Consider the following 144,179-nt stretch of genomic DNA (forward strand, 5'->3'; position numbering starts at 1 on the left):
TCTTCTCAAGTCTTCTATTGCAGGTCAGTTTTGCTTGAAACATATGAAGTTTTCAGGCTGTTGAATTGCTGAAATCCACATTTTCGACAGCAATCTTTTTTCCTTGCCTGCTTTGTTTCTTTGGGATAACTTATCTCCCCTCACCCACCTGCCAGACTACTACCATTTTGTTGTTGTCATGGATAGCAAGCAGTCTGTTGTCAACCCAGTGAATAATTTCTATTTCTATTTGTATTTCTATTCCTATTTCATACTTCTCAGCTTCATTTCCCCATTCCAGAATGGTGGTTTTCTACATGTCATAGAACAAATTCTTCTGGTAAGAGACATTAACAAGTGGCAGATAGAGATTCTTCTGTTATAGCAAGAAAAGCCCTTTTGAAGATGTCTGCTTCAGCTAAGATATTTGTGTGAGAGGACTTTCTTGTATGCGGTTCTCAACTAATGAAAGAATTCCCAATGTTGGCTGGGCCCCAAATTTCCCAGGGACACAAAACACATCATTTTGCCCCACTTGTAAAATACAAACTTGCTTTTAATTGTATCAATTTTGTATCAATTTTACTACAATTTTATATTTTGTTTTATTATTATAAGCTTCCTTGAATGTTTATATAGGAAGAAAGATTGAAATGAAATTACAAATTAAATAAAATGAAACTATGAAATTGTGTCCATATTATCCTGAAACATTTATGAATTCCTGGCCCTTGGAAAATGCTAAACAGAACTTAAAATTATGATATTAATTTTCTGAAGGCTTTTTTGTTTGTTTGCTTGCTTGCTTTCCTTTGACCATTTTGCCTGGCAAAATCTGCAATGCATCAGGTGAGATATTGTGCTTGTTTTTGTTATGTCTCAGATGACATTTGAGACTTTTTTTTGAGACTTTGCTATTAACCAGAAATTTCCTTAAGATAGTAACTATCTATCAGTCTTACTAGGTCAAAGAGATCAGGAAAACAAATCCATAGGAAGATTTATTTACATTTTATTAAGTTGACTATAACAACAGGATCTTGCAAATCTGCTTATGTTTCACTTTCCCTTTTCCACTTATAATCCATTGACACAGGGAGGAGCCAGAAAGAGATTCTTCCTAATACTATTTCCATGTTCTCTTCAAGGCTATCTCCATGGTTCTCTACCAGAACTCTAGCAGAGCCCAGGCATTCTGTATCTGTCTTTCTCTTCACTGATAACTGCCTGGTGAACATGAACTATTCTTGTAATAGAAAGAATACTATTGTTTCTTTCATCCATTTTTTAAAAGAAAGAGGTAAGCAGCTTATTTGTGTCCTTACATGTGCCAGGGCAAACATCATTTGTGATAATTGAGTTTAAAGGGTAAATCAGAGGTAAAGTTTACTGCAAATAATCATGGCAGCTTGTACCTATAATTCTTATATTCAAATGGAGAAAATATAATAATACTCATCACAAGATCCAGGGATGGATAATTTGGATACCTTCAAGACAGAATTATTTGATGGCACTTCAGAGCCAGATACTCATCAGTGTAAGAAAGTAATAGCTAAATTTCATTTAATTATCTTTCTTATAGTTGCTTATATAATCTGATCTTCATTAAATATTATCTTGCAGCTATTGACAAAAATAAAACGGCAATTCTTTTGTTTATAAATGGTATAACTGTGCCACCATATTCAGTACAGATTCAGTAGATCAAGGTGTTTGCCAAAATGATAGAATAATTCAATAGTAACTTTTAATAATTTTTTCAGTAATAGTAACCTTACACATGCTACTCAGGGGTAATTTCTATTTAATTTGATTGGTATAATGAACAGGCAGCTAATCTGATCCTCTCCATAGATGAAAACAATCTACATTCAGTCATTTCAGACTTGAACTATACTTCTTCAAGGAGGACAGTTGCATGATATGGATCAGGTTCAAAATCAGGTTCTTCCCAGCTTCCTTTTCTACTTTCGATTATGGAAAAATACAGAAGAGTGCATGGAGAAAGGATAGAGTAAGCTGGAATCAGAGTAATTGGAATCAGAGTCCAGTGAGAATTGTTGATGAGGAAATAATGGTGTTCTAAGCCTTATTTGTTCTCTAAAAATATAGGAAAAATTAGATAACACCTGCACTAAGTTTTACTTTATTTTGGTTTCTGTGTGCTAAAGATTTAGTTTATTTTGCCTCTGATATTTATTTATCCAAATTACAGGCCACTCAACTCCTTGAAAACTTCAAAAGATTACAGATAAAAAGGAAAACAATACAATATATGTAATACTATACGATGTAGTGGCTGTTATTTATATATTGTTTCTATACAGCACAGTCCTCATATTTTTGAATCAAATTGAGATCTCTTGTTTTTATAATATTAGTGAATCCATGCATTATATGACATGCTCAAAATCTTATCAACTTTAACTGTATTTTTAAAATGGGAGATTCTTCAGAAGGACTCCTTGTGATTTTAGCAGCACTGTAGGAGAAGGATGGAATAGTTTGGGAGCAGAGTCAAAAGAGGAATTAGCCTAGAATCCCTAAATTGCCAGAAGTGGACTAAATTCAACCTCTCTTGAATTCTGTTAACTCTTATCTACCAACAAAATAGTGTTGTGCGTTGACTAGATTCCTGTGCATATACATGAGCAATACTGTAAATCAGTTTAATTGGAACTTAACATATGACACATCTGACAGCACTGATTTAAATCTTATCCGTCATTTATTATTTTCCTGTGACTACTTATGTTATAAAGCAAGTTTTTCATGTTATATTTACCTATTTTTATTTAATGATTTTTTAAAAATGGTGTCTTAGGATTTTGGTCTAATTTCCAAAGGAAGAGGGGTTATGTTTTCTTTAGTAACTTGACTTAAAATGCCAAAGGCTAAGAGGTGGCATTATACCATGTCCATGTCCCCTCTCCCCTCTTTTTTTAACCAGAAGGCAAACTGTCTCACACATTGTTGGTAGGGGAATGATGTCATAAAGACATTCTACAGAAGGATAGGTAGTAACAATAACTATGAAATGTTACACTTGTGCATTGAATTAGTTTTGCTAAGAAGTAAGTGGATTCTGTATCTAAGGATAACAGGTAAGAAAAAGCAGCAGAAATGCAGGTAATTAGATATTTTAAATGTGTTTCTTTCACTAAAATATACTAGCAGTAATAGGAGACAAAGTCTTTATTGAATTTCAGAGCTAAAGGTTAAAAAAGGACCACTACTGATCACTGGATGGTGAATGATTTATAATGACTTATAAAAGAAGAAATTCAAAACAAAGGGGACACTGATTTTATCTACTTCTTGTAGACTTGGGAAAAAAACTGAAATTGACATTGTTACTTGCATTGATCAGTTTGAATATTATAAAACTTAATTCAGTAATAAATTAGAATAAAAGTCTTTATGTTTTCTTGCAGAGAAATAAATACATTATATGTTTAAACTAGGAAAAACGTGATGCAGAATTCGTTTGTGTTTGTACAAAATTTTTCTAGATTAATAACACCCAGCACTGTTTATTGCAGCTAGCATATCTTTTCCTCATTAATTCAGTGTGCAATATTTGTTTGAAAAGTAGAAGCAGCACAGGGAAACTGAAAGATGGAAAACAGATTTCCCATAAAGCACTGAAAATAATGCAAAGGGATTGCAACACCTCAACGTATTGCATAAGGTTTTTTTTCCTAAATCAGAGATGGTATTCAGAAGATTCTGACCAGTTCTGGAGAACTGGTAGCAGAAATTTTGAGTAGTTCTGAGAACTGGCAAATACCACCTCTGACTGGAGATTTTACAGTATCCTGCCACACCCACAGAACAGGTAGTAAAAATTTTTTGAATCCCACCACTGTTCTAAATAATAAAATTATTTGCCATCTGAAACTTCATTTAAACTCATTTTTATGGTCATTGGCACTTGGGAATAATTTGATATTTTTCTTTGCCAATAGGAATATTTTTAGAAAAAATCCCATGCTGATCAAGCATGATGGTAATCAAATACCACTGAAAAGTATAACAGGACTTTCCTATTATATCAATTTAGCCCAAATTAGGAATTCCCCATATTGAATGGGAAATTATATTTATTTCAGTTCTATTATGGGCTTTTTCCTATCTTTGAATTTCTAAATTAATTAATTCATGCCTAATATCTTTTAGCAGCCATATAGATTCAGCAGAGAAATAAAAGACATGTCATATGTTTGAATCCTGAGAGGATCTCTCTTCCTTTTCAAATTAATGAATAGATTAAGCCTAAATATTCCCATAGCTCTTCAAATTTACTGGTGGTTAAAGTCTGTTTATCAGATTAGGAAGGTTGTATTTATCACTAGATTCAAAACTCAGTCTCCTTCCTTATTTTCTGTGCAGATGGTCATGCTGACATTTATGCCACAAAAAGCTCCTAGAAAAATAAGATCTCTTGAAAACTAAGATAACTGAAAAAGAAGTTTTAGAATATGAATTGTATTAAATAAAAGTTACATACCAAACTTTTCGATACACTGGAATAGGACTCATTGTATTATAGAACCTCATCTTTCATTCTTTAATTATCATCTACAAATGTATCCATTTTATGAATCTGAGTCACGGCATATTGGCATTAGTTTCAAGCCTTCATTCCCAGAAGTAACTTCTTTTTTCCTTTATTTTTGTTCTGCTTGCTTGGGTTTTTACAATTATTACAGTGTAATGCTGTTTTTCCTTATTTCATAACTATTATGAAAATGGGCCAAATTAATCAATTAATGGCGCAGTGATTAAGAGTTGAAAACTCTTACTTTGGACAAATTTAATTTATGGGTAATGATGCAGTGTAAGAAATCCTTCCATTTACATATAATTTTATGGTTCTTTGGTATGCTATTCTCTACAGAAAAAGCAAATTTATGGCAGTATTTGAAGTAGGAAAATGAAGTTCCATTGAACTCCCAATCTCCCTTGATTTAAACATTATAGCTGCAGTATCTGGAAAAAGAGTTACTAACTTCTAGGAAAATATTTTGAGTCAATTACACATTTAACATATTTATTAATGTTAATGAAATTTCAGTGTCTTCAGTTAAAAAGTTTTGAAAGTACAGTAGTACCTTGGTACTCAACTGTTTCAAACACATTTTGACATGAAAATTTTGTCCCAATACTTATTGTTTGTTTGGTACTCAATGCACAAGCTAGAACTTGTTGATGTTAGCTGCCTTGTGATTCACTACATTATTCATTATGGGAAAAATTGTTTAGCATTCATCATTTTTGGTACTTATTTGTACCAATGGATGATGTGTATAACTAAGTTTTGCAACAAAATGAATAGGTAAATAGATAACAGTTGCTCTTAATTATAGTTATGTTACTCTCTCTCCTCTCACAGTCTAGTCATGTGTGCTAAAACTTTGTGTGAAATTCAAAATATTTTTTTTCTGTGTGATATTGTCCCAAACTATAATTATTATTCCAAATTCAAATTAGAACATTTAATGAGTTGATGGAAGGATGGCTGGGTGACTGGGTGGCTGAATGGTTGGCTAGCTAGCTAACTAGATGATAGCAACGCATAGGTAGGTAGATAGGATAGGATAGATAGATGATAGCTAGATAGCTACATAGATATTTGAGGGCACTTCTTCAGCAGTTTCAAATATCAGGTGACATTAGAAAGACATTAAAAATAATAATGCATTTTTACAGATTCATAGTTAAGGATGTGTCATATTCCTAAACAAAAACTGTGACCCAACTGTAAACTCTGAAAGGAGAGAAACTTGAAAACCAGACTGAAGTGAGTGATGTTTTAGTCAAGGTATGAAGTATCAAACAGCTATAGCAAATATATAGAAGCAAGTAAAGAAGGGAAAATATAAAGATCAAACATGTTCAGAGTACTTACCGTAGTTCTGGCTGAATAGGTATTAAAATGTATTAAGTGTAGGAAAGAAGTACAGGTTAACAATGTTTGAAATAAACTAGTCAGACTTCCTAAACACAGTAGTTCACAAAAATGCAGCCTCAGGAAGTTTGCTTATAGAAATAGAAATTAAGGATAATAGGATTGCTAGAAGTAATGTGTAAATATCCTTAAAATAGAACAATATAATTGCTTTGCAATTTGCAAAAGACTCTTATTAAAAGTTTGCCACAAAAAGATGCTACAGTGGGGCATTCTGTTATGGTTTTTCTCAATACAGTAACAATTTCCTAACACTTTGTAAATGGGTACTAGGTTAAAGATTACCTGGAGTTGGCATTTTTCTGCATCTATTTTGGAAAATAAATGTGGGCTGATTTTAAAGCTGGTTTATTGATTAGGGAAGGAATGAGTAGTCCAGTTCCAAATGTTGTCTTCCTTCCCCAAATATCCTTTTTCTCCTGGCTGCATCTAAGATAATTGTTTCTTTTTAACACTCATTCCATTTTAGTCTTTAAAGGAAGATGAGTGCAATAATGCTATGTGATTGATTCTATTAATAGGCAAACCATGACAACAACAATAATATAAATAAAACAAATAAACAAGTCACCTTGAGAAGAGAGTTACTATGGGAAAGGGAATCCTAGTCACCAATCCATGTGTTTCTTACTAGAGAAAGAAATAACTTTTTACTTACTAGGGTAATTTTATAGGTTTCCTTTCAGTGTGCTAAAATAGATTCTATAAAGTCTAATTTGCCTCATGAGCCAAATCAGATGACTTCCTCACAAATGTTCTTGTAGTCTTTTAAATCTGTTTTAGACAAAGCTAAATGAAGTTTCTGCTGCAATGTTTCAGCTAAAGTATTAGGTAAATATCTTCCTCAAAAAATGTGATATTTTAAAAGAAAACAGCTTCAACTTTCCAATTACAATACTAGATAATTATTAATTTAACATTCTTAGTATATTTTATTTGATGAACTATTATTAATAGTTTGTCAATGTTTTGATTTTTTTCCCTGGGCCACTATCTCATTGTAACCTGTTTAATTTTTCTTCATGATTCTGCAACTTTCTGACTTTATTGATTTATTTATTAAGGCCACCTAATTCCAGAAAGACTATGAACAGCTTCTAATATTCTCAATACATAAATTAAAAACACAGCAAAAACAACATGACCGTCTTGACTAAAACAGCATTCTCAACATTCAAAAATATGTATTGCTTTTGTTATTTTTCTTAGCTTTGGCAATTACTGACTGTATGACAACTTCTGTCAATATATATATATGATATATAAGAAAACACACACACACACACACACACACACACACACACACACACACACATCATTTGGCACCATGTCATATGCCCCACGTAAAGAAAATCTAGTAATAAGAATAGACAATACTGATACATATATTTTAATAAGAGCTGAAAGCCTACCAAAGCTCCAGGAAACAACATTGCACCATTTGTGATGAAATGAAAAGTGCCCTTGGTAAAGCAGATAAGCTTTGTATGACTTGTCTCTGGTGATATTACTGGCTGAAGCCTTGGATAAAAAGGCTATTGGCCACAGCTTTGGGAAAGACAGTGAAATTCTAAGGTAAACAAGTTGTGTTCCATAATCTCCCTCTTAGCTAGACTAAGCTGAGGAATATATATAAAGAATACACTTCCTTAAGGAAAGTGACCTTTTATCTATCTGGTGTCATTGCCCAAGTAAATGCTATTGACAACAGGAGTTTTAAATAGTATAGCAATTCTTAGGCTACTGAGTAATTTTATGTCAGTTACATTGAAATAGAATTCTGTATCTTCTTGATTTTAAGTAAGATCCTAGAGAACTGATTATCATGTCCCTTTGTGGTGCCCCTTGCATTTCTAATTGTGTGTTCTTGTCCTCACTGAAGAGTTGAAAGTTCTCATTCTCACCAATTTTCATACAGTTCTCTGTGTATCTAATAGTTATAACCACTTGTACTTAACTGAATCAACTTTGTAGTTTCTTATCTTCTCAATATACAAACACGTGAAGAACATTCATTATGATATATTAATGAAACAAAACAGATATTTAATAATTGGCTTCTTTCTTAAACAGAGTGCACATTGTTATAAGTTAAATATGTAAATAATTAGAGCTACTCCACAAATAATTGTTGAACTTAATTTGTTGTATATGTGTAGATTCTCATCCAATTTCTGGCACCAGAACTTAATCAATCCAGCTTGATTTAAATTTCTGGGAAGCTTTCTGGAAAGACTTGAGGCTAAGTTGTTGTACATTATATATTTGTTTCAAATACTGTTGTAGTGCTAAATTGTGGCATAAAATCAGAACTATGTATGCACATGTAATATACAACTCCTACAAAACCTTCTGGAACCTCATTTTACCTTTTGATTTGGTAAATTCTCAAGTGCAATAGGCAAAGTTCCATCAAGGGTAGATCTATGAATTTGATTTTCAAATTCTCTATCCCCCAAACTCAGATTTAAATCAACCCACAACTAAAAGCTCTTTTTTTTTCAGAGAGAGCTCCTGCACTGAATAAGTTTCTGGAATGCTTTCTTAAAATCTTCATTAAAGATTGTGTAAATCAGTGGGTTAACAAGAGAATTGATATAGCCCAACCATGTCAGAAAATTAGACATTTCTTCTGAAATTTGACATCCTTCACATGTATTAACAACCACCTCTTTTACAAAGAAAGGCAGCCAGCAAATCACAAAAGCACCCAAAATCAAACCAAGGGTAGTTGCTGCTTTCCGCTCTCTTGTAGTAGAAATCCGTTGCCTTTTCCACCCTTTTTCGTTCTTAGATTCAGAATCAGGGCTTCTCAGTGAAAACCGAAGTCTGTCCAAATCTCCCAAAGGGTTAGACCTTTTATCTTTTGTACATGATGCAGTTGAAGAAAGCCGGCAGCTTTTCTCATTTGCTTCCAAGAGGTCTTGCCCATTTGCTTCCTCTTTAAGAACCCGACTCATACTCCTTCTATGAAAAGTCTTGGCTGCTTTGTATATTTTGTAGTATAGAATCAGAATTAATGCCAGTGGGATATAAAATGCTCCAAATGTAGAATATATGGTGAAAGCAATGTGGTCATGCTTAATGATGCATTCATCATCTTTGCTGGCTGCTTGATGTCTCCAAAACAATGGTGGCATTGAAATGAAGATGGAAATAATCCAGACAATAGCAATCATAAAGCCAGCATGTTTAGGTGTTCGCTTCCTAGCATATTCCACAGCATCAGTGATTGCTCTGTAGCGATCTAAAGCAATGGCTGAGAGGTGCAGGATGGAACAGGTACAACAGGTGATATCAACGCTAAGCCAAATATCACACATCACCTGACCCATGATCCAGGTTTCTTTGACAATATAGACAATGCTGAAGGGCATGACGAGAATGGCCACAAGGAAATCAGTGACTGCCAAAGAACATATTAAATAGTTTGCAGGATGATGGAGTTTCCGTGTCACAATTATTGCAGTCATCACTAGAGAGTTGATAACCGTTGTCATTACTGCTAGAACAGAAAGTGTAATAGAAACTAGAATCTTGGAAGTTACTTTTTTAAATGATTCTGTATCATTTTGTTCCAGTGTATAATTTTGTTCAGTAAAGTTTAGGATAGCCATTATTTCCTTGAAGACTGTCTTTGCCTAATGAAGTTACCTGTAGGGAAATATTTTAGAAAGAAAAAGCAACAATTAAAACTCCCCATTCTATATATTTCTGAGTATTATGCAATACACAAGTACTTTTTTTAAAGAGACAACTGAAATGTCTTCAAAGAAAAGCAAAGTACAGTTGCCTCTTGAAAAAGCACCTTTGGGACAGCCATGACCTGGATGACTGAGAATCTCCATAGACATTTTTTTGAAACTTTCTTTCCAAACTGGATCAAAACTTTGAGTAAACTATATTTGAGGATACTTATGGAAAAAAAGGAATCAAATATGTTTTTCATGAAATTGAAGTTTCATGAAACCTAAGACTAGCACATCTACATACGTGCTATACCTACTGCACTATTCAATTTCAGGATTAGCAACATTGCAAAGTGAAGAAAGGCAGGGGAAATAAAGACAGCCAAATAAATTAGAGAATTGATATAATTAGAACAGTTTCTCGATATTTGCCCATATGTAGATATTCCTTGCTTCCATAACATGCATAACAACATTTGATATTCCATACAACGCATTTAAAATGAAGTTCAAATTGGTTAAAGCAGGTGTGATATTGATATTAAATCTGCCTTCCGCATTTTCTTCTTTTAAATAACACTAGGGATCAGAATAGGCAGGTGCACAAGTGTAGTACCATTCAGCCTTTCCTCCCTGAGTCTGGCATTCTGAACTGTAATTCTCAAAACTGATATTATCTACAAAAAATAAGTTGTATCATCACAAAACAAAACACATAACTACAGGTATTAGATACCACACTGATAAGGTGCATGACTCACAGTTAAGAAAAACAGAAAAGAAAAGCCAATCTCAAACCGCTGCTAGTATTTTCCACAAAGTAGAATTTATTTCAAAAGTGTTTTGTTCTCAAGGAATAGTCTTAAAAGATGAGAGAGCTTTTATGCTAATGCAATTTGACATTTTACCACCCCTAGTTCTCAAGGGTAGATTCAGAAAAATCTTCTTTACAGAAAAATCCTGCCCTTTTAGTCTGGATGGTATTGAGTCATAGGCTCACATCTTAATATATTGTGATTTCTACAGAGATTCCCTTAAGACTCTGAGCACTTTTCTCTGGCTATATTCCTGGCAGTCAGTTGAGTTCTATGTTTGTCACCAACTATCAGACAAGAACTGTAGAATGATACTTATCATAGCCAAATTCATGTTGATAGCCTACAGGACTAAATCACTGCTAACAGCAGATTAAGCCATGAAATATCTTATTCACCTATATTTTATTGGCTGTAATAATAGAATCTCACAAGTCTGCTTATGTTTCATCTTCTCTTCCCCCTGTAAACCATTGAGTCAGGAAGGCTCTGACTCTTCCTAATACTATTTCCATGCTCCTTTAAAATCTACACCATGGTTCCCTGTACCAACTCACATTCTTCTTTTGCATTCCTAGAAGAACCCTGGCATTCAGTATCTTTCTTTTTAGTTATTGATAATTACCTGGTGATTATGAACATTCCTGTAATAGAAGCAATATTACTGATTCTTTCATCAATTTTTTAAAAAGAGACATTCAATATATTTGTATTCTACAGATTTTCTGAGAAACAGCATTTATAATTTAAAAGGTAAAAGGAAATATTAATTGCAAATAATCATAGTAACTGATAGACATAAGTGCCTGGGTACTTACATTCAAATGGAGAAAATAAAATAATATTAAAAATAAACCCATTGCAACATCCAGGAAAAGAAAATTTGGATTCTAACATTTATGTATTTTAAAACCAAATACTGGTCAGTGTAAGAAAGTAATTATTACATCCCATTTAATCATTTTAATCTAATCTAATCTAACCTAATCTAATCTAACATAATCTAATCTTCACTAAATATTACCTTGTACGTATTGACAAAAATGAACTCTTGGGGATTCTTTGGTTTAGAAATAGTGTAACTGTGAGACAGTGTTTTGGTGTGTGCCAAAATTTAAGAATTCTCTCAGGCTAGTCTTACACATGCCTACTCTTTCCAGACTTCCTCTTCTACTGTAGAAAAGTTACTAAAGTGGGATGCACACAAACAAACAAATAGGTATTCAAGGAAAGGAATGAGTAAGCTGGTAAACTGGAATGAAAGAGTAAGCTGGAATGAAAGTTGGAAAAAGGAATTCTAAAATTAACATATTGCAGTCAAAGTCCAGAGGGAATAGGGGTGTTGTAAGCTTTATTTATTCTCTAGAACAGTGGTTCCCAACCTTTTTTTTCGCCCTGCACTCCTAAAGAAATTTCACTCGAACCTCGCATCCCCTGAAATTTAGACTTTAGGAACTACTAAACGCGTTAAATATATAGTAGGATTGAATCTTTTCAGCTATGTATGTGACGGCCACTAAATAACGATACTTAACTCTAAAATGAAAACAAAGTTAATCCATTGCATAATAAATAAAAATGCCAACATATAGCCAATATCCTATTATTTACCTGGACTTTTCTCGCACCCCCTGGAATATTGTCTCGCAGCCCCAGGAGGTGCGAGCACCCCAGGTTGGGAACCCCTGCTCTAGAAGAATAGGGAAAAGTTAGAAAAGACATGTATTAAGTTCCAAATTTTTGTCTCTGATATTATTCATCTTCTCTGTTTCATACTTGTCATGGCTGCATCTCTCCTATCCAGGCTTCATAAGCTGACAGCCTGACATTATCAAGGGGAGGGGAGAGATTGGAATGTAAAGTGGAGGAAGGGGGTGGGGGTGGAAATCCAGCTGAGCTGGCTGCATTGTGAGAAGCTTCAGTTATCCAAGGTCAACCATCAATATGCAGAGCTGAAACTGAAAGCCTGTTTCCTAAACAATTTACAAGCACCCAATTGGACATTTACAGATAATATGGGGATGGTAGAGGGGAAGGGAGAAAAAAAATTACTTCGTATTGTTTGTACGGATTCAGCTTACACTATTTCTGTAACCACTTAAGCTTCAGTAAAATATGTTCTTGGCAAAAGCAAATGGCCAGGAATCTTTCTTTGCTAGATGACTGAGTGGGGTAGTTGCTGTGGTGAGCTGCTGCTGGTTCAGACAAGTTCTAGTGAACTGGTAGTTCCGAACATCAGCTGACCCCGCCAACCCGTCCCTGCCCTATCCTGTCCTATATTTCTTTCTTTCTTTCTTTCTGGCTCAGCGGAATCATGTGGCACAGCTGATTTCCGCACCTCAGCTGTTCCCCTTACCAGGGCTAACCTAGAAGGTAAGCAGCTAAGCTTCAAATTCCTGTATTTTGAATACTATGCACAAGCGCATTAGGCGAAGCATGAACTCACAGAACCGGCTGTAAAACTGGTTGGACTGGGTAGTTGATTTGTTCAAAAAACTTCTCTTTTTCTCTATCTTTTTCTTCACCCCACCTTCTAAGATAGCATCATTTGCAGATCTAATAATATTTTCTGCAAACTCTTCAGGAATATGAAGGCACAGGACAGATATTGGTCAGGAAGCCTTAAAACAGATCCTTGATGTTATTGCTAGCAGTACAAGCTTTTCCTCCCAGTACACACAACAACCGTATATTTTTACATGGAGTGAAATGATAGGGTCATGTTATCCTTGTGCTCCATAATGATCCAAATACTCTTCAACAAATCTGCCAGTGTTATTCATGATAAATAATACACATTACATTGTACCACAATTTTAATGCCATAGTTATTTTTCTCCTCTTACATTCTTTGTTTTTCAGTGTGGTTTCTCAACTATTTTACTGTTATAATGCCATTTCTAATTATACAATGAGCCTCTCATTTATATTTTCTAATGATACTTCTCCTTTCTTCATCTTTGGTTTAGTGACTGGAAAAATATCTGTTTGCTTTAATCAAAACCATTGAGTGCTGAGAAGAATGGGAAAATGTTGGACCGTGGACAGGCAGGTGATTTTGAGTACAAAACTATATGTTTGTATCATATAGGAGGAGTTGTCACTTAGAGCCATTTGACACAATATACCCATGGCTGAGAAATCAGTAGAAATGGTCTCTTTCTAGTTTTATGAGGAGGCTCTATTGCATCATTTGTTTCAGTACTTTGGTATGCTTTAGTTGAAATTATTGATTTTTTTTTAAAGCAAGGAATTACTGGCAAATTTAGAGGTGCAGCTGTCTGACTGACTCTCTGTTAACTAGTGACAGCTGAGCTGAACAATCCTCTTAAGAATGTATGACAGTAAAAGGTTCAGAGGGGGTGGAAGTAATTTGAAGAAAGCTTGCAGATTTCTCAAAAATTTTGGAAGTTGTGGGGGTGGGAGGAAGACAGATGGATTCTGAGTTGCTACCAGAACTGCTATTTGCAAACAGAGAGGGTTACCATGATTTATGCCAATTCACAATACTACAGTTTTATAAATACAGTGATTTTAATAAATAAGGAATTAGAAGAGGTAACAGTAGCCAGCAACCTGGGTAGTTTTAAAGTAGGATTAAATAGATTCATAAAAGCAATAATGATGCCTCTATATTGCTTCCAGAATTTTTGTGTATTATGTCTATTTATTCAAGTTACTAGGAACGGTAAGCAGAAGCTTATTATATGTTGGTACTTCTCCAACTGTTTTAGTAGCGCACAATTCCTGAATCTGGAAGTTCTGTTCTGTTATCACTCCTTCTACATCCTCCTTCTTTACACAATGCTATTTCCATTTAAAGCTATTCACAGGCACACTATTTTGTGGTGGACATCTATGTGTAAGGAATATTGGCAAATGTAATCTAAAATCACATAGCTGAGTGATAAATATACTATGCACTTTCTGAATCTTGCTTTTCCTAAACATGTCATTTGAAAGTTGTCTTCTGACAATTTATACAATGGAGATAGGAATTGGAAGAAATATCAGTTTCTAGGAACATAATTTGATAGATAATAAAATTTAGTTTCTATGCCTTGTATATAGTATGTGAATGTGTTAGGGACACTGGTATAACCTGCAGTTCATTAACCAAAATAGTGCATTTGCTTCTGCATTCCTGCCTGTTCTCAGTTACTTTTTACCAATGCTTGCCCTTAGAAAGCTGATTAGACAGGTAAGGAGTGTTCTATGTGATAAATATAAAATCATACATAAAGCACCAGCATTTGACACATGAAACTGCATTGTTCATGTTACATTGTTCATGTAAACATTAGGCTGCTTTTGCTTAATCAATGCTTTGTTCCATTTATCTTATTACAGAAGAGTATTTTGATTTTTTTTAAAGAAGCATCTGAATCCATGGTTTACTGAGGAATGAACCTATATACATTTGGTCAATAAATATTTATGATGGTATTAAACTGGAATATAAATATAAATAAACTGGAAATTTACATCTTATGTTGGAAATATTTTTGCAAGCTTCCCAGGAATAGATGGCATCCTGCCGTTCCATAAGGATTCTTCTTATGCTCTTAATATTCTGCATAGAAGTATTCAGTTTTTCCAGTTAAATTCTTTTCCTTTATACACAGAAGACTATGATTTTTTTAAATTAATATGATATAATATATAATCTTGGTTTGTGCTATGTTTGGTTTGTGCTATGTTCTGCATCAACTATCGTCATAGCTACTTTTTTGGAGAAGTTTTGTTTAATAATCATATTGCACTGAAATCTTCTTTGAATTTCTCAAAAAAATTCATCCCAGGAGGAAGAGTCTTCTAGGTTTCTGCCTTATTGTCAGGATGGTTGAGATTTTTAAAAACTTTTCCTGGTTGGGTTTTTAAACTCATTTTATTGTTAGAGGTGAAAGAATACTGCTGGTATTTCAGTTTTTAATTATGTATCTTCCAATCACTTGAGTCTTCCTGGTTGGTTCATGTTTCCCAATCTGAAAAAAAAATTCCAGTGGAAGAGATTCATTCATAATTTTTGAGGATTTAATTGAGGAATAGGAAACCACTAATCAGATGACTGTAGATCCCATACGGTGGAAGAAAATATAAGTAGCTCAATATTGTGCTGTGCCTTTGGTGCTCTCAATGCTTGATTGTTTACTTCATCATTTGCTTGCAGATGTTTTACTACCCAATGAAGTAACATTGCCAGTAATAGTGAGTGTGGAATCTACTCCATTATATACAGTAGCTTGCCCTTTGTAAGCCAAATAACTTACAAAAATGCTTTGAGGATATGCCACAGAGGGGAGAGAATATTCTATCAATTCCCCACTACAATACTTCCAAAGACTTAAAATTAGAAGTTAAGATTATGTTTTCATTAGATATCTCAGAATTCTTTATACCAGAATTAATAAAAGAATCCATGGCAGCTTTACAACACAACACACCTGACCTGGCCCAATATACTAGCTTGAAATACCTAGAATCATGGACCTCATCAATCTCTGCCTCACTACCTACTTTTAGTTTTCTGCCTCATTAACTACTTTCAGCTTGATGGAAAAGTATAGACACATGAAACAACCCAAAATATTTTCAAAGGAAAACCATTTAAAAGGGAAGAAGAAAGTAATACAGTACTCTTTCTGGATATCCTCATCAGCTGATTAGAAACACAAGTCTATCAAAAAACAACTCTCAGGAGTTGTTTAAAACATAAAGTATAAGGACAGTAAGAACCATTATGTAGAACAGACAGACAGAAACAAGCAGAGTGCATCATGAACACTAACTAGGACTCAAAAGACAGGATGAAAATTCCTTACTCACTTTCTTACTCTTACCACACATGTATAGAATCAACCATAATTTGAACTGGGAAATGGTGAATATCCTAGGCCAAACTAAATAAAAAATTCTATGAAATTCTTGCAAGCTTGGTATTCAGGCAAATCAGCCATCAGTTAAATACATGGAGATAAACCACATTTACACACTAATTAAAACAGTTTAAAAAAAACTAGGAAGGAAACAAAAAGACCAGACATCATTTCCAACAGCCAAAAAACAGGGATTCTCTCTAGCCAACAATCAAGTAGAAAACAATACCCCAATCAATCACATTCCCACAAAAGTAGCAGGGCAATTTCCTGCATACAAACAGGCAGCAAGCCCCACACTCATTCACATTGATAGATGATATCTAGTCAAGTAATGAAGCATCTTCAAGCAAACAACCAAGCTTAGAGTACACAAAGGATTCCACAAATGACTATAGAAAAAAAATTGGAAATTTGCACCCATGCATACCCATGTACATGCACATGCACACACATTCATATATGCACCTCTTAACCTTATACCTTATAATCAAATAAATGAAAAAAACACCATGTAATTTTTTCAAAAATCTCTTTTCTTTGATAGAAATTTCAAAAGCAAACTCTCCTTCATAAAATTAAATGAAAATTAATAGAAGCAGGACAATTTCTCGGATGATATCCATTGGAAATAGCAATAACACTTAGACTTATATACCACTTCACAGTGATTTACAGCCCTGTCTAAGCAGTTTACAAAGTCAGCATATTGCCCCCAACAATCTGGGTCCTTGTTTTACTGATCTCAGAAAGATGGAAGGCTGAGTCAACCGTGAGCCAGTCAGGATCAACCTTCCAACAGTGGTCAGAGTTAATCTGCAATATTAATCACTGTGCCACCATGGCTCTTAAATACCGCAATAGATTTTTTTCACTCTCTCTATAATTAATACTTTTTCAAGTTGATCATGGATAATATCAGATGTTAATCATCTCTCCAAAAAAGCCCAATTCTAAATCTTTTTATCTTCATATAATAGATACTGCTATCCAAAAAACAAAAAGAAAACTCAAGTATCTAGTCAAGAAATTATTAATCAAGAATGAAAAATTCTAGCACTTCGATATTGCTCAGGAACAGAGATGGCAGAGTTGACCCATAGCTTTCCAAAAACAGCTTCTGAATGATAGAAAGTAAGCTACCTTTTGATTAAATGTAGAATGAAGAAACCTTCCATAATTAACAATTCATGTATTTCTTTCCTTTGTGTCCTCATAATAGTTTCAGATTAAATAAAAGGAATAGCATTCTATTCTCATCTAAATATTCAGGAAGAGTAATAGATCTGTTCACATTTAAAATCCATTATTATATTACATTTTCTTGCAGGAAATAAAAGACCAGGACATTCTGTGGTGAGAATTCTTCCCCAAAGGAACAAGTGCCGGAGGGTGACTAAAATCCTTAACCAATAGCTGCCTACAGGATTTTGCCTTGACTTTGTTATGCTTGAAGCTTCAATGCCTCATATAATAAATATTGGTGAAATATCATTGGTGATATTAATCTTTTACAGATGCACCCATATAATTCTAAATACATATATACATAAATACATACATACATTTTCTTCCTTAAAATGTCAAGGCTTTCTGATCAAAACAGGGACTTCAGCATTTGTTTAGGCTGTTTATTGAGAAATGTAGTCAACTGGGAATGTGTTTCTGCTGGAACACAGTCATGAATGAAATTGTCTTCCTATATTTGTCAAGCATTTTCCTCTCCTTCTGTTGCTCAAAAGTGTAATCACATAAACATTACTCTTGCCTAACCTGCATGCGCTTGCACATGATTTTTTTTCTATCTTATGAAGCAAGAAACCAACTTTTCTGAGACAGTTTTTTTGCTCTGAGAGGAAAAAGCTGATACCCTCTAAATGCATTGGATAAAACCTCTGTAGTTGTAAACAGGATTACAATTTTCCATGCTACATGAAAACCATGGGTACTGTAGTTTGTCTGCTTGCTTGCTTATTTATATTTCATGCATCTCCCTCAAAGAATAGCTCTGGGCAGTGTACACTATAATATAATTGATAAATAAAAATTAACATTAAAATTTAAAATTAAAATAGGATTAAAAGTTTTACAATTATAGAATAAAGACAATTAATGACATTAGCATGTGACATCTAGGTTAGTAAATGAAACTCGTTCAAATTTGATGATTTCTAGTAATATGTTCTATTGAATTTTTTTAAAATCAAATTTAAAATTGCTTAGTTCAGCAAAAGATTAAGGACACTATTATTTCTATATATCCCAGCTAAGGAACCTGATTTGATCTGATATCTGATACCTATATATCTGATATCAATAAGCACATGATTTTAGACATAACCAACAATTGAAGTCTTTATAGTAACCAATGAAATATTCACTCTGCTGTTAATTTATTTATTTAGCCCATGGCATACAATGTCAGGGAAAACTACACGTTCTAGACACACAATGCAGTCCTGGCAGTTTAGAATGCTAGTTCATTCTGTTCAGCTCTCATATGTCTATCCTTGGTGCACCACAGGGGATGAACTAGCTTTATACCAGCTAACTATTTTCTAGCTTTTCTAGGCTCCTCCGCTGGTCTTGTCTCACCTCAAATCATGTTGCAGTGCCTTGTGTCTAGTCAGGTCTAGTGCCAACTTCTGCTCTCTATACATAAAAATGTAGCTAGTTTTTTCTCTCCAAAGTGGTACCCATCTATCTACTTGCAATGTTGGATGGTTTTGAACTGCTCGATGGGCAGGATCTAGGGATTGATTCCTGGTCAATCCATCTTGCAAAGCTAGGCTCGAACTGCCTGAGTGCAGACCATTTCTGACTGGCAGTTCCAGCGTCATTAATCCTCTGCACTACCTCATCCCCTTCTGTTGCTAAAGTATGCATGGTAGATATACAGTATTAAGAAATATTAGATCATGATAAATTGCCTAAATAAAGAACTAGCTCAGTTTTTACATGTGTGCTCATCAATTTGATGTTATATTCTTAAAATGGTTTATTATTCCTATACCAAATCCTCACAGTTAAACCCCTTTCTGAAACTCAAGCTCATATTTTTTTTAAAAAAATCTATTTTTTTTCAGTGTCTTGGGTTTAACAAACAATCAACTGATATTTTTAAATATTAAAAAGTTCAGTCAATTGATGGTAGAATCAAAAGAAAAAAAATGCAGTGTGTGGAATAACAGGAGCATTGTGCATGACAATTGGAGGAGGGTTTTTCAAATGCAAGATTAGAATTTCAGTTAAGGGAATTGTAAATTTTTAGTTGTACATATTAAAACTTGTAACAGCTAGCTTTAGGGCAACTTAATTTTCTGCTGGCTCTTGGATGGGCAAGGAGTATGATGAAAATTTGTGTGATAGAACAGAAACACAAAGATGATAGATACCACTGATCAAATAAGAGTTCATATTAGACTTTTCTTGAAGCTCCATCCATTGATGAGAACAGTGAACATGGTTCCAGTTTTAATCCAAAATTCTGCTTTAAGGTGAATACATTTCCAGTGGGGTTCTTTTGGGAAAGGATGGAGAATGATTTTTATTTGCCATTCTGTAATAAAAAGAAGAAAAATTGTTAATGTAATGGATTAGAGGGTTCTGGATGTTCTTATACTTTTGCAATGTTTATCATATATATCGTTACATTCGTCACTATCCTGTCAGAGCTGAAGAAGCTTCTTGAATGAGAAGCGAAATGTCTTCAAAAGAAAAAAACAAGAAAATCCAGATGCCTCCTGAAAAAGCATCTTTGGGACTACCCTAGCCTGGTGATTGCCATACTGGAAATAGGATTCCTAGTCATCATAGTTTATATGAATGTTTCAATACATGATACTGTTTTTATGCTGTTGGTGTTATTTTCAGCCCCATGCAGATGTACAAAATGTGTAAATGTTAACAGTTGACATGCTTCAGCTCCAACCTCTTTAGAAATCTGAAATGTAGATTTACATATACATTCTGGACATTGATCCATTAATGATCTGGAGCTTCTCTTCTCTTGGTTCCTAACTGCATACCTCTGTAACTATATTTCAGTTAACATAGTTGTATTTCCTTTTCATGGAAAACACATGGATATTAGAAATGGAGGAAATGCATCTTCAGCATAGAGTTTTTAACTCTCTGGCTCTTAGAAAACTGATTGCCCTAGAAGTGGCTCAAATTATTTTTTTATTTGCTATATTTCCTCAAAGTGGCATTCATGTCTTTGCTTCTGGAAATATTTCCTAAACACTCTTGTGAAATATCTTGAACATGAATGTTGAAGTCCTCAATTTAGGAAAGCAATGCTGGTAAACATCAACTCACCCTTACAATCTTAGTTTTGCACCAGGAATTTAGAGTTTATTACAAACCAGAGATTGGAGAGTAGGGGCTGTTCTAGAGAGAGTGGTACATAGTAGCTGTTTCATGTGCCTGATATGCTTACAGAATGCAAAAGATAAGAAAGATTATAATTGGCACTAAGGGTTATGTGTATATTAGGAAATCTGTGCTTAAGAGCTCTTCACCTTGCTTTCACATTTGACAAATATAGTAGAAGACATCTGTTTCTCAAATTTTAAAATACGGCAGTTTAAGACATTCAAGTAGGAGAAAATTGGATGCATAAAAAATAGAGGTTTGCCAAATCCTTACATTTTCTTTCCATTTTGGAATAAACATATTGCATTTCTGCAGTAATGAGTGAAATATTTTTCCTTTTTTGTTTGCTTCCCAATATATTTTTACTGAAATAATTTACTGCTCTTGGAAGCATTTCATTGAACAAAAGCAAATGATAGCATGCAGGTGTTTGCCTGCAGATATTTTGTACCAAGAAAAATACTTAAGGCTTTTTGTTGATAGTCACAATTGGGAGCAATGCCAAAAATTAACATGGCAAATCAAATATATTCATTTTTATTGCATTCTGAAGCACACGTAACACAGTAGCAACATTTGAAAACAATTTACAGTAGTAAAGATACCATTTCATGGTAATTGCTTCTATAAATTTTCTTTTCCTAGGTTACTGTTTTTAAAATGATCAACTATATTTGACTTGGTTATTCTTTAAATAAGATTTGCTTTACTTGCTTCCTGAGGCCATTTTAAACTAATTCTATCAATATAAACAAACCTCTAATTGCTGATCAGTAAGGATATAAACTTTCATTACTCAGCAAGACCACACATTTTCATTATTTATGTTAAAAAGTGCTGTCAGCATGCGTTAACTTGCTTTCAACCTAAATTTAAGTTCTTTGTACTTTCCCTTTGTGAAATAAAAATGGCACTGTGTCTGTTTGAAAATATACTTGTGTCCCGTAGGGGTTATATTAAAAAGACACATTCAGATATGATGATATTCATTAACATTCATGCTATGATTGCAGGCTAATGTAAATGATATTCAAACACAATGCTTCTCAGGTAAGTTACCCTGAATAAGTTACCCTGAATATGCCAGCCTTGTTGGAAAATTATTTCTATATTAGTTTACATATTTAGCAACAATCATCAGATGCAGCAAACATATACACCATTTGATTCACTTAACAAAAGTATAGCTTAAGAGAAAATCAGAATTGGAAGGGACCTTGCAAAATCTTCTAGTCCAATTCCCTTACTCAATCAGGAGACCATATATCATTTTATACATAGGGGTTACATGACATTCCTATCATGTCACTCCTAGTCCTCGTGTTTACTAGACTTTACATACCCAATTCCTACACTCGTTCTTTATATGTTTTAGTTTCCAGCTCCCTAATCATCTTTGTTGATCTTCTCTGTACTCTTTCCAGAGCTTGATGCTTATTTACTAACATCAGCTAACATCAAATAGTTAACTAGCAATAATGGGCTAAAAGGCAAGACAAGTACAAAGATAAAGAGCGACATGAAAGGTACACATTTTCATTATGTATATCAAAAGTCACAAAATTTCCTGACCATTGGAAACTCTATATAATTTGCAGGGCAAGTCCCACAGAGAGTGGCCTTTGATACTTCCAACTTTAACTCTTTTATGTATATAACAGAAACAGAATAGAAATGAAAAGCCACATGATTCTTCCTCTAATTTACAACAGAAATGAATAATCTGGTGGACAATATATGACATAACCATATACCATTATGTCCTGCAAGTCTGTAGAAGACTGATAATGACATTTCTGGCTTTGAATACAAGGTTTGAATTATGAAACTGAGAAATATACTTTACCAGAATCCAAAGCCATACAAAAGGATCTCTTGAAGATCAATAAAAGTTAAATAGAAGCTTCCAAATATTTTCCCAATCAATATGTGAATTAAGAACATTATATGTATATTACACTTATCATACAATACCTTTTTCAAATTGGGAGAAATCCCCCAGGGCCAATTCTGAACAATTCAAAGCAGTGTGCTTCCTTGATTTTTTTAAATAATAGTCTGTCCCAGTATTAAAAAAGAGAATCTGTTCTTATACTTCAGCATGTTCATACAGAAGTTATAAAAAGGAACAGTGTGGATCCAAGTACCTCTTTACCAGCAATCAGCACCTAAATCAGTATAGATTAACTGCAAGTTTAATATCAGACCAGAGGTGGTATTCAGCAGGTTCTGACCAGTTCTGGAGAACCAGTAGTGGAAATTTTGAGTAGTTCGGAGAACTGGCATATACCACCTCTGACTGGCCCCACCCTCATCTATTCTCTGCCTCCCAAATCCCAGCTGATTGGCTGGGTCTTCTTTTGTTGCCCTGCACAGGAGAATGGAGCTGGAAAGCAGGTTAGTGGGGTAGGGAGGGAATGGAATTTTGCAGTAACTTTCCCCCAGGAGTGGGGAGGGAATGGATATTTTACAGTATCCTTCCCTTGGAGTGGGAATGGAGATTTTATAGTATTTTTCGCCTGCCATGCCCACCAAGACACGCCCACAGAACCGGTAGTAAAAATTTTTGAATACCACCACTGTATCAGACCAACAATCAAGTAAACAATAACCCAGTCAAGAAACTGCCAAAGAGCCAACAGTAAAAAGCCAAACCAAAGAATCTCTAAGATCACCATCACCAACACTGACAGGGCAAGACACAAGAATATAAACTGACAGCAAACTGCACTCCTTATTAGCACTGATGATGTTACCTAGTTTGAATAATGAGATACCTGCAATATATCAAGCAAGCTCAAAGGGTACTAAGGATCCATCATTTCAACCTCAAACTACAAGTATTCTCCTTTATTGGTACTGCAACCAATGTCATAAATATATGCCAGCAGTAACCAAATGCCCAAATGTTGATTGTATAACCATGAGAATGCTGCAATGGTTTTATGAAAACCACTCATAAGATACTTTTTTCAGTGCTGTTGTAACTTTGAACAATCACTAAAGGAATGGCTGTAAGTCAAGGACTATCTGTATATACTTAATCCTAATTTATTCACTTTATAATACAGATATGCATATATCATATGCATATATCCCTAAAACAGACTGAAATTTAATAAAGTATAGTATTAGTTACTGTTGCTTTCTGTTGGATCCTTTCATCAAATAGTGATGCTTTCTGTTGGATCCTTTTCATCAAATTGGAACAGGGTGAGGTTATTCAAATGAGATTCTTCCACAAATTGAGTCATAGGCTCTTCAGTAAGAAGAATTCAACATTGGTGCCCATATTATTAGGCTGCAACATTCCCTTAAACCTCATTGATGCCTTATATCAGCAATCTGTAATTTGGCAGTTTCTGGATGTGTTGGAGCTGTATCTCCTAAATTTCTCTAGCCAACTTTCTGCAAATTCTAGAAGCTGCATTTCCAACACATCTAAACTTCTAAAGGAATAAGATTTGGTAACAGTGCTTGCACACTGAAGTCAAAGAGCTATCTCTCTTCTCCTTATAACTTATAACATCAGAAAACATTATCAATTATGCAACAAAAGCACAAGTAAAACTATGTTTCATCAGGCCAAGGGCCCAACAAATGCAGCATCCATTTCCCATGCTGCCCAAACTCTTGTATAGTGAAATCCATAAGCAGAACATAAAAGACATGGCTTATTCTAAGGTTGTTCCCCAGAAACTGTTAATTTCATTTATAAAATAATGTCCCACACAAACTTAGCTTAATCATGAAAGGAAGCAGAATAAAAATTTAATGTAAAGTCAAATCCTGAATTTTTGCATGACGAAATCTCATGCCTGTATAAGCTAGCTTTCAGACTGACACATTTTGATTACTGAATAAGGTATTTGAGCTGACAGCATTTTGCTGCCTAATTCTAATTCTTGATATAAAAATAATTAACTGAGCTTCTTTCTCTTGCACAATAACTGTTGACATCCTTAAGGCATTTAAAACAAGGTTTACACAAGGGTGGGTGACTTTAAAATTTAAGCTGATTATTCAGAATTAATAATGAAAGACTAGCTTCTGATAGAAGCTAATCCGATTGTGTAAGGCTAAATCAATTTTAAACTTTGCCCAGAGATATAAATATGTAAATTTAGTAGATATTCAAACTGCTACCCATTTTTTTAAAAAAAGAATACATGTATTGCCAATCCTATTTTTAATAATTCTCAAAAACTTTCTGAATTATTCATGATTGTAATAAAGCAACTTTTATTTGTAAGAGCTCATTCAAGATAATAAATTAGCAATCAAGTATGGAAAATATCTATGCTTCTTTAAATGTGTGTGTGTCTGTGTGTGTACACACGTTTGAAATTTTAAAAAACTAAGATTTCAGACTAAAAAGTGATAGCATCATAAACTTGATTAGTCTTGTCTTAAGAGTTGAGAAGTTAAAATGTTGCTTTCCAATTGCAAAATACAATTGGAAAAAAAGGAAAAATTAATATATCTAAAAAAAGTAATTATGCTGTATATTTGCCGCAGTTATATTCTACCTTTCCTTGAGAAATTCAAAGCAGATCTTCCCTTCCCATCTCCTTTGAGCCTTGTGAAAATCCTGTTACTAGTCCAATGGCTCCCAGCCAGTGATGGGCTGCAACCGGTTTAACAACCAGTTTGGTGAGCACGTGCACAGCATTCAAAAAACGCCCATTTTAAGCTTAGAAACTTACCTTCTATGTCAGTTCCGGTGAGTAAAACAGCTGAGGCGTGCCAATCCATGTAAATCAACTGAGCTAAAAAACAGGGAAACATAGAACAGGAAAAGGCAGGGTCTGGTGGGTGGGGCCAAGTGCTCACCGGAACTACCGGTTCGCTAGAACTGATCTGAACTGGTAGCAGAACACTACTGCTCCCAGCTTTTATGATTGAATGTCAACTTGAACATTTTTGTCTATGATCAGAATCTTACATCTGGCCACTATCCCATGCTGTCTATATCTATAAGAAAAAGTTAATATAGATTGAAACCACACTGTTTCTGTTTTCCTTATACAAGTAACAATCCTGCATCTACAGCAGGGTTGTCAAACTGACGTCATCATGGCGGTGTCACGTGACATATTGGGACTTTCCCCCCTTTACTAAACATGTGATGTATCTGACTCACGGGTTGTGAGTTTGACATCCCTGATCTACACTATATTGCAACTTGGTTGAAAATTGAGACCTTTAAGAACATGAGTGGCTATATAAATATATAAAAATATAGAATAAAATGAATACTAAATGGTTGGTTTGGCCCACTTTAAAATGGCTTAATTGGTCTGCTTAAAAATTTATATCTACAGGATTGTAAACTAAATCTCTGTCCTTGGAGGCACATATACTTCATTGTTTTAATTTTATTTAAAAGGGTTTTTTATATCAAAGGAGGATGCTGGCTAGTATTAGTGGTGTAGGAGGCAAGATTAGAAGACTAAAATTTGAGAAGTGTGTGTAAGCAAACTCTCAAAATAAATACAGATGTACATTTTTCAGCATAGTTTCCTCAAGAGTCAGCTTCAAGCAACCAACTACTAAAATACATGTAGACATAATTAGAAACTTATTACATGACTCCTTTGTTGTCATGGCAAGGGTTTAGAACTGTTTGGATAGAATTACAATTTTGACCCTTATTGCCAACATAAATTTACATTCTGAATAAATCCTTATTTGAAAATGCAGGCATTCATTTAGGTATCTGTAAACTAAGGGTTATTAACATTTTAGACCAGCTTATTGCCAATAAAAATGTTAAACTAGTTGAAGAATTTGGATTTTTGCAAATTGGAAATATGTATTTCAGTTTTATGCTTTGGTTGTGGATATAAATATATAAATGAAGAAATAAATGCTATCATTGAAATCATTGATATCATTGAAATGGATCTTCAAACACCTGAGTCTATTCTTTGAGATAAATATTTAAAGAATATTATTAACTATTTAAAGAATATTAAATATTTAAAGAATATTATTAACTATGAAGTTGGTTATTTCATGTACTTTGGAATTATGTTAGAATACCCCTTTTAACAAATCAAAGTCAATCAAAGTCGTAATATAAATGTTCTTATCACCTTAAATTGAGATTAATTAATTGATTAATTGGACATTTCAGGGAATGTTTAGAAAGCTTATTTGGCAAATGATCCGTCACCTATAATTGAGGTTTTGGAAGGCCTGGAGGGAGGAGTTCCTTCTCACAGTTGTGTCTACTAGGATTTTGAGCTTGGTGGTAGCTGCAAGGCAGGTAGATGAGAGTGCAGAAGATGATAGTTGTTATTAATGAAATCTTGATGAGTTTTGGCATCTCATTATACTGTGAACCTAATGTGAGAACCTTTGACTGAATTTGGGCTCTAGAGAACATTTTTTATTTTTTGCTGCTGTACTGACCTCCCTCCTCCATGGAACTGTCTGAACTGGGTTTTTTTTTTTCCAGTGGTTGATTTCTTAGTATTGATAGCCATTGAGACTTTAATATTCCCCCAAGTACTATGGAGTTTAAGAAAACCCAGGATTTTATGGGTGCCATGACCACTATCAGCCAAATCACTGAGTCAAACTGTAGATGGCAGACAAAATAGCATTCAGGGACAGGAATATTTGTCAAGACAACCATCAGTTAAAGAAGCCTGAGTCTAAGGCAGGAATAGTATGTAAAGTTTTCTAGAACCTTCCTACTTCATAAGTGAGAATGTGGGGACACAAATTTAGTATATAACATGTTTACAGGTTGTTACCATAACCTTACATTGATAGTTCTGGCCTACATGACTTGGTTTCTTAGTCTGGTCTACTTAAAACAGGGGTGTCAAATTCAAGGCCTGGGGGCCAGACCCCACACATGGGGTACTTAGATTTGGCCCATGGGGCTGCTCTGGAAATAGCGAAGGACCAGCCCATGGTACTTCTGCCAATGAAAATGGAGCTCACAAGGGCATGCGTGGCCCTCCTGAGCTCCAAGTTCACCTGCACAGGGTTGCAGGAGGCCATCCCAACTGAAAACAGCTCATGAGGGGTGCACATACTCCCCTAGCTCTATTTTTACTGGCACTGGGTTGCAGGAGGCCATGTCAGCTCACGAGGGTCATGCATGCCCCCTAGGCTCCATTTTCATTGGCAAAGGGTTGTAGGAGGTCATCACAATTGAAAATGGAGCTCAGAAGCCTGTTTTCACTGGCAGAGTGCTTGGGCCACCACAGGTGCCCCCTGACACAAGTGACATCATGCTGGCCATGCCCACTGGCCAAAGATGGGCCATATGGGAGAAAGAGGCATATGCTATGTGGTGGACAATGCTCACATGGAGACATTTCCTGGAAGGAAACCAAATCCCCTTTGAAGTATGGACTGATCACAAAAATCTGGAAGCCCTGAAAAGTCCACGGAAACTCTCCGAAAAACAAGCAAGGTAGGCTCAATACTTTAAACATTTTAATTTCACTCTCAAATATTTTCCTGGGAGAAAGAACTTCTTAGCAGATGCACTGTCCAGAAAACCCCAATACTACAGTAAAAAGATTGAGGTTATAAAACCGATGATCCAACCGACCCAACTAGCAGCCAAAGTAATCACCCGGGCACAAGAGAAAAAAAAATCATCCCTGACTGAAGACACAACAACGTCAATATTTAAGGAGGCACTACTTAAGGACGACTGGCTCCAGGCTAACAAAAACACTTGTTTACTCAAAGATGGACTGGCTTGTGTAGAGAACAAACGTTATGTCTCTGCAAGCCAGAGAATGGACATCATGAAACGCTGCCACGACTCCAAAATAGCAGGACACTTTGGGTTTGTAAAAGCTCTGCACCTCATCAAAAGACAATTTTGGTGGCCATCCCTCAAAAAGGACATTGAAATGCCAAAAGAACCCAACTGCCAAGGCATTGGCAAAGATGTTTCTAATACACATCTATTGCCTTCATGGACCTCCCCAATGGATTATCTCAGATAGGGGTGTTCAGTTCCCATCCAAATTTTGGCGGGCGTTTTTAAACCTATTAGGCTCCACCCAGGGGTTGTTGTCAGGAAATCACCCCCAAACAGACGGATCAACAGCGGGGGTGAACAGCACATTAGAACAATATTAAAGATGTTTTATTAGTCACCAACTGGATAATTGGACTGACCTTCTTCCGTTTGCAGAGGTAGCATACAATAACTCAGTCCATAGTAGCACGGGGTTCACCCCATTCCAGGTAGCCATGGGCCAAGAATTCAACCCATGGTGGAACTACCCACTAAAGATCCTGAAATCCCCTCCCTTAAGGAGTGGATGGATAACTTACAAGCCATGTGGCCAGTGGTAAGATTATCTTTACAGGAAGCTAGAGCAGTTTACAAAACTCATGCAGACAAAAAACATTGCGAACCTAAGCCTTTCAAGATTGGGGACCGTGTATACTTGTCCGCAAAATTCTTAAAATCATTACAACCTTCTAAGAAATTAGGGCCAAAATTCATTGGCCCTTTCCCCATCTCCAGAATTATTAACCCTGTGACGGTAGAGCTTCAACTTCCAAAAACACTTAGGCAGATTCATCCAGTATTTCACTGTAGCATGATCAAACCAGAGGTCACTTCAAACCTTAGACCCCCTCCCTTCCCACACCTCCAACCCCCATCATGGTACATGGGGAACAACATTTTGAAATTAAAGACATCCTTGATTCATGTACTCACCATGGATCCACACAATATTTAGTAGCTTGGAAACACCTTCCTTCTTCAGAAAATGAGTGGGTAGCCAAGCAACACATAAAAGCACCCACATTACTACGTAAGTTCCACCAAAAATACCCTGATAAACCATCCTGAATTGCAAATGTAATGCATGATTTTTATTTTTTTCCAGGTAGACCTATCTGTTTTTTAAGGAGAGCAAGATGTCAGATCTGTGTATCTGTCATTTCTTCAGTGGAAGAAGAAAAGTGGGGGAGGCTGATAAAGAAATCCTTTCTTGATATAAGCTGAATATATTTAATCTTATATCGAATTTGTATAACCCACACATGATACGATGGAGGGAGAAAAGCCAGATGGCCAGAACTATCACCTCTGAGAGGCACAACCAGGAGATGAGAAGGTCATAAAAATTCCAAGTGAGATTGTACTTTGGGAATCTCTTGAATAATTCGTTCTAACAAGAGGGGTGGGGAGGAATTAACATACTGGCTTTTGTTTTACTAAATACACATCAAGATAATGGGAGGGGTTCTAAACTCCCTTATGTATCCCTGTATGCCTGAGAGACCTCAGATGCTGCTTTGAACTCCTACAGGAATTGTCTCATCTCAATAAAGAATTCCTTTGTGATACGTTTGGATACGTTTTCAGAAGTTCATTCTAGTTGAGTGAATGGGAAAAGTTCTGTAGCCTGACACATATCTTTACTTATTCCTTGGTCTTGTGCTTCTAATCAGTCTAAGTTCTTTTGTTTCTTCATATCTTCTTTCATAATTATCACACCTTTCCTAAACCGACTCTAAATATTTTAAGCCCCAAAAAGAAACTTTGTAGTAAATATGGACCCAGAAACAACACAGACTGTGGAAAAGATTCAGAGGTACATGGACTTATAAATGTAGAGTAGACCTTATACACCTTCCTGAAGCCCAACCCTGTGGGTTTTTAAAAAAAATAATAGCAGAGAACTCTCTGGGTGGTAAGAGGCAAATGGGTCTTTTTTAAGGGGCTTCAAGAAGAGTGGGAAATGGACTTATTACATTTAATTGGGGAACAATTTCATCTGGGGCTTTTGGGGGGAAGAAAGATTGGCTGTTGAGTTTGGACTTATTGTCAATCAATCAGTAATTGATAAGAGATGGTATTAAGAAACAAATGTGGATATTTGATCTGGAACCAATTAAGGTTAATATTTGGGATTGAAGATGTATATTTTCTATGAGTTGATTACAATCACATTCTGTTAACGGGGTTTTGGAATTTCAATCTTGTTTTTTATTAATCTTATTACTTTTATACTTCTACATAATGTTTATTATAATTGTTTTTCCTGTTAACTATTTTGTTAATACAGTAAGTAGATGAGAGGCTAACAATCTGTAAACATTTAATAATTTAAAATTATTTTGGCCTGTTTCCCAAGCGGTGGGAAATTAACACTGTTGTACTATATGAATCAGCAGTCAACTAGTGAGGATATTATGTGTATATTTGTTAGTCCTTTTTCCTTTTTTTAAGACACTTTTTCTTTTTAATGTCTTTGTTATGTTTTTTATTTTTTGTCCTTTTTTCCTTTTAAATATTTTGGAATTTTGTATTTTAACTTTCTTTGAATAAACTATTATACACAAACACAAAAAGAAAGAATAGGCTTGCTGATCCTTTTTAACAACTGCCCTGTTTAGTGACTGAACTTATGACAGTGCTGAAAAAGTAGGTTTATGTCTGTTTCTCAAACTTAAATCAGTTGCAGTGTACCTGCAATCATGTGAATTTGATTCAGGTTCTTGTCAACCAGCACAGACTTATGAGAGTAGTAGGATCTCTCAGTCATATGAACAACATTTGTGACCTTCACAGCTGGCTTCTAACAAGCAAAGTCAATGGACAAGCCAGAAGTAAGTCTCAAGTTGTGGTCACATGACATCATGTTTAACAATGACAGTTGATTCACTTAATGACTGCAGTGAAATTGATGTTGTATGTTGGTTGTGATCAGTAGATGTTTCTATACAAACATATTCAGCTTAAGGAATCATGGGCCAACATAAAGTTTTTATATATTTCATGTATCTTTGGATGTGTGGTATCCAGTGCCCATTAGCCCATAAACTCTGAGCTGTTTCAGATTATAAGAGGACAATATAGTAACAGTTAGCCATGATAACTATCCCTCTTAATAATCTAAAGAAAACACCACTATTATACTCTTCTGGATCTCTCTTGGTTTTGTTCTGGCTGGTGCTGTCACTGTTACTGCTGTGGTTGTTCTTGAGCACCCTTAAGTCTACTTTCCACATACTTCAGTCTAGGTCAGTAGATATTATTCCCCATAGACTTTCATGTCTTCACCAGTGGCTTGCTTGTTCCTCTCATACTTTCCTCCTTTCTTCTGAAACAACAGGAAACACCTGTTCACTTGTTCACATACCTGGACTCTCACCTAATTACTATTGTTGATTCTCTTTTGCTTCAGACACTTATGGCTTTCTGTCAATGCTCCACATTGAAATTATAGATAAATAATGTAAAACCAGATGTTGGGTGAAAAGAGTCAAATCTGATCCTCACTTTGCTGTCTAGTTCATGCTGCATTGATAATTATTGTTCACATTGAACTTCACTGTTTAATTTTGAATAGTTTTATGACTAACCTATGACTAACCTAATGAATACTAATGACTAATATACTGTGGAGCTGTAGCAGACTTGTAATAGATTGCTGAATATTTTAGGAAAAATGGAAAAAAAGTATTAAAAAGAACTAACTAAAGAGTCAGAAGCCAAAGTTATCAAGGAAAAAATTCTGATTTGATGTAAACTGCAATGCGTGTTGATACCATATGATATTTCATTCTAGTGTGGCTCTATTTCCTTAGGCCTGGTTTAATGTTGGAAAACAGGTACTATATAGTATGTGCACTGGTTCAATAAATAATTGGTCCTGCACATTTAAGCATGCTGCAAAAGATTCAATGAAGACTAGTTTCAACCAGACAAAGGGACAATACCATATCCCCTAGCTAATGAAGGAGAGAGAGGTTAACAACTGAATGGGCTTGTTAAAGCAACAGGTTTAAGAGACTGTACTTACTTAAAATGGGTTCAAACTCTGTAGTAATGCAATCAATTGAATATTACCCTTTGTCATCAGAAATCTCTGATTGCAATGTTATCTCTATCTGCCATATACCTATGAAAACTGAAAGTAGCTCAAAAGACAGAAAGTTATTTAGAAACTTTGGAAAGCAAATTTCCCAGAAAAAAGCTAAAAGGGATGAATTCATAGCAAGATTCATCAGTTTTCTGACCCTATGTTTTCAAAGTGATCAGGAAAATAACTGGCTCCATGTTTATAGAATGCTAAAGCACAGTCAGAATAAATAAATACTGTTGGCCAATTGTTGCAAAAAGATACTATAGGGCATTGTTTGTGCCCTATACTATGTTCCAAAGTTCAACAAAAAATAAAAATAATTATTGGAAGAAGAAATGGCATGTTTCCAATGTTTGGGTTTCCCCGAATCACATATCTCCATTTATTTATTTATATCAATAGTGAGTAGAATAGGTTTAAATTTATTTTTAAATAAAAGGTACTTTTATTTAATCAAGTAGTTGGCTCTTTTTTTCCCTTCAACTTTCTATACTTTGTTTCTGAACTCTAAAATCAATTTTTCAGAAAATGGAAGACTATTCATGCTAGCCCTGAACTTCTTTTTAGATAAAAATCTCACACAAATTGAGTTTATTTAAGACCTAGTTTAAATAATATATGGACTAGTTTAGAGCCCATATATTTTATTTTTACTTAATAAAAGTGCACTGCCTTCTCAACAAAATAACTTTCTCACATCTATTATTTATACTTTATATAAACTTTTCATGATTCTTATATTTTCAAAAAGACCACTTTATGCATGCAGAGCAATATGCATTACAAAGAGTACAATGTTGCAAGGGCCTTTTCTGAAAGATTCAGTACAGCAACCAATTCGTCTTATGATTACAAAGGTTAAAACATGAGTTTGGGAGAAAAAAGAAACGCAATCATACCCCTGTATGGTGCCCTAAATTGTGAGCTATTGAGTGGAATCAATTAATGAGAATGCTAATTTTGTAGCTAAGGTTGTACTACCTGTGTTCCAGTTTAAATGAAAAACAAGATTATCGCTTCAACCAATAAAACTCAAAAGAGGAAGCTACAAGTCTTATGTAGGAGACATTTCAGTTGTCATGCTGATGCCTAAGCAGTAGAAATGGGACAAACCATTGGTACTTATCAAATTACTTAATTTCATTCTGTATTTCTGAAGATAAAATGAAGACAAAGCTCTAGGTTTTTCAGTCAATTAATTTACATATTAGGCTTGTTACAATCAGCAAAGTTTGGATTTATTAAGTTATATACAGAAAGAATGTTCCTTAACATTCATTTGCTGGTTATAGTTCTTCTATTTCAGTCCTTCGATTTAAACAACAAATGCATAGTAATATTTGAATCACAGCATGTCTGTCAAAGGATGGACTGTTTCCTGAATATAATCTTCTGGTAAATTTCTGGAGCTACTCTCCTTTATGGCAAGGGATTTATTATGTGTCTTTTAATTGCAGAATAACAGAATCACAAGTTGGAATGAACTGAATCAGCTGCTTTAATTGTTTTTAAATATTTTATTTTCAAGTAATTCTTTCAAACAGTTAACTAAGAAATAAGTTTGACGTTCTTTAGAATACTAACAAATTGGAGAGGATTTTGTGGCGCATACACATTTTTCAGGAATTACTAGCAAATGATACCAAGAAGGTACCAATTAAACATTTTTATCCCTTAATTAAAAAAAATATTCTAGGTAGGGCATTATTGATAAAAGTAGGAGTTCTTCATATACTAACAAATAAACTATTATGTATGTTGAAACAAAATACAAAATGATCTGATAATTTTGTTCTATTTGCATTTTTACAAACTATTAGAGTGGTTTATAAAATATTCACTGTATTCAATTTACTTCTTTAAATGTTCTGTTAATACGGTCCATGCCTGCATAATCGTTACGTTCCTCTATTTGTACTCTAACATAAAAAGTCTCAGAATATGACATCTACAGAACTGATTGAAGGTCATCAGTGATGAGTAAATTACATGTTAGACAACTAGTCACTGATTAGGTTTTCTCACTGAAAACACCTTTGGAAAATTTAAAGGAATCCTGTTTTCCAAAAATCAATTTAAAGCCACTCAGCTCCATAAATCAGCAAAGTTTACCTAAACAGAACTAGGAGTTAAACTTTTAAAATGTTTAAATAAACAAATAGAAATAGTGGTTTGCCATACAGTTGGAAAGTTCTAGAGTCCTAAACTTAAATCTAACTCAAATGATGGCAAATATACATGGCCCAGAATATTTATTTTTATTTATTTGATTTATTTGATTTGTCAATTGCTTACAAGATAATAGGTATAAGTATATACATAGTTATGAATACATGAAATGGGTACATATAAGAAAAAAAAAAACAAACAATAGGACCCGGGACGGTAGGCACGTTGGTGCGCTTATACACGCCATCTATCCCTTGCAGGGATTGCCTCTGTGACTATGTAGAATATATAGGAAGGAAGCCAACCACCAGATTGAAACAACACAAGTGAGCAGTCAGACAAGAAGACCCAAATTCATTTGTAGCATCACATTGCATTGAACAAGGACATACATACAATTTCTTAGCTACTAAGATTTTGGCCATGCAGGTACAAAGATAGCCAGGGAAATGATTGAAGCCTCAGTAACTTCTCAGGCCTCTTGTCAGTCAACAGGACTGCTGATTTACCACCAGCTTATCAGGTACTTAGGAGCTGAGGGCTTGGCATCACAAGAAAACAACAGCTAATTGCCAGCCATCAACACACCAATCAGCCAATAGGAAGGGCACTACAAAAATACAATTTACAGACTTCAAGGGTGGACTGCTGAGGGCTGGCAGCTAAGACTCTGTGGGGTTCGGAGAGAAACCTCAGAAAAACTAGAATAATAAACTGACACCCTTTTGAGGCTTTTTTCCTTTCTGGGTGTGTTCAGCGAAGAGCATTTCACACCTCGTAAAAGTGTCAAGTTAGATAAAGCGCTTGCAGAAGGAGAACCATTGAGAAAATCAGATAACATAGCCACTAGCCTCCGAGGGGATTAATTTCCAAATAATAAGAATCACCTAACTCACCAGAAACCCCATTAAGACTGCAAGATCCATCTCACAGTCCTGCTATTAAGCCTGATTTCACCCAGTCTTTTATTTAAGTATGAAATGCATGAAATAATAAACAACTTTTTGGTATATTATCTTTTTTTAGGTAATTAGGGGAAAAGAAGTGACATTGAGTTGGCCACACCCACCCAGTCACATGACCACCCAGCCACACCCACCCAGCCACATGTCCACCCAGCCACGCCCACCCAGCCAGTCATTAGGGCAGAGAGCCCCTTGCTAAAAAAATTTGAAGCCCACCCCTGGGCTACATATTCCAGTAGAGAGAAGTTCCCTGAAGATGGGCTGCAGCATGAGTCTGAAAGCTCGGAAGAATAAGCCTCTGGTCCTGGTGACTGACCCAAATTGGATCTTAAATCTAACTTCCTTTAGCTCACAATAATTATATCCTACTCCATTACATATAATAGTTATACATCCCCTAGTCCTAATCTCTTAAGTGCTTGAAAATTACCAGACTATTTCCTCCTGAATTAATTTTGTCTGGCTTAATATATTATTTCATTCTCTCTTTACATTAATTGTATTCCAGACTGCACTGACCCCTTTTAAAGATTTGAGTGCAGCTGCTAGAATATCTCCAAAAACTAATTCCCTAAGAAGAAATTATTTTATTCACAAGAGGAAATCATTTACATTTGTTTAATTGCTTTAAATTGAAAATACATTCCAATTTTTGCTTTGGCCTCACAAAACTTCCACACTTAAAAAAAAACCAAATTTCATTAGACATATAAAAAAGAAAAAAACATTTAAAAACAACAGTGAATGTGGTACATGTTATGTCCTTGGAACTGGTTGGAGTTCCCAACCAGGTCCGCACTTTAGGCGGGAGCATCAGCAGCTCCCATTGGTTGGCTCCGTTTGACAATCGGCTATAAAAGCCGGCTGCCGGACGGAGCCAGCAGAGGTTGTTCCCCAGCAGTCTGCCTTGTTAGCGGGCAGGCACAACAACCCTTTATTCCCCTGAATAAAGCCTTTACTTGTATGCTCTGGTCTTGGCCTCGTTTGTCCCTTCGCTCTACAACACTGGCGACGAGGATGGGATCACTACAGGCTAACCAGAAGCACCAAAGGCAAAAGAGCTGAAGCCACGGCATCTGGGTCATAGTTGCCTCGCTCACAGAGAGCTCGAGCTCAAACCGCTGCGTTTCGGAGCTGAAAGTCACAGCGCTGACAGCCTCAGCCGCCCCGCTCGCAAAAGAGCGCGTAATTCAAACCGCTGCATTTGGAGCTGAAAGTCACGGCGCTGACAGCCTCAGCCGCCCCGCTCGCAAAAGAGCGCGTAATTCAAACCGCTGCTGTTTGAATTCAAATCAAGCTAGCGAAGCACTGAGCTGAAGTCATTGAAGCTATTTTCGGCGCTGTTAGCCACCGCCACCATTGCACTCGGAGGGCGCGAAATTTAAACTGCCTTCACGAGGTTGTAGCTCATGGAGTGAGTCTCGGGCGTTGCAGCCGCAGCCGCCAGCGCTCGAACTGCTCAAATCCAAGGGCCACGACCACCCAGAGAGACAGCCTACCCCACTAAGAGGCTGAGGGTCCCAAAATGAATGCCAATCAGGCATTCCCACCATTTAAGCCCAGTGAGGAAAAATGGGACTCCTACAAGAACCGTTTCAATCATTTCCTGGACGCCATTGGCCTGGCTGATGCTGTGGAACACAGAAAGAAGTCGTACTTCCTAAGCTACTGCGGCGCTGAGGTCTTCGACACCGACACCGCACTCTTCGCACCACGTGAGATCAGAAACGTCCCGTGGACCGAAATACAGGAAACACTCTCTAACCATTATTCTCCCAAACCTTCCCAGATCGCAAGGCGTTTCGCATTCTGGATGAGGAAGCAAGCCGAAGGGGAATCCATCAACCAGTACATGGCAGCCCTGAGGACAGCCGCGCTTCAATGCGAGTTCAAGAACTACTTAGACAACATGCTTCTTGACCAAGTCGTTTGCGGGGTAAGAGATCAGACACTCCAACGACGCCTTCTAGCCAGGAAAGATCTAAATCTTTCCCAAGCGGTGGAGGAAGCCCTAGCCGCTAAGCTATCCGTGCAGTCCGCGGCCGAGATTCAAGGCACCACACCAAAACCAGGCACTTCCACCGTCCACTCGGAGGAAGTGATGAGCGAAGCTGACCCCTCTGAAACCGCGGATGTCCATCGCCTAAGACAACTGAGACAGCCCCAGGTAGGAGTGAGACAGAGAAACAGCAGTGGCCCGCAACAGATCCCTTTGTGCATGACCTGTGGGGGTGCCCATTCCCGGGCATCATGCAGATTTAGAAACGCCAGCTGCCTTAACTGCCACAAGAAAGGCCACCTTGCAAGAGTCTGCCAGGCAGCACGAGCTCCATCCCAGAAGTTTCCCTCATCCCCTAGCCTCCAAAGGCAAGTAGAAGACTGTTACACGTGTTACCACGCCAACCACACTTCCCCAACTCCTAATAAGATTAAACTCTCTCTCTCCCTAGAAGGTAAACCTTGTACCATGGAGGTGGACACCGGTTCAGTGCTCTCAATCATCTCCTGGGAGACGCTGAAAAGGATTCAACCCAAACTGACCCGGAAACAGCTACAAAAGTGCCACCTCACGCTGAGAGACTATCAAGGCAAGAACACCCCTGTCCTCGGGAAAGTCAAGTTCCTTGTTAAATTCCAAACCTTCAAAGGCCATTTGCCTTTAGTGGTGGTTAATGGTACCCTCCCTAGTCTCTTGGGGTTAGATTGGTTCCCCTCTCTCGGCCTTAATGTCACAGGAATCCATACTGTCTCAACTTCTGATGTAGACACATTGTTCTCTGACTACTCTGACGTTTTCAGTAGCGAGCTGGGTTGCTACAATGGCACACCCATCTCTTTCTCTGTAGACCCCCAGGCAGTTCCTGTCCGTTTGAAATTCCATAGGGTACCCTTCGCCATCCGCCCCAAATTGGATGCAGAACTAGACAAACTTCTCGAGCAAGGGGTAATTGAGCCCACAGATTTCGCCAAGTGGGAGACCCCCATAGTCACCCCACTTAAAAAGGACGGTAGTTTGAGAATTTGTGCTGATTACAAAACGACACTTAACCGTTACCTCCAGGTTAGCGCATACCCCGTTCCAGTTATCCAGCACCTATTGCACACTTTTGAACCCGGCACAATTTTTGCCAAGCTAGACATGTCGCAGGCATATCAACAGTTCCCTGTCGACAGCCACACTGCAGACTTAGAAACAATTGTAACACACAGAGGGGCATTTAGGTGCAAGCGCCTCCAATTTGGCGTTAGCGTGGCCCCGGGGATTTTTCAGTCGCTAATGGAAAGAATCCTCCAAGGTCTTCCAGGAGTAGTCCCCTATTTTGATGATATTTTGGTCTCAGCTAAAGACAGGCCCCAGCTCCTCCAGAGGGTAAGAGCAGTATTGGAGAAGTTTAGACAGCATGGTCTCAAACTCAAAGGGGAGAAGTGCACCATCGCTACTAAACAGGTGGACTTTTTAGGATATAGACTTGACGCCTCAGGCATCCACCCAGTGGAGTCAAAAGTAAAAGCCATCCACGAGGCACCCACTCCAAATAATAAAACGGAACTGCAAGCCTTCCTAGGTTTATTAAATTTCTACGCCTCATTCTTGCCACACAAAGCTTCAGTCGCTGAACCTTTACACAGGTTGTTAGATAAAGACGCTCCATGGCACTGGGGCCCCAAGGAGTCCTTTGCATTTAAAGCGATCAAATCTCTACTCACCTCTGACGCCGTCTTAATTCAATTCAACCAACGCCTACCCTTGGTTTTAGCCACTGACGCATCCCCCTTCGGGATAGGAGCTGTCCTTAGTCACAGGCTCCCCAATGGCACAGAAGCGCCAATTGCCTTTTTCTCCAGGACCCTTTCCATGACTGAAAGAAATTACAGCCAGATCGACAAGGAGGCTCTGGCTGCAGTAGCAGCAGTCAAAAAATTTCACGAATTCCTTTTTGGCCACCATTTCGAACTCATTACAGACCACAAGCCACTCTTGGGACTTTTATCGGGAGACAGGCAAACTCCACAAGTTCTGTCCCCCAGGATGACCAGATGGACATTGTTTTTGGCGGCCTATTCGTTCAAGCTGGTCCACCGCCCCGGTAAGACTTTAAGCCACGCAGATGCTCTCAGCCGCTGCCCTTTACCGACCCCAGTTGAAGACCCAGCTCCGGTGCACGCGATCTTCGAAGTCAACGAACTTAAGCTACCTGTAACTGCTGATGACATTGCGGCACACTCCAAGAAAGATAGACTAATCGCCCAGGTTCTGGACTGGGTGGGAAGGGGGTGGCCGGAAACAAAATGTTCAGTTGATTTTGTCCCATTTAAAACACGTCAACAGGAACTATCAAAGCTCCAGGGATGCCTGCTGTGGGGTACCAGAGTCGTTGTCCCATCCACCCTTCGCGTGCCCATATTGAAGGTGCTGCACGAAGGCCATCCGGGTATTGTGCGAATGAAGGCGTTGGCTCGGAGTTACGTATGGTGGCCCGGGATGGACGAGCAGATCGCAGAGTGGGTAAGCTCCTGTAAACCCTGTCAGGAATCCAGAGCAGCCCCACCAGCAGCCTCACCCACAAAGTGGGAAAGTGCCAATGCCCCCTGGTCACGGTTACACATTGACCTGGCCGGGCCGGTCCATGGCAAGACTTTCTTGGTGGTCGTGGATTCGTATTCTAAATGGATAGACGTTGCCTTGCTCCCCACGACCACCACGCAGGCAGTTGTCAAAGCCCTGACCAGACTTTTTGTGACTCATGGGCTCCCGGACATGATAGTCTCCGACAATGGGCCACAGTTCTCGTCCTGCGAATTTAGCAGGTATGTCACGAACCTGGGCATCCGACACGTCCTCACGGCCCCCTTTCACCCTGCTAGCAATGGGATGGCGGAGAGAGCCGTCAGATCGGCTAAGGAGGCGCTAGCCAGATTCGGTCAGGAAGACTGGCATTCCAAGTTATCCCGTTTCCTCCTCAGCCAGCATACAACCCCATGCACTAGCACTAACAAATCCCCGGCTGAACTGTTAATGGGGAGACGTTTAAGGACCACTCTTGACCGGCTGCATCCCCACTACTGTCCCGATACCCCTTTGGGCTCTGACAGCCAGGTGCGAGACTTTGCCTTGCAGGACCCAGTCTTTGCAAGGAACTATGCAGGAGATCCATTGTGGGTGCCAGGGCAGATCGTAGCTATCACCGGTCCAAGGTCCTACCGGATCCAATTAGAAGACGGTCGAGTATGGCGGAGACACCTGGACCAGCTACGCAGGCGGCGGAGTGACCGGAACAGCGGTGAGCCGGGTCCAGCAGCCAACCCTCGAATCCTCACCCAGTTTCCAGAGGGAACTTTCCTGAGGGGCCAGACATTCCCACTCGAACAAAGTGAACCAAGAATGGACCTAGACGGCCGGCCCGAAGCTCCTGCACGTCCACCCTGCGGGAGCACCGACCGTCCAGGCCGAGACATTCTACCGGGCCAAACCGAACGAGGGGAGACTTCTCGTTCCCCGGATCCAGTGCCAATCCCAGAGGGCTCCATAGCGGACTCGGAGCCGCGCTCCTTGGACTCGATGCCAACCGGCAGTTCTCCTGAGCTATGACGTTCGGGTCGCCAGCGAAGTCCTCCATCATACCTCAAAGACTATGCATGCACCCAGCCAGGGGGGAGGGGTGTTATGTCCTTGGAACTGGTTGGACTTCCCAACCAGGTCCGCACTTTAGGCGGGAGCATCAGCAGCTCCCATTGGTTGGCTCCGTTTGACAATCGGCTATAAAAGCCGGCTGCCGGATGGAGCCAGCAGAGGTTGTTCCCCAGCAGTCTGCCTTGTTAGCGGGCAGGCACAACAACCCTTTATTCCCCTGAACTTGTATGCTCTGGTCTTGGCCTCGTTTGTCCCTTCGCTCTACAACAGTGCATATATCCTGACACACCTGATTGTCTTACATTATTAGTTAATAAGTATAAAGAATGATACAAATTTACATATATACATAAACTTTGGTCATTTTTGATAATCTTGTTCCTTCCTTTTTTCAGCCAGTGGCAAAACTTCTCCCAAATTTTATAATAATGAGATTCGGCCTTGTTTTTTAATTCTTGAGTTAGTTTGTTCATTTCGATGCACATCCAAATTTTCCTAATTATTTCCATACTTTTAAAATATAGATATGAATCCCAAAAAGGCTTTTTAAACAAGTGGCATCTTTATAAAGATTTTTTTCAACTGAGATGAAGTGGCATTATTTTCTTCCCACTATTCCAAGTGATCTTTATTGGGTTGCTGTCAACCCCACTGAATTAAACAGACCATGAAATTAACTCCATAGGAAGATTAAAACCATCCTGATCAAGATTGGCTGTAATAGCATATTTTTGTAATATGAGTGTGCTGTACTTCCCCCCTTTTTATCCTTGTGAAACAGGCAGGCTTCTGTCTGAACTATTCCCAAATGTTGTCATGTTTCCCAGGCCTTAAACAAAGCTTCAACCTCCTCTACCTAGGTGATGTGCTTGCATATTTCTATTGAGGTCATCCTTATTCTTTACAAGTGAGAATCACATCTTCCTTCTTAAACAAAATATATCTTTCTCACACGTCCATGATAAGTCCATGATATTGCTCTCCTAAATTGGGCAAAGGTAAACTGAAAAAGAGGCAAACCACTTGCATTAAAAATTCTATCATTTGTTTTTCTTGCAGGTGTGAACCCAAAGATAACTGAAATGGTAGCAAATGGTTTTATATTATTAAGATAAGAGCCTAGTGTTTGTTGTAATTCACTGACTGCCTTAAGTTAATTTTACTTTAAGGTCGACAGCTCGGTGGTTTGATTCCCGTGAGAATAAACTGTGCAGGGACAAGAAAGGAGCCTCTCCTGAATGCCTACTGGCATTCAGGTGTCCCGTATGTAAAGATAACACAGCCGGAAAAAATTGTTTTCACAGAGACAGCCAGCCACCTTGATAACCCCTGGCTAACATGTGCCATATGCTAAATAAATAAATTCATTTGTCAAAATTATTTTTAATTTTGCATACTTTAACAGAAAGCAGTGGTTTCAAACAAAATTAGCCTAACCTTCTCCATGTAGTTTAAGCAGGACAAATAAAACTGGGTTTATATAATTAACTTTTCCATTTCATCTAGCAGCATTACCCTCAGGTGAGCTCAAATTGTCTTGTCCAAAATAGCATCAGGCACTTTATTAGGTTCAGTGAAATACAGTATATATGTGTTTGAATATATAATTTCTTCTTCTGCCGTATAGCAGGCTTGCAATGTATATATACAGGAGGTGAACTGTATCTAGAAGGCTTTCCTGACCTGGTGCTTTTGAAGAGTATTAGAAGTGCAATTCTCAGAATTCACATTCAGCAGGGCACTGCTGGTATGGAGTACTTGGAGTTGCAGTTTTGTTAAATCTTAAGTAAAGTACCAGGTTAAGACACTTGCCGCAGAAACATATATTTCCATTTATTGAAAGTACTATTTAGACTTGACTTTAAACTTTTTTTTTGCATTTGGAATAAGCAAATTGATTTAGCCTGTGGTGGTCATTTTTATAAGGGAAAACCAGAGCATAGCTTCTATTCGTTGACTTCCTCCATTGAAAAGACTATTTCTAATCCAATCTTTTCAAAGACAAGAATGGAGACTTAAGGCTGTGAAATAATGCTGACAATGAGTAGATAGCTTTATCTAGCACACTTGAATTTAAACTTATATTTATAGTACAATACAGGTAGTCCTCGACTCACAACCATAATGAACATGTCTATTATGGTCAGATGTCATGACTGCCATTAAGTGAAGCACCCATTTGATTGCCTCACCCCATACCTGCTTTTCCCCATGCAGTTTTTAAATGAATGTGTGGGTCATAAAGCAGAAAGCGGAGTGCTTCAGGGGCCACAGGGAGGCTACTGCAGGTTCTGCATTGGATATCCCAAGGTATCCCCCAATACCTGAGGCACCCCTCAAGGAGGCACTCCCACCCTATTGGGCCCCACACCTTCCTCATCTTGTATCATCCATCATACAGTTATCCTTTGAAGATCTCTGCAGTGCTCAGGTTAGGGAAGCAAAGCAAGCCACCATCTGGCTGCTTGGAAAATGGCTGCTGCTTCCTGGATTTTGCCACATGACCAAGCAACAAAACAGCTTGCTTTGCTTTTTTAACACAAGCACTGCAAGGTAACATTAAGAGAGGAGTGAGAAATGCAACTTTTAATTTTTAATTTTTTAAATTCACATGGAGGCCACTTTCATACAAAAAATAGTAATTCTACTATTTTTCTGCTAAATACAATTACTTTAGCATTTAATATAAGTAGCTGGTATAATAAACCAAATTTATTTATCTAATATTTTTATTCTAAATGTTTCAATGTTTCTATATTGTAGTATGTATTGGAATATCAGTCTTTTTCAGTGTGGTATCTTTCATATATTTCATCTTGGAAATAATTCTGAGTACAGTCTCAATCCATCTAAATAGTATCAAGCCTGGGAAATGGGGAGCTCTTAGAGCAGGGGTGTCAAACTCTATTTCATTGAGGCCTGCATCAGGATTGTGTTTGACCTTGGAGGGCCAGAGTGGACATGGCCAGCTCAACACCACTCATGTCAGGGGTGCCTGTGGAGGTCCAAGCACTCTGCCCACGAAAATGGACTCCCAAGCTCCATTTTCAGCTTCAGCAGCTTCCTGCAACCCTCTGCCAGCAAAAGCAGAGCCCAGGAAGACCTCCTGCAGCCCTCTGTCAGTGAAAACTGATCTCAGGAGGGCCACATATGGCCCTCGCAAGGTCTGTTTTCAATGGCAGAAGTACCACGGGCTGGTCTTTCTCTGTTTCCAGGGCAGCCCCACGGGCCAGATCTAAAGCACCCTGCAGGTTGGATCCAGCCTGTGGGCCTTGAATATGACACCCCTGTCTTAGAGAAATCATGCAAAACCTTATGTTCTAGGGTTGCATAGAACCCCTGAACACTTTGTGTGATTTCTAATGATCTTAAAAATATGTTACTAGGATGTAATTTTAGTGATATAAAATATTACTATTAAATATATTTGGGGATTAATCATATTAACTATATTTAAATGGTAACTAAATATAAGTAAAATTAAATGTAGGTTCACATAAAATTCATTTTTATTATATTCATATTATATAATTATTATATATTTATAGCTTTACAGACAGAAAACTGTTAGGTTCTCTACTGGTCTCAGCCATTACATTTTGTTGTTGTTTGCGACCCTTGGCCTGCTACCCCTACGAAGAAACTTAACCTGTCATTTGCCTTTGCAAGAAATGAAACACAAATTTGAAGCTGTGATGATCTAGTCTAGGAAATACTATACGGTTAATCTAGACTCCATGCATACATGGAAACATATGACTGGTTTCTTCTAATTACTTGTATAAGGACATTTTCTATATCATTTATGTTGTATTGTATTTTTGTTATGGATGGCATCAGCTGGAGTAAAATCAATTTTGTTGTATATATGTACAATGACAATAAAGGTTATTATTATATAGACCTTGAATTCCACAACTCAGTATAGGAAGAATCCTTATGAACCTGTAGTTAGAGGCAGTCTGCTCACTGAAGGATGAAGGAAAAGTGAAAGCAAACTATTTGCTGTTTAGTTTAAAATATCTAATTATATACTTTCAATATTATGAGGAAATGGTCCCAGTTGTTTCCTTCTCTTGATCATTGGCTTGAAGTTTGAGAAAATTGAAGTTTGAAAAAAATAGAATTTTGAGAGTATGCACAGATATGCAGATATAAACTTATTAAAACTTTATGCAAACATTTCTCAATATTTCTGGAATTACTACCTATTACATTTAGAATGTTGTCACAGCAAGTGCTGCATAATAGGCCTTGTTTTCCTTTGCAACAGCTGGAATCCTGATCTGCTGCTTATGGTCAAATTCTCTATTCTTTGGTTAGAAATCCAAATCCTGCTGACAAACCTATTAATGATAGTAATGACTTTTGGATCACAGCACTGAGGGAAGAATGAGCTATACAAATTGCATCTTTTTTTAAGCTGACACCTTGAGATACACTTTGCAAACGTAGGACGGTTGAACAAATTGCACATTTCATAAACTTTTATCAGAGTTGTTGTCTTTTTTAAAAATAAAACCATGTTTTTATTACACTTAAATATCTCCTGTACTCCAAAGTGGATAATGGTACTGTACACATTAATTAACATTTAAAGGCAGAAGGATGCTTTGAAAGTTTATGCATTGAAACTAGATCTCGAGTTATTTCCCTCTTTTTTTTTTTACAAGGTGAAATGGGAAAACAATTAAAAGCTTTCATGGAATCTGAAAATAGTCATTTGCTTTTCTTTCTTTATGGTTTTGTTTTTCCCAGTTAAGCAGTAAAATTGAGAAGCTTTCTTTGAGAGCAATCTACTGTCCTTTCCTTTCCTTTTTTTGCCACCACTGAATAATCCCTCTTCTCATATACAGTCTTCTCTAGTCAGTTCTCCATAAGTTCCCAGACTCCTTTAGTCAATATGGTTTTGGCAAATGCGGTTTCTACTCTTAAAGCAACTATTAAAGTACTAGTTTTTTCCTGATTGTCCATGAGGAACTTGTAAACTTACTGTCATGATTCTGCCGTGGCCAGGGCTGAAGAGGCTTAGTTGTTGGTGAGCACACCAAAAAAGGTCTAACCATCCTATTCCTCCTATTGCCAGCCATGCTTGAAGATGGGATAAGAGATTAGGAGAGTGGCTGCTAAATGCTAAAGTATTATATAAGTAAAAGGATTCATATGGCAATAATTTTTTGTTCTGCTTGCGTAGCTGAAATGAAGACAATTGCTATAGCAATTATACAGAAATGTAAAGAATACAAGCAAGTAAAGCAGCATTAAAAACAATTTTATTTTTCACTGAGGAGATTAGTATGTTGTTTTCTTAACAATAACTTGCTTCTTTAAAAAAAAATAACAAGTATTTATATTTTGTTTCCAATAGGTGTCTTCTAGGTATATCTTTATTTTTAAATCAGGTTCTGAAAATTCTATTCTGAATACACAGCTTTATGTATTCTGCAAGAATGCATTTGCATCATTCATTAAGATTTCATGTACAAAAGGTGGTGGGTTTCAAACTTGGTGTTGGATTTAGCCTCTAAATTTCTTAGATTAGCCTGGAATTCTTATTTTTATTTGATGAAGTTACACTGTAACACTGATGATTTTCCTATGCCTTTACTCATTATACTGTTGTTCTTATGTAGTCATAGAATTGCAATTTCACCAGAGGCATCAGAAGAAATTGCACCTTTAAACACATGCAAACCAGTGGTGGGATTCAAATATTTTTACCACCGGTTCTGTGGGCGTGGCTTGGTGGGCATGGCATGGTTTGGTGGGCGTGACAGGGGAAGGATACTGTAAATTCCCCCTCCCACCTCACTTTAGGGGGAACTTTACTGCAAAATCCCATTCCCTGCCCACCCCACTAACCTGCTTTCCAGTGCCGTTCTCCTGTGCAGGGCAACAAAAGACCCAGACGATCAGCTGGGACTTGGGAAGCAGAGAATAGATGGGGGCAGGGCCAGTCAGAGGTGGTATTTGCCAGTTCTCCAAACTACTCAAAATGTTCACTACCAGTTCTCCAGAACTGGTCAGAACCTGTTGAATACCACCTCTGATGCAAACTAACCTGATGAAACAAGGCATACGGATTCTGACATGAAACACTGTGATAGCATTTAGAATGAATATTTTTATGGCTGATATGTAATGAAATTTAGGTAGGCATTATTAAAATGCCATATCCTTGGTTTTTGAAGCATGAGTAGAAATTGAAATTATGTTATTGTTATTATGTTCTATTGAAAGGCCTTTGGGGTTAATGAATTATATTGTATTAGTATTTTAATCTCACTCTCATTAAATCATTACATTAATAATGCAATCTGAATGTTTTAAAACTTTTATTTAGAAATTTTATCAGTTGTGCTCAGTATTTGAGATAGCTAATTATTACCGTGATCTAGTTTTCCTGATTTTTTAAAAGACTGTCATTAATTTTTTTAGATATTGTTTCCAGAACAATTTTGTTCTAGTTGATTCTTCCCATTTTTTTGATGGAGTGTATCTAAATGATTCTTTCAGCAGTGTATCTAAATGATTCTTCTGACTAACCTCCAAAAATGAACAAATTGACATAACATTTATTCTAAATAGTTTCTTAACTGAAATATATAGATTAGTTTAGTCTAAAAGCTTCCTAATTATAACCCTGTGCTGGCAGGTATGAACTGTCTTAGATGCAATTTAGAAGATAATTTTAGGTGCAACCAAAAATCAACCATTTTAGAAGAATATAACAAAGAGACTTTGACTCAACTTCAGCTAATGACTGGAAAATAAGTGGAGACTACCTGGCTTTGATTATCAAAATTCTACAATCATATTTAGTCTCAGCCTCAACTAGTTCAAAGAGAGCACAGAACTTTCTTCACTGAATTACATTATATCCACTTTTCTTTGTGATATAGATATTTTACTACATTTCTTCAGATTTTCCAAATATAAAATCTGCATGGCTTTGAAAATCAAATGCTGCTTTTGGAGCAGGCTGGTCTTCTGTCATTAACAAGGCTGCAGTTTTAGGAAACTATTTAATTATATACTCAGTACTTTAGCTTTTGAAATCTAAAGCTGTATTGTAAGGAAATTATCATTAATTTTTTTTTCTTCCAACAGCCAACCAACATATCACAATTCACACTGTTTCTGAAATTCCCCTGGAGTCCAAAAAGATTATTCAAATAGCATGATGAGAAAAGGAGGTCTGATTTGAGAAACAGAACTGAGAATTTCTTTGATGTACAGTGTCAAATATGCATGTTGCTTGGATTCCAATTCTATAAAACAATTTAAATAGCAATTTAAACAGTTTTCACATACCACTCACACTGTCATCAAGTGTTTTGTACTTCATACTAGATAATAGCATTTTTCTTTAAAGATATGCAGTTTAGACAGACATACTCAGAAGTGTTAACCACATTATGTGCTGAAATACACACATAAAAATATGAGTAGCCAACCTAAGCACAGATGCAGAACCAAAAACCCAATATTTTACTTGCTGCATGCTATTGAGAAGAATAGGCATTAAATGTAGTTCATCAATGAATAATATAATTGATGTTGGCCATATATTATTTAAACACTGTTTGAAGCATCGATAATTTTGCAAATGTCAAAATAAAAAACAATAACAATAGCACTTAGATTTATATACTGCTCTATAGTGCTTTATAGCACTCTCTGGGCAGTTTATAATGTAAGCATGTTGTCCCCAACAATCTGAGTCCTCAGTTTACTAACATTCTTTGTTGTGCTTTTTTGATAATGTTTTTTTTGAAGACAAAATAGTTTTAAAGACAAACAAAACAAACAAAACATAAAAACATCCAGCTTTCTTTCATAAATATACAAACAGTGTGTAGGTTGGTTTACCAGTTTTTGTGCATTCATTTCGTAGTCTCAGTTACAGTTACATTACATAATAACTCATATTATCAATCAAAAATTATATACCCTAGTATCACTAGTAAACAATCATTTGACTATGATTTTATTCATTTATACTTTGCGAGATAACTATAATTTACTTAATTTATTTTATAACAAATCATATAATCATAACAAATCTATCCTGAAGACATTTTATAAATGTGATATCAAATAAAAAAGAAAAAAAACTCTTTATATATTCATTATTATCTAAAATTCTAAATATTCTATTATTGTATTTTATCATCCAACCGTTGATAGAAAAGATCCCGAATTTTATAAAATTGTTTATCGTCTTGTTCTCTAATTTCAAATGATGCTGATGATTTTTTGATGATGTTTTTGATGCTAGGTGTCAATTTTAAATCCTGAGATATTATAGAATCTAGAAACTTGAAGGTATCTATTGTTGATACTATTTGTGAAGTGAGAATGGGTGGAGGGTGATTTAATCCTTCCTGTGCTCAAAAAATGGTGGAGGATGGGACTTGCTTTGCCTTCTGATTTTCTTTGCTTTTTTATTTCATAGTCTGACTTACAGTGCTGGCTTTTCCTGGTTATTTCCTTCCATGTATTTACTGAGTGAACCCTGCTTAGTTGTTTTTGAGATCAGCCAACTCAGCTATGTGTTACATCATTAGAATTATGCACTAAGCTTTGTGTTCATTCTTCTTCTTCATGCTCCCTTGAGTAAAAAAGTAATATTGAGAAAAGTAATGACGTTTATACAGAAGGATGAAATTTTTGGGAGCTGGTCTTTTCCCAGATTACTTTTCCTGCTAATCTCACAGTAGTTTCTTTATCTGTAAAACTTTATTAATAATGATTGCCATTATAGTGTCAACAGCACTATAAGCATTACAACTAATATTGTCTACAATATAAAATCAATTTTTCCATATTATTAACAAAGCTCCTACCTACCTTCTTTTTTTTTTTCCTAATCCCACTTTCTGTTCCAGAATGCCAGATTATTATCTGTTTTAATCCTCCCATTTCCCCCTTAGATTGTTTAGGGAACAAAATCACTATGCAGTCAGATGCTCTGCTGGAATCATATCTTGTTATTCCAACCTTCTGTTTCTTGAATGAATGCAACTGCTACAGGATGACAATGCAGTCAGAGATGTCTAAGCAAAATACACTGCTCAAAAAAAATAAAGGGAACACTTAAACAACACAATGTAACTCCAAGTCAATCACACTTCTGTGAAATCAAACTGTCCACTTAGGTAGCAACACTGATTGACAATCAATTTCACATGCTGTTGTGCAAATGGAATAGACAACAGGTGGAAAGCATAGTCAGTTAGCAAGACATCCCCAATAAAGGAGTGGTTTTGCAGGTGGTGACCACAGACCACTTCTCAGTTCCTATGCTTTCTGGATGTTGGTTTGGTCACTTTTGAATGCTGGCAATTCTTTCACTCTAGTGGTAGCATGAGACGGAGTCTACAACCCACACAAGTGGCTCAGGTAGTGTAGCTCATCCAGGATGGCACATCAACGCGAGCTGTGGCAAGAAGGTTTGCTGTGTCTGTCAGCATAGTGTCCAGAGCATGGAGGCGCTACCAGGAGACAGGCCAGTACATCAGGAGACGTGGAGGAGGTCGTAGGAGGGCAACAACCCAGCATCACCTCCGTCTTTGTGCAAGGAGGGACAGGAGGAACCACTACCAGAGCCCTGCAAAATGACCTCCAGTGGGCCACAAATGTGCATGTGGCTGCTCAAACAGTCAGAAACAGACTCCATGAGGGTGGTATGAGGGCCCGACGTCCACAGGTGGGGTTGTGCTTACAGCCCAACACCGTGCAGGACATTTGGCATTTGCCAGAGAACACCAAGATTGGCAAATTCACCACTGGCACCCTGTGCTCTTCACAGATGAAAGCAGGTTCACACTGAGCACATGTGACAGACGTGACAGGGTCTGGAGACTCTGTGAAGAACGTTCTGCTGCCTGCAACATTGTACAGCATGACCGGTTTGGAAGTGGGTCAGTAATGGTGTGGGGTGGCATTTCTTTAGAGGTAGCCTGATTGCCGTTAGGTACCGAGATGAGATCCTCAGACCCCTTCTGAGACCATATGCTGGTGCGGTTGGCCCTGGGTTCCTCCTAATGCAAGACAATGCTAGACCTCATGTGGCTGGAGTGTGTCAGCAGTTCTTGCAAGACGAAGGCATTGATGCTATGGACTGGCCCGCCCGTTCCCCAGACCTGAATCCAATTGAGCACATCTGGGACATCATGTCTCACTCCATCCACCAATGCCACATTGCACCAGACTGTCCAGGAGTTGGGGGATGCTTTAGTCCAGGTGTGGGAGGAGATCCCTCAGGAGACCATCTGCCACCTCATCAGGAGCATGCCCAGGCATTGTAGGGAGGTCATACAGGCACGTGGAAGCCACACACACTACTGAGCCTCATTTTGACTTGTTTTATGGACATTACATCAAAGTTGGATCAGCCTGTAGTGTTTTTTTCCACTTTAATTTTGAGTGTAACTGCAAATCCAGACCTCCGTGGGTTGCTAAATTTGATTTCCATTGATAATTTTTATGTGATTTTGTTGTCAGCACATTCAACTATGTAATGAACAAAGTAATAAGAATATTTCATTCATTCAGATCTAGGATGTCTTATTTTTGTGTTCCCTTTATTTTTTTGAGCAGTGTACATTGTTACTTCAGTGGAATTGGTACAGCATTAATCTTACTGTAAGGAGCTCTTTTACAACAGAAACAACCCCTTCTCATGAATTCCTTTAAAGATTTCTTACCAGCAGTCAGAAAAAGAATCTAACATTTCTACAGATCTGATGCTGCAGATATTTTTGTATGTGTATTATTTATTTATTTGTTTATTTATTTAGCATATGGCCTCTATAGCGATTATATAATCACTGATGTACAAATTTAGTCTAAATCAGCAAATATAGTCTAAATATATATACATACACATATACATACAAACACACACACATGTATATGTGTGTGTATATATATATATACATATACATATACGTGTGTGTGTGTGTGTGTGTGTGTGTGTGTATCTATGTATATATGTATGTATACATATGTATAATATATAATTTTATATATAAAATTATGTGAACAATAAAATATTGGGGATAAAATATTAAATTAAGATGAAACCATAATAAGATCGCCATAATATAGAGCCAAAGAATTCCAATGGGATAGACGTCATAATTTGATATTTAAGGAAGCTAACCATCTAACTGTTTCTGGTCTGGCTACAATGAGATTATCCCAGGTGCCTTGAAATTTCCTGAGGAGACATTCTTGAACTGAATGTATTATAGTTTGTTCTGGTGCATTACAGTCGCATTGCGGGCTCTTAGTCATTCCCCATTTAAAGAGTTTCTCTTTAGTTCTGGCATTGCTAAAATTCTATTCAGGTGGCTGCATAGTTTTTTGAGGCAACTGCATTCTTGAAAGTGGTTTAATTGGATCTGCATGATCTGTTTGGTTGTGGTTATTAAAAGTCATCCATTTTAATCGCTATTCTTCATCTAGATCAAAATATGTACATGTATATATCTATATTTAGACCTCAATGTATGACCAGCAGTTGGGACCAGATTTCCAATTGTAAGTTGTTAACAGTCATACCCATCAAGATAAGACCCAACTGAAATTTTTTGAAGTGGTCATTAAGAGAATCACCACAGTTGTTAAATGAATCCATGATTGTTAAGCCAATACCATGGTCATAAATACAAAACTCATTCTTCTGAATGGGTTTTGGTATAAACTGACCAAACGTTTCAAAACATGGTCATTTGACCACAGGATGTGGCAACCACTCATAAATTTGAAATGTACAAGTTTGCAGAATTGTAGTTTCTTCTTTTACCAAAAAAATTTGCCTTAGCTAGGTTACAAAATATTTCATTGTAGTTTACTAATAAAGGTCAGTTAGACAAAACTACTTGTGTGTATTGCCAACACTGTAACTTGTATTAGATTAGATTAGTTTAATTTTTTTCTTTTATTCTATAGAAAATGTTAGATGTTATGTCCTGAAATAAAACTTATTGTCATTTATATATGAACAAGTCATATGTTTTAAGTATTTGACATAATTAGACTAATGCATTTTACTTCACAGCCTGATAACCAGTTTAGGTGCCAGGTATAACTACAAGTACCAAAAATGAATTGAAAGAATCCTGAGCAATTTTGGCCATATCTTCTTCATGATCCCAAGAGATTTGTGCAACAACAAAGATTAATAAAATAATCTAATATAGTTTGGCATTTTGCAGACCCCACTCTCTGGGGTATTGCAGATTTCATGGTGTATGTGATTCTTGTTTTGCCAGTTGCCTTCATCCAACCTATGCCTTAGGATTAGTGGTCTGAACAATGGAAAAATAATTTGGATTAGAAACTAGTATTGCTAGAGCAAAATTTTTCAGAAACCCAAAGGATAATGAAAATCTTATAAGTTGTCTACAATACAGTATTACATCTAGTATCCTATTCTTTTTCCCACCCAACTGGGACTGCTATGGATAGTTTATGGGAAAAACATAATTGTTGCACTTGAAATTTATTTTATGGCTTTTTGCCCTACATTTGTCACAGTATTGATTTAATGCAGATACTATAAAGAAAAGCTCTGCTTTATCTGAAATTATATTAAATACCATGAAGAAAAATCACATCATAATCAAGGCTTAATCAATTTCCACAGTGGGAAGTGACAACCTTCTTAAACCTGCTCTCAAGGAAAGCAGGCTTGATAAACTAATATAACACAGCAAGCCCCTTTCATATCACAGCATGTACTTATTCATATTTATTTAGTATCATACCATATAGATGTTAGAGGAATTAAAGGTTCAAAAATATACACACACAAAGACACAGAGATACATAAATCTCCAAAGAATTCATTCAGTCTTGCTATTACATAATTTTTGCAAAATAGCATCCTTTAACATCCACAGTTTAAAGATGAGAATGAAACATTTGGAAACCACTGAACTTTAAAAGGAGAGAAACCAGCTGGTCAAGAGTCTATTTGAAGATGCAAAAGTGGTGGTGGTGCTGTGAGTCACTTTGGTAGATCCTAAAAATAATTCAAAGATTCAGAATGCAGAAGAATAGAGAAGATGGAATACTCAAGGGTAATGAAAAGCAGGAGCTGCCACATTCATTTAAAACAAGTTCAGCATCATGTAGATGCCTCGTGTAAATACCTACTGCTCAACAAAAGTCAATTTGATCTTTTTTCCTGCATGCAGAATGCAGCCCTCCATGTACAAACTTTAAAAAACATAAAGATCACACAATTTGTTTAGGATGAGCAACATAGACTTTGAGTGAATATAAACACATAAGTCCATTATAAAAAAGCATCTGATTTCAATATCTACTTAATCTGATGTATTCTTGTACATAAATTAATTTTCCCCTTTGGTTACAATTTTGCCTAATATGTTGTAAATAATTTAGTATTCTTAAGGTTGATTTTGAAGTTAGAAATTGTTTACAGGATACTGCAAGTTATGAACACACACACACACACACTGTATTCTAGGGCTATCTTAATTTTTAAAATGCTCATCCGATTTCTTCTGTTCTTCTTAATGTTGCCTATATTCTTCCAAATTCTTTTTCAAAGTCTTGGTCATCTTGTTCTTGGGTAAATTTTGTGGCATATCGTTTTTAGTAATCTGCTCTGGGAACAGATCGCTCTCAGGAAGACATAACGTAGCTGACAAATTGATTCAAAATTTCATTGCAGTTCTAAGTGTAGTTCCTTAAAGATATTTCTGAACACCATTAGCAGCTTACTTATCTTGTTATGTCTCTAAGTAAAATGCCAGGAAAGAATGCATTTATTCTTTAAGATTAATTTCAAATTCTTAATATTCAAATCCAATGTTCCAATATTTTCTGAGCCCTTGCTCCATTTAAAACTTGTCTTGATTTTTGCTGTTTATTTTAAATTATTCAGGATTATAATGATAGATATTCATAGGGTTTACCCTGTGGTATGATGGGCAGCCATTAGATTTTATTAAAAAATGAATAAATACATATTTTTTTCTTATTTTTAGGATTTAAGGCACTCATCCGTGTTTGCAATTTTGTTACTGTGGAATGGTGCCTTGAAACAATTAATAGGCAATTTAAAAAAATGATTACGGGTAGAAAGGGAAGTACCATATAAACAGAGCCCTTTAAAAGGCTGGAACAAATTATGGTAAATTCCTTTATCTCCGGATTCCTCCCTCTTCCACTGAGTAACTGTAAGAAAAACAGTTTGAGTGATCTCTCATCCTCTCTTTATCTAGATGGCCAAAGAAGCCTCTTGTTGGCTTCCTAGTCATGACTACAAACAGAACTGCTTTTCACAGAACCATCTTCAGTCCACTGTGTTTCTCAAAGTACTCAGCTTTCTTATTGTCTCTTCTGAATGGTGTGTAAATATTGTTTATTTTTATGTGTCTATTAATGGCCGATACATCCAAATGTCAACCTTTCAGAAGTGTGTTTGGATTTAACTTCGTCTAGGATGCTCACCATTTCCCAATAGAAACTATAGTTGCATCTGTCAGTTGTGAGCTTAAGGTTTTCATCATCATGACTTTTGTCTGCTAGTTGTATTCATGGATTCACTTCTGCCTCTTTGTCCTATACAGTGGCTGTTATAGTCCTTAAACTGTATATTGTAAATAATTCTTTTTTTTTCTTTGACTACTGGATCTTTTGGTTTACTTTTGGAAAGTTTTAGTTGGTTTCTATACTATGGTAGTGCTATATGTTTGTAATAATTTGTTGTTTCTGAGATGTTTTTTATATATCATAGTATAATTCTTTTCATAATGTGTATTGGTCATGCCATAGTGGGTCGGGTGGTCAGGATTTTTTGTTATGTAAGTATATATTATGTTGGAAGATGTTGTTTCCTTTGTTTGGTGTGTTGGGTTGCTGCAGTACATTTGTAGTCTTTTGAAAAATAATCTATACTAACCAAGTGCTTCATTACCAAAGTAACAATCCAAACTCCAACATTATTATTCAGGTAAGTACAAATTTAAAAGTGAACTAAAAAGTTTGCAACACCCAAATTTGCAGCAGCCAACACCAAAATAAGCAAAGATTAACATCTGGCAAACACTCAAGCAGAAAGTACCCTAACCAAGGAATTACCAAGAGAGACAAAAAGCAAATCCCCCACCAAAATTAGCATGGCAAACTACCGCATATATACAGGGAGCAAACCTCATACACACTTTCACTGATTATATTACCTAGTTATATAGTGAAAAGTCTGTAAACAACCAAGCAAGCTCCAAGAACCCGAAAGACTTCACATTTCTCAAATCTGCCAGTTTTGAATAATTAACAATAATAATTTTAATTAAAAATGTCTAACATGTAAAGCATGTTAGACATTTAGACTGCTGCTTATCATTACCGATTAAGAGATTAACCTTCCTCTCAAAAGGGGGTACAATTGAGAAAACATACAAAAGGAAAGTTCAATTATCTGTTTCATTAACAGTACTCTAATGAAATGTATATTTAAAGTAGGGGTACTTGTTTGAACTTTGTGATGAAATCTTAGGGGAAACCACCTAAGAGTTTCTTTGTCATGGTTCATATTTGATGAGTATCTCACAACCTCTTCCAAAGGAAGATGCAAATTTTCAAAAGTTGTATATGTAAATCAGACAAATATTAATATCTACTTGCAATAAATATAAATTGGGATGTAAAAACGCTTATAATCAAATGTTCGGTGGGTTATCTGATCTGGTACTTACTCTTGATGGACAGCTTGAAAGCTTTTGCTCTATCTTTGAATGAATAACAGAACACAGGGTTGGAAGGGGCCTTGGAGGACTTCTAGTCCAACCTCCTGCTCAAGCAGGAAACCCCATGCCATTTCAGATGAAGAGTTTTCCAATCTCTTCTTAAAATGGTTCTTTCTCTAATTTGGAGTTCAAATAGGTTGTTCTTCTGATATCAGAGAAGGTGACTGCCTTCTGAAAATCCCTTTAATAATACAGATGAGAGCAAAAACCAATTCTAGAAGCACATGTGAATTCTTAAATTACATTTTCTTTTTAAGTTCTCTGTGAGCCTTCTTTGAGCATTATTGCCAAATTCTAGATGCACCATTTCCTGTAATTTTGAACTAGGAGTTAAAAACAACAACAACTAGGATATATTCCTCCTATTTAAACCTGCTCTGGAGATTCATGAGAAATAAGGTAGTTTTGGTGATTAATATGATCATAGTTTATACTCTTGGTAAGCTCTGATAAAACAAATTCTAGACTTAACTAAATATTGCCAGGATATAGAAAAGTAGTTTATATTTATTATAATGCTTGGTATTAAAATAGAAAAAGATATATTTTAAACCAGAGAAAAGCCTGCAGTGTTTCTTGATTTGCTAACCATCAGATTTCAGGAACAGTACGTCTGGGGAAAGTTTACAAACTATTTTCATTCAGACACATACAACAATAATGGCTGTTATAGTACATTAAATGTTTGGTTGGCAATAGAATTGTATGCAGAAGCTTCAAGAATGGCATTGTTTGTACATTTATGAATTAAGAAATAATTTCTTTGGTAAATGTACTATGGCTTATTGGTATTTACAAGACTGTACACAAATGGATAATGAGAGAAGTTAATTATCTGTCTCAATGAAGTTAAGCTCATTTTAGCTCTCAGAGGCTATTATCAGAGTCTTGTCAGAAAACCAAGAAGTATTTCTCCACTGAAATTATACAGGACATTTAATTTCTTCTGAATGCAAAATAAAAGAGATTATTTTAATGGCAAATATTGACGGGGCCAAAATTCCTTGGGGATTTTGAGTTTCAAAAATGTATTATATTTCCAGTTTGAATAAATATGCATTTTTTTACAGATAGTTTTTTTTTAAAAAAAGAGTTGAATTGGAGCCATACTTAATAAACACTAAATAAACTCATGGTTCACTTAAATTCCATTAATCTGAATTAAGTATTATTGGATCAGGATCCAACAATTACATTCTGTGCAAATTCAGGTTTCTTGATATGTGTTCTCAGGTGTGATATTCATTTTCAGCAATCTTATAAAGCAAATCAGTCTTGCATAGATAAACCAATACAAAAAGAAGTTGGAATACTGCACAGTGTACATATCTTTGAGAGAATCAAAATTTAAATATTAATGATTCTCTTGTATGTAAACTCTGCTGGATTTCAACAGGATTATACTGTATAATTGCAGGTGGTTCTGGTAAATTCAGTCATAAAATTTGATGACAAATTACAACACCCATTATAATTTAGACTACTTGAAAGTTAGATCTGTTATATCTGGGAGGATGGTTCAAGAACGGAGGCAAGACTCAGATAGTAACTAAAGCTCTTTATTTGTGACTTCAGATCTGAGCAACTAACTCCAGCCGCAGCAGCCCCTTATATAGGGCTGGCTGCGGCTAGGCAGCCAATGAAGGTGATTTGAGTTTGCCGCTCTTGGCAGGGCCAATCGCAGCAGCCCGTTTACTGGCCAATCACATCAGTCTATGGCGACCAATCACGATTGGCTTTCAGCGGGCCAATCAGATTTGCAGGCTACGAGCCTGCTAGTCCGGAACACCCCTCCCCTCTCGGTTCTGTTTAAGGGGTGGAGTAATATAGTCTCGCAGGTAAGCAGGTCTTCGCACCTGTCTGCCTGACTTACGCAGTTCCGCTTGACCCTGTTCAAACCCGGGTTCAGATGGACTGCTTGCTGGATCAAACAGGAACGGTGAACCGGTGTCATGGTTAGGGCTCTCCTCTGGTGCCCCCGGGGTGATGAAGTCCTCAGCCTCGCTGTTACTCTCATGGTTCCCGGGGCTCGCTGAACCTGCCTGGTTGCTGCTTCCTGGCGAAGCGTTCGACTGTCCAGTCTCAGTTGCAGCTGGTGAGTGTTGCCAACCATGGTGCGGTGATCTCGGTGATAGCTCGGAATAAACAGGTGTTGGTTCTAATTCTGAGTTCACTGCTTCCCCTCCCCCCTAGTGTCAAAGTTAGGGTCAGGGTTGGAAGATGTGGTTAGTCTGGAGCGCAGTTGGTCAATATGGCGTTTCCATGGTCTGCCATCAGTGGTGAGTAGACGGTAGGAGTGGGAGCCCGTAACTTGAGTTACCTGGGCAGGAATCCAAAGGGGATCCCCAGAAATTTTTTTGCGAAAACAAGGTCTCCTACCTTGAAAACACGGTGCTTGCTGCTGGAACCCAGGGGCTTTTCCGGGGTGTAGGCAGGGTGCAAACAATCTAGAGGCGATCTGAGTCTCCTGGCCATCAGGAGTTCAGCTGGGCTCTTGTTGGTCATGCTGTTTGGTGTGATGTGTTGTAGGAGCAGCATTCTAGTGACTTTGTCGTGGATGTTGCCTTGATCCATTTTCTGCAGGGTTTTCTTTGTAAACTGAACCATTCGTTCAGGCCGGCCATGTGAGTGCGTGTCGGATGCCCCATTCTGCTAAATACTGTTCAAAGGCTAAGGCAGTAAATTGGGGCCCATTGTCAGAGACCAGGACATCTGGTAACCCGTGTGTGGTGAAGAGTCTGTTCAGTTTTTTAATGACCGCCTCAGTAGTGGTTGCTTTCATTTTATTGACCTCAAGCCAGTTTGAGTAGGCATCAACAGTTATTAAGGTGTGGCCTCTCGTAGGTCCCACAAAGTCAATATGAATGCAAGACCAAGGACCCCTGGGTGTTTCCCATTCTGTTGGTGGGGCTTTAGGTGGAGCTGAGTGGTTTTCCTGGCATTTGTTACAAGAGGCGACCCAGGTTTCGATTTGTTTGTCTATACCTGGCCACCAGGCGTAACTTCTTGCCAGTGCTTTCATACACACGATGCCCGGGTGTCCATCATGTAGCATTTTCAAGACCCTTTTTTGTAACTTAGTTGGTACAACAACACGGTCTCCCCACAAAACACACCCTTTTTGTGAAAAAAGTTCCGTTTGTCTGTTTTTAAATGGCTTAAACATTTCCTTAGTGTCGTAATCTGGCCATCCCCTCTCCACCCAGCCAAGAACTCGTGCCAAACAAGAGTCTCTTTTGGTTTCAAAGGCGATGTCTTGAGCCGTTAGTGGAGGCGATGGCATTGTCTCTATTTGCAGTACCGGGAGTGTGGGAGCTGGGTCTTCCTGTGGCTCGGGTAGCGGTGAGCGGCTCAAGGCATCTGCGTGGGGAATAGATTTCCCCGGGCGGTACTTTAATTGATAGTCATAGGCAGCGAGAAATTCTGACCATCGCGTCATTCTGGGGGAGAGAATGTGTGGAGTAGGTTTGTCACCCGCCAGGATCCCAAGTAGTGGCTTATGATCCGTTATAATAGAAAACGGTCTCCCATAAACATATTCATGAAATCGTTTTATTGCAGAGACAATAGCAAGGGCTTTCTTATCTAATTGGCTATAGTTTCTTTCTGTTTTTGATAGAGTTCGTGAAAAAAATGCAATTGGTGCTTCTGAGCCGTTTGGTAGGACGTGGCTCAGGATGGCCCCTACCCCAAATGGTGAGGCATCACACGTGACAGTCAAAGGTAGTGTCTCGTTATACTGAATTAGTACTGCCTTTGAGGTAAGGAGGTCTTTTACTTGCTGGAAGGCGTGTTCCTCCTGACGTCCCCAAATCCAGGATGCCCTTTTATCGAGTAGTCTATGAAGGGGCTCAGCAACAGTCGCCTTCTGGGGTAGGAAGATGTTATAAAAGTTAATAAGTCCCAGGAAGGCTTGGAGGTCGGTTTTGTTTTTGGGTCTTGGGGCGTTTTTGATAGCTGCCAATTTTTTTTTCTGTGGGGTGGATTCCTTGCTTGTCAAGGAGGTAGCCAAGAAACTCCACCCTTTCTGTGCAAAGCTGGCACTTTTCCTTCTTAACCTTGAGGCCAGCGTTTTTGAACCTCTGTAGGACTGTTCTGAGACATTTTTCTAATTGGTTTTTTGTGGGTGCTGCTATTAATACGTCATCAAAATAGGGCATGACCCCTTTTATCCCTTGTAATAGTCTCTCCATCAGGCTTTGAAAGATGCCTGGGGCTACGCTTACACCAAACTGGAGCCTGTTGCATTTGAATGCACCGCGATGTGTGACTATAGTTTGGGCTTCTGCAGTCTCGGGATCAATTGGTAGCTGTTGATACGCTTGGGCCAGATCTAATTTTGTGAATATTTTGCCACCCCCAAGTGAATGCAGGAGATGTTGAACAACTGGTACTGGGTAGGCGCTCTGCTGTAGCGCGTGATTGAGAGTGGCCTTGTAGTCACCGCAGATTCTTATAGACCCGTCAGGTTTTATGGGGGTGACAATTGGTGTCTCCCATCGGGTGTGGTCAATAGGTTCTAACACGCCTTGCGCAATTAATTTGTCCAGTTGCTCGTCAATTTTGGATTTAAGAGCAAAGGGAACTCGGCGTGGCTTTAGACAAATGGGTGCTATGTCGGGGTGAAGATTAAATGAAATAGGGGCCCCCTTGTACTTGCCTAGGCTTTCGTTGAACACTTCTCAGAAGTCGTGGATGAGAGCCGCCTCCCAGTCATTGTCTTCAGTATGATGGATGCCAGCTATTCCGATTCCTAATGGCGCGAACCACTGAAGACCCAATAGACTTGGCTGGTCTCGGTCTACGATGGTGAGTGGTAGAATTGCCTTATGTCCCTTGAACGAGACCTGCACATGGCAGGTACCTGCGACTGGAATCCGGTTGCCTTGATAGTCTTTCAGTATGAGTCTCTGACTGCTGAGGTCTTGGCATCGGATGTTGGGGATTAGCTGCTTGAGTGTTCTCCAGGATACCATGGATAGTGATGACCCAGAGTTGACTTCCATGTTGCACGGTTTGTTTTCAATCGTGACCTCTACTCGGATCTTTTTAGCGTTAAGTGATGAAGCGTGACCGATGGTGATGGTTTGATGAGCCTCCTCTCGTCAGGGGGCGTCGTTAAACCTTCGGGGTCTGCTGTACCGGTTCCACTGGTTGCTAGGGCGGTCCCTCTGCGTGGTGGCGTTGCCATCATTTCTCTTTGGGCTGCTCCCTCTCCGTCTGGGGCTGGAATTTCTCTTGTTTCTGCATACCTTCACGATGTGTCCCCGTTTCTCGCAAAAACGGCATATGGCATCTAAGAATCTGCATTCGGATCGGGGATGGTTTCCCCCGCATCCGGCGCATTGGTAGTTGGATTTGCGACCCCGCTGGTCCCGTTGCTCACGTTCTGACCAGAGCCTGTGGACTTCTTCTTCCTCGCTGTCTGAGGATGACTCGACATCTTCGTGATGGGTGGTTGATGTGTACTTGTCTGAAGGTTTCCCAGCATCGTTGGTGGGTTGGCGGTTGGTCCCACTGGTTCGATGCATTCATGCTGCCGATTTATGAGTGGCTTCGGCTGCTGTGGCGTCTGCTATGGCATCTGCAAGCGAGATGTCTCCCTTGGCCATGATCTTGCTCTGGACGGTGGGGTCTCTGAGGCCAAGGACGATGCGATCTCTCATGGCTTCTTCGAGGTTGGCGAAGCCACACAAACCACCCAGGTTCCTCAGGTCTGCCACAAAATCCCCAACGCTCTCACCTTCACGTTAGTCCCTCTGGTAGAACTCATGCCTGCGAATGAGAGTTGGCATGGCTGGGGCGTAATGGTTGCGCAGGATGGGAGCAAGGGTGTCCCAATCCATGGTTTTAACTTCAGCTGGCTTGGCTAAGGCTTTAGCCATCTTAAAAACGGCTGGTCCACAATGGGTTAGAAAAACGGCTCGTTTCTTGCTGGGCGTGGCATCTTTGAGGTTGTTGGACTCCAGGAACATTTGAAATCTGTCCATGTATGAGTCCCAATCTTCGCTAGCTGGATCGAATGGTGCGGGTGGTATAGCGCTGCTGGCCATGTCGCCATCGTTGCGCTCTGTCAGCCATGTGCTCCTTCGGCTATCAATAGCTTCTGTTGCCTCCGTATCCCATCCTCGTCGCCAGTGTTATATCTGGGAGGACGGTTCAAGAACGGAGGCAAGACTCAGATAGTAACTAAAGCTCTTTATTTGTGACTTCAGATCTGAGCAACTAACCCCAGCCACAGCAGCCCCTTATATAGGGCTGGCTGCGGCTAGGCAGCCAATGAAGACGATTTGAGTTTGCTGTTCCTGGCAGGGCCAATCGCGGCAGCCTGTTTACTGGCCAATCGCATCAGTCTATGGTGACCAATCACGATTGGCTTTCAACGGGCCAATCAGATTTGCAGGCTACGAGCCTGCTAGTCCGGAACAAGATCCTTTCTAGTGTGGTATTTAATTTTTAATATAATAATTATGTGTACGACATTGGAATAATGTAGTAGTGTAAGAGCCAGGGGAACAGTCCAATGTTGTCACGAAAGCTATTCAAGCAAAATTCAGTAGTTAGCAGAAATGGTTCAAAGATTGAATGTGACAGCGGAAAAGCTATTACAACATTATTCAAGAAAAGTATTGGGAAAAATTGCTAAATTTTATGAACTATGACTTCTTGTTTTACTGCAAATTCCATATCTCCAGCCTACTTCTGCTGATGTTGTTCTTGCCCATGGTACAATGTATATGGTATGTATGATATGTATATGAGTCTAAAACTTAATTAATTTTTCAAAGTGCTTCTAATGTTTAATATAATATAATGTTTATATGGGAAACAAACCTCTATGAAACTTTTAGGCATATGGACTATGGATGAGATATGGATATGTTCTTAAAACCTGTCTAAAATAGGAATGCATTTCTGGTGTTTTGAGAATATTCTGATGCTTCTACAAGATATAATGTTCATAAGGAACTTCTTGCAGAGACACACAACATTATAAGAAGGGCCATCCCACCATCAGACTTCCATCAATGTTCAGCCAGATAGTTTTAAGAAGTTGAGGCCCCTTTATAGAATAAAAATTCGAGACTTAAGAACTGGCTTCTTGGAAACCTAGTATTTTCGTGCTGGGGATGTTTTTAGAACCTGAGTCAAAGTTTTCTGCTGATTAGTTTCTACTGAATATATTCAATCAGTTTTATGACTTCTCTCTGACCGCATGATTTATTTCTCTAAATAAATGCCTTGCACTTGCATTTAGAAATAATTCCTTAAAAGTAAGCTTTACAACTTAAGTCTCTTTCAGTACAAAACAAGCCACACTAGAAAGCAAGTGTCTCCTCAGTTTCAGGATTATAAATAAAATTAAAGAAACTGGAGAAAGATTCAATAATGATTAGTAACCTTCTGAATATTAAACAGCAGATCTTATGTCTCAAGGGTAAAGAAATGCATACTGAGCCAATGTTAAAGGAACTAGAAGATAAAGTTGGATGTTCATGATAAAAACCATTTGACAATACAATTAGTAATCTTGGAGTGAAAGATCTTTTGAAATCTTTTGGCTTCGGGTCCCGTATATTCTACTATCATGTCACACCAAGCTTAACTTTACAATCCAAAGAAAATGGTAGCTTTTTAAAAAATGCTTCAGAATCTTTTGGTTTCAATGGTTGAAGAATACAGTTCCTTGCTGGTAACTCCTATTAGGTTCCCTGTATCATCTCACAGCTCTTCCATTTGGATTTTGAAAACAAATATGGATGGGCCAGATTGTTCTTGATGCCATTTTTAAGTTTTCCAAGAAATGGCTTGCAAATATAAATGGGATTTTAGTTAATATAGAAAAAGTCTAGTGATATAGATACTTTCTTAGCCTCAGTAAATATCTTCTGATTTTTGTGAGATTTTTCTTATCTCTGCTCCTTTTTATTTTGCTTTAGAAATTGTAGAGGCAACATGATACTTTTCTGTTTAGTCTTATTCATCTTAATTAGGCCAAAGTACTCTTAACCTTTGAATAAGAAATGGTATATTAAAAGGATAGCAGCAAGGGCCTTTTAGCTCTATGAATTGACCTTTGGAGGGATTCTCAGTACTTTCTTGGTGGAAAGGGCAGAGCTTCTTCTTGGTGAAATCTACTTGTCCTGTGACTCTAAATTCAAGTGTCGCCCTTTAGTAAAGAGAAGGGAATACTACCTTCATGAACAGTGAACTCTGATTATAAGCAGTTATTGGAGATTTTGGGCTGATAGACTCCTTTTAAAAATTTGCTGATGGTAAGAGCAATTCAACAGTGGAAACAATTACTGAGAAGTGGTGGCTTCCTTTTGTTTACTGAAATCAGACAGCAAACAGCTATATTTCTGGATGGCTCTAATTTAGAATACCACACTAAACAGGTGGTTGGATATTACAGCCTACATAAGTCTTTTGAATTCTTTGATTCTAAAAACTTTTCTGTTTGCTGTGATGTGATGTTGTTTTTTTCCCAATCTTAATTTAGTGGAAATGACGCTAGTATGAAATTTGCTGTCCCAGCTCTCAAAATTCTATTCTGTCTTAAATACCTCTGATTTGGGTTACTTGATTTTCCTCCAAAGTAAACGATTTTATGCAAATTGAGGTTGTCTTTGGATTGTATTACAGTAAGAACAAAAAAGATTATTATATTGCCAATAGAGTTATGATCAATACTATAATGACATATCAAGGCAGGTTTGTATAATTAAGCATACATTGGGAAAGATCCATAATCTGAATGCATTGTGTAACTGAACAGTTTTGTTATCAAACCTATTGAAGCTACAAATAAGAATGATTTTGAAGGAAAATAAATAATGGAGAGTAAAGCTATTGATAGATTAGTTGCATCTAAGGCAGTATGTTAGTATTTACAGTTAATGAGTGAGAAAACTCTATCTTTTTATATAATTTATATAATATGTGCATGCTTCTGTTCACTTAATATTTATACAACACTTCCTGTTCTGAGAAAATAGAGATCTTATAGCTGATTCAGATGATTTAGGAATCTGAGAGAATTCCATCCAGATAGCTTGAAATATGTTGTTCTAAGTTTTCTGGTGCTGATTATAGAAATGTTCTAACAGCAATTTAGTATAAATATATATAGAAAGAAATGCATTAATTCTTCTTAATACCTTGATAGATTCAACATCTTAAGCCTTAATAACAATAATAATAATAATTTAATTTAATAACTTAAATTTGTTTTATATTACTGACACATAATTGTTTTACATTTAATGACATAAGTTGTTTCATTTAAAATACTGAACAGTTACTAGTTCTAAAGGTGAATACTTACTAGTTTTTAGTAAAGGAAACACAACATAGATTATAACTTTGTTAATTATTTCAGCTGAGTTTGATTCAGAAATTGATTCAAAGGCAGGAATTGTAGCTCTCTGCAGAACTCGTCCTAGCTGAGGAAAAATGATTGTGAAAATAAACCTTAACTTTATATAATTGAGAAGTAAATTAGAAAAATAGTGGATGGCTTAAAACTCAGTACTACTTCAACATTATCTGCTCTGGTGCCAAATTTAGTGGTGGATTGTTCCTGCAAAATATAAACAGGCAGTGGAGAGAAATACATTATTTTCAAGAAAAGCCTAAGAAAGGGATTGCTATATCACAATGTAGTGAACCTTAGGAAACATGTGTGTTTTGGCTAATTTAGAAAATGTCTGTTGTCAGTGTTCCAGGAAAACAAACTCCAAAACCAAAACTCAGAGACGGGCATTTTCCCAAAGTTCCATTTTATTAAAGTTGTCATATTGGCACATCTGGGAAAACCCATATTTGAGAGTTCCAGATTTTCCATCAATAATTAAAAATCACAAAATCCATCCCCTGCACCCATCACTCCATCACATGGCCTAATCACCATCTGTTCCAACTGGAGTCATCCCTTAAACCACTTCTCATCCAGGGGCTTCCAGTTGGGCGCTGTGTTGATGCGGAGCTGAGGAGCGGATCACAACTCTGAAAGGCTCTGATTTTTGCTGTTTGGTGCTTCCAGGAGCATGTTGGACCTCAGAGGGGTAGTTAGACGAAAGGGGAAGACCTGGAGATCTCAGGGAGGTGCTGCAATCCCAGAGATTATAAGAGAATCCCCCGAAAACCAGCAGCAGAAGTGGGAGATCGTATAGATCAGAACCATAGATGTGGCAGGCCAGCAGCTTAAAGAAGAAGGAAGGAAGCAAAGAGTGGAAAACAGCAAATTGAGTAGTGGAAAGGTGAACTTAAAGAAGGTTTTCAGAATACTGATTTATACTACAAAGGGAAATTGAAAATTGAAACTCCAAACCGAACAGTGCAGCGGAGTGGCAGAAATATTGGAAGGAGTACTAACTAAAGAAATGGCAGTAATTTGTGCTGATTAACGGAGCACTGAAAACGGAGGAGCTGAAGGGTGAGACAACACCATTTACTTTTACTTTGGGAGCTGAAAAGGGGGTTGTATAACTATATTTTTTGGCGATTGACATTTGAGCATTGTGGGAAGAAAGAGAAAGTGACAGTGACGTATCCAAGTGAGACAGAGAGATCGGAAGAACAGCTGAGAGTAAAAACTTGAAAAGAGAACAATTGACACTTTAAAAGATTTAAGGAAAGGATTGAGGAAAGAAACCTTATAATTGCAATATTAGTCTGATAACTGTGATAAAGAAAAAAGGAAGAAATAAGATAACTAAGATTTATAAGTGGAACTAGGACTGTGTGGAGTAAAAGAATAAAGGGGCAAGAAGAAGAAGCCAAAATAGAAAGGAGAAACGAAATGGTGGAAGTGACTGTGCAAATTTAAAGAGGACATTTTGAACTCGAACTAAGAACTGTAATAAGGTATTTATCAGAAGAAGAAGAAAAGAAGAAGAAGAAGATCCATGGACATCATTCAACTGGTCAATCATAGATGTAACTAAATAATATTGGTAAAACATAATCTTAATAGATATATATGTGTTAGAATACTGAGTTAAGGATACTGGTTAATAATTTTTGAATAACTTGACAATTGAAAGTGTGTTGTATAACTATAGAACTCAGACCTTCAAATAATAATCATATAGTAAGAAATTGAGGTATTTTTATTCTGATGTAAGCATATCACTAAGTAAAGAAATAGATTAATTGATGTTTATATATAGATAAGAATTTAATTACTTTAATGAATTGGCTGCTTTAAATTAATTAGTTAACATATAAGACTGTTGATTTTGTGAGTAAATATATCTATATTTGATTAATATTGAATTCTCTTAAGTATTGTAATAGTTGAATAAGTTGAATAAGAAAAAATAGAAATAAGAGCTGATTGTGATTTTCCATAATAGAATTTTGGTAATTAATAATATAATAATATATTTATTAACATTACTATTAAACTGAAAAGGAGAGGAAAATAGTGCTCTACTAGGGATAGTTGATGGTAGATTGGAAAGAGCTGCTGCAGATAGTTAAAATGGCGACAATATCAATTACAAATGTAAAATCAGGAAAGAAAACTACAACAATGATGTCTTCACCTATGGGACAGAGATCTATAGATGCAATGCTACTGGCAGAAAAAACTAGTTCAGCTCAAAGCCTGCAGACAGTACAAGCAATGCTCACTATGATGCAGGAAATGATGGTAAAAATCCATAAATTGATAGCGAGGAACCATGAAGATATGAAAACAGAGATAAGAACTGAAATAGGACACATGAAAAATGAAATACAGAATTTGAATAGTAAGATTGGAAAGATGCAGGAAAAAGTGATAAAAAATGAACAGAAATTAAATTTAGTAGAGGCAAGAACAGAGATGGTGTAGAAGAAATTAGAGGATTCAGAACAAAATTGGAAAGTGCTCTATTGTGAACTCCGGGATTCGATGGTACACATGGAATTAGAGAAGGCATCATTTCATCTTAGGTTCCAAAATGTGGTAGAAGACAAAAAGGAAGATTTACGTGCAATTATGACGAATCTGATAGCAGCGGCTTTACAGAAACCCAAACTGGAAATTGAAAATGATGTAGATGAGGTCTACAGAGTATATATACACTATGCGAGGAGACATAGATTACCCCAAGAGGTTCATATTCGATTTGCAAGGAAGATAACACGAGACCTGCTCTATAGTAAGACCAGAGATGAACCACTTGTATACAAAGATCATGAAGTGGTTACACTGAAACAAATACCTAGGAGAGTCAGAGAGCAGAGAAGGGGCTACCAATTTTTATCAACTCAGCTTATTAGAAATGGTATTCCATTTAGGTGGCTCACCCCAGAGGGGCTTTTAGTTTCATGGCAGGACAAAAAATACAAAATTGATACAATTGGAAAAGCACAGGAATTTTGTGAATGACACCTAGGACCCGAGGAAGAACAAGAAAGTAGAGACGACCTAAATACAAGAAGCCAAGAGGAACAACTCTCTGGAGAAAAAGAATTTGATTCACACTCTGAACCCCAAAATCTTAGACAAGAAGGGGAAGGCAACAGCCTAAGAAAAAGAGAGCCTAGAACAAGAAATGAAATGAGAAATGCCTCACACAGTCAGTGACACTGATAGAGAAATCACTTTATTTTCAATCAATATAAATGGTTTAAATCTAGTATCAAAAAGAAAACAGGTATTTGAGAAACTTAAAAAACAAAATGCTGACATAACTTGTATCCAAGAAGTGCATATTCCAGACAATCAAGCAGACCTCTTAAAGGATATAAATTTGGGTAAAATGTACTTGGCACTTGCAAACAAAAAAAGGGGGGGTATTGTAGTATATGTAAAGGATTGATTGCAACATAAACAAATATACAGAGATCAAGAACGGAGAATGCTTTTTATAGAAATAAATGTAAATCAGAAAAAGATGTTATTAGTCACAATATATGCCCCGAATACAAACCAAAAAGACTTTTATAATAGGCTTTACCATAAGATAATAGAATTTGAGTATGCTAATGTATGCATTGCAGGAGACTAATGCAGTCCCAGACAAAGATAAAGATTATAGAACTTCCCCCCCTCCCCCCCCAAAAAGGAAAGGAGAATACTCCCTTTGTCTTTTTATAATATGGTCAGAGAACTTAACTTGAAAGATGTGTGGAGAGAATTAAATCCAAATAAAAAACAATATACCTTTTTTTCGAACCCCCACCACTCTTGGTCCAGAATAGATCAGATATGGATGAAACCTGGGATAATGGAGAATATTGAAAGGATCGAGATTTTGCCAAATCTGTGGGCTGACCATAATCTGATTCAAATTAAATGGAAAGGAAAGAGAAAAATTGGAAGATGGACATTTAATAATACCATATTAAGAGATAAAGAATATATTGAAATGATAAAGAAAGAATTGAAAGTATTTTTTGAAATAAACAAAAGAGAACATACCTCTCTACAGAATCTTTGGGATACGGCCAAAGCCTATGTGAGAGGTCTAACTATTGCTTACAGTATTAAAAAGAATAAAGAAAAAAGACAGCAACAAAACATATGGAGGGAGAAACTGAAAGATTTGGAAATAAGTAGACAAAAGGACCCAAACAATTCAAACATTAAGAAAGAAATTGATCTGGTAAAACATAAAATAAATTAAAATGTACAGGAAGATTTGGTCCAAAAAATTAAATTAGCAAATCAAAATTACTTTGAAAATGCAAATAAGCCGGGGAGGTGGTTAGCCCATAAAATTAAAAAAGAACAAGATAAGAGAATGGTCATAGTTCTCCAAGATCAGGGAGGGAAATTATGCACGCAGATCCAAGAAAAGAAAGAAATTGCTAAGGAGTTTTTTATTAAATTGTACAAACAGGAAGAAATACCAGAAGAATCTGTTGATCAATATTTGAATGAAAAGAATTTGCCTGAAATTACTGATGAAGAGAAACAAAATTTGAATAATAAAATATATTATAGAAGAAATTAGGAAGGCAGTCGGAACACAAGAAGCAAATAAGACCCCTGGCCCAGATGGAATTCCTTTGGAATTCTATAAGGAATTCCAAGAAACAATAGAAGAGATATTGGTGGACTTACAAAGAGATATTGGTGGACTTGTACAATGAAGCCCTGGAGAATGCTAACATGCCTAAATCATGGTTGGAGGCATATATTACCTTTATTTATAAAGAACAATCAGACCCACAAAAAATTCAAAGCTATAGACCAATATCACTTTTAAATGTAGATTACAAAATAATGGCTACAATATTGGCAGAAAGATTAAAGAGAGTATTAAGTAGAATTATCCACACTGATCAGAATGGCTTCCTCCCCCATAGGCAAATAAAAACAAATACAAGAACCATTATGGATATATTAGAATATTATGAAGTACACTCAACCAAGACAATGGCATTGATATTTTTAGACGCTCAGAAGGCTTTTGACAACCTGAATTGGAACTTCCTTATTAAACAACTGATAGGCATGAAATTTGGTGAAAATTTTATAGGATTTATTAAGACAATTTATAACATGCAAACCGCAAAAATATTAATAAATGGGGAAAATACAGATACCATAAAGATAAATAAGGGAGTAAGACAAGGCTGCCCCTAGCTCCCCTACTGTATATATTGGCAGAAGAGTCTCTCTTAGCACAAATTAGGCAAAATCAAGAGATTAGAGGACTAAAACTTAAAAAAGAGGAATATAAACTCCAGGGATTTGCCGATGATATGGCATTTATATTAGAAGAACCCTTAGAAATGAGCCCTATACTACTAAGAGAAATAGAAGAATATGGAAAGGTGACAGAGTTAAAAATTAACAAAGAAAAAACAAAAGTGTTAACAAAAAACTGTACAAAGGAGCAGAAGGAAGAACTAGCAAATAAATTAGGTATGCAGGTGGTAAATAAAGTAAAATACTTAGGTGCTAGATGTTCGTCGATTAAAAAAGATAACAATGATAAGTTAATAACGCAAATAGTTAAAGATTTAGATAATTGGGCCAAATTGCAGTTATCGCTATTGGGATGTATTTCGACAGTAAAAATGAATATTTTGCCAAAACTGTTGTTCCTGTTTCAGACAGTGCCAGTCAAGTTGGAAAAGAACTTTTTTGTAGAATTAAACAAAGGTATATCGAACTTTATATGGCAGAGGAAAAAATCCAGAGTGAAATATAAATGTTTACAGGACGCCAAGAAAAAAGGAGGATTTGGCCTTCCAGATTTTGAATTATATTATGATGCTGCTATAGTAAACTGGCTTAAGGATTGGGTTAAATTAGAAAATAGAAGATTATTAATATTAGAAGGTTTTGTTCTCCAACTTGGCTGGCACGCCTTCATATGGGATGGAAAATCTAAACAACATTCATATTTCCAAAGGCACCATGTAAGAAATGTGTTGTTCAATATCTGGGGAAAGATTAAAAAAAAACACTACCCAAAGGTTCCATTGTGGCTATCTACATTGGAAGCAGTCACATATCCAAATCTATTGGATTATGAAAATATTGTCAGGTATAAAGATTTACTATATGATACTGGAGAGCTTAAAAATAGGAACCAAATACAAATTCAAGGAAAGGAGATAGCATGGTGGCCCTTTGCACAAATACAAACCCATTATAAAAAAGATAGAGAGCAATTTGGCTTTAATATGGTCCCACAAGAATTAGATAAAATATGGCTAGGAGAGGAAAAGAAAACAATTAGTAAAACATGTAAATATCTTTTGGATTACAAATTAAAAGAAGAAATAGTCACAGAATCTATGATAATTTGGGCTAAAAACGTGGGTCATAGTATTGAATTAGATAAGTGGGAAGACATCTGCCAAACAAATTACAAATTAACCATGTCAGTCTCGTATAAAGAAAATTTATATAAAATGGTTCATCGCTGGCACTGACCTCCTGCAAGACTGGCTAAGATGTTCCCCAACCTGCCACTCAACTTTTGGAAATGTAACTACGCACAAGGAACATATTTTCACATGTGGTGGACTTGCCCATGTGCTCAGAAGTTTTGGAGAAATATTAGAAATTGGATTTTAAATATAACAAAACAAAATTTAAAACTTGAACCCAAAACCTTTCTGCTAAGTATGATAGATTCAAACATGGAGAAAAAATATCAATATTTAATTTTGCATATCATAACTAGAATAACCTACGCACAAAACTGGAAACTGTCTTCTATTCCTTCAGAGGATATGGTAATTAAAAAAATACATGAATGTGCTGAGATGGATAGCCTAACCAAATTGTTAAAAAATAAACAAGATAGTGACTATTATGAAATATGGAACATTTGGTATGATTGGTTAAAGAAAAGGTAATATTTGATATTTGGATAAGTTATGGAAATGACAGAAGACGTACATTTAATTATAAACTATATGGAGAAATTAAAACATTAAAAGAACGAAGGAGTTGTAACAAGGCAGATCACGTCAATGATAAAGATAAAGAAAAAAAAAACATTGCTCAATATACGCTGTAAAACGTATATATGTGTGTGTTGATTTGTCTGTTTTAAATGTATGTCAAATAAATGTTTTTTTCTAGAATAAAAAAAAACCCCACTTCTCATCCAGGTGCAGGAATAACATGACCTTGACTGTAAAGAAGAATGCTATTATATCTAACTACAAGGAAATAACAAACAATCTGTAAGCTGTACACAATGTACAGCTCTGTACTTTGGTGAAAGAAAACAACCACTTCAAGCGCATGGAGTTCAAACCCATCAGGACAAGATTCAGGGGTCCATTTGCATTTGAAAGACAAAGGTCACTCTTTTGAAGACAGCAACATCCACATTTTGGATAGAAAGGAGATAAAGAGATAAAAGAGGCCATTTATGTTAACACTGAGCAGCCCTCTCTCAACAGAGGGGGGTGGATAAGACACCACCTATCTCCAGTCTATAAGACAGCCCTTGCAGCAATTCCAAGGAGATTCCACAGCCAATTGCACTCTGATTCAGGTGACCCCGAGGGCAAAGATAAACCCAAAGCCAGGTGGCTTCAAAAGCCTTCAGGAAAAGTGCTAATCACCACATGACTGCAAAGAAATACAATCCTTTCATTCCCCACCACACCATACAGTCAGAACCAATCTTTCCACCCACCCATTATCCAACTGAGGAAGCTTCTTGGATGAGAAGTGAAATATTTTGTTCTTTTTCCTCAAGGAAAAAAGAGGCCAGTTGCCTTTTGAAAAAATATTTTTTTATTTTTTCAAAAGGCAACTGGCCTCTTTTTTTCACCTTTGAGACAACTTTGGATGACTGAGAAACTCCACTGATATCAAACAAATATTTGCCAGTGTTTTGAGGGGGAATTGGGGGAAAAATCATTCTAGGAGCAGTAAAGCTCTGGATGACTTTGTTCCCAGATTTCCCAGTCTTATGGTGAATTGGGTACTGTATCTGCATGTGCAAGATATCACTTGCAGCAAACACATACATCAAAATGAGAAGAGTGTTTCTATAAAATAAAAGCAATTAACCTTTATATCTCAATTATTCTTAGAAGCCTCATGCATACCAAAGTAACAAAGTCTGAATATCTGCAAAACACAATGGAAAAATAAAATTCGTTCCAACATATTTCTAGTATATACAAAAAGCTAAAATGAATGATTTCTGATATATATTCAATCAAAAATATATTTAAAGCAAATATAACCTTTTTATTTTGTGTTATGTTTTAATATATGTTGCAGGCTTTTTATGCTTTAAGTTAAATAACATGGCAGGCAACATATTAGATATTTTACAAGAAATATGTATGTATGTATGTATGTATGTATGTATGTATGTATGTATGTATATGCAAAATACAACTCATGCATCATCATAAAATCTCCAGCACCACAAAACCTACAAACTTGAAATTTGGTATATATGTTCCTCTTGGCTTCTAGGTGCTCACTAACAAAGGATTTTTCAAAATGATCATCACAGCATTAGTATTTTGTATATCATTTTTAACACACTGTGATGCTAAGGAGTTCTATTCCCCCTCCCCACCTGAAAAGAAATCTGTTCCAAATGCAAAACACAAGCAGAGAAGAGGAGTTTCAATTTCAGTTTTAGTTTCACAGCACCAAGCAGCTTTAGTACAGAATAGTTGAGCTAAGCCATGCCCAGGAGTCTTGCTGTCTCCTTCTTGCTCACATAGCAAATACTGTTTCAGTTTCCAAACAGCCCGCAACTCTCTCACACACTGACAGAACACTAGCCAGATGAATACCAATGGATGCTGGTAGGCAGAGTTAGAATTTTTCCCCCTTATTTTCCTCCTAAAAAACTTAGCCCGACCACATAGTTTCATAGTGAAGCATGGGTATCGAGCTAGTACTATATACTATTTAGGATTTCACTAGAAAGTAGAAGTTTCTGACTGGATATCACTGGCTCAGATTTTTTTTATTTTTTAAATTTATATAGCCAACCATCTCAAATACATAATACTAGGTTGCAATTAAAATGATGTCAACACACCTACCCTTCCACATACAAGAAGTCATCCCAAATAAAAACAAAATAAATATACCATAACATACAGAAATACTCAGGAATATACCATAACATACACAAATACTCAGGAAAGGTAAACAGTCAAGCAATCCATGATGTAATAAGCACACAGAAAAAAGTCATTGTTACATGGAATAATGTGCAGTTAAAGGTATATTACCCAGTATCAACTGTGAAACTTTACGGGTACTTAAACTTTACGGGTACTTAAACTTTACGGGTACACCTGATTTTTAGATGATGAGATTTAGATGACGTTTGGAACAAGGTTATTTTTAGGGTATGCATGAACACCTTTTTTTGAATTGAGGGCTACACTGGGTCTTTGAATAAGATACCCTGTTCAAATATTCCTCAGCTCAGAAAAACAGGGTTCTAGAAAACTACTGACCAATATTCTACGAAGTGTATTGAAAGACTATAAAGGGATTGATTTGTAAGTATCATGAAAACAAAGTATGAATTTGTAAATATGAATTTGTAAAAAATAAATTTTGCCAGCCCATTTTCAAATAAATAATGCCTTAATTGGTTATGGAAATCCTGAAGATCCTACTTTAGCTTATTTCAGGAAAATATTTGATGATGTATCCATATGACATTGCGACTGACAAGCTAGTTGAAGGTGGGTTGAATGAAATGACAATTAAGTGGATAAATATTGACCAGAAAATCATACTCAAATAATGTGTTGAGTACAGAGTGGATATCACAGTGATCAGTCTGAGGTTTTGTCTTCTTGAATATTTGTATTAATTGCTTAGATGAAGAAATTGAAAAGATACTTATCAAACTTGCAGATGACATAAAATTGAATGGAAGATGATTAAATTTTTTTTTTTTACACGTTAATAAAATGAACAGAAAACTAGAGATAGAATTAAATTTAATTCAGGCAAAGGTTAGTTGTTCTTCTAAAATCTGAAATCATGCGCAAAGGCATGGCATAAAGAGATATAGCTTGATGAAAAATCTTGGAATAGTAGCTGATTGCAAAGATCTTGGAATAGTAGCTGGCTGCAAGTGAGTGTGATTTGGCTGTAATATATATAAAATAAAACAAATGCAATTTAGGTTGTGTTATCAGAACTATAACATCCAAATCACACCAAATATTTACATTTTAAATTGGAGAGTAGCTACTAACTATGAACACTTCCTGATAGCCATATTAATTATTACTTTCTTCTGTCCTAGATTCAGAATTAAGTTGATACAAAAAAAATCACAACCTTTAATATACTCAAAAATAATGCCATCAGTGTTACTGTCATACTGTCTAATGTGCATGCATTGCAGTTATTGAACAGCCTCCCACCCAAATCTTTATTTTTCAACCCAGCACCATCTATTTCTGGGAAAACCAAGCACCAGCAGTTCCAAGTACTCTGTGCCATTCCTTGTTCATCCATCTTGTGCTCTAATACTCAGCTAGAATTTTCAGCTTTATTTTTTTTAACAACTTACTTTCAATATTTCTTTCCTACTCCTGAAACACTATGAGGTGGATAGTTCCATGGCAATGGACAGGGAAGAAAACAAACCAATGGATCATGAAACAAATCAATAGAATTCTTACTTGAGGCACAAATGATCAGAGTCATAATAATTTCATATACAGTGCATTATGCAAAAACTGAGAAGGCACCAATGTTGGGAAAGATCAAAGTAAAAAAAAAAAACCCAGCAGCAAGGCGGATGGAATGAATTACAGTTGAGATATGGGTACTAATGGGAGTCCTGAACTGGTGTGGGATAGACTGTAACGAAAAAAAATCTATATAGGCAGTAGGAATAGAAAATAACTTGATGGCAATAATCAATCACTCATATGGCAAAAAATACCCTATACAGGTGAAACTCGAAAAATTAGAATATCGTGCAAAAGTTCATTTATTTCAGGAATGCAACTTAAAAGGTGAACCTAATATATGAGATAGACTCATTACATGCAAAGCAAGATAGTTCAAGCTGTGATGTGTCATAATTGAGATGATTATGGCTTATAGCTCATGAAAACCTCAAATCCACAATCTCAGAAAATTAGAATATTGTGAAAAGGTTAATATTCTAGGCTCAAAGTGTCCCACTCTAATCAGCTAATTAAGCCATAACACTTACAAAGGGTTTCTGAGCCTTTAAATGGTCTCTCAGTCTGGTTCAGCAGGAAGCACAATCATGGGAAAGACTGCTGACATGACAGTTGTGTAGAAAAACATCATTGACACCCTCCATAAGGAGGGAAAGCCTCAAAAGGTAATTGCAGAAGAAGTTGGATGTTCCCAAAGTGCTGTATCAAAGCACATTAATAGAAAGTTATGTGGAAGTGAAAAGTGCAGAAGAAAAAGGTGCACAAGCAGCAGGGATGACCACAGCCTGGAGAGGATTGTCAGGAAAAGGCCATTCAAAAGTGTTGGGGACTTTCACAAGGAATGGATTGAAGTTGGAATCAGTTCATCAAGAGCCACCACACACAGATGGATCCTGGACATGGGCTTCAAATGTCATATTGTCAAACCGCTCCTGAACAACAAACAACATCAGAAGCGTCTTACCTGGGCTAAAGAAAAACAGAACTGGTCTATTGCTCAGTGGTCCAAAGTCCTCTTTTCTGATGAGAGAAACTTTTGCATCTCATTTGGAAACCAAGGACCCAGAGTCTGGGGGAAGAATGGAGAGGCACACACTGCAAGATGCTTGAAGTCCAGTGTGAAGTTTCCACAGTCTGTGTTGATTTGGGGAGCCATGTCATTTGCTGGTGTTGGTCCACTGTGCTTCATTAAGTCCAGGGTCAACGCAGCCATCTACCAGGAGATTTTGGAGCATTTCATGCTTCCTTCTTTATGGGGTTTCTGACTTCATTTTCCAGCAGGATTTGGCACCTGCCCACACTGTCAAAATCACCAAATCCTGGTTCAATGACCATGGGATTACTGTGCTTGATTGGCCAGCAAACTCTCCTGATCTGTACCCCATAGAGAATCTATGGGGCATTGCCAAGAGAAAGATGGGAGACATGAGACCGAACAATGCAGAAGAGCTAAAGGCTGCTATTGAAACATTCTGGTCTTCCATAATACCTCAGCAGTGCCACAGGCTGATAGCTTCCATGCCATGCCGTATTGAGGCAGTAATTGCTGCAAAAGAGGCCCACACCAAGTATTGAGTACATATGCATGCTTTACTTTTCAGAAGTCCGATATTGTTCTATGTACAATCCTTGTTTTATTGATTGCATGTAATCTTCTAATTTTCTGAGATTGTGGATTTGGGGTTTTCATGAGCTGTAAGCCATAATCATCTCAATTATGCCAAATCATGGCTTGAACTAACTTGCTTTGCACGTAATGAGTCTATCTCATATATTAGTTTCACCTTTTAAGTTGCATTCCTGAAATAAATGAACTTTTGCATGATATTCTAATTTTTCGAGTTTTACCTGTATGTTAAAGATGTTGAAGGTCTGCCACAATTCTTTCTGCTACTTTGGAGCAGAACTGAGCAGTCTTTTTCAGTGGTTGCTGGTGGGTTGCCTGACTTTCATCCTGCTTTCACCTATTTATTTCTTTAATGAATGTATAAAGTAGCCAACTTCCAAATGGCTGTCTGGCTTATAATCGAAACCAATATAAAAACCAACAAAAATTCAACTGACCAGAAGAGCAAAATATGAAAAGCAAACAAAAAGAGAAAATGAGGCTGTTCCTAGGCCTGTAAGAAAAACCAGGCCTTCAATACGTCGCTGAATAACAGGAGAAGATCTTTCCCAGTTCTTTCACTAATTTGGTGGTCTTGTAATAGATTCCCATCTATGGGCTGATGCTAATCCTCCTGGTATTCTCATCAATCTGGCTACTTCTGAGAGCAGTCTTTTCAGTACTGCAGTTGAAATTGTTTTCCGCTATTTTCCTTCATAATCAGCAGAATAAAAGTACATATACAGAGCGCATATATAAACCAAAACCCAACATACCAATAGTATGCTATATTTCTCCCCTCAAACCTTTTTTGTGGTGGTATAATTTCTACTCAAAGTTATCTCTTTTTAAATTTTTGAATTTGAAATAGTCCACATTGTTGTGTCTGGTTGGTTTATTAAAGTCTGAGTGCTGAGTATGCTCTGCATTGTCTTTTACCTTGTTGTGGAAAACATTTAAAAATACAATCTCTGCTGAGGTTAGTTAGATATGATTTGAAGTACTGTATATGATAGCATACTGCATTTTGGTGCATTTTTAAAAATTTCAACTGTTTTCTGTTTGGGATATCCACTACAATTATTCTTTTTACACTTTTTACAATTATTCTTTTTACACAATATGAATCTGCTGTAAAGATATGAAGTAAAGCTGTAAAGATATGAAGTAAAGCTGTAAAGATATGAAGTAAAGATATGAAGATATGAAACATATGATTAACTTTTTACATTCCTTTCAATTAATATCCTCTAGGAGTAGCAACACAGGAAGCTCTTAACACACAGTTCCTAATAACAATACTTTTAAAATATTTTTAATATAATCAATTTAAGTTGGTTTTTTTCCCCCTATAAAGGCCTTCCATCCAATTTATTTTGTGGCTCTGAGGTGAAAAACAAGGAACAAGTTTGTATTCAGATGTGTTCTGAACTTCCACCGATTCTTGTAGTCCTAACATTTAAAAGACTTTGGTTTTTGTTCCATTAAAATTCTGAAGGCATTTCCAGAAATGCAATTTTGTTCTAGGCTCATAACAAAACATTTTCCATTTCATGCACATTTCTATTCCAAAAACTTAATGATTTTTATGGAAATTCTATTAGAAATGGTTTTGGGCATGATTGATGATAATGGAAAGTCAACCCATTTATACATTCTCCAAATGGAGCCCTATAACTTATTCTGAAATAGCACAACTTTGAGTATTTTATTTCTATCTGCTAGAATCTGAGCCAGAATTAAAATGTTGTGAGATGTTTAGTCTTCTCATAAATTTGCTTCTTCAAGTCAGATAGCATGTTGCTCCATGAAAGAAACCATATTTTCAGTAAGAGTAACAATTTTGAAATTAATCAAGGCATATGATGCCATATAAGTAAAGAGAATGTACTTACTTAGCCTTAGATTCACCTATGTAGTACAGTACCTTGGATGATTGCTCTACAGTGATTTTGAACAGAATTCATTGAATTGTGTACATTCTTTCAACAGTGGTGAAATTGAATGTTTAATTTTCAGAAAATGAAATAAAGATTTGAATATGGTCAAGGAGAATGGAAGTTTCCCACCTCATATGAATTTATCGCCCTCAAACGGAGTCTTTGTAACTAAGGGACTTTTTTTATCAGTAGTAAGTTATTCTCTTTTCTCTTTCTTTTAGAACAAGTTCAGTGTTTCTAAGCAACTGCACAATGATTAGAATAACGTACGGTGGCTTTTAGATGATGCAAGAAAGAGTCCTCATGGATGGAGTTGGCTGTTGAAATATATAGGACAACTTGTCCTCCAAGCTCCTATCCTCCCACTCTTTTGCCTCTTAACAGCCACAAAAGGAAAGCTTTAAAAACTAACCATTTAGTACATCCGTTGGAATTTTCTATGTAGCAGTTCACTAAGATAGTGCCATCTAGATTCATTGGGGCTGCAACTTTCATGACACCCACCCACCCTAGTACTGATGATTTTTATTCTTGTATGCTGAATGAAAGTTTTGACAGTAAATTCATTTGTACAGCACCTGGTAGTGAAAACAGTTCTCAAGGGAATATTGTCTAAATCTCCCTGTAACCATTGGGAGAGAAATTGTCTTGGTAACAAATGTCCTCTTAATTCTGTTTAGTGCCTCTTGAATATCTGCTCAGTTGGATGCATTCTGCACAAAGATTGCAGATAAGTTAGTAGGAGCACTGCCCTGGGAAGGATAAATTGATTCCAGAGGGGTGATCCTAAAGAGGATGGCCCTTTAGCATAGGGTTTGCTCCAGTGGTGGGATTCAACTTTTTTTAACCACCAGTTCTGTGGGTGTGGCTTGGTGGGGGTGCTTTGAACACATGCAAAGGGTTTGATACTGATCTTCTTCTGCAATCCTACACTCTTCCTGTGTTTTCAACAGTTGACATGTGGCAATCCGCTGTGCTGTGCAAAGCAGCTGAACTTCAAAAGCAGGAAATAAAAGTCAGTATAGAGCCTGGGCAGGTGGGAGGGCCCAGGAGCTGATTGTTGGAGCAAACTGGTTCTCTCACAGATGATCCTTGGAGCTACTGGTTCAGCTGAACCAGGCTGAACTGGTAGAATACCACCACTGGTTTGCTCTCTTACACGCAACCTTTTACAATGCTGTTACAAATCTGGGACTGGAACAACTAGTAACCAACAACACTAGACTAAACAATTGCCTCAATCTCATCTTCTGCAATAGTTTGAATTTAATTTACGGAATACAAACTAAAGAACCCTTTTCCAGCAGTGACCACAATATGATTGACTTTTGTCTCAACATACGTCCACACAAAAACCACCACAATGACGTAATCCCCAATTATAACTTCAAAAAAGGCAACTATGATCTTATAGACAACGATCTCTCATCCCTTGATTGGCAATCTCTATTCACTGGATGCAATACTGTTGAAGACCATTACAACATATTTTTACTTGAAGTCAAAAGAGTCATCAAACTATATGTACCAACAACAACTCCCAAAACAAAACAAAAAAACAGATTGCCCATAACAATAAGGAAACTTCAATCCAAAAAGAGATCACTCTGGTGGAAAAACAAATCTGGTCACGTTGCCAATTTCAAAAGCCGATACAAAAATTTATGCCACCAGATAAAGACCGAATGCACCAATTATCACATTAAACAAGAGGAAAACCTTCTAAGCACCAATTCCACCAGTGCTTTTTACAACGTTGTAAACAACAAACTAAAAGATTCAAGGTCCATCCCACCCCTGACAGGACCTAATGGTAAAGACTGCAACGACGACACCATTAAAGCCAACATCTTTAACACATTTTTTGGCTCAGTATTTGTAAACAGCAATGGATCATGCCCAGTATTTCCTAGCCGAACCACAGATAACTACAATGATCTAACACATATCGATTTTACAGAAGACAATGTTGAAAAAGCACTTCGCAATCTAAAACCATCTCTATTGGACCGGATGGAATATGTGCCTATTTCTTAAAAATGCTATCCACTGCCATAGCCAAACCTCTAAGCATAATCTTTGAAAAATCTTTCAGGACCAGTTCCTTGCCTAACCTATGGTCACAAACCACAGTCATCCCCATCTTCAAAAAGGGAGACCCTAGCCTAGTTGAAAATTACAGACCAATCTCCTTATGCTGCGTCACCTGTAAAGTCATGGAATCAATTATTAACCAATCCATCATCCTCCACTTAGAGACAAACAACCTACTCTCCAATAAACAATTTGGTTTCAGAAAAAACCTATCCTGTAATCTGCAACTCTTACACTGCAAAAACATATGGACTACACAGCTTGATCAGGGCAAAACAATAGATGCAATCTACATAGACTTCTGTAAAGCCTTTGATTTAGTGGTACATGACAAACTACTACTAAAAATAAAATCCTATGGTATCTCTGGACAACTGCATAACTGGATAGAAGCATTCCTGTCAAACAGACAACAAATGGTCAAAATTGGGACAGTCCTATCAAATTCTGTACCTGTCAATAGTGGTGTCCCCCAAGGCAGTGTTCTAGGACCAACTCTCTTCATACTCTACATAAATGACCTCTGTGATCATATTAAGAGCAACTGAGTTCTTTTCGCTGATGATGTAAAGCTGTTCAATACCACAGACAATACTGCTACCCTTCAAAAAGATCTTGAGTGTGTATCAGAATGGTCAAACAAATGGCAACTTCAAATCTCAACAAATAAATGCTCTGTCTTACATATTGGCAAAAAAAATCCGAAAATAAAATACAAGCTGAATAGTCAAGATCTTGTTGATGATCCAAGCTCTGTAAAGGACCTTGGAATACTCACCTCTAATGATCTAAGTACTAGAGCCCACTGCAACTACATAGCCAAAAAGGCATTAAGAGTTGTTAACCTAATCTTACGTAGCTTTTTCTCTGGTAATATCACACTACTAACTAGAGCATACAAAACATTTGCTAGACCAATACTCGAATACAGCTCATCAGTCTGGAACCCACATTACGTATCTGATATTAGCACAATTGAGAAAGTCCAGAAATATTTCACAAGAAGAGTTCTTCACTCCTCTACTTGTTGTAGAATACCTTATGCCACCAGACTTGAAATACTAGAACTAGAAAACCTTGAATTACACCGTCTTCGGTCTGATTTAAGCATGGTATATAAAATCATACATTGCAATGTCCTACCTGTCAATGAATACTTCAGCTTCAAACATAACAACACAAGAGCACACAACAGATACAAACTCAAGGTTAACCGCACCAAGCTTGATTGCAGGAAATACGACTTCAGCAACAGAGTGATCAATGTCTGGAATACTCTACCCGACTCTGTAGTTTCTTCCCCAAACCCCAAAAACTTTAACCTTAGACTGTCTACTATTGACCTCACCCCTTTCCTAAGAGGTCTGTAGGGGGGCGCGCATAAGCGCACCAACGTGCCTACCATCCCTGTCCTATTGTTTGTTTTATTTTTCTTTTATTTTTCTTATATGTATCCATTTCATGTATTCATAACTATGTATACACTTATACTTATTATCTTGTAAACAATTGACAAATAAAATAAATAAATAAATAAATAAATAAAAGCACTGGATACAAGAGGGAACTCCAATGTATTACGATCAGATTACTCTGGGTTCAGTTGTAGAGTGGCAGTAGCTATAATAGTCTATGAAGATAGAAGATCAGTCAAAATGATTTGACCCAAGCACTTGATAGATCTGGTTGCTTTTCTGAAGGGAGAAAGTTTTGAGTTGACTGTTGCTAATATTGTTGAAGCCCTGGCCAAATTGTAGAACATGGAGATGGTGTGGACAGTTAAATAACTGCATAATTGCAACAATACAAGGAAATATATTTTTAAGAAAATGTTTAAAGATAATTCTTTGTTCAAAATCAATATTTTTTTCAAGCATAGACTACACATAGATATTACCAAGTGGATAGAAATAGAATCAAATTAGTCACATAATAGGAGGAAGATAAAGAAGAGTAATTGAATCATCCAGGACATTTCAGGTGCGTATTCTGGAAACTTTAAAAAATTAAACAAGCAACATTTAACCTGAAGGTGATACAGCCATAGTATAAAACCAATGAAATGCTTAACTTACGCAGAAAGTTAACTTACAAAAACTAGATATGCTGCTGGAAAAGATAAAAATATTGTAAAAACTGAAATAGAAAATTATATACTCTCTGAAGTGACCAATAAATGTAAAACAGACTCTAGTGCTGAAGTAATCCCAGATTATTTATTTATTTAATTTGTAACTGGCCTTTATTATTTTTACAACACAAGCTGGCAAACATATCCAACACACCTTGGTCCTCTCAACAGCAACCCTGTGAGGTGGGTTAGGCTGGGAGAAAGTGACTGGTCCAAAGTCACCCAGCCAGCTTTCATGGCTGAAGCAGGACTTGAAATCATGTTCTCCCACTTTCTAGTTGATGCTCTAAACACCAGACTAAAATGGCTCACAGATTAAGATAGTAAGTAATGATATTCTTTAAAATCCTTAGTGATTGGTTTTTAAAAATGAAATGTACAAATCTTGAGTTTTCATAAACAATATTCATTTTAGTGATATTCTTTAATTGTGTACAAATATTTACTTTAGACATAAAATCAGATAAAACATGCTATAATACCAATAACAGTTTCAGATGCCTCTAATTCTGCAATTAACAGATGTTTGAATTAAACATACTGCCAATTTTGCAATTTTAGGCCACCTAGATTCTTCTAATTAACCTAACACTGAGTCAGGTGGTAATAAGCAACTTGATTGGTAATAGCTGATCTATAACATTACAATTCATTGCTAATTGTTCATGTTTTAAATAAAAAGAAAATGTACCTATTATTTTTAACTACAATTATCCAGAAATACAGTATAGGTTTGTCATGTGAATTAGGGTCAAAATCAGAATATCTTCCAAATTACCTTGCAAAATTTAATTCAACAGCACTTTAACTTAAAACAAAAAGAATCCAGAGCCCAAATTCTACCATGATATGAAATAAGCGCATATAAAAACGTTGGCAAGTATTTTCCACATGGTTAGCATAGCTGAGGCTTATTATTGTATTATCAAGGCATTTTTTTTTATCATTCCTTGTTTTACTTATGTTACAATTCCTTCTAAAGAACTTTTCTTGAATTGCTGAAATTGTTTTTGAGCTTTTAAGGCAACCTCCTACACCTGCTATGATTAAAAGCGGCACTAAAAGGTTTAAAAGAAAAGCAAAATTCTTTTTTAAAAGTCCTGTAAAGAGTTCTTTTTAACATATTGGCAGTCTGGTTAAACTTTTGGTTCTTGATCTCATACTTAAACTTAATAGTTGTAATGATCAACCAAAATGGCAAGTATTTTCACAGAAACTCATGGAGAAGGTGAAATGCGAAAATAAAAATAATTAAAAATGTGCTATCCTGAACAAAAGGCAATAACAATATTCACACATTATGTGAGAGAAAGTAAAAATCTGTGAAAGGACTAAGTATAAAAATTAATGAATATTGCCGCCCTAGGCCTTGAAAACATTAAACTTGAATAATTCTGGGACTGGAAAATTACATTATATCAATACTTATAGACCAACTCACTTTATGATTGCAGTAATGTATTTGTATTTCTGTTATGCAAAGAACTGATTAGTATCACTAAAATGCAATGTCTAGACAGAACATATTTGAATTTGGGAACCAAACTCAGCTCTGAAGCTCAGGGAAAGATGTCGGATTTGGACTACTTGACAGATTAGGTAATTGCTGTGTATCAGTTGAGAAAAGAATGTATCGATCAATTTGCTCACAATAAGACCAACAGTTCTTGGTATTCAGTGGCTTGTCTAAACTTAACTTAAGGCCAAGTCCATCAGAACTATCATGATGCCTCAGTAACAAGGTTGAGATCACGGGTCCTAGAATTCTTTCCAACACCTTTTGCAGTAGAAGTCATAGGAAGCGTCTCTATTTTATTCTGTTTAATGAAATAATGTATTGTACTTGTGTGTGTGTGAAATATGCTTTTTAATCCAAGGACTTGTCATGTGTCCATTATGTGTCACAGTGTAGGGATTAAGGAAGAAGATTTAGTTGTGCATTAGTCGGCTTCTTTGTTGTGCATGTTATGCCCCTGGTGGAGACTGACTCTGAGGGAGAGGAGGAACAGCTGACAGGAAGTGGAAGTGTGGCTCCAGAGGTTATGGAGGAGGCTGGGGAAGGGCAGAGACAGTCAGAGGAGGACCCAGGCCCATCCCCTCTCCATCTTAGGGCACGCAGGGAGGAGAGGATAAGGATAAGGGAAAGACATGGTCTACTGGGGAGAAGAGGACCTTGATCCTCTTCATGGGCTGCAGCTGTGACAACTGGATAAGAGGACGGACATGCGTACAGGCAAGTGCTGGAAACAAAGTTTTGAAATATCTCTAGTTTATTGTTCCTCTCTGAGTTTGGTGTCCTTCCCAGTGTGTGATCTGATATCTATGGATGTCCTCCATCCCTTATCTTTCCTGGTTTGTGTTGTTTTTTACTCTTTATAATTTAAATGGCACTCTCCGTTTCTTGTAACTGCTTGTGTGGGAGTTTTTTGTCTCCAGTTAAGATATTTGGGGCTTGGAAGCAAAGTGAAGGAATAAAAGGGGCTCCACCTGTTTTTTGTGACTGTGTTTATTTTGTATCCCACCCTGGGTCATCACAGATGCATATGTAACTAGAATATGACCATTGTCATCACCTTATAAGCAACTGCGTCCTCTTCATTGATGACATAAAACTATTCAACACCAATGACAATGCTACCATCCTTCAAAGCAACCTTGATTATGTTTCTGAATAGTCAAACAGTTGGCAACTCCAAATCTTGACCAACAAATGCTTTGTCCTACACATTGGTAAAAAAAATCAATACACCAAATATAAGCCAGGTGGATATGACCTTGTTGAGGACCCTCACTCTGTCAAGGACCTTAGAGTTCTCATATCGAATGACCTAAGCACCAGAGCTCACTGCAACAGCATTGCCAAAAAGGCTTTAAGAGTTGTAAATCTAATATTACGAAGCTTTTCCTCTGGTAATACTGATTTGCAAACTAGGGCATACAAAACCTTTGCTAGACCAATACTTGAATACAGCTCCGCTGTCTGGAATCCAGACTGTATATCAGACATTAAAACAATTGAGCGTGTCCAGAAGTATTTTACCAGAAAAGTACTACACTCCTCTGTTCGCAACAGAATATCCTATACAACTAGACTTGAGATTCTAGGCTTAGACAACCTTGAACTACGCCAGCTAAGATTGGACTTAAGCATAATACAGTACATAAAATCATATGTTACAATATCTTACCAGTTAATGAATATTTCAGCTTTAACCACAACACAAGAGATATAAACTTAATGTAACCACAACACAACAGATATAAACTTAATGCAAACCGCTCCAAACTTGATTGCAGGAAGTACAATTTAAGCAACAGAGCGGCCAACTCACTACCTGATTCTGTTGTCACCTGCTCAAACCCCCACTCCTTTACCCTCAAACTAACCTCTATTGACCTCACCCCATTCCTAAGAGGCCTGTAAGGGGTGTGCATAAGTGCACAATCGTGCCTACCATCCCTATCCTATTGTCCCCAATTATTAGTTCCTATTTTTGTATTTAAACTTATGTTTATTCTTATTTCTATCATATTGTAAGCATTTGACAAAATAAAATAAATAAATACCCTGAAAATATATATCCTATATAATTATTTTTATTTATTATTTATTTATTTATTTTGTCAAGTGATTATAAGATTACAGGTAAAAGTATAGACATAGTTATGAGTACATAAAATGGATACATATAAGAAAAATAAAAATAAACAATGGGACAGGGATGGTAAGCACATTGGTGTGTTTATGCATGCCCCCTACAGACATCTTTGGAAAGAGGTAAGGTCAATAGTAGACAGTCTAAGGTTAACATTTTTGGGGTTTGGGGAAGAAACCAGAGTTAGGTAGAATATTCCAGACATTGACCACTCTGTTGCTGAAGTTGTATTTCCTGCAATCAAGTTTGGTGCAGTTAACCTTGAGTTTTATCTATTGTGTGCTCTTGTATTGTTATGGTTGAAGCTGAAGTATTCATTGACAGGTAGGACATTGCAATATATAATTTTATAAACTATACTTGTACAATATGGACATATGAAACTATGCTGATGTTATTCTTTCCATACTCTTTTAGTCTTTAATGTTTGGTAGAATTTATTTTCCTGTTTTCCAAAAATAGTCTTTCATAGCCTGAATGTTCATGGAGATTCTTAGTCATCCAGGTCATGGTTGTCCCAAAAGTGCTGTTGAAAAGGCAACTGAACGTTCTTAGCCTTTCTTAGCCTTTTCTTTGAAAACATTTTACTTCTCATCCAGTTCAACTGAAGAAGTTTCTTGGATGAGAAGGGGAAAAAAAAACCCTAGAAAATACCATTGCCTTTTCAACAGCACTGTTGGTCTTTCATTGCCTATGAAGCACTATAGACGTTTGTACATGGTGTGTGATATTTTAAAGCTTTCTTTATCATTGTAACATAGCTGAGAGGTCTGCTTCTTCTTTTTAGATTATACATTTCTCTACTGCTCTGCAGTTTCCCCAAACTTTCAACACTTCCCAATCTGAAAAAGCCTTATGAGAAGCTTGAAATATGGATTACTAACGATGCAAGAAAGATATTATAATACAACTCAGTACACTGACACATCTCCCTTGGCCATGTTAGCATTCTAAGAACCTATTCCTTACTGAATTAAGAGATACAGTGAGCAGTTTCTTCTCTCTCTCATTTCCAAGACATATTGGAGATGTCACTCATGAGCTATTCTGCATGGGCACAATGTGACCTGCACAATGCAGTTAGGGTCTTTGTTTACCTGTGCAATGCCATATGAGCTAGAACTTTGTATTCACATGATTTTGACTCATTGCAAACAGTCATGCTGTATCCGTGGAGACCAGCTATTCGGTGATATATCCTGCATGGCTTGGAATGACGAGGGGTTGCTGTTTCCCATTCAATCATGTTGAATTCCATGCAGGAAGCTATGGCATAAAGTAGGCTCATACCTAAGGTAAGTGGAAATATTTCATCTGGGAAAAGTCACCAAATTGTTTTTTTTTTTTTTTATTACCCAAAAGATATGTTCTATAGAATTGAATGTAAAATGAATTAATTCAAAGAAGTCATGCCTAGTTTAAGCATTCATGATATAGAATACCCTTTGATAATTCAAAGTAAATGTCCACTTCTATGCAATTTTTTCCTCTTAATTTCTTATTCTGTCAAAACTTTTTATTTATACAGTAGCTATCATACCAACCTTTTCATATTCACAATTATTTTAGCTACAGCAGGGAAACTACTAAACGGTCAGTGGAAAGTTAAACGGCCTTTGCAAATATTGTGAAATTCAATCACTAAATAGTGTTTTTCTCTTAGTAGATCAGTTATTCTGACTAAACAGTTCCCCATCAGATTTCTGATAGCATCCTGGCCTGAGGAAGGGTCAAGTGTTTGTAGCATATCAGAAGATGAACAAGGTGGAGCTGTGCATATTCAGGGAAAGCTATTCTATGTCACAGATGCTGCAGCACAGAAGGTCAGCTTACTAAGGCTCTCTGAGTGACCCTGCTCACCAATGAGATCTAGTGGCTCCAGTAGTAACCTGGCCTCATGCTATGTATGACTTTAAATGAAAACCAGCACCTTTAATTTTACCCAGAAGCCTCCTGGAAACTGATGTGACTAATGTAATGGTTGTCTTACAAGGTTATGCTTTGAAGCACCCAATATTGAATGTGTTTTTGTATTCTGGATCAGCTAAACCTTCTTCAAATGTTTTTCAAAGGCAACATCATTACATTCGTCCAAGAAGGAAATGACTAACATGTGAGTGACTGTAGGCAGTGTCCTCTGATTTAGAAGTGGGCACTAACAGAACACAAAATGTAATTGTGCAAAGGCCACAGCTGCCTTGAGTAGCTGCCTTGAGTAGCAACCACAAGCCCAAGAGGACTCCGAGATTGCCCCAAAACTATGTCTGGAGGAGTATTACCTGATTCAGCATTAATTAGCAAAGTGATGACATTTAATCCCATAGTGGCAACTATCTATAAGGTGTAGGATGAGGATGAACATTTGATCTCTGAGCTTGTGGGCTTTCAGGCTAGGTAACATCTTTAATAGAGTTTGGGGCATGTCAGTGTTCTTCTGTTTATAAGGGCTTCATGTGATCAATAGGTGATGGGTCAGGTATAGATTTGTCAAGTGAGGATTTTGTGATGAGTTTTGTGACCCTCACTTGACACAACCACATCTGACCCATCACAAGATCTACTGGCCACACCAAGCCTTTATAAACAGAAGAACACTGACACTGATATCCCCTAAACTCCACTTGAGATGGTACCTAGCCTGGTAATAAAAAGTTTGGAAACCAACCCACAGACTTGGAGAATGAACCTTCACCCTCAACTTGTCAACAGATGATCATTCCCAGTGGTTTTATGTACAGTAAATGTTTAAAAAGGTGGCGAAAGAGTCACGCCCAGCAAAGAGGTTTCTAGATCATGAATCACTATCCCCCAAACATTGCCTGGAGAATCTTCACACTGCCCTAAAAATTGATTGGTATAGGTACAGATGCCAGACCCCTTTGGTGAGGCAAGCTACTGTCTGCAAAAGGCCACCTATATGCACCAACAAGGGAAGATTGTAGACTGCATGGAAATTCTCTAGCATAGTGACCACTTGAGGATGGCACAAGACTCCTTAAAGGCATGTAGAACTGTTCCTTCCTACAGAATGTTGTTTAACTACATGTCACTTGCCAGGAGGCCTTGACTAGCATAGAGGGCCATGGATCTAACACATTTAGTAGTGGCCAAAAGTGTGGAAACCTTTTGGGAAAAGTGTCTCTTTGAGGTTTGATGGCTAATAACCCCACTTTTTTTGAGTATTACCATAAAATTATATATCAATGGAAAGATAATTTAATCAAGAATGTAATGCAACCAAGTTTGTTCAATTATCTGTATTCTATTCCAAATAACCAGAAAAAGGAAGCACAACTTGCTTAAGTTGATATCAGGTAGATTTCCTTCATCTGATTGTAGCCAATGAGTGTTTAGAGAGCCAATCAGGTGTCATCTTGTTTTGGCAATGAACCAATCAGATCACAGTAGGGTTCAGCTATTGATGTCATGTACTGAAGCTGAGAGGAGGACATTTGTCAGTGTGTTACGTGATCGCTGGCAAGTTGGTTGGGTTTTTTTGTGTTCTTTCATTTAGTGAGCTTGTAAAATATAATACAATTAAAGTAATGGTGCAAAGAATTGACTGGTTACCCAGAAAGCAATGTAAAATGGTGTTATTCAGTGAACAAGGCTACAGTTATAAAGACATCAGACATTAAAAGAAAAATTGGTGGTAACTTAACCAAAGATGGCATTTCTAAGTTTTTGAAGAGGTATAAGGAGACTCGGTCACTACAAAACCACACTGGTGTAGGCAGGAAAAGGTGCACAATAGCAAGTGATGAGAGAAGAATTAAGAGACTGTGCCTATGTGACAGAAGAAAATCATCTGGGAATATACAAGATGAAAAGGCACAATGCAATGTGAAGTTGAATGCAAGGACTGTTCGGCCCAGACTGCAGGAATTTGGCTTAAAATCCAGAATTCCACAAAAAAAGCCACTTTTATCTCTCAAACAAAGGTTGAAAAGACTAAACTGGGCTAAAACTCATGTTACCTGGACAGAGGAACAATTGGACAGTGTTATTTGGAGTGATGAGACCAAGATCTCCCTGTTTGGTAGTGTTGGCATAAAATACATAAGGAGACACTTTTCCCAAAAGGTATCCACAATTTTGGCCACTTCCGTAGATGCAGAATTTAGAATCCTAGTGCTGTCCACAACCTCAGGAGTCACAGGATCAAAATCAATTCTAACAACTGTAGAATTCAAGCCCCAGTGATTTCCACAGTAACTTAGCCAGAGGCCAACTATTATGCTTTCTTATGACTAAAGACTACTTTAGTGAATGAAGCAGCACTTTGATGAACTTATTTGAGATGTGGAAAGTGCAACTCTTTATTTTCTAGCTTGGGGTGAGATCACTCTTACTCTTGGAGTATGTACATTCAAGCTAAAACATGATACACACATATTTTTTTTTATCTCCTGCTAATTTGTGGTTTACCAGGACATGAAAATTTCAATATGATATTAAAGAATTCTGAAGGACCACAGATAAAGAATTTCGGGCTGCATGTGGCTCTTGGACTCTGTGTTCTCCACTCCTGCATTAGGTTAAAAAACAAACAAGTGATTATCTTAACAGGCTGACATCACAGCATGTGGCTTGGAGCCAGTAGAATCACAGTGTTATAAAGCTGCTGATGTTAGCTTTGCTCTTTACTCTGAAGAACTGCACGTGTTTTTGTATTTGTTTGACAGACTGACTGACAATTTCTTTTTGTGTCTCTCCTGACAGGCTGCCAGTCACAAAAACAAAAAGATCACAAATAGATAGATTTGAGAAGGAAAATAGACAGAATTACATGCTGAAGAATGAAAAAAGAAGCATCTTCATTACTGGGGCAAAATGCAATTAGGCTTGTTTTAAATCAACACATTCAAAGCTATAATAAGTTATAGTAAATGGAAACATTTTGTCATGATCCCAGATAAATAATCTGTAGAAAGACTGATCAACTTGGGAAGTTAAAATTCTTGGACCTTGCTTAGAAATGGCCTGCTTGCAGGTTATCTAATTGCCTCAAATTAGAGCATCTCAGGACAGCTTTCCTCTTAGGCCGGTGAAATCAAAACAAGGTGATCCATCTCGAAACTAATGTTAATGATGCAAGTCTTCTATACAAATGTTCTGATTCACACAGAGAAGGAGAAAATTATTGGCCTTTTTGTCCCTTGATAGTCGTTTCCACTTTGCTTGCCAAAGAAAAAAGAGCTATAGTCAGTAGCCAAAGTTTTTATATTTTTTAAACCAGGAATACTGTATATTACATAAAATAGCATAAGTAATATATGTCATAAAGCATGTTGTCATACATATTAAAAATGGTTTTACTTGGTGCTGAATAAAGAATCTTAATGAGATGCAGTAACAAGAACGGAGGTTCCCAAACTTTTTGGATCATTGGGAATTCAGAGAAAGTCCAATGAGTATAATTAATATAAATTAGCCTTTTTTGACATCTAATCAAATAGGTCATTGCTGGATGCATGAGCAAGAATGATAACTTCTGCCATCATCTCCAATAAATTTGGAATTTCTTCTGCTTAGAAACCATTAACCAGCAAACAACATATAGAGTCCATATGAATTTTCTTTCTCTGGCACCAGCCTTAGAGAACAGATTTGTCAGTAATATCAGTGAAATTACTTGGATACTTTTATTTTTAAAAATTGTGGTAGACACTTATCCAAGAATTTTACCCCTTTGGAAGGTTTTCTATGAGGTCAAAGATCCTACAGTAAGCATTACCATTTTTCTCAGCATAGTGATGCCTACCCTTTTACTTCAGTGCTTTTGAAGAACACCTTTCCTGCCCCAGAAAGAAGCAGCAGTCTGGAAAATGAGAATAAGGACTACTATGGTGGGAGGTGGTGAAGTATATACATTTTCAGAGAGAGAGGAAGAGGGTTGGCAACAAAGAATGGAAAGAGATTCTAATTTTCACTGCCAGTAATGCTCCAAACCTGGATTGAATAAAACAACATGACCTCTAGGGCAAAATGGATAGAAATCCCAAACCTTTTATACATGATTGGAACAGCAGTCTCTTTGGGAGTAAAGATCTATTTAAAAGTCAGTTATTATCAGCTAGTAGCCCACTGTTTGCAATTAGCTTTGATTGACATTACATGCATTTGAGTAGAAGCAGGTGCTTCCCATATGTAATGCCTATATGAAAGAAGTCAAATACTGTATTGACTTCTATAACAGCCCAGTCTTTTTTCAATTCTAAGACTTGTATCCAATTTGGAAACTCTGATCTTTGATTAGGTTTAATAGCTCTTTGTTGCTGGACTTCAATTGAAATGTGTCCAGATAAATTATGCCTAATAGGGTGCAATAGTTTATATTTGCCACTGCTGTCTTGACAACTTCTCTCAGAAGGAAAGGTTAGATATTACCCTATATTCCAGAGATGGTCTCTTTAGGTGTACCATAACTTCATCAAAGACTTCTGGCAGTTCTCTCTCACACTGAAAATCAATAACACATATATGTAGCTATTTCTCCACCTATTCCTCATAAGAGCCAAAATGGACAGTTAGATGAGGTCATCTATGCATGCCAGAAGACATATTGCGCCTTATTATTCTACATATGCTGTTTTCTCCTCCGTACTGTGTTGCTACCAAAAAGTTGCCCATCCCTAGTCAACATAAATGGAATATTTGATCCAATAATATACATTTGAAATAGGCTAATAGGTATTAACATCTATTGGCTTTGAAGGTTTATTCACCACCACCCCTTTTTGGCAATAGTTGAATATAATGACTGTTTCAATACGAAAGGACATTTTTGTGCATTAATGATCCTTTTCAATCTTTAAACCAGGTCAAAAGAGGAGAGAATCAGTACACTCTTCTAAAGATCTTGATAGCATATTCAAAATAAATCTTTTGAAAATCATTCCAGTCTATCTGAACAGGGTATTTTTTACTGTCTCCACTTAGTTTATTAAAATAGCAAAGATTAAAGTATAACTTACACATGTTAAAACAGCAGGGTATTAAAAGTTTAATAATTGATTAATGTGGAAATTTTCCAAGCTTTTAGCAAGCAAATAGTTTCAAATAAAGCCCTGCCAAATGTGAATAATTACAGGAGGTAGAGAAAAAATAAATATCAATATATTAACACTTCGACATTTAAAAACATTAACATCTTCATCATCTAATTAGGGAGAACTATGAGAGTTCTGAGATCTGCATTAATATTAATATGAAACACTATTATTTTAGCAATATGTCCAAAAATCTAGAAAAATGTTGGTTGGAAGAAATATATTAAGGGCCTGCATTTTAGAATTCTAAAAGCTATTTTATACATTCAATTGATAAAAATATGTATAGCTTGTAAATTACGATCCATTTATTCTTTTCTTTTTAAAGAAATGATTAAAAGTTACTTTTTCACATAACATGAAGTACTTTGTTCATTGCTATCAAAGCAAATTAACAAATCAGAATTAGATTCCATTTTTTAGAGCAGTAGACTTTCATCCTCCTGCTGGGAATATTTGCTACCTTTTTTTTTTTTTGCAGTTTTTTCCCCCTAGGCAGAACTAAGCAATTCGTTTTTAAAGTTAAAAATGTACAAAGGAAATGGAACAGGTCTTAACTTTCTGGGAGATGCAAAAGGCTCATTTATGAGGGGAAAAGAAAAAAGAACTTTTGGGGGGAAAAAGTAGAATGTAGCGGCTATAGTGGCTCTGAAATAAGCAATGTTTAATCTGAAGTCATGAAGAAACTTTCTTTTATTGCAGCCTGATTTAAAATGGCTTTGAGATGGGCAAATATTTGGAAAAGAAAGAGAACTGTGGATGTGCATGAGCCACTTAGTTCTGTCTGCAGCTTATTTTGGTAAGTCACACTACCCATGTTGTATGCTGAATAGGGCAGCTATAGAATTGATCAAACCAAAAGTGCATTAATTGCCCTGAACTTGAAACGGAATTTACTTTCCACTTTATCTGGTTCATCTAAGACAAAGATTACACTGTATTTTTATACCACTTCTCACTCAATGTGCTTTAAAACAGGGGTGTCAAGCTCACATCATCACGGTGGTGTCACGTGACATCTGAGTACTTCTCCCCCTTTCACTAAACCAGGCGTGGCCATGGCCAGCACGTGACACATCCGGCCTGCGGGCCAGGAGTTTGACAGCCCTGCTTTAAAACAATTTGTTTTAGGCATTCTTTTGAAGGATTAACTTTACAAAATAACTGTAAAGGTGTTTTCATGAATGCATGTCAAGCGGTTTGAATATTCAAAACATCTATATAACTACTACAAACACTGTACACAATAACCATGGAAGAAAAGTAAGAAAAAATAAAGGAACTAAGATTATGGTTTTTAAAGTCAATCAGGGCATAGCCAATTAGCTGTTCTGGATATTATTGCTTCAAAAAATTGAAACAAGTGGAGTTGCATGCAAAAACAGGATAGTGTATTTTGTATTAATGTAGTCATGTTATGTTTCCATTTTTTATAGTTTGCCTTGATGTGCACTCAATTTCTCCAAGCCAGAAGACTGAAAAAGTGATTGATTTTAGGTGAGAATCTTCTCTTGTGCCAATTGAATGTAAAAAGGCTAAAGTAAACTTAGATGAAGCTATACATTCAGAGCAAGACACTTTAGAATTAAGTTATTACACTTAATGTTTTCCTGACATTTAAACATGGATTTATGCTTTGTCCAATTTCCTAGCATTATTCTTTTCTTTACATTCCACAATGGCTTTTCTCTGTATAAGTTCAGAAAAAGATGTTTAAATTAAAATTGAAATTTAAATACACCTGCATCAAATCTTGTTATGTACTTTTTCCCAAACAAACATAAATGGTTTTTTTGTGCAATTTTTGGACCGAAGACTTCATTCTTCATAATCTTTATCTCACAAATATACATTTTTGTCTGTTGTCAAAACTGTAAACACGTAAAGCACACCTTTAAAAATAAATATAATTTAGTAATTCAAAGACCTGGTTATCATGCAACTTAATTCTACCTGCTTAAGAGAACTAGCATTGTAGCCTTGGATTCAAAATACATGTTCCTATATTTTACAGAATATTTTACATCAAAACTCAGCCAAAAAATTCACACCTTCATACTCAGGTTCCAATATTATATAGGGCAGTTTAGCTATGTTAGAAATTCCCAAAATTTTCAGGACTGGAAGTTTATTAAGACAAAAACAGTGGCCCAACAATTTTATCATCAGCCTGTCCTTCAAATGCCTTCCATGTTGGAGACAATTACAGTAAGAAAAATATAATCACATATGTAGATGTGGTTCATTCAGACTCAATGACTGGATTAAAGAAACAGCAAGAATTATAAAGTATAAGGTGGAATATATTTACCATGATGTATTTACCAATTGCTGGAAGAATAAAATCAGATGTTAAGAATGAGAGAGGGATCTTTATTTGGAACAGCTTCGAAGTTTCCCCATTTAACACTTCTGTTGTACAAGCTGCAATGACTTCCAGTTTTCTTCTAAATACAATTGAAGGTGCTGGTCATCACCTTTAAAGCCTTCTGTGGGACTGCCTTTCTATAAGGACATTTACCCATCCTACCAGGCCAAATAGAGTAGGTGCATTCCTACTCCCTTCTCACAAATATTGCCATCTGATGGGAGTTAGAAGCATTCCCTATGGCCACCTCTGCCCTATGGAGCACTCTGGCACCTGATGTTTGGCAGGCCTTTAGGTTTTTAGAATTCTATAAGACTTTGAAGATTTGGCTTTTCGCCAGGCATTGAGAGAAAATTAGATATTTGCACTTACAAGGTTGATTTGGCACCAGGGTTTCTTTTTAAATTCAGTTGGGATTTAAAGCTTTAATATGTTTTATATGTCTTTTAATCTTTGCTTGGGAGTTGCCCAGATGAAAGATGTATGACTATATAATGTTTTAAGAAAACAAACAGCTTACATTCTGTGATGATACCTTTAACACAATTAAACAACAAAATCTACTTATCCCAGATCCTTGAGAAAAAAATGATAAGTCAATAAAAATGCCAAATCAAGTCTAAGCATCTGATTCATTGTATGGCCAATCATAATAAACATAAGAAAACCCTGATGTTTTGAAAAAATTAAAGTAATCAAAAAGGGAAACCAAATTATCTAAATACTATATAAGATAATACATACACTCAAGCAATTGACAGACAATATTGGCAAAATTTTTACATCATGGAAAAGATTGAATGGCTGAACAAAATTAAAGCAAAGAAGTATATATTCCTAGCACCCCATTCTGTTTCTATCATTTGGTACTGAAAATGTTTCATATTAATTAAATTCATTACAATTACCTTCTGTTACAAATATTTATACAGTCATATTCTCAATACAGATTTTGACTAGCTATGTTTTTAAAATCTAAGTCAAATAGGAAACTATGGGTTCATCACAATGTTTGAGCAATAATTATACATTCTATCATCAGCTCCGAAAATCTCTGCTTCTTGGAAACTCAGCAACCAGCAAACAATATATAAAGAGAAAGGCTTTAGAGCTCAGTGATATTTCTATCACCAGCCAGAGAACAAGGTCTGCCAGTTATGCCAGACCAATTATATTTGGGTATTATTGTTCACAAATGTGTGATAGAGACCTATTCTGTTACAATTCAGCTATAAAATATCTATAAAATATAAGACTTAATGAGTTTATTATAAAGTCAAATAATCATTGACTATTATGCTGTTGTAATGCTTTGAATAAAATTAAGAATACAGCACTAAAAGTAAAATGCTTGGCTGACAGCCTACAAGAAGATAGAAAATAAAACAAAATGCTAAATGTTACAACTATAACTCAAGCAGCAGATTAGAAAACAAGGTCCTAAGAAAGAATGAATCGAATAATTTAATGCCTAGATACCTAGAGATATTATATTCATTGTAGACATGTATCACTGACCATATCAGCAAAGAAGAAATAGAAAACAGATGTTCTCCTTCACAGAAAAGGTAAAATGTATTGCATTTTATATTTATTTATTCAGTTTCTGTATTATTTTTGTGGCTTTTTTAATATGAACATTTGTATGACGAATAATGAATAATGTACAGTATTTTTATAGGAAGAAGATTCTGTCAGTAATATACAATGTTTGAATATCTCCCTGTTTGAATATTCGTAACCATACTAATACAGTTTGTAATTAATTGTCATTAATATATTGAATAATTATTGTGCATAATAATTATTTAAATATTGTGTGCATAACTTTTTTCAATAGAAAAAAATTCTTATTGTTTAATAAGATATGATATGAATCCTACTGTGACTGAAAAAGGTCATGAACTAATGTAACTAATGAAGTATGTAATAAAGATACAGAATCAATGAAAATGACTCAGAAGCATAACATTTGTAAAAAGCAACACCTACATGGGGAGGGGGGGGAACTGTTCAAAAGTATCAGGATTATTAACCTGTGCAAGATGCAGCCTAAAAAAGTCTTATTCAAGATTCATGAGTATCTAAGTTCTTTGACTGCACTAGAACCTCTATTGTTAACCACATTAAAATTGTTGTTAGTAATGTACAGTAACCAGATTTTTATTCGCAGGAGAAAGGGGAGTGGCAACAGCATAAATTCGGAGCAAAAAATAAATATGTTTTGCATTTATTTTTTATCAACAGATAAATTTATTATGCACAACATATTTAGCATTCAACACTATCTGGCCTGTGAAATTTACTGAACAATCCTATGTACATTTATTTAAAACAATATTGCTTTCTGTTTAACACTTTTGGCTATGCCAAATTTGAGAGCAGAAGAAAAGGACGAAGACAAATAACAACAGATGAAAGATACTTCTATAATCAAGATGAATAAAAATCCTATCGTTTTGGTGAGTGTGCTACTACTTCTCTAAGTAATAACTGATGGTTTAGACAAGTATTGATTTTTAATACAATGCTGAAGGCAGGAGATGATGCTATCATACTATTTATAATCATTGGATTGTTGGTCATGATTAATCATATTACATTTGGAAGGAACTTTCTTTTTTTTTTAAACAAACTTTATTAATTATACAACTAAAATGTCAAACAAACACAAACACAACACACAGAAAAAAAGAAAAAGAAAAAGAAAACTATTAAAAACTAGCAATTCTATTATCGACAGACTATGGTTCCTTATTTGTTATCAATATTGGTGACATATTTACAAATACATCTTATTGCGAATATATAATTACTACCTCTTTTACATTTTACAGTATTTACTAATATATTTTCTATTTTTGTTCTGTACAGACATACTAGCATTCCCAGCTTCTATAATATTCTGATGTTTCTTTTTCCTTAAGTGCTAAGGTTAATTTATCCATCTCTGCACAGGCTGTTATTTTCCAAATAACAATTTCTTTTGTTGGAATGTCGGCTTGTTTCCAATACTGTGCAAAGGTTATTCTGGCTGCAGTAAGAATGTGCAGTATTATATATTTGGCTTTTTTAGAAAGTTGTCTATTAAATCCCCAATAAGAATTCTGGTTTTAATTCAATTTGCTCTGCCATTATTTCATCTAACCATTTTTTATTCTATGCCAGTTGGGCTTCAGTGCAGGATCACCAAATGTGAAAGAATGTTCCATGTTTCTTTTTACATTTCCAGCAATTTGGATTCATGTTAGGAGACATTTTCGCTATTCTCGAGGGCGAGAGGTGTCATCTATAAAACATGTCATATGCATTTTCTTTATATGTTGCTGATTTTGTAATATTATTATTCCTGGTCCAGACCTTTCCCCATTCTAATAATCTACGTCCTATGTTTCTACTCCAAGCTATCATGTTGCCTTTGACTTCTTCTTCTTCTAATTCTATCTTTAATAAATAATTATAAAATTTAGTTATTTTTTTTAATCTGGACCTAATAGGATTTTATCCAATTGTTGTGGCTTAGCATAAATTCCAAATTTTTTCTTATCCTGACTGTATCTACTTTGAATTTGCAGGTAAGCCCACTGGTCTTCCTGTAGCCCTTGTTCTTGGAGATCTTGCCATGATTTTAAAGTTTCTTGCTCATCAAGAAGGTCTTTGTATTTTATCATTTTGTTAAGATCTAAATTATTTGGATGTATCATCACCTCCATCTTTGAGATCCAGATTGGGATTTTTAGATAATGTTTTTATTTTATTTTATTCCAATTAGCCAATAAGGAGTCTCTAATTATATGTCTGTGGAAATAATGCTGTTTGATTTTTCCAGTGTCCCATAAAAATGCATGCCACCCCCTCTGTAAATTGTGGCCTTCTAGGAATAGGATTCTTTTATTCGACAGGTTTACCCACTCTTTCAGCCAAAGTAAGGAGGCTGCACTATAGTATATTTCCCAATTTGGGAGTGCCATACCTCCCCTGCTCTTCATATCTTGCATTGCCTTTACGTTTATCCTCAGTTTTTTCCCTTGCCAAATAAATTTGGTGGTTATCTTGTTAAGTTCCACAAAGTAATTTTTATGTATTTTTATTGGTATTGTTTGGAATAGGTAAATAAATTTGGGCAGAATGTTCATTTTAATAGTGGCAATCCTCCCTAGTAAGGAGATTTGCAATTTGACCCATATCTCTAAATCTTTTTTGACTTCTTGTAATAATTTATTATAATTATTTTCCATTAGAGTTTTGCATTGAGCCGTCAGCCAAATTCCTAAGTATTTAACTTTTTTACTATTTGTAATCCCATTATCTTTTCCAGTTTTAATTTTTTGTTTTTCTGTTAGATTTTTAGTTATTAATTTCAATTTTTCCCTATTAATTTTAAGTCCTGTTACTTTCCCAAATTGATCTAACTCTTTCAGTAGTTCTTGACCTGTATCAATTAGTTCCTCTATGAAAAAAAACATATCATCTGCAAATGACTGGAGTTTTTATTCTTCTTTCTTAATTTTTAGTCCTTTTATTCCTGGTTCTGTCTAATTCGTGTAAGCAATGTTTCCAAAGCTAATATGAAGAGGAGGGGAGATAATATCTGTCTAGCTGTATTCAACTTTGAAACCATTCCTTCCTGTTCGATTAAATTTAATTTATGTTTAGTTATTATCATCTGATTTTTCAATTTACAATCTTTTGGGGTGTTTTGTAGTTGAATTTCTAATTCTTTAATTCTTTGTTCTAATTTATTTTGTTGGGCATATTTTTCTTTATTTCTCTTAGCAGTGTATGATATTGTTGTGCCTCTTATTATTGCCTTCATTGTGTCCGAAATATTCTGTTTCCTAGTTGCCTCATTATTATTTTCTTTTAAGAAATAGTCTAATTTCTCCTTAAGTCTATTCATAAATTCTTTCTCTTTAATTAGCTGTATATTTAAAGTCTACCTTTTCCTTGGTTTCTTTCTACCTTTCCACACTATCTGAATCTGACTGTGATCTGCCCATTCGTTTGGTAAATTTTCAATCTCTTTTAATTCATTTACTAACTCACCATTCATCCACATCATATCAATTTGTGTCCATAACTGATGAAGATTGGAATAAAATGTAAATTGCTTTTTCTCAGGGTTTCCTCCACATATCTATCAAATTTAGTTCAACATCATTTCCTCACATGTTTTTGGTAGTTCTCTCTTTTTTTTCTCTTTTCCCCCCACTATTGTGATTTTTCTGATGGTCCACAATGGCATTGAAGTCCCCCAAGATATAAATATTCCTTTTCTCCAATTCCACTATTTTCCCATGTAGTTGTTTAAAGAATTCCTTTTGGTTATCATTAGGAGCATAAATTACTACTAATAGAATTGGAGTTGATTTAATCCAAATTTGTAACACCAAAATTCTTCCATTGAGGTCTGTCCAAATTAGCTTTGCTTTCATGTCCTCTTTCACATATATTGCTATCCCTTTCTTTTTCCTGAAATCTGCTGGTGACGTATACAAATTCCCTAGCTTAGGGCATTACAGATATTTTTCTTCTTTCTTCCTTATATGAGTTTCCTGTAAACATATTATATCTGCATTTTGTTTAATTAGTTTGGTTAATATTCTTCTCCTTTTTATCCTAGAGTTTAGGCCATTTATGTTAATTGATAATATTTTCTTTTCTTCATCCATCACCTAATTGACTCTTACTCTTTATCTTGTAGTTACTCCTGTCTCTCTTTGTAACTGATTGTGTGGCTTTGGTTCTTCTCACTTTTGATATTGTATATTTTTCGAGTTCCTATAATTTCCATCTCTATTTTTTTGATAGTCTTGGTTGCCTTGTGAATTTATTTCTAGTTCTACCAATCATTCATAGAATTCTTGGGCTTTTTCCACGGAAACTACTTTAATTTTCTTTCTTTTCATGTGATTAGCATCCCCTCTGGAATTAGCCATCTGAATATGATGCCTTTTTGATTTAATTGGTTCACCAAGAATTTATAGTCTCGCCTCTGCTCTCTTACTCTTCTTGGGATTTGTTTAAGCACCACGATTTCTTTTCCTTTATATGTAATTGTTTCTTCTCTAGAAATTTTATATATAACATCCTGGACCCTTCTTCTGGCAAATCTTACATGGACCTCTTTTGGATATTTATGTCATCTTGCATAAGTTGTGCTCACTCTGTAGACTTCATCTATCTCTTTCAAGATGTCGTCTTTATCTTTCCCCAACAATTCTGCTAATATTCCTGCCATTACTTGTTCCAAATCCTCTTCCTTAGACTCCATTATGTTCTGGAATCTCAAATATGCTGCGGCCTTGTCCATTTCCAGATATACCAAGGAATCATCCATTTCTTTGCTCACGTTTCTTGATTGCTCACCAACCATTTCCAGCTTCTTTTCCATTTGTTCCATCCTTTTCTCAACCTCCTTTATTGTTGATTTATTCCTTTCTAGTGCTTGCTGTATTGTTTCAATTTTTTGATCCAGCTTTGAGATGTCTAATTTCATTTCTGCCTTTAAATTCCCCATCTCTTCTTTTAATTCATTTGTGTCAGCTCTTGTTTCAGTATGATTTTTCGTCATTATTTTCTGAATCTTCAGCATGGATTCTTGTAAAGTAAGAAGGGTCGATTGGATATTAGCATTCATGATGACAGGTTGTTTCTCTCCAGGTAGAGTTTCTTCAATTGTCTTTTGTGCCATCACTGAAGGCGATGGCATTGCAGTTGTTTGTATTGAAGTAGTCTTCTTCCCAGTTTTAAGCGTTGTGTTGGTCATCGAGGTCATTTCTTGTAAAATTTGTTTTTGTATTATAATACATTATCCCAAATTAGCATTCGCTATTGAAAAGTATCAGCTATGTATGGCCACTAATCTAATTAATATAATATGTTACAGGGTTAATGTGTCTTGTCAATATATATATTCTCCAGAACAATTTTAGAACTATTTTCTAAATCAAATACCTAGATTTGTAGATCTTATATAATACATCAAATTCCTCTATTTAAATTTAAGTACTATTAATCTGTATGTCTATAAATGCTATGAAATTCCTAATCTCAATAATAGTGTTATAAAATAATATTTCAAATGCTTAAAAATCTAAATGAAAATATATTAACCTTGCTATTCAATAGTTAATTAGTTAATCTATAGTAATCACAATTAGTCACAATTAATTATTTAATTCAATATAATCAGCGCCTTTAATCAAATATCAATACCTAAATAATTAATTACCACCTCCTATTTCTTTTCTATGTGCTATAACCAGATATAAACTTCAATATTTACTAATGTATCAATTAAATGATATATAAATTACATTTACCACATTTGAAAATTAGTTGAGTTGATGTCAAGAAATGATTATTACACTCAGCAGAATTTAAAGGCATAAAGTGTCTTAATGTAGTTGTTCAGTTCTTTGTCTCTAAATCAAAGTTCCTTCACCGAGTGGACTGGAAGCAGTCTTGCTGAGTAATGTCTCTGGTTTCACCGTCTCACCGCTCTCTCCACTATAGCCGTTCCACCTTTCATTTAAAAGTCTTGTAAGTCAATCTTTAAATTTCATATAGTCTCTTCCTTTAATAAATCTCCTCCACTTATTACAGCTCCAGTCCAATAATCCAAAAAGTGTTCAGTCACTCAGATCTCTCCGATTCTCTTATCTTCTCTATCTGATCGCTCATGTCCTTGCTCTCTTTCATCTCACGAGCCCTTTCACTTTCACCGCCACTCGTATCTGCTCCAACTAAGGTTTTCCAATATTCGACGTTCAATCAGGATAGCAAATTCTTTTACCCGCACTCTTTGGATTTTAAGAATATTAGTTCATCTTTATTCAAATATAGGATTTAAAAAAATAATGTAGCTTGGAATTTTTGCTTTTTTGTTGCTGCTGACTGTTGTATTTTTAGTTTTATGTTTTAAATTGCGCATTAATTTTTTTCTCAGAAAGGCATTTTATAGTTTAAAAGGGAAAACACTAGACCAGGGAAGTCAAACTCAAGGGCCGAGGGCTGGATCAAGACTGTGGGATGCTTAGATCTGGTACACACATCCTGAAAACAGTGAAAAACAAGCCTGTAGTGCCTCTGCCAGAATAAATGGAGTTTGGGAGGGCTGCGTGTAGCCCCCTAAGTTGCATTTTTGCTGGCAGAGGATTGCAGGAGGCCATTGCAGCTAAAAACTGAGCTTGGGAGCCCATTTTTTTCTACCAGAACGCTTGGGCCACCACATGTGCACCCAACATGAGTGATGCTGAGCTGGCCATGCCCACCCTGGCCACACCCACCCCAGCCCCCCAAGGTCAAACACAACCCTGATGTGGCCTTCAACGAAATCAAGTTTGACATTCCTGCACTAGATGTTAAAGGATAAATAATTAAACAATTAAACAAACACAATATTTTTATGCCTTTCATAGCACCAAAAACTGCGGAGGCAAGCATTTATAAAAAGAGTTCAGCCAACCTTAGACAAATTCCTTCAAATATTCAAAGCTCTACCCAAATGCTTCAATTAGTAATACATTTGGCTTTTAGGGTTTTGAAAAAGAGATATAGTTGCAGTAATGAATTGTCCATTGTTGTCCATTAGGACAACTACAAACTGAAGATGCAGTGACTTGTTACCTTACTTCTAACTCATCTCTTTGCTAATTCTTTATCTTCTGTTGTGATAACAACAATTAGATTGTTTCCAGGCACCCGCCTTTCCCAGAGAAATTGCTAAAAGAAAAATGAGGAAAAACTTCCAGAAAAGGAGGTAACCATTATATGGACAACTGAATATACAATGATTAGCAGCATTCTGATGAAAAAGACAGCAATGAAGATAAAATGAATGGCATTTTTTCTTAGGATTTATTACTTATTTATTTTATTTGAGTTTTTAACCTGTCTTATTTATTTATATAAATAAGTAAAGGTGGTAAACATATCTAATTTTCCTGCCTCTTCCTATTTTTCCTATAATGAAAACCCTTTTAAGTGAATTGGGCTGAGAGAAAGTGATTGGCCTAAAATCAGCCATCCAGTTTTCATGACTAAGGCAGGCCTGGAGCTCATCATCTTCTGATTTCTAACCTGGTGCCTTAACCACTAGTTGATGTGATTATTTTTATGAAAAAGAATGTTTTCTAATGTAAATGTTTACCAATACGTAAAGTAGTATTCTTAAAGTGAGCTTCCTTCCTTAAAAAAAATCCTTGGACCTGCAGTCCATAGTAAATACAATATTTCTAAGGTCCCAAATATTTTTTAATAGGAGAGCTGTCTCCTTCTCCATGTGCTCATAAACATGTGTCAAAGCTAGGAAAAATAATCCTGTAGAATATTGGCAAATACTATACATTTTTGATGACTGAATTTTTGAACAATATCAGCAGGGTCTGTCAACCTACAGCAGATCTCCCTAAACTATTCTCTGCTTGAGTACCGTTTCCAGATAAAGTCTGTTGGAATAGGATTCATGACTACCATGACTAAAGCTGTCAGACTAGAGAAAAGTTTCCTTAAGTATTGGCTAATAAGTAATTAGTGTTGGTTAACATTGTAAGATTGCATGCTTGATTTGATTGAACTATATTGACACAATGCTGAATTTATGTTTTAGCAGTATCCCTATACTGGTGTTCTTCCCATTTGTACAGGATGTGAATAAGCACAGAAGCTTTACTTCCAGTTTTTTTTTCCTGAGATTGGCTATCCTTAGTGTGCTCAGTTGTAAAGAAATAAAAATTTATTCATTAGTGCTTGAGTAGAAGTGTCAATTATTCAAAAAACTTAATCAAACAATGACAATCAAGTACTGATGTGATAGAGATATTGAAGACAAAGCTTGCTTCTATTATCTGTTCAATCTTTGTCAAAACATAATGAGTAATAGCTCTCTTTCAATAAAAAGAAACAAATATTAATTAATTTTTGAGCCAAGAAGCACTTAAAAAAATTTCCTTGCTTCACTTCAAAAATACATCTTCCATTCTAATATTATTTTAAAACCCAAGCCTCCTTGATCATTTTTGCTTCTATTAAAACAAGAATTTATTTTCTGTCACTTGCCCTTAAGCATGGGCTGTGTCAATCCATGTCTACATGGCATATTTATTACCACAGTAGTATATACATTTACAGAAATTGTTTTCCTGGTTACAAAGCAATGTTTCTTGGATTAAACATTTAGTTTTCCCTTGTTTAAATGTCTGTTTTGCATGCAACCTAATCTTTTATTTGTTGCAATTTCTGAGTTTGACTAATGAAACCTTAGGACTGCATTGTTGAGAAACAATGTGTAATGACTGACTTTGCTTACAAGAGTGGATAGACTTCCATTTTAGAACACACTTAAAGTCATTGGGATATCTACTCCTATTAATGTCCAGTCCACAAAATAAGCAACTGTACTTCCAAACTGAATCTAAGCTACAAACCACAGGGGCAATTTCTTTCCCATTTGATGAAAAGCTTTACAAGCTCAAGAGCTTTCACTCTTGGGGAGGGGCACATGTTGATTCCCAAATTACAGATTTTTTTATATGGCTATCTTTGATTCTGAGGCAAGCCTGCCCATATACTTAGACCTAAATATTTCTTGGCATGTGAGAACTGAACATAGTTCCCAGGCATTTCCCACAAAATTCCACTGGTGGAGACACCACTTTAAACTTAAGTTTCCCTCTATTGATGTCCAAAAACAGCCTTTTCTTTGGGAAACCTATCCATAGGAACTCAGCTCCCTCCATCGGTGCTCAAGATAAATTTCACTCTCTTTGTATATGACATCTCTTGATGATACTTACCTACTACTCACAGACATTGATTTATTGATATAATACATTTTAATATACTACTTCAAGGGGAAGGTAACAGCATTCCACATTATCATGCTGGCCATATGACCATGGAAATGTCTTCAGACAATACTGGCTCCCTTAACTAAGCATCAGAGGTGACCATTGTTCCCTAGAGTTGGACATGACCGGACAGAGGAAAACTTTATCACTTAACCACAATTGGGCCCAGCAACTCTGTTGCTAAGCAACTTCATCATTAAGTGAAACAACATGTGACCACACCCAATTTACATCATCAGTTTATTTTTTGCTGCTAAGCAAAACACCCATGTTTCTTAAGCACGTTGACAAGTCATCTTATGACTTACTGCTGGCTTGCCCATTGACTTTACTGGAAGCTGGCTGTGAAGGTCTCAAATGGGGATCACATGGCTGCTGCAACTATCACAAATCATAAATGAAGGCAAGGCACTAAATTACAATCAAGTGACTGTGGGGATGCTGAGATGGCTGTAAGTTTGAGAACAGGTTATAATCTACTTTTCCCGTGCCATTTTATGTTCAAGCAGTTGCTGAACAAGGCAGTGTAGAGAATTTCCAATACATAAATAAACACAACCATTATTTCTTATAAAGTTCATATAATGTTGAATTGTTTAGAAAAGTCCTAAGGAAGCTGTGATTACTCCTGAAAACTTAACAACTTTTCCTAAAGTTGAAAATCGAACAAAGCATAATTAATTTTCTCCATAACTTTCATAGTTTGAAGCAAAGGCATGAAAACAGTACATTAAAAAATCATTTTCAATAATGTCAATGCAAGTGTGTGATTTAATTTCAAATAAAAAATTTAGATTTTCCCCACCAGAAATATTCCCAAAATCAGGAAGAAACAAAGCAATACTCTGATCAGGTTAAAACAAAAACACATTTCCCATTTTCCAAATGTTCTGACTCAATAACTTATTAGGGCTCATGTTACAGAAGTTAATGAAATACTGAACTCTCTTATCAGTTTCTTGCAGAATGTAGATTTTAGTCATGGTATGTTCAACATCATATGAACACAGGTTTTTTTAAAAAAAATATTTTTGTTCATTCACAGAAAGTGAGTTTTCAGCAAAGGCTCAAGGTAAGAAACTGTCAATACAAGAAAGCCATAAACACCCTCTTTCCATTGACCATAGCAGAGTTAAAATACTTGTCTAATTTTCTGCCTCAGAAAACAAAGGGGCTTAGAAATGTTAAATTTTAGATCCCCATAAACAAATGTTCTACTTGGAGAGTTCATCAAATTATTAAAATTTTACCAATTTAATTCATCTTTTAGGGGCTTCTTCCAGCATCTCAATACTTTTCCAACCACAATATCATGCACACTTTCTCAGAATTACGAACCATTATATTCAGAATTTATACTCACAGGTAGAATATGTTTAAAATTTCTGGAAGAGAAAAATAGGGCAGCACAGTAATCATTGACAAGCAAAACACCAAGGCAGCTGGCAACCAAGTGAATATTTTGCAAGCTATTACAAAAGTGTGCCTCAGTCCACTTAAGCCTTAAAAACAAAACAAAAACTGGCTCAGAGTCATGTAGGTATGAGACTATGATATATAAATAGCTTAAATGATAAGTATGGATAAGCCAAAATGAACTATCTCAGGATCTAGATAAAATGAAATAAGATAGAGTCAAAGAGTATGTGACAACTTCTTTGGACTCACAGGAAGAAGAAACCCTGGCCATCCTTAAAAAAAAAACTTCAAATCTGCTCATGTGCTAGAGGACTGGTATGCAACAATGAAGAAATATAGGTCAACAGCATGGGTAAAGGTGGAATGGCAGGCTGAAGCAGACTCTTGGTAAGTGCAATCGATACTGTGATCACATTGCATATTTATTGGGATACCACTAATTCTTTGCTGCCATCAATTGGTTGTCTGAATTCTGGCAACTCAGAAATGGTGGCCTTGCCAGTGTCGCTCCCTCCCCAAGAGAGTGCTGTGAGCTGCTGCTATGGTCTTTAAGACATATTAGTAAACTCCTTGTGCATGGCACTGAATTGAGAAACATTGTCTCTCTGATCTGCTGTATGATTGGAAAACCCATGTTGGATTTCAAAATATTCTACAGTTGAAGATTGTTGGGAAAAAAATGGTTTTGTACCTCCAAAGGACCTGGAAAAAATGGTTATTTGTACTTCTTTCAGTCAGGATTCAGGTCTGAAGTGGCACTGACTGTGCTTGTTGTTGACCTCTGGTGAGCTCATAATGGGAGAGTGCATCCACCCTGGTCCATCTTGATCCTTTGGTATTCTTCCAGTTCAGTTTAGGGGATTTGGAATGGGGGATATCACATTATACTTGTTTTTCTCTCTTTCTCTTTTTTATCTTAGGCCAGGGTATTTCTGGGAGAAGGAGTGACTTGAATTGTCACTCCCTTTAGCTCTAGAGATTTTCAATTTTCAACTCTGCCTGGAATATACTTTTCCAGTCAGTATTGGGACACAATTTGTAGATCCTTTTGAGTCCTACTTGAAGAATAGGTGGCAGCTGTGTTTGGGAGATCTTTGTACAGGTTCATCTTGTGCACATTTGAAATATGTGACAGGTCCAGAAAGCAGTGGTGTGAGCAGTTTTGGCATTTCTTATTAAACTCATATAACACCACTACTCCATGATCTGTACTAGTTTTCCTAGCAGATTTCTGGATGCAATTAAAGGTGCTGGTTATCATCTACAAAGGCTACTGGGGATATAGCCAGGATATTTGTGGGAGTTTCTCTCTCTGTGTCCACCAAATGGATCACTGAGACCATTCTCTGGGTACCTTACTGAAGGCCTAGCTATTTCCCTTGGCTGTTTCCCCAGGCCATGAGGCTAAGTGAATTCTGCTGCTAATGATGTGATTTTCTGTGATTGGGATTATTGTTTTAATGTTGCATTATATGTTGCAGTTTTTGTTTTAATCTTTTTACATCACCCAGAATCACTGTTGTCAAATGGGTAGCCATGTAATAAATAATTAAATTAAATAGCTTATTTCAGTACCCCACCTATTTTCTTCCCAGTGTACAAGGGAATCCAATAGATGGATATACACCACAAGCCTCAATGCTTAAACAACATTTTGAAATATAAATATATGATTTGTTGTATTATCTTGAACAAGTCTAGCTGATCATTTCAATAATGAATCATTCCTTGGATGGGGGCCATTTCTAAAGGCTCCATTTCCTTTCTCTAAGATAGAGAGAAATGGCAAAATATTTTGGAAGCAAAATATGCCAAGGTCAATACTTTGAAAAGTCTCTGTGCACTATCCAAAGGTGAGTTTTGACTTTATTAATCCATGGCTACACTGCTGCCTAAAGCAGAATAATTATCCTGTTATGTAACAGAGCTATCTCAGATGGTATTTACTTCTAATGACCGACATGAAATACATTTTGCTTCACATTTTTAGTCTACTATATAGAAAGACTATCGGTAACTATCATTTGGGGTTCCAGCAAATTTAAGCACTATTTCTAATCTCAACCAGCTATTTGACAGGAATAAGCTGTTGGGCATGAGCTTGAACTGAAACAGAGATTACATGGCAAAATATACACTGATAGTTAGGAATTCCCCGAAAGCCTCTTTTAAACTGCAAAGAGATATGATTGAATGTCTGAGACTATTTAAGAAGTAGACAGAAGAGTTATTTATCTTTTCTGTTCCCTTTCTAGCACAAAAAAGGAACAAAATAAAAAGTCAGTCAAAAACAAGAACAGCGCATACATACAACATTTAATATACTTAATTGTATAGTCTGCATGAAGGCTTACACAAATAAGATATAAAAGTATCTTGCATAACTGGATTAGACTAACTATAAAAGTTTCCTGTTCCAATCACAATGGTTGTGTTGAATTATAAACAATGATTCCTTAATCTTTCATTTGATGACTGTACAATCCTTACCACTGTATTATGGTATCTTACATGCCATTTTTGTAAAAAACTATCATTATAAAAACTATTTATGTACTCTTATCTCTGTGGCTCTGTGTGTATAGCCAATTTGGTCTAGTTGTTAAGGCATCAGGCTAGAAACTGTGAGACTGTGAGTTCTAGTCCCACTTTAGACATGAAAGCTGGATGGGTGACTTGGGCCAGGCATATACTCTTAGCCCAACTCATGCCATAGTTATTGTGGGAAAAATAGGAGGGAAAAGGAGTATTAGGTATGTTTGCTGCTTTGAGTTATTTATAAAAATAATAAATGTGATAAATATATTCAGTGCGGTTTTCTTTGAAGCATACCGGATTGTTAATCAATCTTCCATTATTTACTCAAAAACATGTTAATTCTACTTCTTACATGCACATGAAGAGATTAGTTTGGGAAAACAGTATGCCTTTTATATGCTGAGTGTTCTGGGAGTTGTAGTCCAATACATATATAAGAACTGAGATGATATAGGACTGTTTTCTGGCATGTCACACAATTTTATGTCCTGTTATTGATATAACCATGACTGGATGTTTGATGATACAAACATCATCATAGATTCCAGGGAAGCTTTTACATAAATGTGACTGGCAGCCTCATGTTTTTTTTAATACTCTGTCTTCTCCACTACCAATAAATGTAGATAAACAATTATAGTGAAAACAGAAAGCTTCAAATTATAGTCTAGCAAAATTTTCTAAGAATAATTTATATATATTTCCAACATACAAACTAACACTGATTAAAAAAAAGTCTTGCTACTAACTCAGAAAGAAGATGTGGAAATACTACAGCTTTTAAATGTCATTTTTCTATTGCTTTTATTATTTATTCCTTTTTTATATTGCTCTGTCTTTCAAAACATTTCCCTTCAAGCATTCAAAGCAGGATTTTTCTTCTGATTTAATATCAAAAGAGGTACATGGATAAGAGCAGTTTGCCCTTACTTCAGTTTACACCCCAATTACCTTTTATCCAACTTCTTTTCCTCACAGACCAGCAATTACGTTAGATGTGAACAAGGCTAAATATAAAGCTGGATTCACATCCTTTTACATCTTTCCTTTCCCTGAATCTTTTTTTATACCTGAATAAAGCTTTCATATGTAATTATCCTAAAGGATATCTCTTAATTATTGATTCAGAGAAAAATATTAGATATCCTCAGTTTGATGTGTATTAATGTTCATCTTTTTTTTCTTCGTAGCATTTTCTGGGATGTGCAGGATCTCCTCTTTTGGGGAATCAACCAAATGATGATCTGACTGACTGGCTTGTTGCCTGAGCCTGATGTCCTGAACTGAGTAAGAGTGACTGGCCCAAAATTACAGAGCTGGCTTTTCATGCCTAAGGCAAGACTACAAGTCATAGTCTCTTAGTTTCCAGCTGGTGCTTTAACCATTCAACCAAACTGGCTCTCCTATTGATGTTCACATAGAATTCTAAAAATTCCAAATCAGTTACAGAGAATTACATTCTTAATATTCATTTTTCACCATTTTCCTTCAGTAACAACCCTGTGAGAGAAAACTGAGAGAATTATGAGCCAGACCCAGATTTTAGTCATTTTATACTTTTCACCTGTGGCATTCACAACAGACTAAGCAGAAGTCTTCACTCTGGTCTGTTTCCAGCGCAGTTATGTGTGGTGGCCAGGTATGGATGCTCAGATTGCATGTTGGGTGAATGCTTGTCAGCCATGCCAGGCTACCAGACCTGCTCCACCCACATCCACTCCAGGCAGGTGGGAAGATTCTGTGGCCTCTTGGTCCCGAGTGCATATTGATCTGGCTGGCCCTGTTCATGGGCATACATTCCTGGTAATGGTTGATTCTTTTTCTAAATGGGTAGAACTGATCTTGATGACTACCACAACTTCAGAAGCTGTCACTAAGGCTTTATCAAGGATATTTGCTACCCATGGCCTCCCTGACACCATTGTGTCTGATAATGGCCCCCAGTTTACTTCCTGTGAGTTTGAGGTCTTCCTAGCCAACCTAGGAATAAGGCACACACTTACAGCTCCCTTTCATACTGCCAGTAATGGCCTGGCTGAAAGGGCAGTCAGATCAGTTAAGGAGGCCCTGGAAAGGTTTGGGCCTATAGATTGGTACTCTAGGCTCGCTAAGTACCTCCTGACCCAGCACACAACCCCCTGTGCCATCACTAATAAGTCTCTAGCTGAACGTCTCATGGGTAGACATCTGAGGACCACCCTAGACAGACTCTATCTGCAATATGCCCCAGTCACGCCCCTAGGGTCCAAAAGCCAGGCAAGGGAGTTCACTGAGAATGACCAGGTCTATGCCCGGAACTATGCAGGACACCCTTTGTGGATGCCTGGGCAAATTGTGGCGGTAACGGTTCTAAGTCTTACAGGGTCCTACTGCAAGATAGGCACATCTGACACCGCCATATCGACCAGCTTAGAAGGCATTGGAGTACGTTTACAGATGGCCTTCAAGATGTTCCTGCAACAGAGAAACCACCGGCGCTCAAAGAAACTTCCCTCGGATCTGACAAGAACGTGAGCCTACCTGAACAGCCATGGTCTCTGGCCTGGAAACACCTGAAGTTGAGACGCCAGCTTCGTCGGCACCAGAAGTTGCCCAGTAAGCAGAGAAGTTCCTTCCAGCAGCAGCTTCACCAGGACTTAGACGATCTGGCCGCCTGCGCAAGCACCCGAGTTATCTCAAGGACTACGCATGCTCCATTCTGGGGGAAAGGAGTGTGGCGTTCGCAATAGACTAAGCCAAAGTCTTCACTCTGGTCTGTGTTTCCAGTGGGAACACGGACCGTTCCTATTGGCTGATGCCGTTTGACAGCCGGCTAAAAAAGGGAGCTGTCAAATGGCATCAGCTGTTGTCCACCAGCTGGCTGCCTTGTTAGTGCGGCAGCCACGGCAACCCTTTATTGTTTCAATAAAGTAACAGCTAAAGTTCGCTCCGAGTTTGCCTCAGGTTATTCCGCCTCTCTACAACATCACCCATTTTAACATTATGGGTAGCCCTCCCCACTGTTTTAGAAATACTTACACAGTAACAAGCACAAGAAGTTATTCTGCAAACCATTTACCCAGCTAAAATGATAACTAAAAGTCATAAAGCTACGATGTTACTCTGGCATCAGAGTAATGCAGGTAACTCTGCTTTGACTGGCTGGTAGGGCTAAAACTGGTTCAGGAGATCATAACAAGCAAGGTTGAAGAATATCAGACCTGATAGATTTAAGGTTGTTTTCATTTAAATTTGCTTTGATTTCAGTTTGGATTTTGCTGCCTACACGATATATATCAGATCTGAGAAATGTTTGTTTTACTGATAAGACATGCTTATTTGTTAGGGAGACATCTGCTTATTTTGATAACCTTAAGACCACAGGATCCTTGCTTGAGATTTTAGGTATAACTTTTGGGATTTGATGGTTGAGGGGGAGGTTGCACCTGATTTGAAGAACACCAGTTGTCTTTTTTGCATAGAATAAACTTGTTCTTATCTCCACCCTCATGTTTTTTATTCATTGGTCTATAATTCCTGGGACAACAGGATGATTGTCTCAACATTATCCAGTAAAACTCTATGGTAATGGTACTTGAACTGGGTCTATCTAACTAATACCTTTACCATCATCACTACAAAACAGACAGATAAATACAGACATACTAAGATGTGCATACACAATGATATATTTTGAATTTGTAATCATGATATACATGATAATTTTCACATTATTTCAGAACAATGTGTGAAAAGATTTTGCCATTATACTTTGAACTAAAATACTATGTAACCTGAATGTAAAATATCCAGCCTCAGAATATTCAAAACTATTTAATATAAACCTTAGGAGAGGTTTAACAGTTTTTTAAAAAGATCTTAAACTACATTTAAATATTCAGCATTATTGGATATCAAAATATACATAAAATAAGTTTAATATATAATGGTTGATAGCCTTTTTATTTTACAAAACTATATTTTTAAAACAACTATCAGCAAGTTGCAAGTGGTTAAGATGATCTTTTGTACAAATAATTAATTTTCCTTTTAATGTGATATTATCACCTCGCTAATAAAATCCAAACAAAGAAAATAGAATGTAACGCTCATTGTTTCAGAAGCCAGAGATCATATAAAAAGGGTGATTATCACATTTGTTGCCTTGCACAACTAAACACTATGTCTGCACAAGACATATACTGAAATTCCTAATCAAAGTGAATACAAAGTATAGGTTACAAAACACTGTCAACTGAAAGAAATAGCTAGGATAGAATAAGTTTTTCTTTATCACAATCCACACAACCTAAGATTGATAAATTCCAGCTCAACCTGACAAATAAACTGCCACCGTTCTCTCTCCAATGTAATATGAATGAGTGAGTAAATGAGGGGGGGGGGGGGCGGGGAGAGAGAGGGAAAGAGACAGCAAAATACATCACTTTTTCTCAAAGGAAAGCAAAGAGACCCTCTGATACTGCAGGTCAAAACAGACATTTGCTTGGCAGTAAATCTCCTTAAATTCATCCTTTACAGCTGAGCTATAAAATAAGCAGAATTCAAAGCTGGGGAAACTAAAAAACACATCTGAAGAGTGAAGGATTAAAAGATAGTGGTCATTCATACATCATTCCAACTCTGCTTCCCACAAAGTACAGCTGTACTCCCACAGTCCTAGTAGAGCCTCTAATTCCTGATTCAGTTTGGTATTCCCACCTGGGGGTGAAGATAAGGCAAGACTTCCATACCGCTTAATAATTTCATAGGAAAGAGGGTTTTGGCTGCTATCCTTTATTATGTCATCATTCCACAGAGCATCATTTAAAGCAGTTCTCAATTTTGCACCACAGTTGAAAATAGAAAATTGTAGTGCTGTATTGCAACTGGTCATCCAGTTCCTCAGTAGCCTGGCTATTTCTCTGATTACTGATAGAAGCTTCATTAATACCTTAACAGACATTTTGGAACTTCCCTCTGCTACAGCATTAAGGAAGGCAGGTATTGTTTGGGTAAGTGGAAAGCAAAATCATGCAGTTGAAGGCTCAACAGTGTCCCACTGTGTAGCATGCATGTCTCACCTCCAAGCTCTGTCGACTCATCACAGACCAATGAAATGATCCTCACAGTGGCATCTCCAGTCAACACCAGGATTGGAATTCCCTAAAGAAAAGTGTATGATAGTCCAGGCTGCAAGGAGGGACACCTCTGTAAGCAGCATCTGAAGTGAAGTGAAGTGTAACAGCAAAAGCAGCTGAGATGACTCTGGCACAGCAATGCAGCCAGCACTTGTGCTGCTTTTATTGTTTAATAGGAAAGCCAAAATAGGCACTAGCACTGCCACCTGCTGGCTATTTAAACTATTGCTTGATTAAATTTGATAGACACCTAAGCAATTCATTGTTCCATAGAGCACTTTTATGACAGCTGAGGCAAGCTTTCAAGATTCCTTAAAAAAAATGCCAGACAGAAGATAATAAATGTGCATAACCAACTGTAACCATTTAGTGTCACTGATTTAATGCAATGTCATATCTCACTATAATCAAATCTATATTATAATACAAATTCCAAAACCAACGTTCTGAAAAATATAACTTCTGTGAAAGTAATGCATAGATTACTTGGAACAATCAAAGTATTTCATACGTTTCTCCCATGAGATTATCTGATGAAGTGAGACATCATCAAAATTGTTGGGATGTTTTTATTTAACCTTATTTAAACTCTAGAGATTTCGAAGGGTTTCCTTCTGAGCTTTTAAGGCAAAGGCTAAATGCAAGAAGCTGGCATTTTGGTTTCAGTATCATAGCTTCAGAAATTGCACAAAACTGCACACACAATGGGCAACAGGTGGTCCATTCTTATTAAAACAGAGGAGACAGAGAAGTTGTATTTTCTTTAGTTAATCATTTAACTATACTAACCACAGCAGCATATGCAAAACACCAGTCACATATTTCCAAAATAATCTCCACAAAACAGTATGTTCATATATGTTTGCATGTTATGTGTGTGCACACGGACACCTGTGTTTGTGCAAATGAAGCTATTGAAAGTACCTTGTTTTTTCTCTACAATTTAATTTTTATCAGCTTGATAATGGATTCCTTTTGTCTGCAAGGCATCCAAACTGGCAGACTTGCCTACACAACTTCCTTACCATTTTTAGTTTATTCCCACAATTATAATAGAGGACATTTCTTTTTTATGTTTCAGGCAATCCAAAACAAAATAAAAATCTCTTTATTTCCTAATTCCCAGTTTATTACTCTGTAAAATCCCATTTTATATATACAGTATTTATTAACAGGGATGGGAAAGTATGCTACTGGGCTTTTTGATTTTACATTAACAGTTGGACATCAATGATGGCATACACCATTTATTCCACAAGTAGTAGCAAAAAAATATCTTCGGCATACATTGAGAAAGTTTGTATTCAGTCTTTTTTTTAGCAAAACCATAAATGCGACCCAAAAATTAATTTCCTGTCTCAAAATTTAATGTTCCCTTGCACCTAAGATTATAGATGGAAATTCCTATTGGTCTAATTGAAAAAAAAAACAGCTGTTTTTCCTTGGTATTTTGAAAATTTTTCTCTTGTAAAGAAAAAAAAGATGGATGATTCAGTGGAACATATGTGAAGTTTTTAGATGAATATCATTGTGGTTGATATCTGGACCCCACTACAAACGTGGGTGCTTTTCTGTTACTTTTTTCTACCAGGCTAAGGAATGATGATATTCGTCCATTATGTTCAAAGAGGACCTTGACATTTAACAGGTTGTGGTCTGTCCACGGTGTGTCCACAAGTGGCTGGTAAGGCCTATATGGGCATGAAATGTTCTGCCACACGTTGGGCAGCCATGTGTGGGCACCATTGTTGCAGCAGTTGCAGCTCTGGTTTTGCAGAGTGCTCACTTCTCTTGTTCTATGGTTGTTCTTCTGCCTTCAAATGTTTGGAAGCCTTGGTGGATCAACATGCACCATGTTGATACTAAGGGACCTTAAATACTGGATACACTGAATTTTCACGTATCATTCATTCTGTTCCTATGATTTTGTTCATTCTTTGTCTGCTGCTTGTCTCATCCATATATTTCAAACGTTACAAAAAAAACCCCATTTGTTCTTCTGTGGATTGTGCACAAAATACTATTTCTGCACAAATATTGTTGAGCAGTGTTTGGAAAGGGAGAATTACGTGTGTCGGAGAGGGTGAGATGTGGAACATTCTTTTCTGAAATTACATTTCAAAATATTCCATACGGCATGGAGATGGGCAGACTAAACAATCACCTGCTTTGATGAAATTTCATTTGTTGGATGCTTTTCGTAAATGTGGATAGTTATCATTTTGTATAATGGCCAATGTTAGCTTCTTTCTCCATGTAAAAAAACAAGCCTAGCCTTTTTCCAAGTAAATTTAGCAACAGTTACAGGCTTTTTGTTTGCACTCTCTACAAATAGATTTTGAGGAAGAAAGAGGGAGGGAAAGAGATTGAAGAATCTACTTAGTCACAGCTATTAGAAGCATGTATTTATTTAACCAAGACTACTTCACTTAATTGTTATTATTTTGTTTGTTAAAAAACTGAGGTCATGCTTCAGATATTTAAATTTCTAGTGGATTTGACCTCAACCCAGATTTTAGATTTTCTGATCTCTTTGAGGCACCTGTTAGGAGGCTAACTTGTCAATTTCTATTGATTTTTTTTCTGTCTTTTTTCAAAGACAGCCATAGTCCCATGTAGTAGGACTTTCAGAGGTCATTGCTCCCAATCTACTATATCCATCATCTTTCTTTGCTTCTTATTTCTGGTTCATTCTTGCATCCCTGACATTTTTTCTGGTTTTGTGCTAGACATATTCTCAATCATCTCCCATGCACTACTATGAAACAAAAAGCTGTGATTATATCAGCAGCAAAATGGTACACGTGGGCGAAAGAGTTAAATATTTGTCCTGCATTCACACTATGTCTTTCAGTGCCATTGCCATCAGGTTTGGTGACAAATAGGATAAAGAATGAATGAGAGTTATCTTAGCATTCATGTCAGGTTTCAACATATGTTGGATCAGCCCCATATGTAGGCCTAGGTATGGCAACCTTCTCAATCTGTCCCTTTAAATTTTACAGCGCTTTTATTAATTTTATTATGCATTGAAAAGTAATATGAAAGCTGCAATATTTGCAAAATGAGACTAGTTTGTATTGTTGGTACCTATTTTCTTGTGTTTTAATGGTTATTTCTTGTTTAATTTGTTTTTTAATATTTTCTTCCATGTTAAAAGTATATGTTGTGAATGGGAAATGTACAGTACCTTCTCTTAAATATTTGTTCAGGAGATACACACTAAATAAAATGTTACAGCATTGTTTTCCCTTTACTCAGACTTTCAGGGTCCTGCTCTTATTTGTCTCATTCCCCTTCTTTCTCCTTCTCCATTGCCAGAGGATTTTAAGTAGCTTGTCTAATTTCTAAATATCACAGAGCAACCCTGTGAGTGTCTAAAACATGCAGGCTGTTCTAATTTCACTTCTACAGATATTCTAGGTTGTTCTAAATTTATATACAGGTGAAACTCAAAAAATTAGAATATCGTGCAAAAGTTCATTTATTTCAGTAATTCAACTTAAAAGGTGAACCTAATATATGAGATAGACTCATTACATGCAAAGCAAGATAGTTCAAGGTGTGATTTATCATAATTGAGATGATTATGGCTTACAGCTCATGAAAAACCCCAAATCCACAATCTCAGAAAATTAGAATATTGTGAAAAGGTTCAATATTCTAGGCTCAAAGTGTCCCACTCTAATCAGCTAATTAAGCCATAACACCTGCAAAGGGTCCTTAGCCTTTAAATAGTCTCTCAGTCTGGTTCAGTAGGAATCACAATCATGGGAAAGACCACTGACCTGACAATTGTGCAGAAAACCATCATTGACACCCTCCATAAGGAGGGAAAGCCTCAAAAGGTAATTGCAAAGGAAGTTGGATGTTCCCAAAGTGCTGTATCAAAGCACATTAATAGAAAGTTATGTGGAAGGGAAAAGTGTGGAAGAAAAGGGTGCACAAGCAGCAGGGATGACCGCAGCCTGGAGAGGATTGTCAGGAAAAGACCATTCAAAGGGGACTTTCACAAGGAGTGGACTGAGGCTGGAGTCAGTGCATCAAGAGCCACCACACACAGACGTATCCTGGACATGGGCTTCAAATGTCGTATTCCTCTTGTCAAACTGCTCCTGAACAACAAACAACATCAGAAGCGTCTTACCTGGGCTAAAGAAAAACAGAACTGGTCTGTTGCTCAGTGGTCCAAAGTCCTCTTTTCTGATGAGAGAAACTTTTGCATCTCATTTGGAAACCAAGGACCCAGAGTCTGGAGGAAGAATGGAGAGGCATACACTGCAAAATGCTTGAAGTCCAATGTGAAGTTTCCACAGTCTGTGTTGATTTGGGGAGCCATGTCACCTGCTGGTGTTGGTCCACTGTGCTTCATTAAGTCCAGGGTCAATGCAGCCATCTACCAGGAGATTTTGAAGCACTTCATGCTTCCTTCCTCAGATGAGTTTTATGGGGATGCTGACTTCATTTTCCAGCAGGACTTGGCACCTGTCCACACTGCCAAAAGCACCAAAACCTGGTTCAATGACCGTGGGATTACTGTCCTTGATTGGCCAGCAAACTCACCTGACCTGAACCCCATAGAGAATCTATGGGGCATTGCCAAGAGAAAGATGAGAGACATGAGACCGAACAATGCACTATTGAACCATCCTGGTCTTCCATAACACCTCAGCAGTGCCACAGGCTGATAACTTCCATGCCACTCCACATTGAGGCAGTAATTGCTGCAAAAGGGGCCCAAACCAAGTACTGAGTACATATGCATGCTTACACTTTTCAGAGGTCTGATATTGTTCTATGTACAATCCTTGTTTTATTGATTGCATGTAATATTCTAATTTTCTGAGATTGTGGATTTGGGGTTTACATGAGCTGTAAGCCATAATCATCACAATTATGACAAATCACAGCTTGAACTATCTTGCTTTGTATGTAATGAGTCTATCTCATATATTAGTTTCACCTTTTAAGTTGCATTACTGAAATAAATGAACTTTTGCACAATATTCTAATTTTTCAAGTTTCACCTATGCTACCTAAGCTGTTTGAGCCATGTGCATAAACTAGAAATCAAGCTGGCTTCAAAAGGCTTAATAGCATGCACTCTTTGGGTTTGGCCATTGTGGAGACCTGGTCTGGGGACTTGGTCTACACCATGCTTACCATGGGCCCTGACTGGTTACATCCATTTTTCTTTGCCTTTCCTGTTTTGTTCTGTATTAACATTCTTGAAGACTCGCATTCTGATTGGTCCACCCGAACCGCAACCCGATTGGTCCATTAAACGACTGTGATTGGAGCGCTAAGAATCTACCGCGATTGGCCGAGCCGATCGCGGGAGATTCAAAGCACTGCCATTGGCCGCCGAGCCGCCGGCCGGCTGTATAAAGCCAAGCGGCTCGCACACTTTAACTGTCCTTATTCAGATGCTACAATAAAGAGCTGATTGTTCACTTTCGCGTCTCGCCTCTTTTGTGACCCGATCCACCGATCTAACATGTTTCCCATCAGTTTTGTCTATTGATGATCCAAGAAACGAAGGAAGGAGAAACAAATTCCATCATTCTTCTTGCCACAGGTTAGTATATAAAACTAGCAGAGTTCTTCATAATTAAAATTGATTTACTTTTACATATAAATATAATAAGCATTCCACCAGCAAACTTCATTATTCCACCATGAAAGAAAATGGAGGTTTGTGTCCACTTTTTATAGTTCTGGGTTATGCAAAGGAAATTGGGAGACACATGCGGAATCTTGTTAATATAATTTGAGTTGAGATTGTCTCAAAATATTGTGTAGGATGCACAAAGAAATAATGTTGGAGAATAAAGAAATGTGTATTTAATTCATTGTGGTCATGAGATTAATATAAGCTAGATATCAATATCTTGTGTTATAGTGGTTAAAATGCTGGAGAACAATTCTTTTTATATGCATAAAGTTTTGTGTAACTTGAAAAAGATACACACACACACACACATGCAATATATATATATATATATATATATATATATATATATATATATATATATATATATATATAGAGAGAGAGAGAGAGAGAGAGAGAGAGAGAGAGAGAGAGAGAGAGGATGGACTTGAGATTGAAAAAGACACATATCACCAACAAGAAAGGAATTCTTTACATATATAAAGGTGTGTAATCACATTTCAGAGTTAAATATACAGTATTAGAGTTAGAAGTGAAAGGCTGCATTATCTGATACAGAGTGTGTTCACAACAAGGATTTACTTTGGAAACATCCAAGATCCCAATTATAAATGACGTAAATTTCATATTTACTGAACAATCGTTTTCTAATATATATACAATGAACATAGTGCAAATGCTGATCTTGGTTAAGTGTGGAGAAAGAATGGAAATCATTTCTCTTGCCCTGTGTTTTAAGCAAAAAACTCTCATATGACGTAGTATATATTTGCAGGGAGGAATCTACCACTGATACTAATTTTCTATTCATTTTGAATTTGGCTTCAAATATGTCTACAGAATCACATTTATGTTCTATCGAGAACAGATTTTCTTGAGTTTTTCCTTCTTCTAGATATCAAGTGGTTACTTCTGTTTAGCCTCAAAACAGACTTTCAGGGGGACAGATTTTGGACCATGCTCTGACCATTACACTTCAATATTAACTACAACATTGAGACAGTAGGACACATTGTCTCCTCTTATGCTTTGATTAGAAATTCTAATACAAGAGAATACATGTAGCTCAAAGTTGAACTGTGGAGTCATTGAGATTGATTTTTTTGCTTGCAGATGTTTTATTACCCAGTTCTATAATAAATGTCACCCAACTCAGCAACATCATCTGTATGAGTAAGTGTGGGAATTGTGTTTTATATACAGTAGCTTGCCCTTGCAGTTTGGGTGTGGGAGTGGTTTTCTCATTGCTAGTTCCTTGATTATGATATTGTTTTTCACTTGATTGTTTGCCTAGTGTAAATCCCTGCTTGTTTGAGTATTGGTGTTAAAAAGAACATGTTCTGGTCTTTTTTCTCATTTGAATGGTGTGTAAATATGGTTTATTTCTACAGTTCTTTTAATAGATGGTTTGTCTGATTACCAAGCTTCCAGTAATTCCCTAGTGTTTCTGGATGGAACTTGTTTTAGGATGCTTACAGTTTTCCAGTTGAAACCATGGTTAAGCCTGTCTGAAGTCTGTTTCAACTGGGAGACTGAAAAATGGGAACCTGGGAAATACTTTCCTGGAGGCATCTTATAGTTTTTTAAGATGTTTGTGTTAGAATTTTCTTTTCTTTAAAAAATAAGTTAAGAGAGTAAGAGTACTTTCTCTACCATTTTCCTAGTATAGCAGAACATAGTGCTACATACAGTTTAAAAAAAAGCAAAGGAATGCAGAACTGATGTGTAGAATAAAGAAATGTGTGATTCAGGAGGAGGAGGTGGATGTTAAGAGCTGTATGAATTTCTTGGGCAGGCTCAGTAAGGAAAAAACAACCCCTTATTCAATAAATGTGTGGGAGTGAGAACAGAACAAGTGAGAGACAGGGAGAAAGGAGATTCTCCCCACCCCATCATTTTCTTTTGTCCTTTTGGTAAAATGTACTGCTCAGTATCAGAAGATTTGGTGGTTATGGTTCCAAAGCAGTATGTCTGATCCCAGACACAGATTGCCCTAAGCTGATTGATTTAAGTGGGTTTAGCTATGTTTGCTATTGCCACAGAGACTACTGTTTAGTCTGTCATTTCAATTCACTTGGGAGTCATTTCCATTGCAAATACTGGTGCTAAGCACAGACAAAAATGTGTAGGTGATTTTCCTGGTGGTTAAAGCAGTAAGTCTGCTTTCTGGGAAACTAAATCAATACATTTTCTAATGTATCTCAGTGTTCAGGGCATTAAGGACACAGGAGGATTCCTATTAGGAAAGTATGAGATACAAATCTGATTAAAAGATATTGGAATGAAAGTGTATAAAAACTGAAGTGATAAAAAAGTAGAGGTAAGGAAACAGAGTGGTGAGCTATATCACATCCAGTTACAATAGAAACAGTAGTTAGGAAAAAGAATTATTTTCTGAAGTGTCATGGATTACAAAATGAATTTATTTGAGCAGCATGGATGGTCTGACTTGTATACCATGCACAACAATTAAAATATTAACTAATGCCAAGCCAACCTAATCTCCTTTCTGATAGAAGACAGATCCATGCCAGTACTGACCACTCACCACTTCCTAAGTGAAGGACAGATTATATCATTCTCTGCCTATTTCCAGCAAAGGTGTCCCATGTCCAGTTTTCTCAGCTGTGATTCAAAGCTGATCTTTGACTTGACTTATCTTAAGCCCTGTAGAGCTTTGTCATATTCTAATAGCATCCCAGCTTTGACTGCCTGCAATACCTTCTTTTCTATCTAGCTTTTCTCCTGAGGTTCTATGTTTCCTGCTGAAGGGCAATAGTTGTTATTTTGTTTTTAAAATAATCCATGGGCCTATTATATCAGAAAACTATCTTCAAGCTTAGAAATTCATGCTCTATTGAACCCTTGCAACTCTCCCTGGATAGACTTTGTGTTTTTGCCCATAATGCTTCTAGGTGAAGCATCGTCCCTTCGGTTTCCCACCCCCAACCCCTTTCCACAGCACAACAAAGCTTTCCTTTCTTTCACCTCATTTTTAAAATTTATATATTTTAAGTTACAATATAGGGAGATTGCCACTTTGTTTCTATGAAATTGAACTACCGATTCTTCCTCACATCAAAGTTTCCATGGAAAAAACAAAGAAACCTGGGAACAAAAGAAGAACCTGTTCTTCATTGCTTTGATTATTGCAGCATCAATGATGATGCTCAGAGGTAGGATGGGAGAAAAGAAATGTCAGCACCACTAGATAGGGCAGATTGCTAAATCCAGGAAGGCTAATACTATTCTTTGAGATTGGATAGAGTAATAGATTTTTTTTTAATAAAAGTTTTATTTAAGTTTTCACAAAACATACAAATAAAATATCTTTTTTTGAGAACAGCGTGGCCCCGGGTTATCACTTCTCCATACAGACATAATACATATTTATCTTATACATTCTAATCCATATCTTATAAGTATTTTCGCAATTTTTTCAATAGCTTTTCCCTTTCTTTACTTCCTATAGCCTTATTTTAAATTATCTCATTCCTTTCTTAATACAATTACATATCTTTTTCTAATTTTTAAAATCTTTCTAATCAATGTTTTTATACTTTCATCTGTCCTGTTTACAATTTCATACTATCTTTTCACATAAAACAAATTTTCCGCTGTAATTACTAGACTGGAGTGTAACACCTTTGTATCTTTTTTCAAATCTTATTTAAAAATTTAAGTTACATCTTCACAGTTATAACATTCATTTTCTAACCTCTATTTTATAACACATACCTATTTTCAGTCAAATTCTGCTTGGTACATTCCTTTAAAGTACACACTAAATTCTTAAAAGAAAAAAGTATATATGTATATATATATCTGTGTATATATGTAAAACAATAGTAAATGGAATAATTATTCTATTCAAGTACAGCTCTGCCATTAATATTAATAATGACCTTGTACATTTCTATTTCTTTTAACAAACATTACCTGGTAATATCAGTTGTCTTTCACTTTAATCATCTATATTTCATATTTTACTTATTACTGTCTTTAAATAAAAAAAACCAAACAATAGTTATTAACAGTAGTCAATAAAATTATTATTCTTATTCAAATTCATCTTGTCAACTGATAAAAATCTTCCATGTTTCTTTTCAGTTTTTTTAAATGTTCTTTTTAAATTATTGAGAGCCTTATTCTCTTTACAAACAAATATTCCATTACACATCAATAGAAATTTTTTCTATCACTTTAATCATCTAACATATTTTCTAATCCTTTTCTATTTCTAATATAACAATGCTATCCCATGCACCTTTGCAGAATCCTCTCCTTAAGTTAAATTTTAACCATTCTCTCTTGTGTCTTTTAAATAGGTTTATACCTTTAATTCTTGTACGCTTTTCCTGTACCTCTATATCTTGTTTCTGTCTTTTGTAGCTTCTTTTCCTTTCCCTCTTTTCTCTCTTCTTCTCCCTGCCCTTTTTATTCCCTTTTCTATCTGATTGTCCCTTCTGTGATCCTCCTGTCTGCTTCTTCCTGATATTATGATTGCTTTTCAAATTACTCTTTTTTTTTGGTTGTTGCTTCAGTGCTTAAGTTTTTAACTCCCTTTCCCCCATTTCCCTTTTTTATCCCATTTAAAATTGCTTGGTCATTAAAGATGGCTTCTTCGTTGTCCCACCCTTCTTGTTCTGCCAGCATTTCTTGTTGTTTTTCATAGTTCAAGATCTCCATTTCTAAAAATTGAAATACGAAGCCAAAAGATCCTCTTCTGTCTTGTGCTTCTTCTTTTTGTTCTTTAAGCCTCATTTTTAACTCTTCAAGCAGTGATGCCATTTTAAAAATTTTTAAACAACCCCCAAATGATTTTATTTTATTTCATTAGGATCCTCCATCCAAAGTTCCAGGAATCATCCAATAATCCAAAGCTGCTTGCTTCTTGCTTCTTTTCTCACTTTCTCTTTCCAGGGGCTTTGTTATCTTATAACAAAGTTTCAGCTACAATGTATCTTTTGCAAACCTTGTTAAAATGCCACTGTCATTTTTTTTTAAAGTTCCAGGTGGTCTCCTCCATTTTCCAGATTCCACCCTCTTTTTTCCCTTTTCCCTCTGCTGCTTGCTTTCTTTTTTTAAATAAAGTTTTTAAATTACCCAAGAATCTTTATCCCTTTGACACTTTATTTTCAGCTAGAAGTAGCCTATTAATGTCAAAGTGGATTAAGATCAGTTTCTTATTCGAATCTCTTCTTCTTAATGTTCCAAGTCAATTAAAACTGTTGATGTTAGAGGGAAAAAAGCCAATTCCGTTTGCTTTCCCTTTCTCTTTTGCAGCTTAAATCTTTTTTAGGAATAGTATTAGTCTTTAAAATTCAGGTTCCAGGTACCTTGAATCCATTCTCCATTCAACCCGGTCAGTCAAACTTTCTCCTTTAAACTTTCTCCTGCACAATCTTGTCCAGTCGGGTTCTTCTTTGCGGTGGCCATTTCTGACCACCACTGTAACCACGTTTGGGAAAGGGAGTAATGGCCAGCCGAGGAGGAGAGATGCGGCTCGCTGATGGCTCCTCCCTCTTCACCACCTCTACGGGATGGCTTCAGCCCCGAATCCAGGCTGCTTGGGGCACTCCAGTGGCAAGCACAGATCAAAACTTATTCCGCATTGAATTGTCCTGTGATACCTCACAAAGGGGTGGCTGTGGTCTTGTCCTTCTATACCCTATCAACACTGGCTGGGCTCAACCTTGAAAGAAACTGAACCAGCACAATTCTGCATCATTCGGCTCCAAACCCTGCAGCTGGCCCCAAAAGATAGCATGGTTGGTGGTAATGAAAGTCACTGAGAGGTCAAGGAGAGGAAAGATGGATGCGCTACCCACATCATACTCTCACCAGTGATCCATAAATTTAGCAGGTCATATTGTCATTGCTGTGGCAATATATAAGTAATGAAGATGTTTAGAAATCATTATTGTTTGTTTTCCAGACTGTTCTAGACCATGATTATCACAATGGCCAACAAAGATTACAGTATATTCTATAAGAAAAGAGAGGATTTCAAAGATCGATTTAAAGATCACTTTTTAAAATCCAACACCAATGTTAAAATTCTATTCCAAGTAACAGAAGAGATACAAGATCTTCTCTATAGTAGCTGCCTCAGTATCTAAAAAGATAAGACAGGCCCCTACATTGTTAATGAAAGAAAATTAATTTAAAAAAAAATTGAAAGAAAAGAAGTGTTGTTTTTTTTAAGTAAATTCTAATGGGTAGAGTGGTATTCTTATAATTACCTAATTGTGAGGCAACCAGGGAAATGTCTGAATGCCTTGTCTTTACTTTAAACCAACTCTTCTTTTTTGGGAAGACCACGGTTTGGTAAAATAATAGAATGCACAAGAAAGTAAGAAGAAGAAGATGGAATAAAAGAATAGTTACTAAATGCAGATTTTTTAAATGCACAGAAAGAAAGAAAAACTTTGTAGTGGTATGTTTCCCTTTATTTTTTTCCATAACTCTTTGTTAGATTCCAAGTAATGCAATCATCATAAGATGAACTCAGAGGCATTGCAATTCCTCAAAGAACTATTTTATTTAATTACACATCTTGGCACTAACTGGTGGAAGCAAGTACTGAAAATTTCCCAGGCTTCCATGTCACTATAGCTAGAATTTTCTCATTTTTCCAAAACAATGTATCACATTATTCAGCCAGGAGATTAAATAGTTTCTTGACAACTTCCTTCCTCCTTCCTCTGGCCAAGCGCAATTGGTCTCATCACCCAGCTATGTTGTTCTGGCTGGAGCTTCATTCACCTTAGTTCTCCTCCCTTCCATTTCTCAAGTGTGTCAAACTGAATTCATATGATTCCACCACCAAACTAAATTCAAGCTTGACATTCTTCTCATTATTTCACTGTGATTATTCCTCTCAAATTTTACATCTGTTTTAACATTCAGTTTTAATTTGTCCCATCTCCATATGACATTTCAATTACGATGTACAACTACTCCTAATAGAAGATCTTGACACTGTATAAACCTTTAAAATTTTGTCATGTTTCTCAAGGTCCCTTCTTGTTTTTTTGAGATCACTTTTAGTTTTTCTGCTTATTTGCAGATGTATTAACCATGATAGATTCCTATCTTAATTGAGAAGTTTCTGTTGTGCTTGTAATGTTTTCTGAATCTGTATTTGTTATATAAGCATATGTATTTTTTTTTATTATACAGTGATGTTTAAAAGTTTGTAATCATTTTGGTTTCAGTATAGATATGACCTAAAACATGATCTGTTCTCCAAATTCTAAAATAAGAGAAAGAGACCTCAACTATACAACTGAGTCAAAAACATTATTGTGTTTATTAATTGAGGAAAATGATCCAAAGATAAATATAGAATTTGCGTATGACAAAAATATGTAAATCTCTAAGATTTTTGGTTTATTTGATTGGGAAATTAAAATTAGGTCTTTTAATCAATTGAGTGTGAGATATCCTGCCTTTGGTAATTCTCAGTATTCACTATCAAAGCACCGGTATGTAGAAATCATGGCACCGGTATGAAGTAATCATGGTTTGAACAAAGGAGATATCTGAAGATCTCCATAAAATCATTTTGATGCTCACCGGGCTACAAAACTATTTCCAAAGAATGTGGACTCAGCTAGGCAGATTATGGCAGTAATTCCACACCACTGTTATTCTTTGCAGGAGTAATCAACCAATCAATAATATATAGAGAGAAAGTAGTATAATATACCAGGAGGTTTCAAAGAACCCCTGGATAATGTTACAAGAACTAAAGACCTCACTTGCATTGGTAAATGTCAGTGTTCATGAGACCATCATCAGGATAACACTGAATAATACTGCCATTGTGCATAGCAGGGTTCCAGGGAAAAAGTCACTACTCTCAAAAAAAGAACATTACTGCTCATCTACGCTTTGCAAAAGGCCACATGGATAAGCAGAAGGCTATAGGAAAAAATGTTATGTGGACAGACAGACACAAATACAGCTTTTTGGCTTGAATGAATAATGTTATGTTTGGCAAATGGCAAAAATTGCATTCTGTGAAACATGGTACTGGTAGTATCATGGTTTGGGACTGCTTTGCTGCTTCTGGATCAAGAGGGCTTATCATTATTCATGGAACCATGAATTCTGAAATGTAGCAGAAAATTGTACAGGAAAATGTCAATGTATCTGTGAATTGAAGTAAAAGAGAAAGTGTGTCTTATAGTAAGACAATGACCCAAAACACACAAATCTAATCAAAGTATGGTTAAAGCAGAAGAAAGTAAATGCTTTAGATAGAATGACCAAGTCAAAATCCTGACCTTAATCCTACATAAATGTGATGGAAGCACCTGAAACAGGAATTCATGTGAAGAAGTCATCAACATCCCTACATTAAAGCTATTCTTGAACAAAAAATTATTTGAGCAACTTCTTCTATTACTGATATTTGGAGAATCTATGGGTTATTCACAATAGGCAAGTTGTTCTATAATACAGTCTCAGATTGAAGAATGTTATAATTCTTCTCTTATTTTGAATTCATAAAACTTTGAATCTTACTCTTGATAAAAGAGTACTCCATATAAATCTATATATATTTGGGCCACTTCTGCAGATGTGAATCTGAAATTTACGTTAGTGTCATTTAGAATAAAAAAATCATCTTGGGTAGCATATTTATTTTTGTTATTGCAGTAAATCCTAATCAGGAAAGTTTTAAACCATTCTACCTTTGAAGGTATTTTCTCCATTTCTTCACTTTATTGTAATTATTTAGAAATACATCTGTAATGCATCCTGTCAAGTGGTGTGTTAGATATTTCTCTTAATTGCTGCTATTGTTGTTGTCTCATAAGTAGTCTTTTTTCTGACAACGCAGTCTTCATCAGCTGTTTACATGCCTTATTATTGTCTTAGTTTTATTTTCATTAATTTTATATCCAAAAAGAAAATGTCTTTAATCATTTGCATCAACGGATATATGGAGCTTTGAGGTTGCAATTATTTGTAAATACTTTGTCATCTGGATAGCATTTCACTTTTTTATTCTTCTCCCTAAATTCTGACCCTGGTTATTTGTTTATCTCTTTGGATTTTGTTTGCAAAGGCCTACACACTTGTTAGTCTTCCATGTTTAAATGTGTGTGTGTGTGTGTGTGTGTGTGTGTGTGTGTGTGTGTGAGAGAGAGAGAGAGAGAGAGAGAGAGAGAGAGAGAGAGAGAGAGAGAGAAAACTTCTATCATTGGGTCTTTTCAGTTGAGAAATGGATCCCTTCCTCTTTTCAATTTTCTGCTGCTTTCGTGAGAATGCTGGAAGACAAATCTATAATTTTGACTGTTCTTATATAACAGTTTCTGGTAACTTAGTTTCTGACAGCAAGATGCCGGAGGCAAGAGCTGTGGGTAATTTCCCCTTTTAGTTTCACATCCAGCAAACTGCCTCTTTCTCCCTATATCCAGATCACAAATCCACTTAGTTTAGTTAGGGAAAAAACCCACCAAAAAAGCTTATGTTTATTTATTGTTTATTTAGTGAACTTTATTCACTAAAGTTTACAGTATGTGTCTAGGGAGCAATGCTTTTAGACAGCATGTGCTAACTTCCTACCAGCTAAGCGAATGTACTATATACTGCCATTCAGTTCCACATTACACATTTCATGTGAAAAACTGATTGCAAAAATCAATTCCAAATCCAGCCCAGTACAGAGTGGATGTTTGAGGAACATACAAAGAACCAGTTCTGCAATCTTGTGACAGGTCAATGCAAACCGATTCAAGTACTGAACCCTTGATAAAGCTTTTGCAACTTTAAAATGATTACAGATGAACTAACCATATACTGTGCAATTGGTTGATTTTCAAATAGAAATTTAGTTATAAAGGAGAATATTTATAGCTCAGGATTTACATGAGGGATCTTTGGTGCTCTCTGAGCTTGTTTATTTTCTTGAAGAAGAAAACAAGCAAGCTCAGAAAGCGCCAAGGACCCCTCAGAAATTTAGTTTTAATACAAAGGAGAAAAAAATATCTAGCTTTCCATTGCTAATTATACTGCACCTATTTTTATAGAGCAGTAAGTAAATTATAAGGGATGTGGCGGCTCAGTGGCTAAGATGCTGAGCTTGTTGATCAGAAAGGTCAGCAGTTCAGCATTTCGGCATTTCGAATCCCTAGCACTGCGTAATGGAATGAACTCCTGTTACTTATCCTAGCTTCTGCCAACCTAGCAGTGCAAGAGCATGTAAAAATGCAAGTAGAAAAATAGGGACCACTTTGGTGGGAAGGTAACAGCATTCTGTGCACCTTTGGCATTTAGTCATGCTGGCCACATGACCATGTAGACATCTTCAGACAGCGCTGGCTCTTCGGCTTTGTAATGGAGATGAGCACCACTCCCTAGAACTGGAAACAACTAGCACATATGTGCAAGGAGAACCTCTATCTTTAAGTAAATTATGCCATTTGTGAGCTATAGCTCACATATCTGATTATTTCTTCAGAAAAAGCTAGCCCAAAGGCACTGTGAATGATCTTAACATGATTAATTCCAAAGTGATTTTGTTTTATTCTTGCTACTTACTGGGTCAACTTGTATTTTTCTACCTGTGCTCTGTACTCTTCACATTATCAGAATGATCATTCTTTTACAACTTACTCTGTGTTGTATGAACTTAATTTAGGGCATTCTTGTTTTTGCTCGACAGGTTGAGTGGTTCTCTTACAATTACCTTTGGAGCAATGCCCTTACTCCTTAGCAGAAATGGATAGCTGACAATCAAATAAGTGATAATTAAGTGATAATTGTAAAAATGAGTGAGGGTAAAAAGTCAAGGTCTTGCTATCTTTCTGAAAGGAGGTTTGACAGTATAAAGTGAGAGGCACTTGCCAGTCATTCTAAAGTAAACATTGAGTGCCAAGTCCCAAAGGTGCTTTTTTAGGAGGCAACTGGACTTTATTGTTTCTTTCTTTCTCTTGAAGATGTTTAGCTACTCATCCAAGAAGTTTCTTCAGCTCTGACAGGATAGTGTGGAATGGAAGAATTTATCCCCACAGAAATGTCACAACCTAACAATCCAAGTTGTAAGAAAGGAAAGGCTGGAATTCATCAGACCTGTCCATGAATACATGATAAAGTTTGACAAAGCACATATTATGCTTTCATTAAGACAGCTTGCTTGCTCTTGTTCTGTGGGTTACTATTCATGCATTAAATTTATATCAATACATTGGAATTTAAATATATGCTTTTGTCTTTTTAGACTTATTTTTACACCAGCTATACTTCTAACTTCTCAGAAGAGTCCCTAGTGGTGGGGTGTTGGTCATACGTCTTATGTCCTGTCAACGGAGAAATGTTCTCTAAAGCACTTTTAATGGTCAATTTAATGAATGTGTTCTCCCCTTGTTTTCTTGGCTTAGGACTATCTTGACATAGATAACAGATATCAAGTGAAGATCTAGGCTCGCCACCCCCTTCAAGCGGGCCCCCCCGCGGCCAATCTCTCTTGCTCGTGGCCCCCACACTTCTACAGCTTTCCATTGTTATTCTTCTCACTGTTTGAAGGTTTCTCCTTACTTCCAGGTTAAATCTCTCCTTGTTCAGTTTCCATCCATTATTCCTTGTCTGGCCTACAGGCACTTTAGAAAATAGCTTGACCCCTTCCTCACTGTGGCAGCCCCTCAAATATTGAAACACTGCTATCATGTTTCCCCTGGTCCTTCTCTTCACTAGACTAGCCAAGCCCAGTTCCTGTAATCATTTTTCATATGTTTTAGTCTCCAGTCCTCTAATGATCTGGTTGCTCTTATATATCATGACTCCAAAATGAAGTTATAGTTAAAGCACCAAAGCATAGTAGAATTCTTTGAGGTTTCTTGGCAATTTTGTTCAACAACAATGCATTAATCTTTACTAGAAGTACTTTATAATATGAAATATTTCACAGGAAGTTGAATGAGTAACTCCTAAAAATAATGGAAATATTGAAGGGTTTTGTGGGACCACAAGACATGGAGTACGTCCAAATATCAATCTCCTAGCACTAATATTATGGTTAATAAGCATTATACCAATATTCAATTTTTGTAGGTGCACTTGAAAAGAAAGAAGATGGATGAATAGATTAGAAGCAAAAAGAGTTATAGAAGTAATAAAGGTAAGATGAGAGAATACTTCATTTCTTTTAGTGTAAAAATGCCCAGAATTCACATATTTTACCCTGAAACTTATTAAAATTTCTAGAAACTGGTCATTTATTGTTTACAAAATAATGATTTATGCCATTTAATGATTTATGTAAATATTGACTAAATAATACAAAATTCTAGAACCTTAATTTTTGACAAAAGTTCAATTGTTCGGCATGAAAATATGTGGTGATTTTGTTTCTTTTTTGACACTTCCGTATTCCTAGGATTATTGGACTTTCCCCCCATCCTCTCTTCTGATTTTCCTTCACTACCCTATCTTTGTAGATGTGACTTTATAGTGTCAGGATGTGGGTAGTAATTGCATGTAAGATTATGAGATTAACTCAACTAATATGTAGCTTTACATATTATTGATTAATGAACATATGATGGTACCTTCCCTCCCTCCCTTGTATAAAGAGAAACATTTCCTTTCAGATTTCAACTGATTCGATACTGAACTTCTACCTACCCTGATACATAGTGTAGGAGAGGAAGAAAACAACCACACCTATCCTGGAAAATATTTGGCAAATGCCACCTCAGCAAATACCACCTCTAGCTGGAGATTTTACAGTATCCTTCCCTTGCCACACCCACCAAGCCACGCCCACAGAACCGGTAGTAAAAAAACTTGAATCCCCCCTCTGGTTCAGATGATTATATATAAGATAGTGCTAGAAAAAAATTGTTGATATAAAGAAAGTTGTAAACAGATTTGCTTAATGATTAAAAAAAAGTGAATTGCTTAACCACTAGGATGGCCTAATATTTTTTTTAAAACAACTTCATTTTCTTTTTGATTTCTTCATATTATCAAGTGAATGGCCCAGGATGTCTCCTCAAAGGGAAGAACACATCATATTATTGATTATACTAGAGTGTAGAGCTTATGTTCCTTTTGATTTCTGTTTTAGAATTTCCCGGATCAGCATTAAGTAAGTTATCAGTTGATAGCATACAAGGAAGTATGTGCACTACAAATAATCATGGAAAAAAGCATTAATTTATTACCACTTCCATTTCAATTAAAGATAATAAAAAGATTGAAAGTCTACTTACCTTGCAATAGCTGGCTGCCCTTAGAATTTTGGAATATCAGGACTTAAAATTCTTCAGAAAGCTTGGGATAGCCAGAGAGTAATAACAATCTTAATTTTGCTGAATTGTACAGTTTCCCCCCATTCTCTTCATATACTGGATCTATTCAGTTTGAATCTTTTTAGAATTAAGTTAAATATTTTAACTGAATATCTGTTTTAATATTTTTTTCAGAAGCAACTGAGAAGAAGGGTTACTTTTTCAAAGATTAAAAAAACTGGCAAGCATGAAACAATGTAATATATTTAAATGTCAGTCTTTATACAAATGATACTTACAAAAGGAGGTATACATGAACCTTCAAGTTAACAAGGAAATCTTATATTGCCACACACATTTAGGTCTGCTTGACTCTGATGGACACTGCCACTCTGTAAGATATTTAATTTTAGTAGAGGAAGTTAGTTAAAGTCAGTTAAACTGCCTTTAAATGGCATCCTGAGAATGTTTTGCAATAATGTAATGCACATAATACAGTACTAATATTTATTTATTTATTTGATTTATTTGATTTGTCAATCGCTTACAAGATAATAGGTATAAGTATATACATAGTTATGAATACATGAAATGGGTACATATAAAAAAAAATAAAAAGAAACAATAGGACAGGGATGATAGGCACATTGGTGCGCTTATGCATGACCCCTACATACTGTTGTCTAGAGAGGATAAAAATGGGAAAAGATGCACCAAAAAGCACTTCTGGGAGGGCAAAGAATTTTTTTAAAAAAAGTCATGCTTGAGCGAAGATGGAAATCTTACCTTAGTTTACACGCTTTCTGGACAACTGAGCAGAAAAGCAGAGAAAAGAAAATTGCGGCTAAGGTCAGAGAGGTAAAACAAGAGCTGCTAAAATGTACAATGCAAAAACTACTTTATCAGAAGACATGGAGCAGGAAAAGATCCTTTGTCAGCCTTTTCCACCTGAAGCCCTTCAGATACATTAGATTACAAGTTTCACAATTCTCAGGTCACAATACATTCGCTCAACTTATGTTGACTTTACTGGCTTGGGATCTTCGGAGTTGAATTGCAACACATGAACCTGGTTGAGTAACAGTACTTTATCAGGTATCAGAGAGAGGGAAAAGGGACAAGAAATTCTCCCTCCAGCACACATATGCATTCTTTTTTTCCTTATATTAATGTATATTGTTACAATGCTTTTCAAATAAAAAGATTTTGCTTATTTCATTGTGACCTTGGTCAGACATGAAACCATACATACATTTCTATGCAGAGCTTCTTAACTATCTTGCACCATTCATCACTGACTGACACCGATGTCCTCATGAAATCGTTCGTGTACTTATTCTGACAGATAGCTTCAGTGCTTCCACGTCTTGGGTTTGCTTTTGTCCTACAAAGCAGGAAGGGGAGGGGCAGAGCAAGTAGAACACTGGAAAATAATTATTTCCTGACCTTCTTGTTATTACAGCACCTTGATCATACTCTCCATGTGACTTTTGGTCTAGCCGTACCATTCAGAAATCTTTTCCATCAGCCAGTCTGTTCTGCAGATCTCATTTTCTGAATGGCTTCCTTTTGATGGGTCCTCAGCTGCAGATTTATCTTCCAACTGTATTCACATATCATGTCCAATCTATGCAGCACAAATGCAAAACAAACAATCTCTGACAATCTCTATCAACCTTCTCAGTTGCCCAATATAGCTGCCCTTTATGTATTTTCATCAAAAAAGCAGATGTGCCTGCTTTCAATTAGGGAGGAAGCTTCTAGGTGACTACGTGACAGCTTGCAAATAGACAAAATCCTATCCTTGAAGCTAATTTATATCGCTATATCAATTGTACATACAATCTTCTATAATTCTACAAATGCCAGCTTCATTATGAAAATAAAAAGTCTTGAACTTGGAACAACTCAGTTTGCATTAGACCGTACACAATCATTATCATGAAAGTTACTAGATCTCTATACTTTTATGTATAGAGCTAAAAGTTTTAATGCATTAGTATGATTCAAAGTGCAGTTTATTGATTCAAAATTAACCATCCCGCTCCTAAATTCATTTAATTGCAAAACTGATATGAACAGTGAACTAAAAGAATTTGACTAAGAATAATGATTGCTCCATCCTGCAAGGAGGAAGAGGAAGAGGAGGAGGAGGGGGAAAGAAACCTTTTCTTGCAGATTATTAAAGATTAAAAAAGTGAATTAATTGTTCAAGAAAATTACTAATAATCAGAAGTATAGATATTTGGGGATGGGAGGCCTTACTGGAAACGACCACAAAAAAGTCTTTTAAACTAATTTTCCTACTTGTACTGATGGGACTTACATTCTTATGTTTGAAGCCATTTGATTCAAGTTGACACAATAAATAATATTCCATATTTCAATATTTGATAAGAAGATTGAAGTTGTTGAGTTGTTTTTCAGTAATTTTAGCTAACAAAAACTTTTATAACTTCACAGAAGTTAATACATCAGACTTAATAAAACCTGATGCAGCATACCTCCCCATTTGATCTGGCATGGGTAAATTTACTTCTCCATCCCAAAACAGTTAACAGACTGTGTGTAACTTATACATAGAAATAAGGCATTGTGGATTTCTGTTAAAATAACGTAGCACTTTTGTAGTAATAGCTAAAATCAATATTATATAAATTAAGAGGACGCAGACATATTTTTATGAATCAATTATCAAATGATGGAATGTAGAGGCCACACAAATGTGGTTAGGTATATACCATACATACCAATATGCTATTACCTTGTGAGATAAGCAACTTTACAAAGTACAGAAGTAAAACAAGAAATTGGACTAAGAAAACCAAAGAAATTAAAGCATGACTCAGAAGATGAAAACAAAGCACAGTCAACGTTATTTTATGCCACCACCATCTCTCTTCAAAGCAACAATATAGTAAAGTGAAAAGCCTCAATTGAAATAAAGTAGAAGCTGTAACTTTTCTGAAACTTCCAGATGTACCAAAATTTTACAGTACATTTTCTAATTGTTCAGCATTTATATACTTTACTATATAAATCATAACTAAATAAAACATCAGTAAAGCTATGGCACAATCTAAACTTTCCTGAATCTCTCAGAAAAATATGTCAGAGAATGATTAGGATAGAGATTCACCTCTTAAGATGCTCATGACAAATTTGAATTTTACCATATTAATGGATTATTCTTTGATGTATTTGATGTAATATTGTTACATTTCATATCTATGTTTGTTTGTGTATTAATTCTGTAGCACTTTGGAACATTAGATGATAGACCTACTATGTCAAAAGCAAAATAAATGCAGTTGATATATCTACAATTGTTTTGCATCTGTGAATCACTTTGGGCTGAACTCTGTCCCTTGATGTCAAATCTTGTTATAAGACTATATCACTATTTTCAAATCTCAATGGCCCCAGGTGGTTTGGAAGTCACTTCAGCAGGTCACAAAACAATTTCATTACTGTGAAATCCTCACAGGTCTGTTATTTGCTACTCTTAAGGATTTCCATGCTAATGGCAGTAATTATTTATCACAGTACTAGGGACAAAGCAAAGCTGTTTCCTTTTATTAGACAGATGGGTTGTCCAAAATAACCAGGATTTTATTCTCTATCAAGTCTTATGAGACAACAATTGATTTATCAACAGATTAAACCATATTTTTAATAATTAGGCTGAAGAATTTGAGATTAGTGTTAAGAATCCAGAGACCTTCATAAGACCATTGGAAGATAATTAACCTTTTTTTAACATAGAGAGACAAGAGGCAATTTTTTTTTCTCTCTATCTCACAATATTAAGGACAAATTAGGGTGCATGAAGTCCAGGCACACCATTGTTCATATGGGTATTACTTTTGAGGTCTGCTATTCCCCAGACTATCTATCTATCTATCATCTATCTATCTATCATCTATCTATCTATCTATCTATCTATCTATCTATCTATCTACCTAATATATATATAAAAAGAACCAAATTAAAAGGGAAGCTGGCATAACATAAAACAACGCTTCACTCACTAATCATTATTTTTACTTAAAGCATTCTTTTGTTGTTTGTATAGTCCTCAGAAATCTTGAGAAAATAAAAACAAAGATTAGACAAATTCAGTGCTTTTTAGATATGCGCCCTCCTATGTAATAAAAAAAGAGAATGGAAATGATAAAGAACATACTGAGGGGGCCAGAGGAGGTGAGGGTCATCCATGTTAGTACATATGATTTTTTTTAAAAAAATATAAATCAATTATTAGGAAAACGTATTGAGGATGTATACAATGGGCATTATATGCACAACTTAAAGTGACATAATGAAACAATAGCTTATTTTTATTAACACAAAATCCTAATTAAGTTATATTCTATCACAGAGTTTCTTAATCTGGCCCTTTTCTGATAATTGGACAACAACTGCAGATATCTCAACTCTGCAAAACTGTTTTCTCATGATGGGAGTTATAGCTCAATATATTTGAGAAATCAAGCTGAAGAAGGGAAGTAAAGTAGGGAAGAATAAGGTATGGAACTCATATATTTTCTTATAACCTTTATGTTTTTTTATATATTTCAACATTTCAAAAAATAAATGAATTTAAGAAGCATCTGGAAAAACCACAATAAACTGCATTCTTCTTTGTGGGTAATAAAATTCTGAACAGGCCTAAATTAGATTACAGATTATAGATTAATAGACCTTAGGGACCTTAGTCGTAGAGCTGCCATTTTCTTATTGTTTTAGAGATGCGCCACTGAAGATGTTTTCAGAAATTAGTAATTAGAATACCTAATGAGCTAAAATCATTATTATCTTCCTATATATACAGCATACTTCTTTCCTGTGGTACATTAACAGATATTTCTCTAAAAAAAAAAAGTAAAGCAATATCTGAATATTCTAATTCTCTGCAATCATCTTACCTTGGGAACATTACAACCTTTGTCGCAGAACGTTCATTTAATTTCCAAATAGTCACAATGACTTCATATAGTATGTAAACAAAATATTTGTTAATAATATTGTAAAGCAATCATAGTATAAATTTCAGTCAAAAAACTAAATATTTTGATCTGGAGTTGATGCTAAGAAAAGGCTTAAATTAAAAAGAAATGCTTAGCAACAATTTTAATTTGTGTCTTTCTTGGCAGTTTTGTAAATCTTAAAAAGAATAAACAGTAAAAAAAGCCTAGTAGTTAAAAGCTATAGGAATACTGTAAATAATTTTAGTCCATTCAGTATTTTAGCAAACATACTATATAGACTTAGCTCTATTTTTATTCAAATAATTTATTCCTAGGCCTGTGTTAAGATTATCCCTAAAATCAGGAAACTTTATTTGAATTTACTATTACTAGAAAAAAGTTTTTAAGAATGTAGAACATATTAATGTTACACTTCTAAGACAATAATGTTTAATAGCTCATAAAGATGCTCAAGACCATATTCAGGCCAACATTATGAAACATGTTCTGAACAAAAATGATGGTAATTTCCTTTCTTCTTTCTTTTGGATAAAGCAGAGATGGTATTCAGCAGGTTCTGACCTGTTCTGGAGAACTGGTAGTGGAAACTTTGAGTAGTTTGGAGAACTGGCAAATACCACCTCTGACTGGCTCCACCCACATCTATTCTCTGCTTCCCGAGTCCCAACTGATCGGCTGGGTCTTTTTTTGTTGCCCTGCATAGGAGAATGGAGGTGAACAGCAGGTTAGTGGGGTGAGGAGGCAATGGGATTTTGCAGTAACCTTTCCCCAGGGCTGGGGAGGTTATGGAAATTTTGCAGTATCCTTCCCCTGGAGTGGGTTGGGAATGGCTAAATGGTTAAAGTTAAAGTTACAGTTAAAGTGTTTTTGCAATCAACTGGGTGAAACAGAAACAAGGACATTTTTTTGTAATGTCCTAGGAATGTTTTATTTATCAAATCAAAACACACACAAGCAACAGGTTTTTGGATGGTTCAGTTTTAGCAAAAGATCCTTCCTAAAGTTTGTTCTTGTTAAATTCCTTTGAGTAGTTCAGAGAACCGGCAAATCCCACCTCTGACTGGCCCTGCCCCCATCTATTCTCTGCCTCTTGAGTCCCAGCTGATTGGATGGGTCGTCTTTTGTTGCCCTGTACAGGAGAACAAAGCTGGAAAACAGGTTAGTGGGGTGGGGGTGGTATGGGATTTTGCAGTAACCTTTCCCCAGGAGTGGGGAGGGGATGGAGATTTTACAGTATCCTTCCCCTGCCACGCTCACCAAGCCATGCCCACAGAACCGGTAGTAAAAAACTTTAAATCCCATCACTGGGATAAAGATTATAGTTTTATCATTCTATATTATTCTTTGGTTCATGAATATGAACAGAAAACTGTCCTTTGCCTAACAAGGTCTCATGCACATTCTTGCTTCTTTTCCCTTCTTTTTTATTTTCTGTCTTTTATCCCTTTTAATATTATGTCTTGATAATTCCACTTTACTCCATTTCTGTCTTCTTGACACATTACAGCATTTCAAAAAGCTTCCTTAATCTAATGGGCTCTAATCAGTGTTTATTTGCAAGTACTTAAATATCTCTCTTGAGTTTCAGAGGAGTAACATTAATTTATATGAGAAATGTCACCTGGGGAAAATTATAGGTTGGAAACTTCATTAAGAAATTTAGGATTGAGGATTCTTAATAAAATCATAAACATCTAATTGCCTAAATTATGTTATTGTGGATAGGAGAACAATTGCTGAGTTGACTCTCACTGAATTTGTGTCAATATAAAATAGTTCAAATTGTAAATATACTATTAAGGATATAATAAAAACCCACTCTGTCAGATGGAACATGAGCCAATACGTCTTTCGGTCTAAATAACACAATACTTTAAACTTCAGGCTTACAACAGCAAATCTCTCTTTCTCTCTTTCTCCAATAATATTCTTGTTAGATCTGGGAGGATGGTTCAAAAACGGGGGCAAGACTCAGATAACAAGAGCAGCTCTTTATTAGTGACTTCAGATCTGAGCGGACAATCCCAGGCTCAGCAGCCCCTTATATAGGGCTGGCTGCGGCTAGGCAGCCAATGAAGGCGATTTGAGTTTGCCGCTCTTGGCTAGCCAATCGGATCAGTCTGCGGTGACCAATCACTATCTTGCTATTCGCGGGCCAATCAGATTTGCAGGCTTTTGAGCCTGCTAGTCCGGAACACCCCTCCCCTCTCGGTTCCATTTAAGGGGTGGAGTTATATAGTC

General features: G+C 36.3%; 1 protein-coding gene across 2 annotated transcripts; it reads right to left on the bottom strand.

The window, feature by feature from the left end:
* Nucleotides 1-7,266: 7,266 nt before the first annotated feature.
* HTR1F (5-hydroxytryptamine receptor 1F) lies at nt 7,267-118,142 on the bottom strand. 2 transcript variants are annotated; one of them, XM_087937895.1, is made up of 3 exons: nt 117,973-118,142; nt 19,729-19,892; nt 7,267-9,607 (listed from the first exon to the last, which is right to left on the bottom strand). In XM_087937895.1, exon 3 carries the CDS (start codon nt 9,568-9,570, stop codon nt 8,455-8,457), a length of 1,116 nt encoding a protein of 371 aa, XP_087794021.1. In that variant the 5' UTR covers nt 9,571-9,607; nt 19,729-19,892; nt 117,973-118,142; the 3' UTR covers nt 7,267-8,454. The 2 variants fall into 2 exon arrangements, with proteins under 2 accessions (XP_087794021.1, XP_026556267.1); XM_026700482.2 differs by lacking the exon at nt 19,729-19,892.
* Between the last annotated feature and the right edge of the window lie 26,037 nt (nt 118,143-144,179).

Source organism: Pseudonaja textilis, chromosome 7 (genome assembly GCF_049901715.1).
Source record: "Pseudonaja textilis isolate UNSWEBS1 chromosome 7, rPseTex1.2, whole genome shotgun sequence".
In the NCBI taxonomy this organism is placed as follows: Eukaryota; Metazoa; Chordata; class Lepidosauria; order Squamata; family Elapidae; genus Pseudonaja; species Pseudonaja textilis.

What these genes read in the sequence shown, in the direction of transcription:
- HTR1F (XM_026700482.2), bottom strand. Translation starts at nt 9,570, where the DNA reads ATGGCTATCCTAAACTTTACTGAACAAAATTATACACTGGAACAAAAT.